The 110,582-nt window shown below is 42.5% G+C and overlaps 2 protein-coding genes and 1 long non-coding RNA gene across 11 annotated transcripts; 1 reads left to right on the top strand and 2 right to left on the bottom strand.

Moving 5' to 3' along the window:
• Positions 1-2,119: 2,119 nt before the first annotated feature.
• RNFT2 (ring finger protein, transmembrane 2) lies at positions 2,120-33,612 on the bottom strand. 9 transcript variants are annotated; one of them, XM_064466143.1, is made up of 12 exons: positions 33,139-33,612; positions 32,585-32,769; positions 30,045-30,342; positions 29,838-29,896; positions 26,599-27,077; positions 25,387-25,463; positions 23,709-23,809; positions 20,980-21,133; positions 10,246-10,395; positions 5,494-5,559; positions 4,356-4,457; positions 2,120-2,524 (listed from the first exon to the last, which is right to left on the bottom strand). In XM_064466143.1, the coding sequence occupies exons 4-12, from the start codon at positions 29,882-29,884 to the stop codon at positions 2,390-2,392; spliced, it is 1,311 nt and encodes a 436-aa protein (XP_064322213.1). In that variant the 5' UTR covers positions 29,885-29,896; positions 30,045-30,342; positions 32,585-32,769; positions 33,139-33,612; the 3' UTR covers positions 2,120-2,389. The 9 variants fall into 9 exon arrangements, with proteins under 9 accessions (XP_064322213.1, XP_064322215.1, XP_064322211.1 ...); XM_064466145.1 differs by having other exon boundaries at positions 30,118-30,342; XM_064466141.1 differs by having other exon boundaries at positions 29,838-30,190; positions 30,283-30,342.
• On the top strand, positions 33,488-40,027 carry SPRING1 (SREBF pathway regulator in golgi 1). Its single transcript, XM_064466146.1, has 5 exons — positions 33,488-33,747; positions 34,379-34,535; positions 35,826-35,977; positions 36,494-36,607; positions 37,659-40,027. The coding sequence occupies exons 1-5, from the start codon at positions 33,637-33,639 to the stop codon at positions 37,740-37,742; spliced, it is 618 nt and encodes a 205-aa protein (XP_064322216.1). The 5' UTR covers positions 33,488-33,636; the 3' UTR covers positions 37,743-40,027.
• A 1,024-nt stretch (positions 40,028-41,051) lies between these two features.
• LOC135315800 (uncharacterized) lies at positions 41,052-44,625 on the bottom strand. The gene is made up of 3 exons (XR_010375284.1): positions 44,545-44,625; positions 42,518-42,666; positions 41,052-41,580 (listed from the first exon to the last, which is right to left on the bottom strand). It is a non-coding gene; the product is annotated as an uncharacterized LOC135315800 (long non-coding RNA).
• Positions 44,626-110,582: the final 65,957 nt, after the last annotated feature.

The raw sequence follows: 110,582 nt of genomic DNA, 5'->3' as shown, positions 1-110,582 counted from the left end.
GTGCTGGTGCAGGGGTTCATACGTGGGCACCAAACCATCCGCGGCCTGTGGCAATTCTTGCACTGTGTGCTGGTTTGAAGTCCTACTCTGTGATCTTCAGTCCTTGGGCTGTAGCAAAGTGTTTCAAGTATATGATGATGATAGTCCCCTCTTTCTTACACTGACAACTGGGAAAGGTCATTCAATAATGAAAAAAGAAAGTAAAGTAAAGGACTATTAGAATGGCAGAAAACACTCCCCGTACTTTCCCTCTTCCTTTCTTATCACCAAAGGAAAAAATAGTCATTCCGAAGCAGTGTATCGGATGCTCCCTGTAGTGCTAGGCTCGTATTGCCCTTGCCATACACTTGTCCAAATACATTTTCCAGGAGCATTTAGAAAAAAAAATCAGAATTAGAAGTGGCTTTTCAAACATTTTGAAAGCAGATGCCACCAACCCTTTAATTAATTGGCATTGCACTGAAAACTGGCACCAAAGCCTTTCCTGAACTGCCTGCCCACAGAACCAGTAATGTTGCCTTTTCTGGGTCTTACCAGACTATTGAGCATAACGATGTTTTTATGCCTACTGAGAACCTTGCTTTCCTTCCTTCCCAGACTCTCTTCCCCCATCCCCAAAAGGCTATTCCCATTGGAGACAGCCACTGGATTCCGTGGCTTAGTTCTCTGATTTCATGGATCCATTTGACAAGAATCAAATCACTTTGTTTTGGAAAGTAAGGCTTTTCCTCCTCTACTTCCCTGTACCTCTCACGCCAGATTTGGACTGTCTTCCCTGCTCAGGCTCTGGCTCTCACCATTTCTCCTCTAGCCATACTGAACTATGTTGAGCTGTAATCCTGTTACCATTAGCTCCCGTTTGCTTTAATTCTTCTCCCTGTGGAGTTTCCCAGCAGGAGGAAGGCGCAGTCAGTACTACACCTAGGCTCATTTCCCCCAGGTACAGTTCTTCCTGATTACCCGCTCAAGTGGGATTGTAACCTTACGGCCATTTCCATAGCAATGAGCGAGGAAGATGCCACAGCTGCCTGATGAGGCACTTCCTCTGGGCATGCGGCAAAAAGCAGAGGTTGTTTAGTGGAAGAGAAAGCTCCAGTGAACAAACAGCAACTCCACTTGCGTGCAAGAGCCACCGCAGCGCCCGCAGCAGAGATGGAAATTGCAGCAATATGAAGTGTTTAATTCTCCCGTTAATGACACAAGGTATCTCCTCAAAGAGCTTTTCCTGGAGCGGAGGTGTTAAAATCAAGTCTCCACCATCACAGGTGGATTATCCAGCTTGTGTAAATCAGGCTGGCTCCTGAAGCCATGCAGCTGCTTCTGTTAATTCTGCCCTCCAGCTAGTGAGTCTCAGTAAATCCAGCCTCTCCAGGGGACCCTGTATCCTGATGCCCCAACACTTCTGGTATCAACAGCGTTGCATGAGCACGTTTTTTCTGGTTTTGGACCCAGGCAGGTTCTGGATGCTGAGCGGCGCTGGCTTTTAAAGCCAGTAAGCCTTGCCTCAGGTGGCTGCGCTGAGGAGCGTGTTGCAGAGATACGTTAATTTGTGAGATGCTCTTGGTTAGGATCTTAACTCTTCACGTAGACAAATCAAACCTGACTTTAATCTCTCTCCGCCTCCCACCGTTCTCTTCCCACCGTTCTCATTCCCACTGTATGCTAGGAAATCAGAAAGCCTGACTATGAAAATTAAAGAGAAAAAACATTCCCAAGAAAAGCAAGCGTCATTTCCAGCTTCACTAGGATGCTCTTTCCCAAGTTCCTTGACATTTCATTAAGACGGCTTCACGTGCAATTTGTGGAATTGATTGCAAAAACCAGCTGCTGGGAAATGACGTTTCTCCAACCCCAAATCAACTTTGCGCACGTGGTTCTGAAGCACTGTTTTGGAAGAGTTCTCAAAAGTACTATAACAGCAACAGTGTAATTCTATGAAGTTACAGGTTCAGGGAAGCCAGGGCCATTTACTGTGAAAAATCTCACCTGTGGTCTGAGCCAGAGGAGAACAGCTCTTTGCCAGTATACCGGGTTACACACATGCAAGTCACAGTACGTTTCCTTTATACACGCAATATTTATCTATACTAAAAGGACAGAAAAAAGGAAACATACCAGGTAGTTTATAACCATGTAATTTCAAGAAAAAAATCTTGCCTGTAGCTTAGCCATGGAGTTTGCCATAACATAAACCACATCTTTCTTGCCTTTCAGGATGAAGTTTCTGGCGAGTAACAATTGTAGTTCTGTTCGCTCCCGCAGAAACAGAGCTGGAAGAAAGACTAACACAACAAATCCACAGGAAACTAAGTTGGGGCTGGGATCTCCAGATTTTCCAGCCTTTTCTTCTCTCCACACTTGTTATTCCATGTGTCAGTATTTACTGGTTTTAATACACCTGGAAGTGAGCAGAGGTGGTGCCATCCTTCCAGCAACGCAGGGTTTCTACTGTGACAGAACGACAAAGAGGACAGGTCTTCTCCCTGTCAAACCAGAGGCAGAGGCATTCTTCACAGAACACGTGCTGTGGAGACAAAAGGGCATCATCTCAGTGAGGGCAGGAGGTGCAACCTTGTCACTAAGCGTGCAGGCTCAGTAGGACGGCCACGGGAGCGAGTCGCGGTTCGAGTTCAGGTGGACCCTGCAGCTGATCAGCAGTACTCACACGATATGAAAAATAAATCCCAGCATTACTAGTACGCCAGTCTGCCAAAGTTAATGATGTATTACACTGTTCCTTAATATAGCAATAGAAAGACACATTAAAAAGGCCTACGACATTGGGCTAACAACGTAGTTGAGAGGGTTTTCTCTACCATGATTCCATCCTCAATTCCCTGAGTTATTTTACAAATCTTTACGTAGCTCAGACTTCTTCTTTCCCCTACCCCTTGTTGCATTTCTTTTCTTCTGCTCGCACCACCCAGTTCTGGTCAGTAGCTTCGCAGTCCGTTTCCCTGTGGCGGTTTAGCCGGCAACTCAGCCCCACACAGCCGCTAGCCCACGTGGCAGAGCACGGGAAGCTGGAAAGGTCCCTGACTACTACAGGCACTACCGTGAAGAGAATTAACTCTGGCCCAGCCAAAACCAGCACATTCCCCTTCTCTATAAATGTCAGTTTTCACCCTTTGTGTTCTCTCATTCCTACACTGAGCCACAACAGGATTCTCCCTCCAGCCTGCCTTGGGTACAAAGAGGGATCAGGAGGGATGGCTGTCCAGCACACACCACCATCTAGCCCCAGACTGGAAGAGCAGGAATAGGGCAAGAATGGAGTTTTAGGAGCTGTAAGAAGCTGAGGCCTCCTCAACACATGTGGAGTCAGCAGAAGTGTTGCTCTTCAAAGTCTCAACTCTGATAAGCACATACAAAGATAGCTTCTCTGGGGCTTTCAGCTTGATAACCTCTGCACAGATGTTGATGGGAATAGTAGGAAGCACTTCTGATGCACAGGTGAGTGAGCTACTTGCTTTCATTTGATAACCCTGTTACAAAGCTCTGCAGCAAAAGGCTGTTGAACTTCACTTGGATATCACAAGAGAGCATACATCCCACCAACTCCATCCCCAGAAATGGCTGAATCATTCTGCCTACGGTTTTCCTCCATGCACCCACGCATCAGCCAGAGACAGCCTCCAGGATGCCGATTTTCAACCCCAACAGACAAAGCTTGATTGAGTCACAAGCAACTGAAGAGAAAATCCTGGGGAAGCATCAGCAGTCTTGCCACAGCTGGCCTCTGATACGTTAACAGAGCCCGTGGCAGTGTGGTGTGTTCAAAGGGTTAGGACTACTGCATTACTCAGAGCGTGCCACTCGTAAGCTCTAGGTTTTGCCAGTGTTTACCAAACGAGAAACAGGACAATTCCCACATACCGGCAGCAGTGCCCAACTTCTATAGGCAGAACTGCTTTTATTCCTGGCCAGGTGTTCAGGGGCCAGACCACGATTACATGGTGCTGCACCAGTCTTCATGCACCCTATCAGGCTCTTTCTGGATCTATGCCTCTCTCATAGCACTTGCTTGTCATTTGGTTGGCCTGTTGACTAGCCAGTCCCCCCAAGGGTCAGATAAAAACGTCTTGCATTCCAGCTCCAAGGTGTGGACTGCCAACTGGCAGTCCCAGACTACAAGGCTGGTCTTTTCCATCTCAATAGCGATGATCAGCCCCCAATGAGTGGCTCAGCTATCACAAATCACTGACTATCTGGAAGAGGGCAAGAAGTATCCACTAGGACCTAGATCAAGACCTAGCAAATGATTTTAGAAGGCTAGCTGTGCCTCTCCCCAGCTGCAGAACTTAACCAAATGAATGTAAACAGGGGAGCCTGACATGGGAAGCTTGGAGGCTTACCTGGCACATAAGGATCAAAGGTTCCCTGAATTCTGCTTGGCAAATGGCACAGATGTCACCTGCCTCACTGCACTGCTGGCTGGTAGCACGAACTCCATAGGTCTGTTAGGGAGAGGTGGAAAAAAATCCCAGTGTCAAAGGGTTTGAAGACAATCTGGTTTGTGGCTATAAGCATATATATAGACACTGTTTCTCACGTCCAGATTCCCTGCGTGACCTGGGAAGGACACCGGAGTTACGTCGCCGTGTATGGGGAAGGGAGATTTGGGCACCAGCACACACAACACAGGGAGGCTGGAGCTCTGTGTTGTTTTCCCCTCGAGCTGACTCCACCTTTTAGTGCCTCCACTTGTGGAGAATGATAATGAAATTTAATGAGCTCAACAGGGAACTGAAGGGATTAATTCAGCATCATTTGCAGAGGTGCTTAGATAGTGGGAGGTATTATTATTAGCAAGTCAGACAATAGAAGAAAGAATAACAGCAGCAGTACCCACTGGCTTCCCACTTTTCTTTTTAAACATGTGGAAGGTAAATGTTGCTTCTCCTATTGTAACAGTAATAGGTGAAATGGAAACATGCTGAGGAAAAATGACCAGCCCAAGCCCACAGAATAAGCAGGGTGAGCTCTAACAAACTTCTGTGACGTTACGTTCCTTTTCCCCACAGCCTTTGATTTCACCATTTTAAAATATAAGCCACAATATTTCACTGCAACAGATCTAAATATCAGTAGTGTATAACGCTATGCCTGGGATGACTCCTGTGTACTGTAGGATCTCTTTTAATGCCACTGCACAGCACTACCTACCCCTGTCTAAAGCCTTTCTCACACTCTCCACTACAACCTTTTGTCAGCTTCTTGCAGTTTTGGCCTCAGTGGATTAATCCATATTAGACAGTGCTTCCAATCAGGCAAAACAGGCCAGACCAGCAACAATCTCTTACCATAGCTGGGACAGGGCAGATGTGAGAAAAGGTTCTTAACTTCTCTGACAACAGAGACCAGCTTATCCAGCCATGAGACAACAATTCATTTTACTCTATGATCCTGATACACTGAGCAATTTTCAGCTCCATCATTCAACAGTAACAAGGTTCCACCTATGAAACTGGTCTAATACATAAGACTACTTACCTGTGGGGTGCAAAGGACCTTCAGTGCCTTCCGGACACTTCCCACACGACCACAGATGTCAAAAGACTGCAATGAAGACATTCCATTTTAGATACTTTTCACAAAATATGTGTGTATGTGTGTGCACACGCGCACACGTGTACGTACAGTCCACAAACACAGGAAACGTAGCACAGTTTCTTCAAATGAATACTTGGAGGGAACAAAAATCCAAGTAACAATGGTGCCAAAAAAGGTTTCATAGTGATCATGAAATAGATAATAAATGTGAATTGGCAGTGCAGGAGGATAGCCAAAAAAGCTCTGGTAACAATGGACTGCAAATCAGGGACTTTACAAGGCAGAAAGAGGAAGAGACACCAGGCAGTTGTGGTAGGGTAAACTGCCCAGCCCCACTAAGTAGGAAAGGGCTAAAACGAACCCATTCCCACACTGAGAATTGAGTACCTGAGAAACCCAGAAGTGAGGTTCGAAAGCACCGTGGCTAGCTTGAGAGAGAGGGAAGGAAGGGCAGCCTGTTCACACAGAAGAGGCAGTAAACTGCTTTCCTCAGCCTCTGGGGAGAAGGGGGATTTCCAGGGTTGTGTGGCTCTGCCACACATCTTGACACTTCAAGGCCCAGATGATGTTATGAAAGAAGGAGTGGGAATTGCCTGTCCTGCTGCAGAGAGTGATTTAGTGGTGTGCAGTGATTAAATGCTACCAAGAGAAGAATGGCCTGAGGAATGAGAAGCAGGACTGAGGCTGAGTTGCTCCCATCCACCTAAAGAGCAAGAAACTTCAAATGCCAGGAAGGGAGTGAGTTTCCAGCACCTTGGTACTTTGCAGAGGCCCAGAGGTGACCAACAGCAGGGGCAACACCAGGTCCTTTTCTTCCCCCCTCCCTCCATTGCCCAGCAAACATGATGTAACTGCATCTGGAGAGCAGCGCTCATTCTGGGCTCCTCATTAAAGACTAAAAGCAGTTCAGAGAAGGGCAGAAAATGAGCCTGCAGAAAATGATTTCTGAAAAGAGACTAAAAGACATAAATATTTACAGCTTGACTGAGCAGTACAAAGGTGGGGGGAAAGATGATAAACTGCCTACAGATATCAAGGGGCTGAGCAAGGGAGGAGACACTCAGCATTCTTAAAGCAAGACACGGTACTACTAATAAAAGGGAAAACAGCTTGAAAACCTAATCCGGTATGCCAGGTTCATCTTCCCTATCTGGTGGCAGAACACAGAAAAGACACTATGAACTAGACCATATATAAATAAATGATTGTGTAAAGACCAGCCCTACATTAGTTGGGAGAAGGGCCAGATGACATAACAGGACCTTTCCATTTCTAACCTGTCTGAGTGAGGAGTGCCTAGGAGGGCAGGGGAAGATGGGGTGCAGAATACGCAGAGCTGTAGTGGACCAGCAATGCAAAGGCACCAGAGTGCCTGGAGTTGGCTTTTTATGCTTTTTTTTTTTTGGTTAGCATGATTAAGTGGGCTCACTGCAGGGAATGCCAATGAGATCATCATGCAATAGATGTGGAATCAAATGAAGGCACCAATAATGCTTCCAGTCAGCACGTAAAAAGGCTCCCAGGGTCCTTCCAGTAATGCTTCCAGTCAGCAGCTAGCACTTGGGGCTGCCGACTACTACAGACTTTGTATCTTCTAACAAGGATAGGGATCAGCTCTTCCCCACAGCCCAGTTCACAGCTTTTTCTGGTTGTCTTGCTTATAGTGTGACTTCTACTGTCTTTGCTCTGGCTCTGATGTCTCCTTCTCTGCCAGTCCATTTCCCCCTTTCCATTTTTTTCCCTCCGGAGTTTCCTGTACCCCCAAAAGATGCATGTTTCAGTGTTCTCTTTAACATCCATTTATCATCCCGTGCTCTGAAGTCTATGTTGCATCAGTCATCTTTCTAGCAATAGGACTGCAACAACTGGGTTCACAGATGGCGAGAGCTTCAATTCAGGAGAGGGAAAAAATAAGACCTGGGTGCTCTTACTGATGAACATCTGGGATTTCTTCACCGAAATCAGAGGTTCATGTTTACACAGTCCAGACAGTCACCAAGACAGCTCCCATCAGCTGCACTATATACAACCTTCTGCAAATCGAGCCTGCTCTTTGTGTAGGGAAAGGGGATGCAGCCCTAGCTGAATCCTGGATTTTTGCCAGGAGCACAGAAGGTCTGAGTGCCAAATTGGCTTCTGTGGTTTTTCTAATGTGGTTTGTGGCTTTGCTAATGTGGACTCCTTTGGGTATATTTTCAGTGTCTCAGGCAAGGAATTAGACCTGCAACTCTCGTGATTGTAAATGGGATATATGCACCTAGTATTTAATGATCTGCATTGGTAGAGTGTGCTCCCACTTTTCTCTCACTTCCAAGCAAAGTCTCTAACATGCAGAGGCCTAGGCCTAACCTGGACACATCTGTGGTAATAACTAGCTGTCACACGATGACCTAGGACACATTCCTGGACCTATCACCCTTCAACTGGCCTATCCACCCATGTACACCTCTGACAAACTAGATGAATTAAAGAAAGAAACATTAATGTTAAAGGCGTAGGCTGCAGCCAACACACGTTCACACAAGTGTGCCCCACAGTCCTGGTTCTAAGTTGTACTCAAGGCCAGTAGATAACTGTCCCTCTCTCCTTGTGGAGCTTCTAAATAACAGATCAACAGGACTTTTCAAAGTGAGGTTGCTTTTTCAATCTAGATTATCACAGCACTACCTATAATGGCTTCATAGTAGAGAAACATCAAGCTAGCCCATAAAGAACTGCTTGCACCTGTGTGTCAGGGCCCTAAGTGCATTAATAGGCCTTCATGTCCCTACTGAGCCTGGCCTGGGGTCTCCACCACAATCCCTGCCCAGGGGCCCTATTTACACTCAGCCCTGAAGGCCTCAGGTTATGCCTGAGCTGCACTGTGCACGTGCTAGTTTCCAGCTCAGCCATAGCCATGCCTGTGCTACACGTCCCACTGATCTGGAGACCCCATCACACGGGGTGTCTTCTCACCTTGAGCCTGCCTCGTTGCTATAACTAAGCCCTGCAATTGCTGGTCTGTGTCTTGACACTGCCTGTCTCCACCAGACCTGATCCCGACCTGTAGCCTGATGTTCTGGCTTTACCTTGGACCTGCCTCACCACCTGAGGATCTTGACTTTGAACCTGGCTATCACCTCCAGGCCTGCCCTGCTTGCCTTGATTGGGTGCTGTGGGGCTGGGCCCTGTCTGGTGAGGCCCTTGTCCTGCCAGCTGGGCTATTGTGCTTGGTTCCTCTTCCTCCAAGGAGCAGAAAGCCCTCATTGCTTCTTCACACTATGATGACTTCTCCAGATGTAGGCAATGGCACGAGGAGCTGCAGGTAAGCAGCCCTTCTCCAGGTGCTGAGTAACTTGCAAGAAGGGACACCAGAAAGATCACTTGAAACCTGTCCTTGTAATTGTGATCTGTTTGCCTGACCTCACAAGCCAGAAGGGCGTGGAAAGGTTGGTTGCTGTTGTGTAGAGGGGATCCAGACAATGACATCTCTGAGAGACAACAATCCTCTCCCACAGCACAGAGTAAAGAGCAGGAAACATACAGCTGAGAGAAGGGATGGGTGTGCAGGGAACTACACTGGTCTCATGTATCTTCTTGCCTGGCATGTTTGATCACAGACCTGCTGTGATCAAGTCACTTCACTGCCCATGACCTTTGCTATCTTGCCTACAAAAAACTACAAACTGCTTGACAGCAGGGGTTGTGTTGCCCCATTCCTGTACAACATATAGCTGCAACTGCAGCCACATCTCACGTAAGAGTTATAGCAATCCATTAGCCCCTTCGAGCTATTATCAGCTCAGATATATTCTCTCTTCTCTGTTCTTCAGTCTGCTTCTGCAAAACCATAGCCCCTTTCTCCTAGGCAGAGACAAACATCAGTGCTGCAGCAAACTTGACCCTTGGCCTTTCTCAGAGGAATAGATAACACAGGTATGTCACAGTTTGCTTCAGCTCCTGCTCTGCCCTTAGGCAGGGTTCAATATGCCCAATTAGAGATGCATCTATTTCTAGACCTCAGGCTTGGGACTCTTCTAAATAAGTCACAGCTATTAATTTACAATTGTACAGGCAGGCTTTGTGCTCTTAACATTCGTTCTTGTCTTTGAAGAAACATTGCTCTTCTCCATCACTGAGATTCTGGACTTGTATTGGCCAGACTAGGACTTGGAATGGGGCCAGAACTACCTGTTTTATCTAGGCAGGACTTGGATGATCCCTTTTTTCCCTGCTGCATTCAGTACTGTGAGTGACAGAGTACCTACCCTGCCTTGAAAGACGGAGGATGGCTTAGAGAGAAACATTTAACTTACTTTCAGTGTTAAAGAGTTAAACCTAAGGTTAAACTTAAACCTTCCTTTCAGTGTTGCATCTAGAAGTCCGGAGACAGCTAACCTCTCTTCCAGTCCTGGTTCCCCAAGACTCCACTCCCATTCTCCTCTAGCCTTGCAGAAAGGTATTAGAAAGCAGCAATGACTTCATCAGCCTGATGCAACACTACAATGAGCAGTCGCAGATCTTCCTCTAGCTCACCACTGCCTACATACTGGTGAAGCAAAATGCTTTTGGCAACTAAAGCACATGCTGTCCCCAGCTGCTGCAGCTTCCCTTCCTGGCTAGTGATAGCAACAATCAGAAGGTATATTTGTTTCCCTCAGCTGTGCTTCCTGCTACAGCTCCCATAGAGTTTATTAATGAGGTGGTACTTGCCTTGCAGAGGCTATACAGGATGATCAGGATCCCACCTAGGAAGTAGCTGCTGGATGGATCGTCTCCCATGATGTATTTATACCATAGCTGGATGGGAACAAGGGAGCGGAACAGCTGGCTCAGCTCCTCAATAACCAGATAAAACTTTCCCTGTAAAACAAACAGTGATACGTGATTCCTCTCAGAAAGTCAAAAGAAGAGCACTTAACAGGTGCAGGGCTTGAAGGTTATAGCACTTCTGTTCACTGTCCACCTACACACTGTTAAATGGTGCAAAGACTGGTATTCCTGAGACGCAGCTTTCTCTGCTGCCATTTAACTCTGTGCCTAGAGAGAATAACCATCACTTTGTTGTTTCTTAATGTTCCTTTTGCTCTGTCACTTATCCAGCTGTTGTACACTTCTGAATCTTAAAATTTTAGAGCATGTTATGGATATACACCTTACTGCATATCTATACAGTGCCACAGAATGCCAGCAGCAGAGGTTAAGACTTAGAGGGGTGAATACGATGTAAATGGTAGATGCTATTAATAATGGGAAAATGAATACAAGGTAATTCTCTTTGATCCTATACCCCCTTCTGAAGGTACAGAGATTTAAATGTAAGATGACATTGGTCTTCCTGACAACTTTCTAGATCATCCCAAATAATCAAATTAATTACCTATTTTGCTAGCATCCTTCCCCTTCCACTCAGGTGTGTGTTGGATCTTGTACAGTACACAGATATAAAGACTGGCTCTGAAGAAAAACCCCCAAGGTATTTTAAACTCAGAGATACCAAATCTTCCGGAGGACCTTAAGGAAGAAAAGGGGGGAGCAGGGAATCATGCTGGTTGAAACACTTCTCTCTCAAAACAGCCTTAAAGGATGGGCAACATCCTTGGTAAACCTTCACCAAAGCTGCCCTTGCCATTCTGGTGTTTATTCCAGTTAGGAAGCTCTCCTTCCTTGAAGGACACCTGCAAGATAACATAAACTCCCTCCTGGCTTACTACAACCATGAGGTGCAACAACTGAAATGTTTGGGGTTTTTTTCTTACCACATAATTTTTATTTTAAAGCAGTTAAGACTAGGGCTAAGAAGCTGGCTAAATAAGGCTATCTAATTTAGGGCCCCCCAGTCTTAATGAGGACCTGTTTATGTCCTGTCCACACTGTTTGAAAGGGAGAGCTGGTGACAGGGGACTAGGTCAGGGCAAGCTGTGAGCCCAGAACGATGCTTGATCTGCAATGGCATTATCTGGACTGAGGTTTGGGGTTTTTTTAACGTCAAGATTCTTTTATTTGATAAGATCATGGAGAAGGGGAAAATCCCCTGGAACTTTGCTGTGTTGTCCCAGTTAGCTTTGTCATCAGTGATGTCATCGCGGGTCAATCGTTAATTGGTGAGATTTGGAGTGGGGATTAAGTCCGCCACAGTCCACGAGGCTAGCAGCAGCTAGTGCCCTTCCCTAGGGTCTCGGAGATGAGATCACTCGGCAGGCCATCCTGCTGTACCGAACAAATCGAATCCTTCAGAGAGCTCTGGCATTCTATGATCTCATATGCCCCCTGGGACAAGGAGTGAGGTCACACCAGCGGTTGCTAACGGACCTGAGCTGCTTTCTTCCTCTCCCCCCATACCCTCCTCCTTGTTAATCCCAGGTGGCATCACATAGCAAAAATGTAACAGCAACAATCTGGGGTCCTAAATGCAAGCAATTTATTAAATTAGCACAGAGGTCTCTATCCAGCCTCATGCTTCAATACAATCATCGTTTATTTCGTGAGCCCCTGTGACAGAGGGTCGCAGTCTGCTAATGACTCCACTGTCGCTTCCTTCCCTTCACACAGGCAGTTCTCCGCCTCCCCCTCCTCAGCCAGCTCTGATGAAAGCTACCAGCAAGCTAAAGGCAGCAAACTGCTTTCTCTGACTTGTTCCTCCCACCAGGCTCACACTCATCTTCTTTTATTTAGCCCTGTTTCCCTAGCATGCTGGGCTGGGAGAGGTCACTGCTTACTTTCTCATTGCATCAGACAGAACTTCTGGATTCAGCACTTGGGGCATCACAGCTGAAATTCTTCTACAACAGAAGCTTCTGAGGCACTAAAAACACTAGAGCCCACAGCAAGACACAAGGAAAGATAGGTCATAGGCAGCCCTAGAGAGCCCGACAGGCTGCGGAATTGGAAGCGGCAGAGCGTGGCTCTAAAATGAACATGCAGCACATGAAATATTCCTATTTTCTAACCACAAAATCTGCACCCGTTACAAAGCTTTCATAATTCCTTTATCTAATGCAGCTCTTCAGGTTTCAATGGTAACTGCAGGGTATCTTAGCAGCTAGATACTTGTTAACACCCTCACAAGAGTGCAGTTAAGTTTTAAATGAATGCATCCCTCCATCCAGCCCATGAACACCACCCACTTGACCATTTGAGAGGCTTGTTGATAAGCTTAAAGTGATTACAGCTAGGAGGAGGGAGGCAATACGAGGCAGCTGGGCATCATTTAGAAGAGTACTAGTGCTACAGTAAACGCTTACAGAAATATGTCTTGTCAGGCACCTCAGTGCAACACACCAGCCCTTTTTTAAACCAGGAAAAGCACCTAGGCAATCAGAAGTCATTCTACAATGGGCTGCAGCAGAAGCGGAGTCTTCCTTCTGAACCAGAAGCTTAGAAAACAAGGGTCATTCCCTCTAATTTCAGCAGCAAAAATTAGCCTTCCGATAGCAGTAACTTACTGCAGGCAGCACCCATCACTTGTAAGCACGCTCAGTATACCTTTCTGTCTTCTGCTTTTCAGCTTTGTTATATCTTGGCTATCTCGGCTGAAGTTTTCAAAGCCAAATCTTTGTCTCAAGCTGGATTTTTTTCTGAAAACGTCAGCTAAAGCATTCCAGCTATTTCTTATCAAGATTAGGAAGAACTGTGTATTATATTAAGCACAAATACACTTATTTCTGCTGTGCATCTGACTTGGAACAACAACCTGAAATAAGGCAAGGCCTGCTTCTGTTAGGTGACTTTTCCCATTTCATGAAAATCCATGTTAAATTTGGGAATATTCTCCTGAACACACTCTATAGAGACTGAACAGCTCTATGAGCTTAATTAGTAATTTTTGGTGAGCCCGTGAGCCAGCCCCAATGCGTGACCGGACTGTGCAGATGCCAGCCCTCCGGAGCATGTGTATCGCCTTGCTGGGCTGCAGAGATTAGACAGGATATTACCTGGAATCACAGCTCCTGGTTAGGGAAGAGTCAGATACCTGAAAAGAGTCTCTGCTTTCATGAAGCCCTTGCAACAAGTTGGAGTTAAGCCTGACTAAAATGTCAGTACAGTGCTTACCCTGCTTCCTCCACAGGGTCACTTACTGTAAAAGCTGCTACTGTTATCAAACACTTCATTAGCACAAGTGGCAGAGGACTGTGCTGTGGATCTAATTACAGCAACTCTGCTGATGAGCCTTGTGATACCATGTGGTGCAATTTTGTTTTCTTTTTCCCCAGATGCTTTGTTAAAAACTAAGTCAATGACTCCACTACAACCCTCCATTTTCCTCTACCTCCTTCACCACACAGAAAGACCATTTTTGTACTGTAAACCAAGCACTTATTTTGGAAGAGCAGAATTCAGGATTTTCACTCAATTGCAATTTTCCTTCTGCACATGCAATATTACACAGTGTGTAATGATGTGAACACATGCTATTTTTTCACAGAGGGTGAGTGGTACTTATCAAGCATGTGACTTTTAGTATTTTGTTCTACCCTCATTACTTGATGGCAGATCTGCATCCTGACACCACGTGCTATTCGAGTTCTGCTCAGAGTAGAAAATTACTAAAACTTCTGCAGTCTTTCTATGACATCACCACTATAGTAAAAGATTTTAAAAAACCCCAAACAACTTTATTTTCACATTGCTGGCTGATGTAAGGGACAGCTACTCTCTGCATTTTCTAAATGAAAATTTGAGACACGGAAAGACTTGAGGTTAAGGTAAGGTTGTCTTGGGGTCCAAGCTGAGATGTCTGGGATTAGACTTTTTATAAAGCACTTAATTTTCCAGATCACATTATCATTAAAAGCTACACCACTGACTTCAGTTTGCAACTGTACACAGCCCTTCTGGAGTCACATAGGAATTATTTGGGAAATAAAAGGATGGAATTTAATTCTCCAGGGTAGCATTCAACTTCAACGTGTAGAACATTCTTCTTCCAATGGTGTCTCTGTTCGCTATTCACTTTCCAGTTTCTATAACAGCTTCTTTCAGTACCTCACCTTGCTTCATCTGTGGGGAACAGTATATACTGGCGATGGATGGAAGAAGTCTTACAGAAAAATAACACAGAATTACCTAATTAAAAATGTAATCATAATATATACTCACCAAAAGGGGCAAATTACAGCTGCAGAAGCAATGCTAGTACTCATACCTAACCCAGCATTGGCTTTGCAGTCTCTTTTGACAGAAGGCTTTGCATAAGCGTGCATGTGTTTCTCCACAGAAGGAAACAGAAAGGCACACTAAGATTTTACACAGTGGAATTAAAATGGGATGTAAGAGAAGTGAGAGAAGTTGCAATGAGGCAACTGTAAGTTGTGATTAGCACTCAAGGGAAGTTCCAAGTCTCACTTGTTCTGTTGCCAGCAGCATTAAGACATGTTCTGAAACAGGAAGATGCTAGAAAAAACTTTTGAGACCTGCTGGCAATTTGGATCAGAGGAGAGCAGGCTCTGCTGAGATTTCAGGTCACGTTGCCAATATAACAAAGTGTTGGGTAGGAGCAGTAAACAGGATTATGGCACAGAGGATGCTGGTGAAAATCCATGCAAGACTAATGAGGAGTAATTCCAAGGTGGGACTAGAGGGGAAAATGAGATCTTTGGTTAGTGCACAGCACTTCTGAAAGTCACATCTTGGGTATCTTAACCTGGAAAGTTAAACTTGGACGGCAGCTAAGAGCAACAATGCCTTTAAAAAGTTTAGAAGCGGTGACTTTCAAAGTGTGTTAAGGAGAGGGACAGAAGAGAGTCCCAGTTCGTCAGTACCTAGTCTTATGCTTTAGTGAGTCTCCTTCTTTCATAAGTAATAAATCCCACACTTCTGGCTCTGCGAGACTACATCTGTCCCAGGCTGCAATAGGGAAAAGTCTTTGTAGAACCATCATGTAGCTCCTGTGGCTCCAGGGGATCAAAGCTCAGATTGTTGTACAAGAAGAGTGAATCTATTTCTGAGTGGGTTCCCCTGAACAGCATCCAAGATCATCAAGGAGAAGGTAAAAGATAGGCTGTCACCTATCTGGAAACACAACTTTCGCCACACAATTATAGAAGACTAGGATTAACTTGCATATTGCACAGTACAAGAGAGCACAGACAAGGAACAGGAAGATCTTTACCTGGATATTTTTTGTACATGCCTGCTCCCAGTGCTTGTTTTAATGCTTCTGTATTCTTTTGATCAGCATCTAGAAGACTCAAATGCTCCAAGAGACCCTGTTTTTCTCAGGATGAAAAAAGTGTACACAAACTTCATGTATATGATTGAGAAATATCTGGTTCTGTGACGGAAGAGAGGCTGCAGGGACATTAGAAGGCCTGCTGCCATCACCATCACAACACAATTTCCCTCTGGCACTTTCTCTCCTAATGGGAGCCGTCTGGAAGAGGCTGTGGCCTAGAGAAAGTGCTTTAGCAGCAGCAAAGTGCTCCAGCTTGCCACCTTTCCCCTGATGCAGAAGGATGGACTTTGTTCTATGCCATGGGCTGTTCTACATGAACGCGTAGTGCAAGGAGAGCTTGTTGCTCAAGGAGCACAAAACTTTTGTACAGCAAGTCATCTGTGCAACTAGTCAGGTCATGGTGGAAGGGTCAGCCTGCCCAGTCAGAAAGGCTGGGCACCAGGGTTTTGGACCATGGTATCCCACGGAGCGGAGCTCTGATACAAGCTGGAGGCAGGTTGCAGAACAATTCTAATCCTTGTAAGGTAAGTGCTCCTTTTCCTTATAACAACTGTTTAATTATACATGGCTGTGCACAGAGACAGAACCAGGTGGTGACATGATAACCAAGGCAACAGTGCACATGCTTGTGCTTCATTAGAACATGGAAGAGAACTGGGGCTGCTCAAAATCAAGACTTAATAGCTTCAGACTCACAGAATACAGAGTTATCACAGATCACCTGACACTGTAATACATTGCCTTAAGATAGTTTGCTTCAGCTGAATGATCCAAATCATACTACTTCATGCAAAAGACATTCTGATATATCTTTCATGTCCAAGGTGCAGCTAGAGAAGGCATATGGAATGCTTAATGTGCCAGTTCACATGGCGGAGCTGTAACCATCTATGCTAGGAAACATGGTATGCACCTGAAAAAGGTATCTGGTCCAAAGTCCAAGTGCAAAACTGTGTAAATGGCTGCCACGTACAGGCCCAGTTTCCTCTACCCAGACTGGATGAGATGGTACTTTTAAGGAAAAAAAAAAAAAAAAGCACCAACAAACCCAACCAACCAACAAAAGAGCCCAGGCAAGTATTTCCAAAGATGCAGTGAGGAGTCCGCAGTGCTAGTGTGGACTAGTATTTGTACACTCGCCCCTGACACCATTTGAACAGCATGAAGAAAAAACTTCACGAGTAACGCCAGTCTTGCCACAGAAAAATTCATTTGCAATGCCTGGATCCAGCTTTCAAACAAAATTGACAAGTATTTATTCAATAGTAACTTCAATCTATGTTTTCAGTAGAGAAATGTTAGTGTTTTCCTTTCAAATTTTCAATCTTCTGGAAATGCTGCCCCTTGTAACTTGGCTGCACATCTGTATTGAGCATGCAAAGAAAATTCTTACTTAGGGCGTTTCTTATATACCAGCCATTAAGACCATTGGAAAAAAGTCTGTCCTTGGTATCTTTCTCCCCTATAGAGATAGTGGGATATATATATATAGAGAGAGATATATATGAAATAAGCTGGGATCCCAGTGTCTTACAGTTCTTTTGGTTTGCTTTTCTTTCTCCCCTCTCCCCCCACATGCTTCACTGTTCTCCAGGTTATCAGCTTAGATTGCTGACAACAGCATGAGGAGGGGATGGGAGACTTGCAGGCACCTGGGATTTCCTAAACGAAATCTTTGGCAACTGTGTCTTTTTATTATTTATTTCCTTATTTTTAATTCCACCCCCCTCAAGCTGTCATTCCTTAGCAGTGAAAATGAAAAGCTGCCATTTATGTGTGTACAACAATGGAGGCCTCTGCAGGCCACATGGCTCCTGCAGTTTAATTTAGTTTAATTCATTTTATATTGAACCAAATGATCTTATTTGCCTTTTTTAATGGAGAGCCTTCAGCACGCAGGGTGGGAGCCAAGCCCCCCTTCCAAAGAAATTACCAGCTCAGCTGCTATTAAAACTTGTGCTCAGCTTGATGTGCCCACCACAGCTCATGGGGGAGGAAGAGACATCTTTAGCCACAGGTATGCACCTTCTCCCACAAACTCCCACTGACGCAGAGGTGTAAGACTGGAGTCTCATGTCCGGGTTATCTTCCATTTTCTGCTTTCCCTCCCTATTTGCAAGCTCTTCTTTCCCTGCCTTCCAGCCTGACTGTAGTCTCACAGTCTCTCTTGGCACCTCTGTTTTCCAGGTTGGTTTGGAACCTGGGAAAGCCTGAGATTATTTTGTCAGATTTTCAATCTTCCCTCATTCTTTGTAGGGGTTGCTTGAAGAGATATTCCAGTCCTGAGGTATTCAAGCTTGGAGAACTCTGGCTAGTTGTATCCCTATAATAAAGCAGTTTTCATGCTTCACACTTCAAGCACTCGTCCTGTTTACTGTTCTCTATATTCAGATTGCAAAGACAAACCTCTTTTTCTGCCTTTCAATTTCATGGCCTTTCCTCAGTTACTAAAGCATGAACTGATTCTATAGATCCAAAATGGTTCTTGATGTCATCTTAAGCCAAATGCTGCCCTTCCTGTGATGGGGACATACTAGGAATACGTGACCCAGGTACCTTAGACTGAGAGAACTGAGTGCTCTAGCCCAAGTTTTTCATGTGTTCGCCGTCAAAATGAAAAGATGCATCTGAGGAAAGCAGAGTTTAGTTCCAATCTCTATTTTAGTCAGTGATCTTGATGGAACAAAGTAGGCTTATCAAAGGTGCAGCTGATGCTAAACTGGCAAAGGCTGTAAACGCCCTGGAAAGGAGGATTATAATCCAAACTCACCTTGACAGGCTGCAGAAATGGTCTGCAAAGCAAGAGGGACTGAAAACAGCCCAGACGAGAATAAGAACATCTGGAATGAATGATCTCTAAGAAAAGACTCAAAAAATTGGTGTTGTTCAGTCCACAGAGAAGATTGAGGGGAGATATGAAGACTGATGTGTAAAGGAAAAAGAAAAGCATCTGATCTTGCTCCGATCACAATGGATATGGAGACATAAGAGACTTAAAAGGATATTCAGAGGAGATGCCTCGTACTAGAAAGGTTATGCAAGCATCAGTGAAAGGACACCACACAGTATTCCGAGAAGACTAGAATCTCAAGGAGCAGCATGAAAACCCAGACTAGCTTTGGAAGTGCCTTTGAACTACCAAAATGAGGAATATCTGAATGGCCTGCTCAGAGGTTGAGTGCAGAATGATTAAAGTCCTTGATATGCCATCAATGGGCAAGATTTATCATCTATTACCGACTGCCAGCAAGAAGGTACTACAAGGAAGCTCAAGATTAAATACTTCTTATCCCATTCACAGCTGTGCAGAACTCTATCCCTGACAGTGCAGCAGTCTCCACTTCAGGCCCTGTATTATGGGGAGCTAGAGGCTGCTCTTCTGACTTGTTGCCTCAGCAGAAAAAATCTCAGTATATATATATCTTGAAAAAATGTTCTAGCTCTACTCTGTGAATTCAATTTCTGTTTCTCCAGAAGCTTGCTTGCTGCTACCATTAAGTTACCGCCATCCAGAAGCTCATAAACTACAAGCTAGTCTTCAAACAAGAACAATACTACAAGCATATGGGGAGAAAGAGAATAACTCTGTTTCTGTCAAGAATTAAGATAGCAAATAACTTGTTAAGAATTGGGTCAAAGTTGATGTCCCTGAAGCGCAATAGAACTGTTCTAACTCAGAAAAAGCTTACATTTAAAAAACTTCATCTGAAAAATAAGATGTGTAGCAGTGATCTGGCCTGTAGAAGTAGGCTGGGTCACAAGGCTCAGGGAAAGAGCTCAGCTATGTGGTTACCAATTACAATTTCTGTGGCATCCTGGGGTTCTCTTGGAGCTCTCCCATACCAGTTTGATCTTGCTTAATTTGTTACACCAAATCTCATCCCTGGTTGGCTTAATGGATGCAGTGTAGAGAGGGGGATAAAAATAAATCCAGATCCATAGTGGTAGGTAACAGCAATCTCAGATGTCAAGGGACAGTAAGACCATCAACAACATCCTAAGACAAAAAGGGACTTAAAAAAAGTGAGAAATATTGCTATCCAGAAAAAGGTATTAAAAATGAAGCATCTGTGCTCTGAGTCATTATAGGCCCTTGACAGATGTGATCTTACCAGCCTCCCACTGTAGCTGCAAATAAAGACCCCTTCTCTTTCTTCTCTCGCGACAAGGATTAATGAGTACTTGGGATAGCTCTCAGACAAGCAAGCAAAGGCTGTGAACCTTTTCCAACACTGCAATTTATCTTGGGAAGACTATTCACATCGCTTTTCCCTCCCTCCCCAGGCTGGATTATGCTCTGACCTAGCACATTAATCTCCCAAAATAAAATAATAATAATAGAAGAAGAAGGGAAAAAAAAAGAGCTGGACAATTGCCAGAAATAAATTAATAACCATCTCGAATAGCCCTGCTGTGCAGGAACAAACTGCTCAACTCCCCTGCCACCCATGTCATTTGTAAGCAAACTATTCCCAGTTTAGATATCCTCTTAAGTGCCCTGCCCAAGACTTCCAGCGATTAATGATAATATCTTGCATCTATCTAGTGCCTTTCATCCCAACAGCTGTCAGAAAGTTTCTTTAGCAAATGCAAATAATACACATAGCTACATTTGCCACTGAAATCCAGACACTGCTAAGTGGAGGAAGGGGCAGTGTGACAGATATGTAAGAGTGAAAAAAAGCATGAAAAGCTATCTCAAGAGAGAGAATGCAGTGAGGAAGTTTCAAAAGTTAGGGCTAGTCTACATATGATTTTATAAACATTTAAGTATGTTAACCATTTAGTGAAAATATTTCTTCACCCATAGTTAGAACTGGCATTGTCTTTTGTGGCATCAGTACCTTCATTTTAATACTGTCACTTTGACCCAAGTGGAAAGCCAAAGAGACAAGTACGTGCAATTTCTTTCCATTAAGTGAAGAGATTTGTGCTTCAGAAATATCCACCTGCAGAGATTACTCAGAAAACAAGACTCAGAACAGAGTCAACCAGAAAAGCAGTCATCTCACTGCTAGGACTTATTCCTCTCAAGCAACGCTTAGCTCTATCTCTCTGTGGTCTTTAATTACTTGCTGGCATTACTAAACCCTTCCTTGCGCCTGCAATGGCTCAAACCCAAAAACTCACTATCCAGGTGACTTTCTGCTAAAGTTTTATTAGAGATTTTATTATTTTTGTTATTCAACCCATATTTCATGCTGCAAACGTTGCAAAGCTATCAGATAATCAAAGACAAACATCTGCATATCAAGAAGAAAAGAGACTCTTACCTTGGACTTGACAGCTAGGACGATCTTAGGCAGGGCAACAATTAGGCATTTCAACGCGATGGTGAGGTACTTCAGTACAAAGTCTGCGATCCCCACAATCCACATCAGGTCAAAGAAGTCCAGCCTCTCAAGGTTGGGTTTCAGAAATATGAGGCTAAAAGGCATGACAAGAAGGCTCAAATACCAATGAGGAGAACCTCGCTTAAGCTTCTTGATACCAGCTGTATCCACTGAATTTCAGTGAAGTTCTCAAGGGCAACAGGAATAAGACATGCAAATCAGTCCCGTGGTTCCTCTGGGCCTCTTGACTTTGGCTTTTCTTGCCCATTTCTACTGAGGTCAGCAGGTTTGCCCACTATCAGAAAACAGGACCCAAACATGTAAAATCTGTTTTGGAAGACTGCAATCCCCATAACCCACAATCCCCACTGTGAAAGAGCCTTTGGTCTAATGGCAGTGCCTTTAGTCCACTGGCTTGTTCATTCAGATCTGATTGTAAAAGCTTATCCTTTGAAATCCAAGTCATCAGTAGTTATGATTCCTTGGGGAAGTCATGGCCAAGTCAAGACCACCATGCCTTGCTCCTCTGAGGCTGGCTTGCCACAGGCAGAACTACTGCAGAGGCAGCAGGCTCTAAAGCTACTCTCTAAACACACTAGTGACAAAGGAAGCACTGTGTTAGATGAGGCAGAAAGGTCAGAACTTCAGGTGTGTCATGCTCTGAGAGTGGCTTGCCACTGTCTGAAGCAGCCCAAGAGCTGGGCTGTGTTAATGAGCAACTCTTACCTGAACCAAAGATCCAAAAAGGTAGTGCCCCTTAGGTAATGCTATTGAGTGGGCTGAACATTTGTTCTTTAAAGAAGGGGAGTCCAGGACAGCAGAACTTCATGTAGCAATGGGCAGGGGCTACTGACCTGAGCAGCAATGAGGACTGGACCCTACTCACACTGAAAAAAACAGGTTTCCTCTTCAGGACATTTCCCTACTAAAGTCTCACAGTAGAAAGCCAAAACTTAGAACCAAAAAAAAAAAAAAAAAGGCAAAAGTAAAATAACCAACCCAGAATGAAAAGCCTGAACATGAATTTAAAATACTCACAACACTGGCACAGCACAACACGTAAAATTACACCCTAAAAACAGAAACAGAATCAGAGACTTTACTACTATTCATGCACTAGAAACAAGCAAAAAGTAAATAAATCAGGAAATGAAAAATAAGCTAGAAAGAAAGAAAACCAAAGCAGCTATTTCTAATTTCACAGGCCTGTCTCATGAATAGTCACAGGTCCCCAGACAGCAAGCAATAGGTACACTAGCCCAAGCACGACACAGCGGGCACCGCTGCAACACTCGCAGGAATAGAGCTTTTCAGTGAAGCCATTGCCCAGTCTGTTTGCTCTAAATAAACCATGCCCTGCACGGTGCATAGGATGTCCCAAATCTGCTGAAACCCTTTTATTTTAGATGGTCTATACTTTATTTTAAACTAGCCCCATTCATGTTTTTAACTTTAACCTGTTTCTCTTTGGTACAAACAAATTTCTTCTTAATGCTTTCACACCCTTCTACCACACCTGTTTCGCCTCTTCCATTCCCTCCCACAAGCCCTATACAGAGCACCCCATGGCTTACCGTCTCTCATTTGGACCCACTCACACAAGCTCTCTCTTCCCCCTTTCTAGAAGGATTTAAATACCCAGTTTTCCACCAAATACACTAGGGGGAATTCCAAAGGATAGAGGGTTGTGGGCAGACCTTGAGTCTTCCACTGCATAGACAGTATTGGTGGGGAGAAGCACGGAAGCAATGAAATAAATGACAGAAAAAACACACCCAAGAGCCATCTAGCCATAACCCAACTGATGCATGTTACACACATTGTATTTTCAGTATGAAGTTCTAAGTCCCCTTCAGTGGGACAAATAAAACTTTCATTGGGAAGATAATTCAGATGGTTTTAGCTACTAATATCAAAACTGCTGTCTCAAGTAACTAGGTCTGGTATTGCTCTGTTTCTTCCGATTAACTCTGCTAACATCCCCTCGCTTAAGACCCAAGTCTGCTTCCTAGCTGTCACTTAATCCCTGCTTTATAACAAGCAGGGACAGTACAGAACCAAATCCATGGGTACTAACTTTTCTGTATTTGAGAACCGCTTTATTCAGAATTTGAAAGTGGAGGCTATCTTAATTACCCCAGATCCAAATGCCTCCAAGCCCTGAAGGACACTGAAGTAAAATACTACTATTTCATCTCCAGTTTATCTCCTGTAACAGACTCAAAGCTTGATAGACTGAAGAGAAAAGAAAACATTACAGGAAGAGGAAAATCAGGGGTCAGTTTCTTATCTGCTTCCAACACCTGCTTCAGTCACAGGGGTCAAAGTGGAAATCCAGAAGTCCCACCATAAAAAAAGAACCACCCTGCTTCATTCCGTAAGGAAATTCCAAGTGTACACGTTTCAAGCAGCAACACTGTAGTATATCATCACACCTTCGTCCATTTAGACCCTGGTTATGTCGCTTATTGATCGGAGCACAGTCCATTGGTAGAAGCAACGCACACATTCTTTTCCTCCATTGAAAGGTATTACAAAGAGGTAAAGAAGAGAGCAGATACCTTAAGTATGCACACTTCCTCCCAAAGTGTGGGGAAAGTGGGCTTTCCTCTTTTCCTCCCTGGCAATTATCACCTGCTTCCATCATGTACAATGTAAATTTTGCCCACCTGTTGTACAGCTGCTGAGAGCTGAATGTGTAAAGCAAGTACAAGGTGTTTCCAGTGAGAAAGGCCAGGATCCAGAAGACAATCAACACTGATCTCTTCTCCTGAGCAAGGAAAAGAAGCAGACAAGATAAATTCAAAGTCTCAAGGGTTGTGCCGAGCCTTTGGCTGCTGAAAAATGCAAGACTAACCCAGGGGACACAAATATGCAACTAAGTAATTAATTTATTTACATAGGAGTAAGAGTCAGAAATAGGCTGCTAGGTAAAGACATATATAAACACAAGCAGAACTGGCTCTCATTCATCTAACCTTTTCAAATAAAGCAACTTCAGAGAAATTAATGGAAATATACTGGAGAAAATTACATTCTTACTTGCAAAAAAACAATTTTCAAAGTTGGGATCTTTCTTGGGACATCTAAATTCTCCTGATATTTAAAACGCAGTTTGACAAACATGTTAAAAAACAGTGAGTTCCATATTTGGTACTATAATTCTGAGCTGCTACCTGTCTGGAATTGCATCTCATGAAAGGGTTGTTTTACAAATAGATCCAAAGTCACTTACAAGAAGGCTTAGCTAAATCAAATATAACATAACCCATCACTACATGCAGCAGATATCAATGTTATCTGAATGCACTGAGGTTCTAGAACATGCATTTTTGACTGAAGAAATAATTAAAGGTCAAAAGAAGTACAAATTTTGCATGTCAAAAGAAGTAGCAATTTTGCATTTCAAAAGACAAGGAACATTACAGACAGAAGCTGGATAGCAGAAGACCTTGTCCTAGGTCTTGGCCCAATGTGATTTTGGTGAGTAAATTTTACTCCTGGGAGAAAAAAAAAACCAGCATTTTTCTTGTGAGCTGATTTATTAAGGAAATAGCTCTCTGCGGCTATTCAACAGCCAGGGATGTTAGGTTGAGATTTAAAGCAGGTGGATTAATGGGCACACTGCTGGAAAGACAGAGGTACAAAGTACAAGGCAACAGCAATCTATTACATGATTGTGCAATTCTTCTGTTCATTCAGCATCATATCACATTTATTCCACTGCTGCTGGTAGGTATAAGTATACACTTGTGCCACCCATTTCATTTTTACAAGATGGCAATTCTAGTCTTGTGCTTTTAGTGCTGTTGAAGTATTCTGCTGACACTGGAGATCATAAGACCTGAAAGATCTGCTGGTTTCTTTATATTCCAAGCATATTCTCAACAGAGCATTATAAAGATACTAACAAGTAATACATCTACAAAGTCCTTCAGCTGAAGATCTCAAAACATTATCTAAATGCTAATAAAATTAAATTCATCATTAAATAGTGAAATAGGTTTCAGCACCCCTGCTTTACATGATGGGGAAAGCTGTGGAGAAGTGCTTGAAGATGCACTGGCAGTCAATGGCAGAACCAGAAGCAGATTACAATATCCCTGACTTTTCCTCTCTTCGTATTACTATGCCAAAGTTTCAGAAAAGAGCAGGAGGGAAACTGGGAGAATATCAATGGGGAGAAATACGAAGTGAGGATTACAGCACGGTGCTCTTATTCCACCAGATCTGTATCCATATAATGGCATTCATCCCTACGTTGCAAAAGAAGGTTCAACATAGACATTGCTTTGTATACAAAGAACAACGTTGCTTGGGAGCGTAAGAGTAAGATGCTGCACTCACCTTCAGAGCAACCTGTTCTCGGAGTGTGGAGTTGGCATATGCGAATGTGCTGGCCATACCAATGCACACAGCAATCCCTGCAGGGAAACACACGGACAAAGTATATAAGGCTGGGCGGGAGGATCTTCAGTCCTAAGCCATTTGATACCAGCATCTCAAGCTTAGAAAATAATTTGCTGGGTGATATTCTGGATGCATTGGGATTTAAAATATATAGGTGACTAAAATGGGGCAGCCTGGACTCACATAAAGTTTAAATTCAAGCTAAATGAAAATAAAGCCACCGCAGTGAGCACTTGCCACCTGGCCCAGTACAAACACTCTGTCCTAATGTCAGGTTCTGTGCTGAAGGAGAAGTGCTGCAAGTTGTGGCTACATTGTGCCAACAGAACTCAGCTAGATGGTGTTACCCCAGCAGTTCAGCAGCTCATGGAGGACAGGGCATGCTCTCAGAACCGTACAGGGTACCAGGTCCAAGGAGCAAGATGAATCAATACCTGGTTTGGAGAATACTGGCAGAGCTGTAAGTGGACTAAACTCAAGCATTACTGGCTTCCCTGGGATAATAATCCCAGCACACTACCCCCAGTATGAGTAAGGGTCCTCAGACATGTCACACACAGAATTTTGTAGTAAGAGGAGGATTCGAAAAGTAATTTTGCATGACCACTGCGGGGCTGAAAAAACTCACATACCATTAAAGAAACCTGGATAGACATATTTTTTAGGGAACTCTGAAGATCAGGACTGCAATGTGTAACTGCTGATGCTGTCTGGCTTGATTTCACAACTACCGTCCTTCCAGCTATACCAGCGTCTCATCCCTCTGAGCCCTTCTGTGCTCCACAGAGGCCTTTGCTAATCACTAATGTAAGCTCTCCCCACGTCTCCTAGAGAGAGGTCTGAGGGAGAAGCCTTGGTAACATCCTCACCCCCCACAGGAATGTGAAGGAGAGATTAGGAAAAGGTACAGAACTGATCTCCCACAGGTCAGGACAGGAAACAGATGGGACTGATACAGATGAGAACAGCTTGGACTGAAAGTAGGATGAATTTATCAAATGCGTTATCCCATGCATATGAATATGTCCCCTTCATGCTAGACTACCTCTAGACACTGTCATGTGGATAAATGTATCAGTCGCCACAACACGACAAAGCTTCCTAACCACCCTCTAACATGCTTACAATCTGAAAAGGATAGATGCTTACCAAGCTTATGCTGGAAACAAACTTTAGCCAGGAGGATCAGGATGAAGGGAAGTCCCTTCTGTAGCCATCCAATCACAGCTTTTAACTCTGAAAGAGCTGGGGCTGGAGTTCCAGCTTGCTCATCACTGCCCTCCTCAGCATGCCCATGGCGGTCCCCTCCTGCCATGTGCAGTAGAGATGAACCCCGGTGATGGCCATGGTGGAAATGGTGGGACGACTGCCGGTGGTGAAATGGGGCTCCTTCTGTACGACTGGTCCCTTCCTCCCTTGGGGCTGGCATCTGAATGAATACTTCCCCACCTCCTGCGGAAGAGCCCAGAACCAAACCTGACTGGAATGGCGTGGCTGTGATGGTGCCTGATGGGATGCCTGCCAGGCCTGAGAACAGCTGCTGTGGTGAGGAAGCTTCAGCCTTCAGACTTTCAAAAACTCCGCTTTCATCTACGCTGGTTTCAGAACTGACTGTTTGGCTCCGGTTTCTGCAATGGAAGGAGAGCGGAGAAAAGTGATTAAACAAAAATGAGTGCTACAGGACTTCTCAGTCCTTTAGCCCACTCCTGACTGAAGTTGTTTAAGATTTCCCCACACACTATCAGAATATGTGGGTCTCCAGATGATACGTTTTTTACTCTATTTGCTGTTGGAAAGTCACAGTTGCAGAACTAGAGGCCAGTAATCAGACTCCTAAGATAAGATCAGAGTAATTCTCAAGAACTGATCAAAATGGACCAGTTCCTTCATCTAAGGAACAGAGTTCCCAAGCACCCCCTTTACTTTTGTAGAAGCTAAAGAAATAACTATCTGGTACCAAATTCAACATCTTCTCTAATGAATTTAATATTTAAAGAAAAACATACAAAAACCCACGTTAACTTTACACAGTGCAACCAAGACAGGTCACATTATATACAACCAAATTAATCAACCTAACTCAAAGAAATGACCTATCCCCAAAGCCTTCCATCTTTATTTAGGGATGATCGCTACTTGCCTACTGATGAATAACACACTCAAGAGACAGAGTCAGCTGGTGAAGAGAAGCCTTGAGAGCTGCTTGTATGTGCTCGACCCAACAAATATTGTAAGTGAAGGATGTGCTCATGGGTCAAAAGAAATTGTTTTATTTTTATATTCTTGGCAAACTGGACATGGATGTACCCAAATTGCTGGGCACTGGACAGAATTAGATCTGGCACCGATTCTTTCCTGAGCTTGTTGGATTATAGCCAGATTCCAAAAAGAAAGTCTTACATATCTTCATCCTAATACCAAAAGAAAATATGCTTTCTTTACCTGAACGCACTACTGTGGTACTGAAATGAATACGTGTAAAGTTTAGATGACAGGGAACAATACAGGTAACAAGTAGAACAATCATTAGCAGTAAATGCTTGGCAGACAGCAAATACCTCTCTAACTTTCAAAAGGAGAGTGAAGAAAGAATAAAGCTCAGCCAGAGGCAAAGCCCACAAATAAGGCATGTTGCAGAGCTTCAGCCTCTCTTAATTTTAATCCTTGGAGATCTCCAACTTTAGAAATAGAGGTCACAAGATGAGACAGCACATGCAGGCACATACAGGGCCCTTAACCCTCTCTCCCCCATGGGTTCTAAAGCCTCCCCAGGTGTCTAAATGGCACAGAGCACTGCCTTTCACCTCACTCTGGAGATAGCTTCAAACCTCTCAGGGCATACCTTCCCACTAAGTAAACTCCTAATAAGGCTTTTTATAGCTACACCCCATTCCCAATGTCTCTCCACAGGCCCCAGCAGGGAATCAAGTCAACAGGATACTGCACACCTCTTCTTGGTTCAAAATACTCATCAACCAGGTCTCGGATTTTACACCTAACATTAAAATTCAGGGATGTATACACAAGACAGGGACATAATGTGACAGAACATATGTCTGGGAACATAACAAATTGGGAGGACCCCGGTGTTACCGATAATGTACTGTTTGGAACAATACTACCAAGATACACGACTATGCTTTCAGCAGGAGGGCGTTAATCATGGACGTATTGAAAAACAATGAACAAGGATGGAATTGTGAGTCTGCTGAAGTTAACAGAAGTGAAGAGCACTGGCAACAGCATTTCAGCCTACAGTTAGAAAACCTTCAGCCTGTTACTGGCAACATGTATTTACCCTATCAAGAAACAGAAGCATTTGTAAAAACTGTTTGACATTACTTGGCTTATCTTTTGCACTCAATAATAGACACCTATCCTGAATATATTTTAACCACTCAAACCAATCCCAAAGTGCCTTACAAGTCAGTACAGACTCAGAGAACTCTACACTGCACTACCCATACAACACCTTATGTGCCTCTCAAGCCCCAGGCTTGCCTGCTGATAAAAAACCCACAGACCGCCCTGAGGCTTGTGCAGCATCATGCAGGAAAAAGCTGAAGATGGCTTTCTTTGCCCCTGAAACTAAGAATAGTACCATGCTAGAAGTAGTCATGACATCAAGCTTCATCTCTATCTGCAAAACCACTACGAAAGACTTAGTGACTGCTTGTGATTACGATCTTTCACTTACAATCTCAGCTCAGCCAAAGCAATGAGAATCGTTAGCTCCATCTTTGTCTTAGAGTAATTAGATTAGTTTCTTCTTTAGAAAAAAAGAGTCAAGCTCTAACCCTGGGAAAGCACAAGGGAATATTTTGTACCAGAACAACAACAGTGGCAAGCCTCCCTTGCTGATGTTATAATTACAGAAGTGAATTATAGGTATTCTAAATATTCACATACATGAAGCTAGATACAGATGTAAAGGATCACCCAAAACCTTTATAAAGCACTAAGCCATAGAAGTTGGGAGCTTCAGACCAGCAGACTTTTAAAACATTTTAATAACAGAAGGACAAATAACCTCTGTTCATACAGATTGATCCTTTCAGATTGATAGCACTCAGGATCCCCACAGGACTGTGCCATGAATCGCTCTTCTGGAGCTCCAAACCATCCTGCCTCTGCTAAGCCAACTGTCATATGTGCCATACGAGATCAGGAAATGTGAACCACTGTAGCTGGTAGCTGTCAATAACTGACAGGAAGGAGAAAAGTAAGCCTGACTCTAAACTCTCTAAACTCAAGCAGAAAGCCTGGCCACACTACATGCATGCCTTTCTCACTTTTGAGCTTTCATCTTCTAAAACACGCCATACACTTAAATCAGAACATTCCCCTCTGGAGAGGAAAATGGAGGAAAAAAAAGGAAAAAGATCTACCTTTCAGGAGGAACGCTGTCAGTGTTGCTGCTATGCCGTCTCTGCATTTTCCTCAAAACCTTAAAACACAACACGCTCAACATTAACGTTGTAGGTCAACAATTCCCAGTGTGACTACTAACAAAGGCGCACAGAGTCAGAGGGTCGTGAAACCCATTCAGCTAGCAACATGGCTGGCATAAATCATTTGCTTCTCTGAAAGAGCACCTCGAGCTTGCCTTTGTTTCTTCGTACACTTGAGAAAAAACAACTTCCAACTGGCAAATGGAAGCACACGTACGCAGGTCTCCAAGCAGGGCAGGAACTAGTCAGATCCCCTCTTCCAGTATGTGGCAGTCACAAGGAGCGTCCAGCTGTGTGATGTATAAAGAACATATATGTTCTCACAAAGAACTTGAGGACAACTAACAGAGTAGTTCTCGATGTGACACGTGAATCAACATACGCTCTCTGGAAACGAAATCTCTTCTTCCCCTTCTGAAGAAACTCACTTTGTAAAGCAAAACTGAGAGGGAGGAAAAAAAGAAAATGTATAAACATTTTTTATGAAAAAATACAATCAAGACATGACAACATTCTTTTAAAGAAGCAACCCATTTCTTTTAAACCACAAAAAATGCCATTAGCAAATTCTGCACAATGGTCATAAAGAATATGCACATATGCAAAAGGTGACATGTTCCTGCTCCACCCATTCTGGAATTGTCCGCACAAATAAAGTAAGGTCTGGAGTGGGAAATGAAAAGGCATTGAAATTGTATTAACTTCTGAAACTTTTTCTAGAACAAGGAGAGTAGTTCTTTGTTTAGTTATTTAAATCTCTGCTTTCAAGGGTCTAATTTTAAGGAACAACCTCAGACACATTACAACTTCTAAAAATAAAGTTAATTAAAAAAGGAAAGAACACAGCAGCAGCAGCAAGGCACAGCAGAGTACCTGGCAAATAGTCCTACACTGCTTAATATTATATTAGTTATATAAAAGCTGAGGAACGGGCTATTTTTCCAAGTGATTTGTCCAGGTTCCCACAGGCATTTCATAGAAGATTTAGAAAGACATCCTTTAAATACTGAAGTCTGATCCTACTCAGCCCTGGGCTACAATAGCTACTGAATAAAATGTAAAAGGCTCTAAACACATTTGAATACCAAAAGTTATAACATTATTTATAACATTTCATACTGCATGAATATATGTAAATGAATGTGCAGCCCTATATCTGCAGTCTGGAAAGGCACAATGGCTCCAAGAACATCTCCTAGCTGTCTGTAAGGAGAAATATGGAAGCTGAGAAGTAGAAAATATGGAATGTTTTTTTTTTCCCCTACATTTTCACCTTTTAATTCATATTCTTTACTTTCAGTGATCCACTAGCCCATGCAAAATTGCATTAAATACAAATTTTATCCCTTAATAAAGCCCGTATCATGCAGTTCACAGTGCATGAACAGTTGTGTTTATCACATACACCTGCAGTGAAAATACATGTAGTTTGCCCAGCCCTGAAGATAAGTTACCAAACAGTGAAAGAAGAAAGGGCGTTTCAGTTAAATCACAGAGGTAACCGTATGGAATTTGTAACAAGACCAGGAAAAAAAAGTCAGTCTTTACAAAAAAGATGAAGACTTTTGGTTTGTAACACCCAGTCTTGAAGAACCCCATCACGTGGGCTGAGACGACACTGGATTTGAGTCATCATTGACAGCGAACATGGAGGTTTTAATCTGAGATGCCAACTTTGGACATCCCCTTGACAGTTAATAGAAATACTCACCTATCTATGGAAATAAAATTTAGCATAACCATATATGGCAGGAAAACATAGCTTTTAACCGTTTTATTGAGAATATGCAGGAAGCCATAATGAGTACCAGAAATCTAATTCTAACCAAAGTTTTCTGATACCCTAAGTTACCAACACTCTTAACTACAAGTTTTGATCTTGTAACTGTCAGTGGTTTTTTAATCTCTAGCTATACATTTTAATTTGTGTTGCGTTTTCAGGGCCAAAATTTGTTTTATACGGATCTGTAAGTTTTTTACAGTAAAAAAAAAATATTAAATTTTTTTTAGATTTTTTAAAGCTGCATTTGTAGTAACAACACTTAGTACTCCTTTAGTACAGAAATCTTAGTACTTCCTTAGTACAGGAATTTTTTATGCTTTCCCTGCAGTAAATGTTATTTAATCCTAACCTGACAGTATCTCTGTCGACTTAATATATGATTTCATCCTCTTTTTAACCAAAACAGTAATTAAGATATGATGAAAAGGCCAAGACAGGCTGACCCATGCAGGCAGAGCTGTCCTACCTGTGAACAGCTTTGGGCCCACTGCTTAAAAAGAAACCTGTCCATCCTCCCAGGGTACAAGCTGAAAGCTAGAGTCAGTGTGGAGACCACTCTGAAACTTGGAAAATCCTTCATTCTCTTCTAGACCATTAGAAGTCTAATGGATTCTAACGTGGGGTGAAATCACAATCCAAAATGACATGCAGCTCTATGGGGAATCCGTTTTTCTTTTGGCGTCAGCCACAAAGGGGACAGTGGCATGAATGGTAAGTACTGAAGGTGCAGGACTTTGTGAGATGTAATCATCTATTCCGCCCAGAGTCCTACGGATTTAAGATCAGACAGATTTTAAATGGACTTTGTTCCAAAAGGCACTCAGCTTCACTACTGATTGACCCTGCCTTTTCCGGATTAGGGGTTTTCATCTTGCAACACTTGGACATTTTTTAACAGTACCTGAAGAACAGGTTTAACCAGAGGTGCAAGGTGCCACGGTGGGAGAGAGGGAAGCTCGAGAGGGTGCAGACATGTCATACGTGGAGCCCTTCAGATAATCCAAGATGATCCAAATTTCACATTCTCACAGGTCCTTCAAGCTGGTGCATTGTAAGGCACCTGGATCACGGTGCTCAAACAGGCATCTGTAAGAAGTACATACACAGAGTCATTTCCACCACAGCACCGCGAGTTTCCCCTCTCCATCTCCTTGAGAAAGAGAGCGAGGAGCGGGAAGCCTCGCTGCTCGAAGCCTCGCTGCTCGAAGCCTCGCTGCTCGAAGCCTCGCTGCTCGAAGCCTCGCTGCTCGAAGCCCCGCACGCGTGCAGACCCAGCGCGGCCGCTCGCCCCTGGCCGCGGCACCTGCAGCCCTGCTCAGCCGAGAGGCGCCCCCGGGCGCCCGCTGAGCTGCACGCCGCCGCACGCCCGTGCAGGCGAGATACACGCAGAGATGTGCTTGTATCGACACGCAGATAGGCACAGACACGCACCTACAAGCACCGTTACGTACGCACACGCACTTATCTGCACCCACGCAGAGAGACCGAGGCCAGGCCTTTTTCCTCCAGCCGGTCGGGGGCGGGGATTCCCGGCGCAGCCGGCGGCTGGATGCCCCAGCGGGGCGGGGGTGGGGGGCGGGCCGGCGCTGGGGAGCTGCGAGCCCGGCCGGGCCGGACCCGCCGGCGGCGGCCCCCCCGTACCTCGCGGCGCGGCGGCGGGCAGCGCCCGGGCCCGGCGCGGCCGCACCCCCTGCGCGCGCGCACGCACATCCGCGCCGCCCGCCGCCTCCGCCCCGCGCCGGCGGAAGCGCTTGGGCCGCGCTCCCCGGGAGGGCGGCCGGGCCCGGTGGCAGCGCCGGGGCTCTCCGCCGGGCGCGGCCCTCCCTCCCTCCGCCGGCGATGCCGGTCCCGCACCAGCGCGGCCTCCGCCGTTCCTCTCCCTCCGCGCGGCGGGCGAGCGCGGCGGCGGCGGGGGGCTGAGGGCCCAGCCCGCCGCCCCGGGGCCGGGCCGCCATGGTGCCCTGGGGAGCCGTGCTGTGGCGGCGGCTGCTGAGGAAGCGCTGGGTCCTCGGCGTCGTCTTCGGGGTCTCCCTCGTCTACTTCCTCACCAGCACCTTCAAGCAGGTCAGTGCCCGCCCCGCAGCCCCCGTCCCGCCGCGGGACCTGCCGTCCCGCTGCCGGCGCGCAGCGGGGCGGGTTAAAGAGGTCCCTCGTCCCGGGGTCGCTCTTGCTCTTCAAGTGCTGCCCCTGAACTCCTGGGGTATGTTGCCGTAAGAATTACGTAATAATTATTAAATAAAGAAAAGAGTTCAGTAAAGTCATGCCTGCTGCTGTGTTTGGCAGCACTGGTGTTTTGGACCAAAACTAGGGGGGAAAAAAAAAATCTCGAAGGGACTTGATTATTCTATTGTAGTATCTCTTGTGAACTCTAAGTCCACTAGCAAAGAACTTACAGAGGAGAAATTTGCGCGCCTGTGGTTATTTAATACAATACATGCTACTTTCTGTGGTTGTAGTCGCCGAGTTCAGCTGTGCTAGCCGATCCTGTGGTGAACTTGCGCACCCCCGTTTTACTGGGTTATGTCGCTTCCATGCTGTGTACAGCAAGAAGTAAGCTACTGCAAGTAATGTGTTGCTTACTCCACCAACACTTGAATTTACAACTACTAGGTGTTTTTAATTGTGGGACAGACAAGTGGATTGGGGTGGCAGAAGGAACTTGTATGCTTGGTTGCATCGCTGTCTTTCCTTGCAGGAAGAAAGGATGGTGAGAGATCGGACTCTCCTCCAGGTGCAAGAGCATGAGCAGCCGATCATGTGGAAGGTGAAGTTCAGTTCGGGGAACAGCAGTCAGCTGAGTAACCAGTGCAGGAATTCTGTGCAGGGGAAGCTCCTCATTACAGATGAACTGGGTATACCTTGATACTAAGAATTTATTCTGCCTTTTGCAGTCTAGAACACTGCTTTGCCTGTCTGGTTGTTGATGGTGCTTCCAAGTAACAGCTGCTCTTTAGTGAGGCATTCTTACCGCAGAACCTGAGCTGTTGGCCTTTCATCCTCAGACTGGATTAATTTTGCTGCAGCTGCAGACACTGCTGATGTGGCTCTGTGCGCAACAGGCTTGTGTCCCGCTTGGCTCCGCTCAGGCACGGTACCTCACGAGTGCAGCTGTACTGTTTCCAAGACCACCTTATATTCAAAGAACTCCAGTCACCTTTGCACAGAACTCAGACGTTGAGTCCCGCTCAATTTAGCGTGGTTGCTTGCAGAGCTATCTGTCTCTCCCTGCAGTGTATTCCTACTGCCAGGTATGTTAGGGAAAGGAATGGGGGAAAACTGGCCTTGTATGGAGGCAGCTCAGGACTGGTATAATTAGTGCTCAGTCACAGTTAACGAGCTCACCTGACCCCTGTAAACCCAAGGATGTCACTTGCAGGTTCTCAGATTAACCACTTGGTTTGAGTGTATGGAGCCTTTCCTACCATGCGCACATGCTTCCCCAATGTGGTTGTTGCTCGGGTGCCGGACCTTTCTTGACCAGAAATCAAGGCTGTAGAATAACTGTCACATCTTCTGTGATTTGCGTCGACACCAAATGTAGCCCTGCCTGAATTATGCTTACTGCTGATTCGCCCAGGTCTCTAAAATGACTGATATCTTTCATAGTCTAGCACTGTGATAGCACAGTTTCCATAGGGACACGCACTGTGGTTCTATACTATTAGGGATTCCTCTCAATGAATATTACAACTATCCTGCATGGATAAATCTAAGCCTCCTCATATTGAATTGAAAAGAGAGCTATCCAGATGTAGACTGGTCAAAAGAACGTATGTCAGGGTTTTCTCCAGTACCATCGTTGCCAGTTATCTTTTCCCTTCCAATCACAACAATGAATTATGCCAAAAAGAGATCAGAACTTGAATATCCTGCATTTAATGACTCATACTGTATATACAGCATATTAGATTAGGTATACAATAGTTGTACTACAACACCAGATTGTAGTAAAACTCAGCTTTATGTCCAAGCATTATTTCAAAGAATTGCTAATTAGGACTTCAGCCACCTTGAGGGGGATCATAATCTACTAAATGATAAATAAACCTGTTCTTAAGTGATGTGATTCTTACTATAGCATTTCTATAGACCGTACAAAAGAGTTTGTCTCGCCAGTTATTACTACTGTTTTTGTGTTTCAGGCCACATCTGTGAGAGGAAGGACCTACTGGTAAATGGCTGCTGTAATGTCAACGTGCCCAGTACGAAGCTGTACAGTTGCGACAGCTGCCTTCCCAACGGCTGCTGCAGCGTGTACGAGTACTGTGTTTCCTGTTGCCTGCAGCCCAACAAGGTGCGTGGTCTTTCTTCTGCTTTTCAGGTGTTCTCAGGTTCCTCTGTGGCTTAAAGTGGGTGTTTGTGAGGAGCTTTTCCCTTAGAGGGCACAGTTCCTTTTCTTGGCAGGATGAGGAAAGCCTGCGAGAACCATATGGCAGGCTATAAATAAACCCTGAAACAAATCTATCCTTCCCACCTTTGAGAGGAAATACTGGGAGTCTAGCAAGGTGTTTCAACTTCAGGGGAATTGCATTTGCTGAAGGGAAATGATTGCAGAAAAGCTATTCCAGCCAGTATCAGTTTTGCAATTGGCACTTTGCTGCATTCCATTAGCTTCTCTAGAGTCTCTTCCTGCTGCCGGGGTTCCGTGATGTGTTAACCTTTCTGTGCTTGCTAGAAATTTGTAATGGAGTTGCTTACTATTCCTCTAATACTTGAGCCGTGTAGGTTAAGGTGGACTTTGATTACTCGTTGTTGACCTACAGTGTTTGTGGGTTTTCTGTTTTGTCGTCTTTTTTGCTAACCACTTCAGCAACATCTTCTGGAACGTTTCTTGAACCGGGCAGCCATTGCTTTCCAAAACCTCTTCATGGCAGTGGAAGATCGCTTTGAGTTGTGTCTGGCGAAATGTAGGACTTCATCACAGGTAAAACACAAGTACATGTCCAGGGCTCAAAAATGGAAGCAATACCCAAAAAGTGCCCTTGGAAAATGGGGCTTGGTCCTATGAATGGCTGGTCTGTTGTGCTTGCATGCACATGGGCATTTTCATAAATGCTGAGAGCAAATGTGGAGACAGTCCTCTGATTTGTAAGGTGAAATAGTAACATCAGCAGTAAATGAAGGGCAAAGTGCACATTTAGAGCAGGATAAGTTGTAGGCTCTCTTTAGAAAAGAGGTACTTAACTAAAAAGAGACTAGCTGAGGTCAGTGACTGGTGAGGATCTCGGGTAAGTTCTGGGGAAGATCTCTTAAGGATGAGAACAGTGAGAGTTGTTCCCAGTAGCTTCAGAATGCTATTTACGGTACATTTTTAGACTTATATGCTGACAATCATCTGCATAGGAGCTCAAAAAGTATGTTGAGTTTTTTTGCTTTTTAAGAACAGAGGTAAACTTCTGTTACCCATGTGATTTTATTAGAAGTTTTTGTCTAAGCAAGCATCAGGCCTCTTAGAAAGTGCTGTCAGAGATGTCATGCAGCTTGAGTATTAAATATAGCAGTAGGGATGGACTGCCAACAAAGGATGTAGTTCCAAATGTCTCCAAAGTTGTGGGTTTCTTACCCATGGTACCTGAGCTCTAGCTTTATCAAGAAACCTGCATGCATCTCAAGTAGCAACTTTATTGTGCCTTGCTTGATGTTTTGACATTTGATGTTTAGGACATCTGACAATACTGCCAAAGCGCATATAACACTTTTTTTTTTTTTTGAACACTGAATCTATTCCCACCTACTTGGGTAGTCTCCTGAAAAGTAGGTTCTGGGTATGGCTCAACGTTAAAGTGGTATAATATAGCGACTGTCTTCTGTATGTTGGGAGTGCAGTGTTGATTGACACTGGATGATATTCTAATGAGTCGAAGAATTTGGAAAACTTTTTGCATACGTGTAAATGCTCTGGGTTTTGGCCCTCAGTGAAGAGATGTGTTTTTTCAATACGTGTGTATCATTAAAGCTTCTCCTTTTCCTGACAGAGCGTGCAGCATGAAAATACCTATAGAGACCCAATTGCAAAATACTGCTATGGTGAATATCCCCCAGAGCTTCTGCCTGTTTGAAAGCTGTGTGACCTAAGCAACAGAGGGACGGAACTGGAGACTGGAATCCAAAAGAGCAAGACGTCAGCTGCTGCTTTACAGGAGCCTCAGTGTAAATGGCTTACGTTGTTTCTGGGGACAAGGCCCAAGGTGTACAGTGTAAGCGAGAGACTTAAGTTCTCCGGGACTGAATCTTGCTGTCTTCAGTTATGCACCTGCTTTAGAGTACTAGTACATTCTTTGAATATTCCTCTAAATTATAGGATGCACAGAGTCAATCTAGGCTATAAAACATCATAGGAAAATGACTAATGTAGCTTTGCAGCTGTACATGGAGGTTCAGTTGTGTCTCTGCACTTCAGAGACTTTCCAGAGTGACAGCAATAATTTGAGAACTTTTGCTTTAAGAGGGTAAAGCATGCCTGTTGTGCTTCTCTCTCTGGAGCACTTCTTGACATACATGGTGTATACTACATATGTAATTATGAATTATTTATTCATTTTATATGGATTACTACCTGAAAGTACAGATGCTTTCACAGGTAGTTGTTGATATCTTTCAGTCCCTGTTTTGTTATGTGAGGTAGAAAGGATATTTTAGATCCTGACTAAAATTGGATGGTGATTTTCCTCCTTAGTCTAAAGGAATTGTGCTGGGATTCGTCACTATAGTGCTTATGTTCCTCTTAGTTAATTTAAAGCATTCAGAACTCCAATGGAGTTGTTAGGCTGTCGAAGTCCCATAGCATGAGAGAAGAGCAGGGAGCTGCCTAGGGTGGGATGTTTGTTGCCTGTAAACACTTTCCTTGTTACTCTGCAACGGTTTCCTCAAAGAGGAGTCTTAGTCTTGTAAAGAGCGCTCTGCTAGTCCGCTTTGTGGCAGGGAGTACTGCAGATTCGCTCGCTTGAACTTGTTCAGGCTTTGGTAATTCAAATGTACTTCACTCCTGGTTGTGTAGGAGGCCAAAGGGTGGAGTTGTTCTAGGATTTCAGTTTAATGATGGTCTTGAGCATGCAGTAATTAGAATGTCAGGACGTGGCACTAGCCCTCCACTGAGGACAACTGTGGTGCATGAGTTCAGCTAAACAGTCATGATGGTTTTGATTTGCTGTTTGACATACTTGCTACTCTGGAATGCCAGTCTGATCAGAATGGCGCTAGAACAGGGTTGGTTCTCCCACAAATTTTCCCAGCTTTCTTAAGTTGCAATTTAAACTGTCTCCCTCTTAAGGCCACTCAACACAGAAAAGATGGATAGAGAACCTGTAAAATGCTGACTCAATTTGTGCTCCCCTTCTGCAAGTCACTGGGCAAAGTCCAAGCGCTAGGCAAAATTGGGCTGTTCTTTTCTGCATGCAAAGCCTCATTTCTCTTGTTTTTACCCCATCCATCTCCTCTGTGATTTTGACTTTGTGTATGCTTATTTAAACTGATAATTCCTATTCCTTGACTGAAATAAAACAATCTACAGAGGCTTTAACAAAAACAAAGCAAAAAATCCCCCAAAAGCCAGCCAAGCAGAGTGGCAGAGTATCCTGGTGCAAAAAGCCTGTAGAATGCTATTGCAATTACATACGATATAAACATTCTAGAAGTAGTGTTACCAGCCATCTGATAAAATCCACTTGCATTGTTTTCATTGTTCTTTCCCAGAAGTCATCAAGTGAGATAATGGTTCTGTCAGCAGATTCTCTTGAAAATCTTGTTTCTCCCAAAGCTTAAAAGCTTTAGTGTTAGCAGTTTATCCAGCTGAAAAATCTGTTTCCCCTTTGCTGCCATCCTATGGCAACTTGCTGCAGCAGACATGATAGCGTGAAGATGCAGTGTGAAATGCTGTCTTCAGAGGGTAGCAGAGGTTACTTCTCTTTTCAGTGTTAAACAGATTCTTCACCCCTGTTCCAGCACTTTGTAACTGTTTTCTTCAGGGAAGGCCATCAGGTTGGACCATCATATCATTCCCACTGAGATGTGTTCCAGCACTTCATGATTTGCACCACGACTGCTGAGATCAAGATACTGATGGCTTTCTTTTTCAACTTGGTATTAATTCTTTAGCAGGTGATACCGCTGCTTGAAGCAGAAATTGTAAGAAATCCTAAGAACCAACCTAATTTAGACAATATTAGTGGGAATCCCTGGCCCCTTCTCTCCTAGAAAAACAGGATGTGATCAGAAGTGCATTGTGACCATTGTCCATTCAATGGGACAGATATGGCATCCTCCCTCCCTCCCTTGTGGTTGAGCTGTTCAACTAGTGTCTATACTATATGTGAAATCATTAAAAATTTATCTGTGTTCTAAAATACTGCCTGTTCTCATGTCTTTCATTGAACTCTAAGGCAACACTACCAAAATGTAAGTTTGAAGAATGCAGTGGAGGAGAGAGGGACAGTAACTTGAATATAAGAAAAGAGCAAGCTTCTCTCAATGGTGCGCAGAAAGATCTGTCTGTTTTCTAAAGCGGATTGAGCAGGGAAAGGTATGCAAATGATTGCTTCACGTTGTGAAGATACAGCGAGATGTCAAATGTGCTTCCTGGTAATACTTCTGTGTGATTTAAGTGATGTCCATCCCTCTTGCAAAAAAGCTTGGTGACTCTGGTTGTCACTGGCCGTCTGACATCTCCTTTCTATTTGTCAGCTAAGAGGCTCAGGTTGTTGACTTGTATTTGGCAGCAGATCTAATGAGAGCATTTGATGGAGTGACTGGCTCTGCTTATCTGCACTGAGGTCAATGCTGGGGATAATTGAATGGGTTGTATACTCCTTGATTTCTGTAGTTTACAAGAATATTAATGCTAGTGAAAAATGGTAGCAGCTGACATGTAATGAGGAACAGGTATAGTATTTCGCTGTACCAATTTGGAAAGAGTAATCTATGGCAGAAGGGCAAAGCAGTAACTGCCATCCTAGCTGAATTTAAACTTGAGCCATTAGCCTTGAAAGAACCTGCTGTACTGCTCCATTGGGATGGTGCAGGGAGAGCCGGTTAAAAATTCTTATTGTGATGTGCTGGAGTTCTGAAAAGGCAAAAGCCAACTCTTGGTTTGAGGCCAACACTAAATGGTTGATGAACTGGGAACATGGTTTCTGCATCTCAGAATCTCACTCACTGCAGTGGCAATTCTTTGTCTTCTGAAAGTGTTCAGGTTTAATCACTTGGAGAACTTTCTAACGAACTATGTTAGTCAGTTTCAGAATATAAAGCACTAAGCACAGCAAATCCTAAACCTGAGTCTTTGTTCTGATGTGCTTTTAAAAAGCAAAACTTTTTTTGACCTCCCTTGTCATTTAGCTGCACAGGCTTGAACTTTAGGATTTGTTCTGTCTTGCGCTAGTCACTTAAACTGCAAACACACTAGTTCCTTTAACCTAGCACCATAATGTGATATTTGTTCTTCAGTTATTCTAGTCAAGGAGAGGTGGGGGAGGAGGTGAAAAGGAATTCTCCTACTCAGCAAGTTCCACAGAAGACGGAGTTCAGCAAATTATTGGTGCTTTAATACGAGTCCTCTGTATTTCTTTACAACCCAAGGCAAACAACTAAATATATGCAGAGGGGGAAAAATGCCAACTTCAAAACCTGCAGGGAATGATGGGAAAGTACTTAGTTCTTCATTTTTGATCCACGTCCAATTAAACAGGCATTTATATCTAAAATTTTTGGTCAAATAAGGTCTGACTTGTAGTAACATGCATACTGTCTACGTGATGTTTTCCATTTTTGAGGCAGTCATATGGCCACAGATTTTTCTTAGAAATCATTGTTCTTAGTAGATTAGAAGTGTAGGTCTTAAGCAAGAATTCTCAGGGTGATTTCAGATTGAAGCGTGCTTGTTGCTGTGGTCTGCTGTTTTGCCTATGGTGAAATAACACAAAGTTGCAGAGTAGAGAAAATTAAGAAATTAATTCTGGCTGAAAATCTTGCCTTGTAGAAGCTTTTCTAGTGTGTATTTAAATTAAGGGGATAGAAGACCACAAGCTATAGTTGCAAATGGAACGGGAGGCAGATGTTAGTTCACCTGTGAGATTACAATTAATCTGTTTCTGCTATTAATGGTTGAAATGACGATCAGCACCTGATTTCTTGCTAGTGTAATGGAAGCTTCCAATAAAATCCAGTATGTTTTCTGTCTCTCTGCATACACCTCCAGAGTAAGGCACACTAGTAGGACTCAAGGTGGCTGGGAATCATATGTCAATTCTCTACATTCTGTTCCTGTCCTGCAAAAAATTTGTTTAGATTTTAAACTCCTCAGAGCAAGATGACAACTCTACATTTATGGTTCCTAGGACTTCTGACCATGGCATCACCTCCAGCTTTTAATGTACCTATTCGTATGAATAATACCTATCTAACTCAGTGAATGTTTTCTTGTATGTGTATGTGTTTGAAGAAGTTGGTTGAATGTAAGTCACAGGTGCCCAGCCACTCCAGTATCCTATACTACTGACGTTGTCATATGCATAGAAATGCATCTATCGGCTATGTAAGGTAACACGGGGTAGTCTGTCTCCACGTCTTCAAACTGAAAAATGTAGATTATTTGCAAATTACAGTTAGAGCTGCTTAGTAATAAAACTTGTGCTATCTGAGGAAGTAAATATGTTTATACAGGGATGAACAGGGTCCTGATTTATCTAAATTGCTGATGCCTTAAAAATACACATTAAATTAAAAAATCCCAATGCTCTATAATAGCAAATGCATATAAAAGTGTGAGTAAACAAATGTAATATACCCCTTCTGATATCTTTTTGTCTGCTCAGCTTCTTGTGTCAGCCTACAAACTTACTTCTAGTAGTGTATCTCAACTGGTGTAACAGCGAGGATCAGCCACCAGAGGTTACCACAGCATTTGGATAAAAGCTGTCTCTTCCTGGTGGAGCCAGGCTGGCAGATGGCCCTTAGAGCTGGATTTCAGTGGGCAAAAGGCAGGCGAACCTACAAGTACAGAACACAAGTCATTACGTTGCTCCAGGAAAATGTGTGGAGCGTCTGTATGTATATTCCTGCATCTTTGGCCTGGCTATGCACACCTACAATATAAATTTACCTGTAAGGGATTCCTGGGTTTTCAACTTTTTGGGCAGTCATGGGTACTAATGTGGGGAAATAGCCACAGTACTGGGGCAACCTGATTGACAACTGTTGTACTAAAATAATAATAATAACCCCCCCGACCCTCATGGTAGGGGGAGAAACTGGAGAGATTTGCCCAACTGCTACTGTGTGTTGCTCTGTCATGGCAGCTCTCTGGGGAATGAGAGGCTGGGGAGCAGCTCCCTGGAGAGGGACCTGGGGGTTCTGGTCGATGGCAAGTTGAACACGAGCCACCAGCATGCCCTGGCAGCCAAGGGGGCCAGCCGTGCCCTGGGGGGCACCGAGCCCTGCATCGCAGCCGGGCGAGGGGTGGGATTGTCCCGCTCTGCTCCGCGCAAGGGCGGCCTCACCTCCAGTCCTGGGTGCAGTGTTGGGCGCCGCAGGACATTAAAGATATAAAGCTACTGGAGAGGGTCCCGAAGAGGCCACGAAGTTGGTGAAAGATTTAGAGGGGAAACCATATGAGGAGCAGCTAAAGTCACTTGGTTTGTTCAGCTGGAGCAGAGGAGGCCGAGGGCAGCCTCATGGTGCTCTGCAGCTCCCTCCCAAGGGGAGGAGGAGGGGCAGGGCTGGTCTCTGCTCTCTGGTGACCAATGCCAGGACCCGAGGGAGCGGCCTGGGGATGTGCCTGGGGAGAGTTAGGCTGGGTTTTAGGGAAAGGTCCTTCCCCCAGAGGGTGGTGGAGCCCTGGCACAGGCTCCCCAGGGAGGCATCACGGCACCAGCCTGGCGATATTCAAGCAGCACTTGGACAAGGCCCTCAGAGACACGGTGTGAATTTGGGGCTGTCCTGTGCAGGGGCAGGAGCTGGGCTCGATGGTCCTTGTGGGTCCCTCCCAGCTCAGGGCATTCTGTGATTCTCTCCTCACGCCTCAGAGGCGCTGCGCTCTGACAACGCAGTGAGAGAGGCCCCTCCCTGCGAGCCAGGCCCCGGAGGTGTGAAGGGAGGGCTCTGCGGTCGAGGCCCGGGCTCCTGCGGGGCTGAGGCTCGCTGAGGGCTGGCGGCAGGGCGCAGGGTGAGCTCCCGCTGCCGCCTCCCCGTTCGGCCACGTTTCCCACCTTTTTCTCCTCACGCTGTGTCCGTGTGCCGTTCCCCCCCCCCCCCCCCCGCCCCCCCATTAGCTGCCCGGCCCGGGGCGAGGGGAACCCTGAGCTGGGGCGGCCGCTGCGGTAACGAACCGGGCCCCGGGACGAGGCTCGCACCGGGCTCCCGCCTTTCCCGGAGCGCCCCAGCCGTGCCCGGACCGCGGCCCCCGGCGGGAGCGCCCTCTCCCGCGCTGCGCGGCGCTGCGGCCCGCTGCCTCCCCGGTGGTGGCTCTGACAGGGCAAACCGAGGTAAGGCCGCGCCGCGGCGGTCGAGGTCTCGGGGCGAGAAGGGTCGGCGCTGCTCTAACGCCTGTCGGCGCCGAGGTGCTGCTTTGTTTCAGCAGTAGTTTTGTTTACACTCGCTTACAAGCTTCTCCTGACAGGCTACAGCTGAACGAGCCTGCTGAGGGTTTTTTTGGTGGTGGTAGTGGTGGTTTTGGTTAAAACACGCGTAAGGCTGTGTTTTAACTCGCAATTAAGCCTTGACCTCACCGCTGCCCTGCCGTGCCGCCGGTGCTCGGCGGCGGCGGCCGCCCGCTGCGTGGGGCGGGGGTCACGGCCGCCCCCGCGGGGCAGCGGAGCGGCTCGGCCCCTCGGAGCCCGCTTCTCCTCCCCCCTCTTCCCAGCCTCTCACCACCGCGCCTTGCGGCTCTGCTTCGTAACCTGCCGCCGCCCCTGAACCTGCTTCCATGTTTCTTCTCTCAGCTCACTGGCTGCTCCGGTTTCTCTCCCCACCCTTTCCTTTCCACAGGCCCCCGTATCTTTTCTCCCTTCCCCTGCTTTGCCTTGGATCTGTCTCAGCTTTAGTAACTGAAGGTTGAAATGGGGTAGCAGTAATTCTCCCTCCTAAAGGAAATGTTGCTTTTTTCGAAGTAGGGAGAGGTAGTGTAGCACTCCCCTTGCCTTTGAGATGAGAGGGCTTCTCTCTTTTCTATCTTAATTTCTTTAATCCAGTGCTAGCTGTAGCTTGCCAGTGTCTGCGTCCACCTTTGCTTTGCGTATTTAGGCAAAATTTCATACTATCATGGTTGCGGTATGTGTTAAAAGGCATACCCATCCAAAGTTTCTGGAGAGAAAAGTAGTGTTTCTTGGCACCTGTGCTGTCCGCTGGGCGAGGAAGCAGAGTGTGAATTTTCCCATTTATGTTGCATTTGTCCCTAAGAACTTGGATCTTGAACCTGGATCCCATTAGGCAAATGCACCTCAAATATGTGGGTTTTGCTTTGATAAGCATACATTTACTTTTTCAGCAACAAGAGTTCTAAATCTATTTGAAAATTATTGAAAACCTCTAGGTTGCTGAAGAAAGTATTTGTCCTTATTACGATATCCTAGCTTGCTGCCGACAGAGATGAGGCTTGCTTGCAGGAGAAATATGACTTAGGAAAAGAAAAAGGTGTGCATGCCATCTGATCTCAGTCTTCCATTGTGAAAAGTTTATATTTAGAATTTGTTATAATGCCAAAATAGCACCAGCATCAGTTAAACTTTTTTTTTTTTTGAGTAGTTACATGAAACTATGTTATTGTCTCAAAATGAGCCCAGATGAGTTGTGCTCATGAACCTTTATCTCACTGCATGGAAGCCCAGCTCTATGCTGAAAAGTAATTCTGGAAAAAAAACCAATAAAGAATAATCTCCTCCTTTGCTTAGTGACACCTGGGAAGGCTTGTTCTCAGTGTTCAGCATGCTTTTTTCCTGTCCTGCTAGTTTGTAAATTCAAGCTGGGTTCTATCTGTATCATGCACATACCTATTTATAAAAGCTTTGCAGTTGGAAGTGAGATGATATACTGGTGACACATGAACCCAAATGGTGTTGAATGCTGGGAGTTCTGACTCTAAGTGTTTAGCAATCACAAGCCAGGTCCACTCCTAACACTACAATAAATTTAAAAATAAGTGAGAACGGTGTCATCTGAAGATGGACTAATGAAGTTTCAAAGCTCTGAGTTCCTCTCTACAACTTTAGACGTTTCATTTTTCTTTCTTGTGTAAAAACTGAGGTTTCTATGTAGCCACCTTAATCCAGCAGCTGCAACTGGAAAAAAAGCAACAAATATTATGAAACCCATGAAAACATTGTGGGAGCTGGTGACTGACAGCCCTGTTATTTCTGCAGACAAGTGAAATAAAAATCAAACTTCACCCTATAAGGACTTAGTTGCTTCTGTATATAAAATGGAAATTCGTTCAGGGTTTTTTTTCTGGTACACAAGCAGTACTCAGCTATAGAAGATCTGTTAAGGAGCTGTAATTTTTATAACAGTGATTTTTCTGACCTGGAGTCCTACGACAACAACAACAAAAAAGTGGTGGGGGTGGAATTCCTTTGGAATTTATTAAGTGCTGTGAGTTGGGTAAAGACTAAGAGCTTTGGACCTCATCAGGATTCTTCCTGGCTTCCTGCCAGCTGGCTTTCAGGTAGGTTCTCTATGAAGAGCTGATGTATTCTGTCCTCAACACCAGAGTTTGCAGTGGAAAAGCTGCAAGGGACCAGGCTATTAAAACTAATTAAGCTATCTATTTGTGAGCGTCAGTGAAACTTTTTGTGATGTTACACTATATGCACTTGTCACAGTCCTGCCACATCAAGGTTAGAGTGAGAAGGTGACTAGCTGGCAGTCACTTAATCAAAGGGAGATGTTGATTTCTCAGGTAACCCAGGCAGGGTGAGGCTTGCATGCTCCGTTGCTTTTAACAGCCAGATAATGAATATGCTTTCCAGAATCTGTGTTTCTCATAGTGGAAGCAGCAGCTGCATGTGATCTGTGTCGCTGTCAGAGGAAAGTGAGATGTAGTTAATTCAGGTCTACACAACAAAGACATATTGATCAGGGCTTTTCTTGCTATGGTTGGATATCTGCAATAACAATGACTAGGACAATGCAGTGAGCCAGGATGGCAAAACCAAATATGCTTTGTCTTCATGCAAAAAGTGAGAGGGCTTACCACGTAGCTTCACTGCTGAGCATCAGCAATTTCAGAGCAATTCTGCTCCAGTCTTCAAAGGGTCAGTAAGATACTGAAATAAATGAAAAGGGCACATCTTGTTCATGTCATTATAAATACACTTCATTTGTAGCTATAAGGTTAAAATCATGGCTTCAGTACAAACCGCTTGCAATGCATCAGTTCCACATGATTCTAAAAAAACCCCTATGTTTATGGGATCTGGATAAAGTTATACTGAGCTGCTTACGCAGGTACTGAATGTTGAAAGAATTATATGGAGTGGATGTATACATATGTTCTTTCTCTACTAGTAGTAGTACTTGCATGTAGATTATTATGTGCTATATATTTAGTAGAGTATTGCGGTGTATTTTTTTTTTAGTGCAAAGCTAAAATTCCTCATATACTGGTTTTATAACAAAAAATATAATTTTAATTTTTATTTCTGCAGAAGTACCCAACTCGTCGTCTGTCATCCCACTTTTCCTTCCTGTCGGTTTCCCTTAATAGCTGTGTCTGCATTTCTTTTGTTCATGTGTTGTGCAGAAGAAAAATGGGCACTAACAGATTTGCTAATTACTCTAAAATTCTTCCCAGCCTTGTTCTGTTCAGATCATTCTATTAGCTAAAGTAATGGAGTGCAATGGCATGAGGGCGCTCACACTTTTCATTATATAAGGCCTTTCTGGTGCAATATATTACTGGGATTGTCTTCTGGGGCTGTCACCAATAGCCTTTGATTTTCTACACCTGCTGTTTTCTTTTATCTCAACATTCCTTTTTTGCTACTACATTGATCCTCCTTATCTTTCCTAAATGACTGTTAAGGGCACAGGACTGGTAGCCCCTGCTTCCTCGGTTTTTGCTAGGAACTAGCCGAGCTGGCTCCTGGCATGCTCAGAATCGTGCCAGACAGTCCTCTGACCAGTGTCAGGACATTCACATCAGTGCCACAGTTCCTGTCAATTTTAAGTTTTACTACTATACCTAAAGGCAAGGTCTTGACCCTCACTGCATCATTTTGCTGCTGACACCTATTTTTCCTTACCTATCAGTATTGTCAATGTCATCTTCTTCAGCAGTATTTACAGCAGCAGACTTCTGTCTCATCACTCTGATTATATTAGCTCCAGTGATTGTACTTTCACCTCATTACCGAAATAAAGTTAACATTAATGAGAGTCATGCAGCTAAACCTCTGCTCACCTCTCTGGAAATTTATTCTAATGATGAAAAGGAGATGCATGTGGCTCTATTTAAAAGCAAGCTAGTTTTTTCCCCGACCCCCACCTAGTTACCTACCAAATTCAGTGTTAAATTAAGTCTCTTTTTATTAAGAGCTGATGATGCAAAAGAATCCAAATACGTTGTACAACATGAACAAGGACAAATGATACTGGTTAAATACTGATGTATGTACTGGTCTGCTACAGAGTTCCGTTACAACCCAAATTTCCATGTTGCTGCTGCTTTTGTAAAGGGTTTCTCCTATCTGACTCTCACAATAAATTAGCCATAAAGCACTTGGAGGTCCTAGGGAGTATGCTAGGAAAGTTCAAGATATTATCAAGTGTAACAGTAATCACACCTATAAATAAGTTGAAGCATTGAGAGTGAGGTGGGAACTGTTTATAGAAGACACGGCAAAGCTTTGAGCTGAAAGAAGAAATATAATTTAGATAAGCCAAATTAGTGAGATAAATGTACATGATGCACGTGCCAAGCAAAGAAGCTCACGAGATCTTTCACTGATTGGAATTTGGATTTAAAATAAGAGCAGTCATTTTGCTGCTGGTCACTGCTGGGGAAGCCGTATCAGTAGAGGTGGTTTGTTCATGGGGCTTTTTAGGTTTGCTTGTTAGTGAAAGGTTAGAGAATTAAAAAATCTCTTTTTACTAAATCTTTACACAAGCAGCTGCCATGACATGGCCTCAGTCCTGTCTGAGGCCACTGTCTGCTGTAGCAACACAGGTTACCTAGAAAGATAGTGCTATTGACTAAAAGAAATACCTCCTCTGAACCAACCCTTTTTTTTTTATGGTTTCCTTAAATGTTACCTCTTCATGTATGAAACTAGACTGAGCATGGTGTAGTTTAAGGGGTCTGAAATGCTTCTTGCTAAAAATTTGCATATATTTTACAGAGCTTTTCTTAAAAAATATATAAAAATAAAAAAATGTTCACCCCACACAATGCTGTGAGCAAAAAAACCTCCTTTGTCTTCAAAAATATAAAGGTATGGCGTATTAAAAAATACCACTGGCCTGTACAGTAAGTGGAATGTTTTAGACCCTAAGTGTTCTAAAATGCTTGCTTTAGGCTTTAAAAGAAAAAAGTAATCCATGAATTACCAAAGCATGGTTGACTCAGAAGAAGGCGTGAAATATTACTGTAATGATGATCATGCTTTGGCCTGTTTCAGATTCCAGGGTGTAGAAGTATTTTCTCCCTTGTGCAGGTTTGTGATTTTGACCGCAGAGTTCACAAGGAAGAATAGGTAGACTTGTCACCGAAAGAGAAGCTTTCTAATAGGGAGACTGTTTTAAGTTAGCCTTTTCAAATGTCAGAATCCGAGACAAAATAGCGAAAGTTGGATAAAGGTAACCCTTTACAAAGGTTGGTGAAATAACATTATCGCCCTTTGGCAGAGGGAGAAACTGAAACACGGCGTTTAGGAGACATCGGTCTTGTCAGATGATGCAGCAGGAGCGGGCTGGGGCATAGCATCTAAAACTGGCCCCTGGATCGCTGTCCTGCTCTGCCATCTGGAGATTTCGACCTTCTCTTTCCGAGGTTGCTGCTGTTGTGCCTGAAGGTAGCACTGACTCATGTCTCTAGTCACAAACTGAGCGTGTCAGGTTGAAATGTGCCTTATGAAATAATTCATGTTATGTTTAATTTGGGAGATTTTTACAAGACTCTATCCTAAAGCACCTTTTCTTATAGATGCAGGCAAATGAAATATTCTCTGTATGAGTATTGTGAATGAAATAATTTTCAGCTCATCTTTCATGGTCATTCCTACCGCTCCTGCAAGCGGTTTCAAAAACAGTCTCTATCAGCTGCAGGTATTTACTTCACAGTTTGTTCTTTTTCCTTTATATGCACATCCCCCTCTTCCCCCACCTGCTTCCCAGCTTGGCTTTTCCTCATCTTGGTGCCCAGGAAATGCCAGTGTCTAGTTGAATGAGCTCTGCTATAAATCAAAGTGTCATCACTTAGCTGGTAGAAGTGATTTAATTAATGCGCTGTGCCATCCCCAGAGCCTCTCCCCACCTGACTGCTAATCAACCTTCATCAGCAGGAGGAAAACATAGCTCTTCTTAGAACTGTGCAGGAGAGACTGAAGGAAAGACAGTTAATTGCAGCTGCAGAGATCAGCCTTGTCACTTGTCTCTAATATGTTGTCTGCTTCTTGAAATACTGCTGTCCTGGTCTCTTACAAGCCATGCTTAACTCTGTTCGTACAGAAATTATCTAGTATCATATCAGCAATCACTTTCTGTCAGAAAATATGTTTGGCAGGTGACACGTTTAAAAGCACCCTATTGTGCATAGGAGTATTGTGGCAACTTTTACAGCCTGCGTACTGCTTTAGCTGGAATGAGAGGTTTATACGTAAACATTTTCGTGCACTGTTGGTGCACTTCATAGGTGGTGCTGTGCAGTTAATGCTGCAGATCACTGAGCCAAAAATGGTCGTGCTAGTATGGAATTACAGGGCAGATGATGTTAGCAAGTGGTATCCTTTGTCAGCTGCTGAATAAATAGTTGATGACTTTTATCTCAGGTATATGTGTGTCAGAGTGCTATTCTCTGTGCAAGCCAGAGCACTATGTCTGTTTCAGTTCAGTGGCTTCCACTGCTTAGGCAGGATCTGTGGTAGCGGGAGTCTCAGCCTCCATCTATTGGATAACACGAGCATAAGAAGAATTTAGGGAGTGTTATGTTTGCGACTGGTTGTAGTTATATAGGCAAATAAGATAAATATGGAAAATAGCACTTGTGGGAAGCAGTGTCTTTTCTGATAGCTAGAATTGAAAGCTGAGAGTCAGGATTCCAGCTTTCTAGGTTTGACTACCCCCAAGTTGCCAGATGACCTTGAGAAAGACAGTCATCTAGTTTTTATCTATGTTTGCCCCAACTGTAATGCTAGCTAGAGAAGGCCACACTGCTCTCTTCATATAACCAGTTCTGCAGCAGATGGGCCTGCACTGCCTTCCATGGAGATCAGTGAGACTCATGAGTAAGATGAACAGCAGTGCACCCAGAGTTGCTGTAAGGGCCGTAGGCCATTTGGATGACAGAACTGCATGCGATAATGATAACTTCAGTCTTAAAACTGCAGGTATTAGGGAGTACCTCTCTGCTTTTGGAGCCTAAGATGGTGTCTCAATATGGCTTTTGGGTGAGCTTCAGAGGGCCATGGGAGAAGAACTTGGCCCCCACTAACCCTCAGTGTGGGCTCAAAACTGCCACAAGCTGTAGGATGTGTGAGCTGGGCCACAATGGGTCACTTCTGATATCCCACGCCACCTTACAATGGTGCCACGCGGCCTCTCTCAAGCACACTCTTGGCCTTCAGTCCTTCCTGGGAGGGCCTGCCACACAGTCGGCGAAACACTTTGTCCCGTTCCTCAACCTGTCTTGTGACAAACAGTACAGATGAGTCAGCTACAAGCTCTGTGCAATGACACTAATTCAGTTCCATCTCTGTGTCATCACGTGTTGCACGAGCCGGGTGCCTGAGCCACAGCCTCAAGGTTGGGTGCTCTGCAATCTGACCAGGGTAATTACCATTACGGTTAAGCAGCTGTTTCCTTTGTAAGTCCATAATTTTGAAGGTTCATTACATGGACATAAAAGTCCTCTCCAGGCAGAGATTTGGCAGACAAAGCCCAGCCAGGGAGCTGTTTAATCATTTGTTAGTTTGTTTATTTTTGCATCTGTTGGGCAATTCTTTTGGTATTTTGTATACCAGGCAGCAAAAGATACAACTGCAGTCATTTTCAGTCGCTTACCGTTAAGGTCTTCATTGATCTTTATTTTGCTATTGGTCACATGATTTATTTGAACAAATGTATATTACTGTATTAAAAGTGTTTACTGCAGTATTGAATTAGCAGCTTTTTCTGACACTTCACTGATTTAGTTGTTTAATCCGTGTGCTTTGTTTTACTTAATTCCCACAAACTCTGCTCTGAGATTGCTTATTGCTGGTTCTGTTGTTTTGTACTAGGGTACTCAGTAGAGTAGTAGACAAAGACAGTGTTCACTGCATAGCTTTCCTGCTATTTTTATTCTTTCCCCAGCTTTTTTGACAGAACTGAAAATCTGGAACCAAGCTGCATAAACCTCCATCTTTTTGGTGATTTAAATTGAGAAGAACTTTTAAGGTAGTGGAATTACTGTAATTTTATCCCAATGCAACTAGTAACAGTTTGTGCCTATTGAGGAATTTTTTTTTTTTAGGTAATGTTGTTGAATATAATGTCTGTAAATTTGATCTCCAAAGGGAAACGTGTCCTCAGGCTTTCTAAAATTTCACAACATCCCTTATTTTTACTGTTTAAACCACACCCGAGCTAATTTAAAAGCACAATCCACTGATACCCATAGCAACCGATGCCAAATGAAGCCGTCTTCCTGTGTAGGATTTTGCTTAGGGCACAAGACTGAATAGCTGACCTTATTGTAAGGATTTTGCTGCAGGTGAGTGGATGGAGCCAGCCTTTAGCAGATAGTTGGATAGCAGTGAATCTTGGTACTGGGGAGATGCTGAGCTTGTAAGTGCTACACCTGGGGTTTTTTTCCTCCTAAGAAGCCTTGACAGCATCTGATGACTTAAATCTGAGTTGTCATCTGGCCATCTTTCATCTTGCATTGAAAAATATTTTAACGAGCTCCTTTGCAGAGGGGAAGGAAGCTGTGAGTATGTTTTTGTCTCACACTTCTAGTGCATTTTAGTGCTCTAACAGTCCTGTCTGCGCACTGAGCAGGTCACAGAATCAGCAGATATATACTGTGCCGCCCTCTAACTAGGAATGTCATCTTCTCTGTGCCTGGACGATGTCCTAAGGAACGTTTGTACTTTCTGTCCAAGTGCTAGGTGCTGAGAAGAGGAAAAGTTAGTAATTCTTGTACACCGTTACCCTCACTGCCTTTAGATGGGACGAATGTGACCAGACTTGTGTGACCAGGAGATAGTGCACGAAGGAGCGCAGAGCCGTGGGTGTGCGTCCCTCAGCCTTCTGCGTGCCGTCAGACCGCTTCAGCTGTGTCTGGTCCTCCTCTGCTAACACCTCGTGAAAATTGGCTGTTACATGGGAGAGCAAAGCTTGTGTTTTTAAAACAGACAGACCAAGATGCTGTTATTGCTGTCATGACAAATGCAGTGTTAACCAGGAAGTTCATAAGGACTTACTAATTCATTTTATGTAAAATACCTTATCAAAAGCTTTCTATCCTTTTTTTTTTTTCCAAAGAAAATTGCTTTCTGATGAAATGAAAATGCTAAAAGAAAAAGTCAACTTTAGTTTAAGAACATTAATTTCGGGGCAGGGGGGAAAAAATGTTAGCTAGACACTTCCATTTTGGTTTAATTACAAACCTAAACCTTTACAATATTTGGTATTTTTTTCTGAAAATTTTTGTGATATACTTTTTTTTAACTTACTCTGAATAAAAAACAAACATAAAAGAATAAGTACTTTTCAATGAAAAAATCCACATGACTCGACAATGTGCAGATGACAGAGGACTTGTTTGGGAACCTGGTGAGAAAGCTAACTTTTTTGTGGGGAATGGAGGAGAAAAGGGCTGTCATTTCTGAAGGTATCAGAAATGCAGGGTCTTTATTCTCTTCTGTGTTCTGCCTCTCATTCTCGTTTTTGTGTGTGTATTAAGTGGCTCTTGCTGAGCTCTGCATTGAGATGTGTCATTGTGATAAATCACTTTTACTGGAGATTATATTTTTCCTCCAAATGAAGCTGCCAGCAAGACAGGTTTTAACAGTTGCAAGTGACTGCAACATTTTCTGTCACCTTTTCTCTCTCTGTCTCTTCTCAAAATATTATTCAATAAATTCTGACTAAATTCTGTTGAGGACCATATTTTCTAATGGGAGGGGAAGAAAAACCAGAGGTGGCAATTAACAACTGTCAGCACTAGTCAAGGGTCTTTATACGTGTAAGTAAATCTGTGTTTCTCCCACCTTGCTTGTACCTGAGGAGCTCTAGCCTGCTCATAGTATTATCCAATGAAGCTCTTCAAGATCCTGGTGAAACGGGGCCATTCAAAAGTTAAGTGAGATGCCCAGGATCAAATATCAGACCCATGGCATGGCTGTGAAGAAGAATCATCAGGCATATGCTCTATCTATGGGAACCCACATCATTGAGTTCAGGCACTTGATGTCAAGGTCATACATTGCCTTCAGTAAATTTACTAACTTCTTTTAACAAACAGTTGTGCAATTTTGTCATCACTCCAGACTGGAAAGCTGTTAGAAAACCTCGTCTGTCTGATGGTTAGGGAACCTTTTCCTAACTTCTCTCTAAATCTGTTCCTGGCTGGTTTCTACTTATTTGTTGTTATGCTGATGCTGTCACTGTTCTTAACCCCTAAAAAAAGAATCAAAGTGAATATAGGAAATATATCATTTTTGTAGCAAGGAAGGAGTAAAATAACTTAAATACAATAAAAACCAATTCTAGATCTTTGTTATTTTTAAAGTGCTGGCAACCTGGAGACAGGATATGTGGAAAATGTTGACCATAATATTTTATTGAAAAGTCTTATTGGGGTCATCAAAAGCATTACTAAATTTGGTGGGTTTTGGCAATTTTTTTGGACATTTTTGCTAAAATAATGTTGATGAACTTCAGAGGTACCAATTTAAATGCAGTCTGAGTCACAAATCATAGGTTTTATACTCTGATAGCTTTTTGGTGTGCTTCCAGATGTAGCCGGTTACTCAAGTACAAGGTGAAGTCGCTCGGTTGGTGGAAGGAATGGTGTTACTGCTCAGGCTGCACAAGCAGTATGGGCAAATGGGACAAGTTTTCCAGTCTCCCCAGCTGGTTTCTCCCTCTCAGGACTTCTCTGCTTATTGACCTGCTTTTATTTCGTTGTTCTAAAATTTCTGAACTCACTCCCATTTTTGTTTTCTCTCCAATTTTTCCTTTCAGGTTAATTCCACATCGTTTTGCCCTTGAATTCCATTTATAGAAAGTGGTTGTGAGTGGAAAATCTGTAATGCGATGTATTCCTATGTGGAAGTCAAACAGTTTTGGAGTTTATTTAGCACTTTGTTCTATTCTCCCTTCTTTTTAAGCTTTACATTGCTGGTGAATACTCAGAAGCCATCTTGATTTATGATTTTCTATGGGTTTTTGTCCTTTTTCTTGAAAGAGACCTGAGAAAACACCACTATTTCAATAAGTCCCATAGAAACTTCTTTTCTGCATATGACCTGTACAGGCATGCCCTTCTATTTTTCTAGCTAAAGCTCTCACTTTTCAAAAATTCATTTATTTGGAAAAGGAGGTAGAAGTAGGCTGGATTTCTCAAAGCTAATTTCCAGATGCTAAATGCCAAATCGCAAATGCCAGACCCCTTATTTAGTCAACATCCTAGGAAAGTCAGTCATATCCTAGAAAAATACTGACTGTAAGCCAGTGTCCTGGAATAACTACTAAGACAACTGTAGCAAAGATAACAGATAGGTGTGTTATATAGTCCCACAATGATGAAGAGTGCAGCTTGGTCACGGAGGAGATCCCTGTTCCTCTGTGGTTACTTGATAAACACTTTTAATTATCAGCACTGTCATTTGCATAATGGAATTGTGCAGCTGGGCACATGCAGCGAGCGGAGTCGCCACATGCTCTGTCAGTACTTGTGCACAGGAAGGACTGGTGGGAGAATGCTAGCTCTGTGCAGGGGAAAGTAAATAACTGCACGTCACAGATGTAGGGTCTGCCTGCGTAGGCAGAAGGGGTTAACTGTGCTTGATTACAGGTCTCCTCAGCAGCTTGAGCAGAACTCAGAAAGGCAGCAGATTGCTGGCCTGTATCAAGAACCACCTTCTATTTGTTGTGGGAAGCTACATTAGGGTAAACTTTTTTTTTTTTTTTTTTTTTGTTGTCATGGTTCAAAGCTGTAAGACTAGGGAATGGCTTTTTGACAGAGATCCAAGCATGCTAATGTAATGGTCAGCTGCATTTTGATATCCTGTGGTTTTGGCTTTGGCTTCTGCTTGACTGTAGCATAGATGAGTAGACACTGCATTTCATATTCTCATGTACCAGCACACACTGAAATAAGAGCAGACTGTGAGAAAAGATGGATGAGCGCTTTACCTTGAAGGCTACAAACACAGCTGCGTAGATCAGCAGATGGCAGACTACTGCTAGCAATGGGCCACAAACAATATGAACTGTTCCTCTTCTCCTTACTGTTCCAGATGGGAGGCCTCTAAAGGGAAAATGGAATATGCTTGTTTTGCAGTGGTGTCTGCAATTCTGCCCTCGGTACGCTTGGTTTGTGCTTCCCTTCTGGGGGACGCTTTTTCCCCAGTGACGCATGATTTAAGATGAGCACAGCCTGCCTCGGTGATTGTGTATACTGTTTTATGACTCTCTTTGACCTTGTAACAGATATAACCCTACTCTTTAAGCTATCACCAATCTCAAATGTGGAATGAGATTTAATAAATACCATAATTTCTGCCACTTGATAGAGTTACAAGTGAAGCTTTTGGACCGCAGAGCCATGATCAGTGCATGACATTCAGAGAGGAGGAATGCATCAAAATTAATCTGCTCCATCTGGGGCCGTTGGAGCTTGGCTGCCAGTGCAGTAAGACCAAACAGGATTGCTTCTTTCAGGATGACGTGGTATTTGGTGTAAGCTTTAATTTTGTCCCGTTGCTGAGGTAGCTAACTCTGTCCATCAGGAAAAACTGTTCCTTAAAAGCTGCTTTTCTGTGTGAGTGGGCAGTTGTAGAGTACTTGTGCATGGGGCAGCATTGGCAACTGAGGATGATGGAGTATAAGAGAAATAAATTAATTTTCTAGTTATAAAAATTGACAGTTTACTTGTGTCTTTATGGCATCAGGTATCAAGAGTTTCCTGGTGGGAATCTCTTTCTTAGTGATGTGAAGAAAGAGAAATGGAGTATTGTCTGTCAGCATGTGCAAACCTCTGCCATCAACAGACCTAGAGTGCTCGGTGAAACACGTTGGTAATGTCATGTTAGTTGTGTGCTAGTAAAGTAATGAGTTGTCTGAATGCCTTCGGTATCTGACTGAGGGCTCACAGGTAGGAATCATGAACTCTGAGAGGATTTGGGAAGTCAGTCATCTCAGCAACAAATCCCTTTCCCAAAGAGCTGCTGTTATTTTCCAGATATAACATTTTTATAGGACTATCAGAGCATTCTACGAAAAAATTTTCCTCTCTTGCACATGAAATATTGGGAATTGGTTTTGGTTTACATTTTTTCTCTGCTTCCAAAGTGCTTAGTAAATGAAACAAGCAGCAGAGGATGAATATTCTCATCAATCATCTTCTGTTTGTATATGCTAGTCAAGACCTAAAAATCTTCTTGGAGGGAAAGGGAAAAAGCTCTGGAGGCTTTCCTTTGTGCTACTTCAAAAGTAAATTCTTCCAGTTAAAGCCCAAAGCCCCATGAAGTAACTTTGTCAACTGGCTGCATAGTGGCATAAAACCAAGAGAGACTGCCAGTCTGGAAGGTTGTCTCTTCCATGGCCAACTAGGTCCATAATTCTGCCTTCACAGCACGGGCTGACCCCAGCAGACATTCAGTTCAGGGCTACTTTACAAATTTCGGAGGGAATGCTGAGCAGCCACCGACAGTTGTTCAGAGTTTTCATGTCACATAAACAACTGCAAAGATGCTTTTCCTAACCGTAGCCAATGAAGGTGCTCTGATATAAGAATGCTACAGCACTCAGTATATTATTTTCCATAGAAAATTCCCTGCTAATCCTCCCTTGTTAGATAAGCCCTAGTATTTCAGGGTTTTCTTTTTCTTGAATGATTTCCAAGTTTAACCAACAGTGGGTTGGTTTTTTTTTTGTGAACACATCTTCAGATGACCCCTTGGAGCCAGAACCTCAACAAATACTGAGGAGGACTCTGTTACTTGAATTTACATGTTGTCTGCAATCTTCACTGTTTTGACACAAAGATAACACCTATATGATAACCCTTTGAACAGGAGGTTAAATATGTGGTTTCAACACAAAATGCAGTATTAAATAAAATAGTTGCTGGGAATGACTGCATCTTGCAGTGAAACAAAAATAATAATTGAGCATTCTAGGGTTTGCTGTTGAGATTATAATCTTAAATTTATTAATGACCTGGAAAAAAAGGACCATTATCTTTCAAAATTTGTGGATAAAAGCTATGGAGCTTGTAACGTCCATGCAAAGATAAGTAAATTATTGCGGCAATCATTATGGCGGTAGATGAAATTTCATTTGGCTACATGTCAAGTACTACATGCAGGCAAAAATAATCTAGGCATTTTCTACGTAGTGTGCTGAGGGACTTCAAGCTTCCCATATCCTCTAAGGACATAGTGAGCAGTGCATGTAAATATTTAATTAAAAAAAATATACCTACCCAGTGAGCAGATATTGTAGCAAAACAGTTAAGACACCTAGGAGCACTGAACATGGGGCAGGGTGAAAGAGGGCAGGTGGATACTGTATTGCCACACCAAGTGTTCATTTTCATCTTCCTGTGACCTATGGTTTCCCATAACTCTGGGATTTGTCTCTGTTGTTCTGCCTACTAGCTCATCTTCTACATTACCAGTGCTTTTGGCATCTGAGTAGCTATAAACGCTGCAAAAATGTAAGTTGCAAGTGAGCAAAAGGATGTATTATAACAAATGGAGGTTTGACACGTTTATTTGTGACCTTCAGTTCCTGCCTCATGTATCAAAAACCAACCATTTATCTACCGACACAGCATCTCACTGCCTTGCAGTGTTGGTTTCCCAGGTTCACCAGCAGAGCTCAAGGCCTCGTCCCCATCTTCAACATGGCTTCTGTTATGCCTTAGCCACTGGGCATCACCTTTATAGGATCACAGAATCTCCCTCTCCCAGTGGCATACAGCTGTTCTGGAGTTATGTAGGAAAAAAAAGCTTTTCCAGGAGGTGGAGAAAAACAGATTTGTCCTGGTGAGATGATGACTCTCAACTTTCAATTTTTTAAAACACAGTAAAAGAAATGGTTTACATTGCTCAATTTGTCATCAGTTGCTCATCCACACTGTCACATCCACACTTGCTTTCCTCTTGTTCCCCTTATACGCTGCTGGAACCTTGGCATTTTAGCCTTTCAGGGACATGAGAATTGCACAAGGTGCAACGCTAAATCAGTTAAAATTGCATTAAAGACAAGATTGCATCATACTAGATGTACCATGGACAGTTTGTATAAAACTTCTAGTGAGCACAGGAGTGTCCTTTCATTTATATAAAAAATTCCCTTTTGTGTGTATTGTTATTCCTACGTTACTCTGTCATGGATAATGAAATGTGTTTCAAAAAAATGGTTTTGTGTACCAATATCACAAACCACTAAGGCTTCATAACTAGTGATCTTGTGAATAAGTCTTTAGCAAAGCTCTCAAAACTGTAAAAGAGTTTGTGGCTTCCTCATTTCCATTAACTTGTGCCACTCTGGCTTAGAGCAGTCTGTCTTTTTTGGTAGTGTCTCAGATAAGCAGTGATAACACGAGCCCCAGGGTAAAAGGCACTGAGCTGTACTAATGTTGTAAGCATGGGAAGGGCTCAAATCACCAAACAGCTATGATCCATGCCATCCAGGGAAGCAAACTCTGTGAAGTATTTCCAGGCCTCTCTAGCATTTCTTAGTCTAATCAAAGCAGAGAAGAAATACAAGTTTTTCCTATGATCACTTTGAAAATGATCTGTAATGACTACCTTAAGTCACAAAAAGGAACCCATGAAAAGTGATTGGCATGTGCCTAAAGCCATTGCTATACCCATTGAGGAGTGGATGGTGGAAAGAACAGAAAGGATATGGATACACTTTAATATTGGCTCATCTTGCAAAGATAACATCAAATAAAGGTGTCATCAGAAGATCAGGAAGGAGCCTGAAACCGGAGCATGCATTCTTATTGTTAAACTCGCATTGCAATAAGCGTGGCAGTAGTAGTCCTAAAAATTCAGACTCACTCTTTGTTATAAACCCAGGCCTTAGCATGTACAAAGACAATTCTTCTAACAGTGAGATTCAGAAATACTTACAAAAGCCAGCATGCAAGACACTGGTAAAACCTGCCAGTGTTGCCCAAGCATGCTACTCAATATTCCTTCAAAGCACCGAGGTAGTTAATGATGGCTTAACACAGTGTATAACAGCAGGCGTGAGGCATTCCTAGGGCAAAGACTGCTTTAAAGGTATACAGATATTCATAACAAAAACTGAGCTTGCTTTGCAACGCCCACAGCTTGACCATTCATTTGCAGGACTTGGAAATATAATATAAAATAGGGTTAGTTTCAATTTCTGTAAACAAGCTAACTTTGGAAAGGTAATTGAGGGACTTGGCTTGTATTTTTTATAGCTGCTCTTCACCTAAAAGCAAATGATCTACTTACAGTCAGCCAGATCTGGTATAGGGATCTGGAGAAACCTATAGCTACAGGCTTACTGATTTTGGGGAAGACCCCAAATGAGTTCATAGCTGTAGGGGTTCCTACTCAGGCCGTGGCTGATGGCAGGGGATCACCCCAAAGTTTCCTACCAGCTGGCAGCCTGAAGCTGAAACATCTCTGTTGAGCAGCCAGCTGACTGCAGCCAGAAAGGAGAGCTCTCTTGCTAGCGTGAGAAGTAGCACATTGTGGAATGAGATCTGCTCTCATTATCAATTAGCACTTGGGATACTCAAACCATTAGCCCCTGCAAACAGCTGGAACTCCTCCTAGTTAAAAAGTCTTCCTCCAGAAATCCCTATTCAGCCACTGCAGAAGAATTGATATTGCTGTAAGTGTGTTTATTATGAACCTGAGGCTTAGCTTCCTAAGCAATCTCCCCCTCCCCTGTTCACCCAGCAGGCAAGCACATAATTTCCCCATATGGAATCTTACACCATTTAATCCAGTGTCCAGGGTTATTTTATGCTGCTTGACTTCAAGTGCTCTTAGCTTTACTTGAACATGTCTATACCGTTTTAAGTGTCTGCATAGTACGGAGGCTAAATTCCAAAAGCTGTTTTGCTGTGCCTGCTGCAAATGCTTGGATATGTTCCAAGTCCTAGTCTGGCATTTAAAAGGGATTTTCCAGGATGTTACAATTCACCCAGCACTATAACTGTGCCAATCCAGAAGCTTTGCTGCCATCAAAGATACACTACTGCATGTAGTAAAAGTATGTTCCAAGGCACACAAAGCATTAAAAAGACCAGCTCAACCAATGGCTTTATTGGCATAGACATTAAACATAGACATTAAACCAGAAATGCTTTCTCTAAGCCACTTTCGGGCTGTGTGTATAGAAGTTTATGTGATAAAGCATATTCTCGTGTCTGCTCTTGTATGCATGTGGCCTGCCTGGAGCTTTTCACACAAAGGAGGAATGTCCACTTCCTTTTTTTCCCCAGTAAGTCACAGCATCCAGGCTCAAACATACAAATCCTCCCTTCAATCTCCGCACTTCCATGGAAAAAAGGGGCACAGAGCATGTGGCCTTACAGGGACCAGCTCTTCGAGCCAAGGGTGGGTCTGTTTCTGATGAAAATGGAAAAGTGGTGTGTCCATTGTGACAGTGACACGACATTGTTAAAAACTGAATTACTAAATGTTTAGAAAAAGAAAATAAAAGGGTGGATGGGAGAAAACATATTTAGCAATTAGTAATTTAAGTAGTCCTGCCCTGGACTGAGTGCTTTACTGAGTCTAATTTAAACTGAACCATCCATAATGAGCAGATTGACCATATCTCTACCTATAGCACAAGACTGACAAAAGTGAAGTAAAATAGTAACTGTTGAAAAGCTTAAACAAACCAAACCAGAATAATTCTGCAAAATGGTGCATACATTTTTAACTGCATTGTTGCAGCCACTGCAAATTTAATGGTGTTCAGATGAAGCTGCCTTGTATCGATTCTCAAGGTCCCAAAGCTGGCACTTCGTTATGGATCTAAACTACAAGCCTTTATGGAAAGACGTGCTTTAGCCAAACAAAGGTTACTGGGATCAAATATATAAGGTAAGTGGCTGAAACTTAACTGTCTGATTTTCAAAAGGTCAGCTAAAGCTACTTAAAGGTATATACTGGCCTTAAACTACATGAATTTTGGTGAGATTGAATGGTTTCAACATGAGACGCTATGCATGTAAGTACCTGTGTGAATACAGTTTCCAGCTTGGCACTCGGGGGTGCGTTTGCCCGGCTAGCTGAATGGTTGCCTAAACCGAAGGTTCGGGTCCCAGCTGCTGCTGTTACTGGGTGACACTGAGGGTGGCTGCAGAGACCAAACCTCTCGCTCTGTTTAGATGACAGCCCTGGCTTACAGGAGGCTACAGTCCATCCCGAGCTGATCTGCTGTTGCGTTACTGGTTATACAATGTTAAGCTACAAGTGTTCCATGTCCTAATAAGAACAGCAGTGTGGAGAGCAGTAGTTTATCAGGACAGATGAGACAGTTCTCTAGGATATAATTAAGTGCTGACAAGCTCAGACATAAGACACATGTAATAAATTAGTTATAGTACCTTAGTAAGAAGGGTGAACTCTGCTGCAAAGGCAATTATGCAGAATCTCAGCCTTGGGACCGCTTCCACACATTCATGTGTGTTGAGAAATCATGTACAAATTTTATGTGTCTTTAGCAAAACTGAAAAATTATTAACATAATATTAATGTAAAGATACAGATTTTTAAGTCCAAGTGAAATCTAGGAAGATTGTTGCAATAGCACCTGTTTTTGACAGTGTTGTCAGTCTTCTGGCTTTAGAAGCAAAGCAGCAAGTATGGAAATGCTCTTAACCTGTTCCTATATAAAACAACTGGACTTTTAATTACTGGACTGATTCTGAACTCAGCGATCTGCTATTAAAACACTATCAGACCTGGGTTTCACAAGATTGCTTCTGCAGAGGTAATAAACATTCTGGCTGTATTCAAGTGGTTTTCAAGCCCTGCAATCACCATGGGAGCTATTTTAAATGTTATATTTGCTAGTTTCCCATTTTTCCATTTGCTTTTATTTTAATTCTTTCTTTGTTTTTCACCCTTCCTGGCCACATAAACTTGTATTTAGCATATCTGTGTGTTTATTTTGGAGGATAATTTTACTTATACAAGCAAGACAAATTATTGGATTTTTATATCTTTTGTTTTAAAACCCATTTCACTGAAGGTGGAGAGGGGTGGGAAGGGCCCTAAAAGAGCTGCTGACCCTTAAAGAAGAATTATCATTTCGCTAGCAATAACCTGCAACTTGTCTCCTGAAAAGAATTGCCTGCTATGCTTTAAATGATGAGGAGCATTGTTTTATTTGCCTTCACATAAGCTGCTGAACAGCTAAGACACCAAATAATTTATTTTTTTGTATTATACAAGGTCTGGAGCTGTTTTTCCTGTTGGCTTGCACTGTAGTTTATCTTGGGTCATTGGTGTTAAAGTAAGGAAGCCATGTAAATGGTAGAGAATCAAAAGACCTGAAAGAACAAGAATAGAAGATGTGTCAAGAATAACAGTATTTCATATTTGATGGTGTCACTGAAATGCACCAATGTCTAGGGGAAAGAAGGTGACAATGGAACTAGCATGCTGTGAATATTAACCACGGTCACAATCTTAACCAAGGTCCTGGGGCAAATGGCAATTCAAAATTAAATATACTGTTGGATCTTCAGTATCAGAGCAGCTGGGGCTTTAGCTTTTCAAATCTCAGCCAAATAATATATAAGCTAAGCAAAAGTGTAAGTGGCAGAGAAGAAGATTCAAGATGGAGAAAGACAAAGCACTTATTTGTAAACGTGCGTAGCACACATTTTGACTGAGAAAAACCAATGATGTAATCAAAATTAAATGGAGTCCAGGACATTATTAGAATTAACATCTCCATTGATTAAATGAGTTGCTGACACCAGCAGCAGTGTTGCTGGGCTATCAGTCTTGTACTCTTGTATGACATGTTAAAAGAAAATGATGAATGTCACCAAGTTTTTTGCCATTATTCGTATGATGTAAGAGAGTTAGCTTGATGGATTTCAGATCTCCTAGTTCAGTGAGATCCTGAGCACATCAAAATACTTAGTGCTGATCTTACTTGGAAGCAAGTTTAATTTGTTTCTTCTCCTGTGGTTCTAAAAGCAAGGGCTTGTCTACTTACACCGTGAACTAAATTAACAAAACTTTGTTTTGATTTATTCTGATAATTATTTCAATGCAAGTCTATGCGTACATATCTCCTTTGGCCATAGTATCTTAAAACTGACTTAATCCTAGTTAGTGTGTAGATGAGCTTTAACTGCCATCTTCCACAGTGCTTTTCTAATGGTACATGTTTTTCATGCATTTTGAAGGCAGTGCAGCTGGTCACTTGGCTATAGCTCGCCTTTCAGGAAGCGATCTTCTGTTTTGTGTCTGGCACAATGATGCTTCTTCTGGTGCCAAAGAGGAGGCAGCGGCTGCTCTTTGCTGCGTCCTGGCAGAGACGCAGGGCACAGATTGTTAGTGACCTCTTGTGGAATCGAATAATTGCGATGGAGCTGATCCAGTCATACAAGGGCACACTCCATCTCCCTTCGTCCTGGCACTTCTAAGCTGTTCTAAAACCTCTTGAAAAGAAAATATTGAGCTGAAAATGAAGATAGGTATATTACTTCTAATTTGGCCAGGTTTAGCATGCTTCCAGTATGGCAAACACCCTGTGGTCTGTAACAGTTAGAAGAAATTAGGATTTCCTGAAGTTGGTGCTGACAGCAACAGCTCAGCTTGGGAGTGCCTCAGTATCCCTAGGGCAGGCTGCTGAAGAATACCTGCTTAGCTGCTGGGAAATGGCAGCATCCTCACAGATGTCAGCATGCTGCAAAAGGTCTCTGGAGTATGCTTCATACTCACTTTCCATTATACATCAATGTCGCTTGCATTCTGTGCCTGCAGAATGATGAGAGGCTTGTCCTAATTGCTACTGCTTTTCCAAGCTCAGGTGGAGAGTCTGATTGTGGGGTTCATGAGAAGTAGGAAAAATGGGTTTCAACGTGAGCCAAGTCCTTAGACTGGCAGTTTTCAGTGCGTGGAAATATCATCTGTCTAATGGAAGTTAAAGGCATGATAAACAAATAGAAATTACAGCTGTGTGTACATATATTCCCCAAAGACCAAAGTCTGATTTGAAGTTAGAGCTTGTGCTCCACTGACCGCTCAAGCACTGGCTCACTGCTTCCTCTCTCTTGTGATATTGTCCACAGCCTTCGTACCTGCACCTAATTCTTCTGCTCTTACAGTCTTGCCCATTAGAGGCCCATCTTTAAAATCCACCTTCCCAGACAAGACTTTCTGCTAGAGACAGTCATTAACCAAAGGTTAAAGAGGACTCAGGCCACCCTTCCCGCAGTCTCCACTCTTCCTGCTGAGTAGCTGTCACAGAAATTTCCCTTCTGACGGAGGTGCTCTGTGTGAGGCTCCTTCTGCAGCCTGCCAACCCTGGTCCACACGCTCCGGTCAGGAAAGCAGGACTCACAACAGCCAAGTGACATGTGCACAGTGCCTCTTTGTGCCCAAGGCTGAGGATGTGGTGGTATTATCACTAATGCTTGTAACCGCTTTGCCTTGCTTAGGCCACAAGCTGCTGTTTTGTCCAGAGACCTCAAAAGCCACACGGGGAGCAGAAATATATTTCCAAAGATAGGGACACTGCATCACTAGAGGGCATCCCACACCTCATCGCGGCCACAGCCAGCAGCAAATCCCAGGGTGGCGGAGGGGCAGGCAAGCAGGGTCCCTCAGCTGCATTCTGCTCCCTGGGCTTTGTCTGCATGGAGGCCTTCTGTATGTAAAACTGAGTGAATAAGGGTGTGATTTTTCCTTATAAAATAGTAATACGGGTATCCAGTCTGTACTGTAAATGCTACTGTGTCAGTACTGAAGTAGTACAGATTGTTTCTGTTCAGGAACAGTTGTTAGTATAAATCTTTGTTATTATACCAATGGAAATAGATCTGTGTACATGTACAGATGCATAGGTGGGTAAGAATGTTACCATTTTAATTATACTAGAATAAATAAACTAATACAATATTTGGTATGTACAAAAGACTACACAAAATAAAAGCATCCAGATCAGCAGGGGTTTTCTCCCCTGCTTTTTTTTCAGTTTGCTAAGACTTAAAAGACTGGAATTTGTAAGTCAAGGAGAACCCCTTTCTGATTCCAGCTTTCTGTGAAAGGAGTCAGGTACATGCTGCCTGCATCCTGAGTGCAGAGGTCTCAAGTACTGTGGCAAAGAACACAGCGAAATGTTCTAAGTAGAACACTTAAAAAAAAAAAAAAAAAGGAGAAAAAAAACCCCAACCAAAAATAGATACCAGTAATGCAGCAAAAGGGAAGGGGGAGGGTGAAGACAGCTTCATTTTACAAATGTCTTTGTTGAGACAGTAACTGGATACAGAAATCCGAGTCACAGTGGGATTCCAAGAGTGCACATCTGCCTCCCAGCCCTTGTGTTTCCCAGAACAGTGGTGCTTAGCTGAGATCTTTAGAAGGTGGTTGTATGTGTCTGCCTCTGAAGACAGATTTTGAGGTCCACTTTTGGGTGCCCAGAGATAATGAATGTAATGTCTGTTTTCTGATATTGAGCAGACTATTCTCCAACGTGGACCTGTTTCCATATCTCCTTGTTCTCCTAGAAGAGAGATACTAAATTAACTTTTACCACATGATTTTACTAAGGGCTGCTCTACAAAGAAGCAGTGTACAGCTCTGGCTCCAGTGAGACAGCCAGGTGGGGCCCACTGGCCATGGCTACTCAGTGAAAGAATTGTAAGAACAGAGGATCTTCGGCAGAAATTCATGAAAGAAACACGCTTTACATGTCCCACTGAGGCTCAGGCAAAACTTATCCATGTGCTGGTTGTGGACTGGAATCTGTTAGTTGAGTAACCTGTCTGTGGGAAATCACTGATGCTGATATCCTGGGCTCTCCAGAATTTCTTTGCTGTAAACCCCTGCAAAGTCTTAATTCTTTTCTTTCCTACCATGTAACTCTATGTCATCATGCCAAGGCTTCTTTTAAGTAAAAGTTTCCTGTTAACAAAATTTAGCCAAACAGCAAGGCCATTTTCCAGTAGTCATATATGGATATCTATGTCACATCAAAGGTCTCCATTAGGGAGAAAAATGCAGCAGGCAAACATGTTTTCATGTGAGGCTTCCCACAGGTTTGGTTCTCACACGAAGCCTCACCACAAGCATATTTGCTTGCTTTCTTTTCTGTCTTTGCCGTCTCTACAGCAGGGTTAAAGGACTGTGCTGAAGGAATTTCGAGAACTTGTTGCTTTCCCATCCTGCTAATTGACTCCATATCCATTGTGTACCCTCTCTGTTCGTACTCTGTTCCTTGGGGCTTCTCCGCGGCATCTCCCAGTCACAAATGGGTGCCAGGTCCATCTTTGCATGGCTGAGCATCAAGGTTTTCCAGTCTTGGAACCTATTGCTTTTGCACCCTCTGGTACGCTGTTCTCCAGATCATATATAGGTCAACTCCATTTATTTCAGGACCCACAGCAAGTCTTAGCAAAGGCAAAGGCTGGAGCTCTGTGGCAGTTCTTGGCAGGAAGCTCTTTGCATAAAGCCTATTAGGGCAGTGACAGCTGAGCTTCCCCCTTAACAACTTGCAGAAGCAGATTGGAACAAATTGTTCTTGTGGTTTGGTTTTTTCCCTTTTTTTTTTTTAAATGTGTATTTTGAGAGTAAAGTTCAGTGCATGCACACACGTGGTCACTACTGAATTATTTTAAAATAGGAACAGAAAAAACAAGATGAAAATAGAGGTCAAAGAGGTGCTAAAGAAGGGACACACATCTTTCTGTTGTTTGATGGTTTTCAATGTGAGGAAGAGCAAGCAATGCCCAGATTCAGAAAAATCAGTGTCTTTTTCTAATCCAGTGTTAAAGGTCCAGGGTCCAAGGCTGATTCCGGGATCATTTAAACATGCAAAGGGGAGCCAAATGCTCATGGAGTCTTTTCAGCTGAGGAAGATTTGAGTTCTTGTGCCTCTGAAATTCTCCTTCTCCATGTTTGCAGCAAGCAATAAAATTCTAAGAAAAGCTTTGAGGACTCACAGGGATTATTAGACAAGAATGGCACTACATGAGGCATCCTGTCACGTGTCTGTGCCTATCCCCTGGTTAATAGAAATATATGTAAATCTGAATCCCAAGACGCAGGTATATCCTGCATTCATAGATATTTTCCCTTTAATTATACAATTTTTTTTTTTTTTACCTTTCTAAATACTTTCTTACTTTACAAATATGGAAACTGATAGGTAAAAAATAAGTGATTCCTGAAAAGATGTCTTGGATATAAAGGCAGATAAATCATTTGCACAGGTCAGAGCCCAGGCATGCTATATATATGCTGTCTGTCAGTGAAAGTGTTACATTTCATGGATTGCATGTGTCAGCGGTGAGATTTCTTGCTTCTCTAACAATTTAAAATTGTAGGTAAGTGTATTCCGGCTCTCTGGCTTTCCAGCAAGTTGCCTCCGTAGTCCTGTTCATGTGAATGGGGAGATCACCACAGTAAATGTGGAAGGCATCTGAAACAAAGGCCTTGTGTAAATGATTGTATAAGCCAGCATATCCCATTAGGGCCAAAAAGTCCGGAGTATGACATATTCTGATGTAGTGGCTAAGGGCTTTGGAGAAGGTAACTGCTTCCATGCTAGGATAGTGGAAGGCCATATCCAGTGAATACATTATAATTAACATTGCAACAAGCGGTATAAGATAATAAATACATTCTGCTGTCTGGACACTTTGCATACACAGTGCATCAAAAGGGTTAAACAGAGCTGTTCTCAACAGTGTTTGGCCTGGCTGAGGATTAGAGCTTATTTTAGCTGTTCTTCCTAAACATAGCAAAGGTCACGAGGGAACAGGCTTTGTTGCTGAGTCTTATTGGCCTTGTTCCTTGTAGGGGTTTTGCAGGAGGACAGGATTGTCTCACTTACAAGGATAATAGATGACAAGCCTGGTGCTGATTAACCTCATTTTAATTGATAATTAATTTTAAACCCTATTTACTTTCCCTGGAACAGCTGAGACTTCAAGGGAATCACACCAGAGGTGAACAAGAATTGAAATCTTCCCTAAGGAAATGATACAGGCAGGAAGGAGAAAAGGCGAAGATAGATGCATATTCAGATTGTCGGTTTGGATCTTCATTAGATTTATTGCTTCTGAAAATGGAGCCCTCTTACCTTTTGCTAGCTATTTGCTTCCTCTGCTAAGGTGTCCCAGTCTTGTTCTGAAAAGACCACTGTGCTCCAAATTCTGGGTCCTCCCTCAGCCCTGCTTGCCAGTCAGCCTTCTTTTTGCTTTGTTAGAACTCCTTTTGCCTCATTTTTGAGCCTGGCAAATTGGTGGAGTGGCCTGCTGGCCATCTGGGAGCATGAATACTCATTTATACTTGAAATAGATGTGATGCTCCATAGTTTTACAGTAGTAAAAGCTTGAGAATATGTGTAAAAGGTCATTGTTATTCACAGCCCAACTCTTTGCACATTCTGGACTTAGTGCTGCAAATCAGAGCCTTCCAGGATTAACAGCTGCATTAAGTTTCCTAGCAGTGCATTCCTGCAGGAGCTTTCCTTATCGTGGTTAAAATCTATTGAAAGCCATAATGACTGCAATAATAAGTCTGCCCTTCTACAGCACTGTCTAGAGAGGGTTCTCAAATAATTTTAGAAACATTAAGGAGTTAATTCTTTAAACACCTTTGAGATGCATGTCATCCTTATGGTAGAGGCTGATAAACTAGAAGTCTGAGTAATTTATTCAGGGTCACATAACATGTATGGCAGAGGCAGCAGCTCCTCCTGATGCTATGAACTGCTCTAAACTGATTTCCAGGACAAGGTGACAACATGAGCCACACTCTAAATTACCTTTTCTATCAAGATTGCAGTTCATCTCTCTGCAGTAGTTATGGCATTGCAGAATCTCTACTCAGTGGAATTGCTAACTCCATTTTACTTGGTTACATTTGCAGCCTGGTTATTCAGTACCTTCATCCTACATCGTAGGGCCTTTTAAAATAATGCCGATAATTTAGGCTGAATTTACATAATCTTGCTTGATCATTGGGTATAATCAAGGTCTATTCTCACAGTATCATTCCGAGATATTTGCACATGTTGAACACGAAATGCCACCGGAGACATCTCCCCGTGCCTTTACTGATCAGAGTACCTCTCGTTCAGGTAACAACAACAACAAAAAAGCTGTTCTGAGTCCTGACCTGAGTTCCCAGAGTGACTGAGGTCTTACACTGGGCAGTCCTAGAAGAAAGATTTCTTGGGGCAGCTTTGTACTGTATTGGCATTAGAGCAAGAAGGTTAGAAAACATAGCTCCTAACCAGGTAGAACTAGAAATGCTCTCCTGAAGGGCATCTGATGCTGCAGGCAATTTAACCCTTTTTAACTAATATCAGCTGATCCCACTTCTACCTTTCTTGTTTTAATGAATGATTGAACATTTGTCCAAATAGTCTTCTCTTTTGAAAATTAACAGTTTGCATTTCATTACCTATATCTTGATAGATAGATAGATAGCATTATAGATTACAGGTTTGTTTCAGTGACTGCAGATCATCTTCACTTCATTTACAGGATAAAAAAAATAATCCCTAGGTGCACTCCTGCAGATTCAAAATGGAATCTGAGGGTCAAGGTGGTTTTCCTCTGGCTGCTTCATCACTAGCAGCAAGAAACACTCTGCCAGTCATTCCTTCTGTTATAGAATATTTGTAGTCCCTTGCCAAATTAGGCATAGACCCATCTCTTTGGGCAGGTTTTTGAAGTTGCACAGGCTGGTTGCAGAACTGCCCATTGCCAACAGTGTTTCCGAACAGGTCCTACCAAGAGGAGAATTGTTTGAAAATGTGGCCACAGTTTCAAGAGTCATCTTGAAGTTCTTGCCTCCATAACTGCTTTGCTCCTTTTTGCCCGCTAACATGCTCAGACCGTGGGTCTTGGCAAAATACTGGCAGCTTATGGGAAGAACACAGTATGATGAAACATGAGCGAGCACTCTTGGTTATGTGTTCTAGCCCCAACATTGCGAGTCTCTTGCATATGTCACACCTTATAAAATGGGTTTATTTTTCTGCTGCCAGTTCTTAAGGTAAAGCTCAGTGTTAGTTTATAAGAGGACATTGGGATACATGCATAGAGGGAATGTGGAAATTCTATTAATGAAAGCAATTTAGTTTTAATAGCTGTTATGTGAGTGCTGGATCTGCTCAAGCAGAGACAAGTTATTAAATATGATAGTACAGTGATGATTAGAGCAAGCCCCTGGCTACAGTCTTTCCCACATATAAAGTCATTCCAAGCATCAGGATCCTACTGCTACAACTGGCAGCACAGGTGGCTTACCTACTTCCATACGCACATGTAGGATTTCCCCAAGCTAGATGTTCCGTGTGCTTTTTGATAATGCGTTCTTTCCTTCCTTTCCCCCCCGCCCCTTTGCACTGGAAAGAGGAAGATATTTCTCTTTTGCTTTTTTCCGAAAGGCTGCTATGTATTTTTAGCTGCTCAGGATGTCTCCAAATAACACACTGACTCTGAACTTGCATTGTCAGCCTTCCCTGTAAAGCCCCTCCTGGGAGGTTTATGGCTCACTCTCCACAGCTTTGCTGATACAGCGTGTAATGTTTATACCTGCAATCAAGCATTGGCTGAGCTGAAGCCCAGTGTTGGCAGCTTCTTTCTTTCTCCCTCTGCTCCCCCTTCCCTTGCAACTCTGTGCCGGTGATACAAGATTGATATAGTACATACAGTGGTGATTGCCTGTATAAAATAATAAAAAAAAATGGCATTACTCAATAGCCAGAGAAACTCGTATGTGCTCTGCCCAGCAAGAATGAGATGGGCTTAGGTCTATATTTCTTCTTTTGGATGATTTATAATGCCTTCCTTCCCTGCACTGCTCTTTTCTAAGCCTATTCATGGATTTTGAGATTTACCAGATAAGAGGTTCATCTACAGTTTATAAATGGTTTTTCTTTTAAACAGAACACAAGGGTTAGGGTTTTGGGGTGGTTTTTTTTTTTTTGGGTACTAAACAGATCTTTTCCCCAAAGCATCTATCTAGTGGCCTGCAGCTGTCTCAGAACTGCTCAACAGAATTTTTACCAACCCACAAAACTACCTTGCACTTGACAGGCAAAAAGAATGTCTTTGAAACAGGGGCCTCATCTAGATGGGAAAGTGAGGTTGATTTAATTGGAGCAGAACCTTAAATTAGCTTTACTTAAGCATTCACAATGCAGACAACTTTATTTCAATTTAAGAGGGTCTTACTCATGTTTAGCTTTGATTTACTGTGTATTCCCAGTCCATGTTAGCTAAACCAAAATAAACATATCTAGCAGACTTTTGCCAGCATTTGACTAAATGGATTTGAAGTCACTCTTTACTTAAATCAGTGCAGCTGTGGGTGAAAATAAGGCCAAATGCATCCAGTTATCTTGAAGACAGTGCCAAGAAAATGCATCAAGAAAGGCATCATGCACATTTTTCATTACTAAAGTATCTGCAAGTTCTCAGTTACTAGCACAGGGGTGCAAGTGAAGTTGAGTTTCGAATGCCATGGAATTAAGGATGTCATTGTTGTGTGCGTTTCTATTTATTTTAATAGTCTCCCTGAAGTTACATACCACGTTATATGGATGATGTTAGGTCATGGTTTGTCTCTGTTCAGTATAAACAGGAAGTTGTAGTTACCATGCAGCTGTACACTCCAATCTTTGGGAGTCTTCTCTCAGCTATACTAAAAGAAAATGTGCGCAACAGCGCATCTAAGAATTCAGGTTCTGCTAACAGGTGATTCTTGTGATGCTTTGAGTATGGATTTTGGCTCAAAGACATACTTCAGGTCTATGTAAATCTCTTGCCAGACCTCAGGAACCTCTTCTGACTAGTGCTGTGATCCCACCAAGAACCCTCTGCAAGTGTCTGATGGGGTATAAGGAGATTTCCCACCTACCCATGGAGTTCACTATGTAGTTAAAAAACTACTCCAGACTAAATTTGTTAATTTGTCCTTGAGGATTCTTGCTTAATTAAAATAGGCCTGAGGGAAGTACGACTATCTTAATTCTATCTTTTTCCAGAGAAAATGTTTGAAGGCCATGATTTTATGCAGATCTAGGAATTATTAACAGTAGATACTGTTGGTTACCTGTATCTTTTTAGGCTGCTAGCTGGGATTCTTTTGCCACTTCATTAAATGTACAAAGTAGCAGTAGAGGCATTGAATTCAATAGGCATCGCTGGTAACGCTGCAAAGGAGAGAAAAAACAGGTAAGTGTATCTTCATAATAGAGTTCAATCAGACCTCTGTTTTTAAGCTTCAAAGTCAATATACCTGCTATTTCTAGAGCTTAAATCAACATACAAAGGAGTTCTTTCACCCTTATCCACTCATAGAAGTTTCTGTCTTATCTCTGACTTGGGCTTCCACAGTACAGTCAGCTTCTTAAGTTCCCATTTATTATTTATTGCAATAAGTCAACTGAAATATGAATTTCCTCTGTGAATGCTTTAGTTTCTTGGATCTGAAGCCTGCTATTTAGTTGCTCCTAAATAGGATAGACTGTTAAATGGTTGCTACTTCATAAACACAGCAAAAAATTTCAGTACCTGCCTATTTTCTCTCTTTTATGTTTTATTCCCCTTGAAAGTAGACGTACCAACTTGGCCACCAAACCCCATCATCCACTTTGGACTTGAGCAGCGCTCAGAGTACATCTTCACACAGTAGAGAGAATACTGTTACGTGGTTTCTTAACTTATGATGTAGTATTGTGCTAAGTTTCCTAGTAGTACTCGAGCAATTGTTCTTGTCACTGAAGTTGCTTTGCAGTGTGGTGAGTGTAGTTTATCTGTTGCTCTATTTTAAATATGCAAAGGACAGACATATGGTTTTATTTCAGAAATACTTGTTAAAAAGCTTCCTTCTGATCTAAGGTTAAATAACAACAAAACTTCCAAGAGACAGTTCAGTGTATGTGTTCTTAGAACAGGCTCTTACCCCTGTGAAAATGAAATAGCTACTTCTCTAGCAGACTTTTGGAGCAAAATTAATGATCTAAAGCACATAAATAAGCTGGTACGTTGTTTTCTTACTTATCAACATCAGAATAATGAATTACTAGCTTATATTTATGTTTTTGAAAAGCAAGGCCTTGAAGAAGAAAGAACATTTCTTTCCCCAAAATGATACTTTCAGGTAAGAGAGCTGTCATAAAGCAACTTATCTTTCGTGCACATTTGCAAACAATTACTTTATTATTTTTGCATTTGTCCCTATTCCATCTCTCAGCAATATGGCCTATATATCTGGAAAGATATTTTAATTAGAGTAGGATTTGTGCCTAATGCTGCACGGCTTCCTCAGGGTTGACAAATTTGGAGAGAAACTTGTAGGTGAATAGTGGTCGCAGGTAGTCATTTTGAATTTGCCATTGGGGAACGACAGGTATGTGCTGTCTAGGTACAGGCTGTCTCAGATACTAAGTTGGTGCATCATGAAGTGATGAAAACCTTTCCAAACAGCAGCTGTACACAGCTAGTGATGTTTTGGTGTGAGTAGCAGAGAGGTATGGGCAAAATGTCAAAGGTGTGACTTGCTGTGCCTCCTTGCCTTCAAGCACTGAAGCTTCATTATGTGACTCACTAGTTACGTGTGTTACTGTTCACATCAAAACTGCTTACAAAAACCACACAGCACTGACTAAAACTCCCAGTTCCTGGCAAACTAACTGTCAGCTTGTGTATGAGACCTATTCTGAAGCGAACCTTTTTTTTAGTTAGGAAGTGCCATACAGGAATACAGAAATTTCAGTCTTTAACTTCAGCAAGAGGAGAAGGTGCTGCCAGAGAGGGACCCTTTCAAACACTTGGTTTGTAGGAGTGTCAGCTGTAGGAACATAAACCAAATTTAATCCCATCAATGTGTCAGAGTGGACAGACTTTGAGATGTTGTGTAGAAGAGTGTCCCTCCAGCAGCTCTATTCTTGCTTCCGTCAAACTTAAATCAGTTAAAACAGTAGAACTGTGGCTCTCAGAAAAATTTACAAACTTATCTTCTGTGTATGGTTGCAGAAAGAAAAACGTAGGCAAATAGCGAGATAAGTTGTTACCGTTCCCACACGTATTTTGAAACAATGTGGACACTCCGATTAGTGCCAAGACTCACTTCCTTCCTAGGATTTGGCTTTAACAAAACACGGAGTGAAAAAACAAACTCCTCTCGTAAGACATGCGCTGCTGGCACAATACCACGTGACAATGTGAAACGGGTTCCCTCCACGCAGACTGGCCACCTCTGCGTACTCGCTGCGTGGCTGGATTTCAAAAACTGCTCAGCAAACAGCACGCTGATGGGCTCTTATGTGCGAGGCAGTTTTTAAGTGGTGGCCATTTACACGCGGGAGCTGAGCTGCTTTGAAAATCTGTCCATAGCTGTCAGCGTTCAGACAGGCTGACAATTCCAGCCTCTTACTCACATCTACATTATCAATCTTTGCACAGATGATTGAATAAACTGGCTGAAGCCTGCAGACTCCCTTCAGGAAGAACTAGCTCACAGTATAATTGGGCCCATCACAAGACGGCTCAAATGCTTTTGTACCCAAAATGTTCATAGCTTTCTTCAAAAATAGAAAAGCTTCCCCCCCCCCCCCTTGAAATTAAGAAAGAAATTCTTCAACTGATGGCAATAATCACAAAGCTGATTGATCTGGCAAGCTGCAGCTTCGGCAGAGACTGTCCGCATCTCCAAAGATCTTCCACTTCTTTGATTTCTTCTTTAAAAAAAAAAAAAAACCACACTCAAAAGTGTGTGTCTTTGTGGAGGGTTATTCAGGAGAGTCAGGGAATGAAGTTAAATGATGTATTTAATTGTGTTTGCTTCTGTAGCTTTATGGCTGTTTATATGTGGGCTTGGCTAAGAGATGTGAGGCCAGATCATACACTCAAACTACTGTAAATTTAAAGCTTTCTGCTGAAAAACACGAGTGACTCCAGATTTGCATCACTGTAAGTTACACACAGTCCCACCTGCAGTGTTTTAAGAACTAACTAGGCTAAGACATTGTTCTGAACAAAACCTGAAATAACAAAATGCTTACCTCAAGTTTTAAATGTCAGACCCAGCCCTGACTCTATATACTCCAGGCAAGCCTGCATAGCCATATCACAGGTGCCACATTTGGATTTTGGTCCCCAAGATACTTCAACATAGTAAGGATAAAGCCCATTAATCCAAAGATAGCACAGTGTTAAAACAAAACAAAGCTGAGCTGTAATCCTGAATATTATAGTTTCAGGAGAATGATTTGATGTCATCTCAGGGTGGATGCTTGCTTTTTTTTTTTTTTTTTGGTTCTGTTTTGTTTTCAGGCAAACTTCAAAGTGCCTCATTAGGTGCCTTCAGAAGTCATGAAGATGAAATGAATATGAAGCGATTCAGGCAAATTATTGACTCTGGAGAAGGGTTTTAAAAAACAACAACACAAAAGCAAAACCCCTAGGGATAACTGTAATTGCATATCTGAAGAGTATTTCAGCGCTGGTCTGCCAGCCCCACTTAGCTGAGGCACCTTTTCTTCATCCTGAGAAGGACTGATCCTTTTTGTCCTGGCTTCTCAAACATCGGTCTAAATTTTCCTTGATTGTCTGAATTTCCCTTGACTGTCATAGTGATTGAGCCTCACAGACTTCCTGTGGGGAATGCTTTATGCTACAGAGTAAATTCGCCGAGGAGAGACGTGTTCAATGTCTGTTTTTTAATGTGTGTAGGAATCCAGACAATCTGATAGCTGCAGAGAAAAATGATTTTTTTTTTAAAGTTCTATTTGTTACTTTAAACAGTCCCAGGATAGGGTGAGAGAGAGAAAAGGAACAGAAAAGAAAGATTCTCTCTGATAGATGGTTTCCATATTGTCAGGAGTTAAATCCTTAGGTCATGCTAAACCATGAACACTGTCCTTTGGGAGCATGTGCTTTGCTGTCTCAGGTGTAGCTGAGCCGGGCCCTCCTTGGCACACCTATTCTTTTGTAAAACCACAGAAAGTCTCCGCTGTATGACCCTGTTGCTTGAAACAAGTGTGGACACATGCTTGCTGCGTCAGCAGGGAAGAGCTGTCTGCCCTGCTTGCTGCTGAATTAAGACTACTGAGGAAGGATGGGTTCCCAAGCCAGGCTTTCTGGGACGCGTTGCAATACTGGAGTGCTACTCCCGCTGTCCTGCAAACCTCTGGGTGATGCTGATCTCACCAGAGTGGGGGCATGGGCACCAAAGGCTGAGCAGGGCACTCCTCATGGCTCTTACCAGCGTTTCCTGACTTTGTGTCTCTCTGTCCCACAGGAGTGAGAAGGTATGTGGTGGAAATAAGAGGACAGGTGAGCCCCTCCTCCTTTTCTTGTTACGGTTGGACTGGCACCCAGCTGCATTTCTCCTTCCTGACCACCTTGGTTATGTGCTGAGAGCTCCCCCTTTTTCTTTTGCCTCTGCTGTCTCACCAGTGCCTTTCAGTCTTTGAAACATAATGAGCAGAGGAAAAGTAGGGAAGCTGGTAAGGTTTTTTCTTGGTGCAGACACCTTTGTCATATATACAAGGAGTACGTGAAATTTGACATTAGCTGAGGACGGTTCTGCGCGTCACACACCTGTGCACAAGCCTTTCTAAACTCCTTTTTTTTTGGTAGCAAAAGTAATTGTACTCCAGTTACAATAATTAACGGGAATAAAAAAAGTGTAGTAGGGAGAGGGTAATACCTTTTATTATGCTGATACAGTTATAAAAAACCAGACAGGCGTTCAGGCTCAGAGTCCCTTGTTAGGTTACTCGCTTCATCTTGTGTTTGTGGGAGTAGGCCAGAGGAGTGCCACTACCAGCGGCAGCCAGATGGTGCTGCTCTGGCCCTTGTGTTATAGGGGAAAGCGCAGGAGAGAAAACAGGGGAAAACAGGCACTAGGGAAAGAACGATTTGTTCCAAAACATTTGCTTTGTAACAGGGTCATCTATAAATTCTGGGATTTCCTGTTTGCTGAATGGCAGGCTTTCTCTTTTCAGGTTACAGACTGGAATAACTGTATTACAGCTCATTGTAAGCTTCTTTCCTTTCCAAGCCCAGATTTGCAGCCTTTGCACAGAAAATTCCCAGCTTTCTTGCGTTTTAAGTTGTTTCCTTCAGCGCTGTCCTCTTGAGCTGTGCTTTAATTTCCTTTGGGCTTTAGAAGTGGTGAGATCATGGTAGTTTTAGGGGGAAAGCATTAGATATATTAATGGGTTCTTTGCATGCTGATGTATGTTTGTTCTGGATACCAGGGAAGTCAAACTTAAATAAAGAAAACTGGAAAAATAGTAATTTTAACCACAAGGAGCCTGATCTTGCATCTTGTACACCTTGTGAATTCATTGACTTGACTAGGAGTTGTCACTGTTCAGGAAATACAGGTTTTAGGCTACAGATGGTCAGGATTTCTTTTTTAAAAAAATTTTTTAACAGTTTTGTTTCAGAAAGCACCCATTAATGTGTCATCTTTATTAAGAATGTGGTTGGGGAACACTGTCAGGGTAGTCGCTCAGGTTCAGACCCTTCTAGCTAAAGCAAGGGAGACCTGTCCCAGAATATTATCTCATGATGATAATAGCCTCGTGTTGGGAGAATTTACTTGCACTGTTAAAGATCTAGGTCAGGTCACAGGTCTGAGGCAGGCAGTGACAATTTTCCACATGAGTGCCTTGAGTACCTGGATATCCTAGTCTTTCTGTTTCATGGAAAGAGTGGGAAACAATAAAAAAATGCGTCCTTTGAGAGCTGATGATAAATGAAGGGAGGAAGAGAAAGGTAACTGCAAGTTTTGTGAGATAAGAAAACTGTTTTCTGCCTAGCTATAGCACGAGGTACACTCTGATCTGCCAGCGCTAGTGAGATGAGCCATCAAAGCGGTACTAACATCTCTGGCCAAAGCGGTGGTATATGACTATCATCACACTGCACAGGACTTCAAACAGCGAGAGATCTTCTCGTCTGGCCTGGGGAGCATTTACTGATTACATTTATAATGAGGGAAGATTAATTTTTTGTAACTGGGGAGCGAATCTTCCGTTAACTCAGCTTGAATTTTTATCAATGGTACAAGGTTTCAGAAGCTCTGAATGCATGATTTTAAAGATGCCTGTTGTTGAACATGCTGGGAGCATTTTGTCTTTATGCTGAGTTTAGCAAATTCTGGTCCTTGACTGACATTATTAGGCGCTATTCTAACAATAATGAAAAGATCATCATTAAAATCTGCCTGCTAGTGGCAGGGGATGATGTTACTATATAGCGATATAAATAAGATGACATTCTGAGCTTCTTGCATTCTCCACCGATGTGAGCACAGTACTTAAAATGTATCTCTCTGTTGTAAGGTAAAATGGAATTTTGAGAAGAGGTAAAGTGTGTAATTGCTGTTTTTATTTTAACTGATAAAATAGCTTAACTTCTTTTCACATGGAACTGATGCTTTCCATGGAAATTTTGTCTGTGTTAACTTTGGTGAAAGCTTCAGACTATTTTTGGCAGCAATTAAAAGCATTCAAGAGATGCCTGTCACTTCAGCTCACATATTTCCACCAGGTACTTTATTTGTGTTTTATGAAAGAAATGGAAAACACAGCAATATGGCTTCTGCTTAACTTTAACTATCTCGCATCTTGAGGCAGCAAGTGACAAGCAATTTTTCTTCATTGGAAGCTGTTCTTCTGGATATCACAGCATGGAGCTGCTGATAGGATTTTCACAAGAAAAATAATAATACCTAGCGTTCACTAGCACCTGCTGTCCAGCAATCATAAAGTGCTTTTGAGAAATATTCATTAGGATTCATGGCTATGAAATTGGAAAAATTTTATTGAACTGGGTTTACAAATTAGAAAGCTGGTCGTTGTGTCTCTAATACTCAAAAGTACCACTAATTCAAAATGCCAGCATTCTGGAAGGCTTAATTTGAGGGAACTGGGTCCTGATGTTCGGAGCATGTCAGTTGCCACTTTCCTCAGAAAGGGTTAATTGCTGAGAAATTGAAGAGTTGGGCCCACAGTTTTCCAAAATTAAGAATGAGCTGAGAAGATACTGCTGCAGAAAATTTATGTCTAGTAATTGCTCAAAGGGACAACAGGCTCGTATAGTAGTTAAGCTGAGAATAAAAGTAGGATCTATTTTATTTGCAGGATCCTCTTCTCATTCAAATATTTATAAAGCTTGTTGAATACATCTCTGTGTGGATTATGTGGGAGGAAGTATGAAATGTATGTGTGGTATCTCTAGGACAAAATTTAGCTTGCTGTGTGGGTATAATCTAAAAAAACATTAGATCAAGGGTACAACTATGTTGAGCTCATCTGGTGTGTGATATACCCAGCTTCTGAAAGTGGTTGTACTGCAACAGTCAATACTTAGAGCTTCCACCAAGATTCTTCCTACCTCTGCGTTCTGAATTTTAAAGTCTGTAATGTAGTTATATGACAACGCTCACTAGTTAATACGGTGTTGAGCCACCTGAAATCACAAGGCCAATGGTTCTTCTCCTGGCACACCCCTGAGCTACTTCTGAGCAGTCAGCGCTGACTGCATGCAGTGCCCCCATCACACTTGCGCGTGTAGAGACCGCACCTACTATTGCAATTCTTGCCTGCATTAAAAGTCATTAAATGTAATGCGTAGCTACATTTGCAACTAGGCACCTCTGTGTTGTTTCCTATCATGCACTAGTGAAAAAAGTAGGGGGAAGAAATACAGCGCAATTTTTAGGAACGCCTCACCAGCACAGTATTTCCGCATCAGTGTGTACAGCTGGTCAAAAGGGTGGGCAGCAAGGCTGCTGTTCAGGATGAGGGTGCAATTGTGTGAGCTATGGATAGTGACAGGGAGGTAGCTGAGTTTGAGAAGGGGAACTTGTGATACGAGTAGAGATGGGATATTGACGTAACAGCTTATTTCCTTACAGTTAGGGGCTTGTTTGGGACTATGCAACCTGGGAAGCTTATCTGGAAGTCAGTTAAGGCTGTGCTGTGGAGGAGAGAGTTGGATGCTGGGATTATATTTCTATCATCCTTAGAACAGTATATAATTAAAAATTCTTGCTTGTTACATTGCCAGGCTTTGTGTTACTACAGGACTTCCCAGTGTTCAGCTATAGAAGGGTGGTTTACTCCTGCAGATCGCTGCTGTTTATGATAGATGAGGTGTATTGCAGCGATGCTGAACTCCTATGCACAGACCCGACCTGGTTTCCCTAGATGCTGTACAAACGGGAAAAAAAACATCCCAAGGTAATTCCTATCTTCAGTTCTTTCTGCTTCTTTGGAATCACATTGCCACTAGTCCAGACTATGGGAAGGATAAAAATCCCAAGAAGAAACGGTTCATCTCTGAGCAGGGGAATTCTTTAAATACAATTACAACTGGATGCCAGGGTTTAGAATAAGATCCCCTGCATGGCAAGGCTATGTGCCAGTTTTTATAAAATATATGTGTAATTTATGCAGTATTTCTGTTAATCATGCTCTCTGCTTAAGATATCTATTAAAGCCCATCATATTAATTTAACTGAAAAATTCTGTGGGAATTGTATTAGATATTTTCCCCATTAAATTAATATTACAGCCTTTAAATAGAATTTCTGGGCACCCATTGTTGTCTGCAGAATTATTATGCAAATTGATATCTGCTATCTGCCTTTTTTGGATCTGACCACCATAACTTTTTTTCTCCTTTTGCCTCCTGTCTACTCCCTCCCCCCCAGCCTACGTTTAATTATCCTCTTCTTTTTGATTTCTGGGGTCATTAACGTGATGCTTTCTGGGGCTTGTCACAGGACATTCGTTGTTTTTCTGTCAGTTTGGGCCTCTCTGAATTAATCTGTTAATTAATTAAGGTATGGGGACTGTGAAGTGAAATTCCCCGGGTAGCAGCCTGGCCTTATGGTGAGGGAAAGGGCAGCTCACTTCCCGGCGGCTGGGGAAAGGTGAAATGAGATTAAGGTTGTTCAGGACTGACCTTTAATCGTCCAGTTTGGAGGCAAAGAGAGCACTGTGCCCTGGGCTCGAACGGTGTCTTTGCAGATCTATTACCTGGATACCAGGATGCTCAGTGGGTTTAGTGCCTCTACAGCATATGTCGCATAGAAGCCAAAGCATGGGCACTACCTGCTCTGGCTTTTAAAGAAAGACACGGTGAGCCATGGTCCTTCCCCCTCTTCACCCAGCCAACAGATGAGGGGGCTGTGCATTTCCATGTAAATTGGTACCCTTTGTGGAACTTAGGGAACCTTGATAGGTGCTGTCATGTAGTGGATGCCTCAATGCAGGTCAGATTCAAGATCAACAGACCCTTGCAGTTCTTTTGCAGTTTCCCTTTTTTCCTCGGGAGCTCTCAGCCTCCCCCATTTTCTGTTGCTGTGTTGTGCTTTTTCCCTTCTCCCAGAGTTCAGCTTTTGTTGGCGCTGTTTCTGTGCAGGGCGATACTGAGTTAACCAGCAGCAATGGAGCTGGAGCCCTTTAAGAAGTTGGGGCATTATCCAAGTAGCTGCTGAATCTGAGAGTCGTGACTCGTATGTGCTGGAGCGCCGAGGGAACAGCTTGTGCTCGCGTTCAGAGGAACAGGTGCCACTGCACAACTGGGGACGCCTGGACACAGGCGCAAGGAAACAGCAGCTTGTTCAGCAATGGTTTGATATTGTTCCATAACCTGATACAGGCAATAGGCTGCAATATGGGGTTGTGCTTATTAGCTGTCCACCTGCCTGACACCCTCCCCCGTGCTTTCCTAATTAAACAGTGAGCTCAGGTTTCCCAGTTTGGATCAACAAAATCAGGAGGGGTGACGGCTCCGGCTCCTGTCCTGTCCCAGACACAGCCTAAAAAGAGCAGGGCAGTACTCAGCACAGATCCTTGCCCAGAATAAGAGAAGTGCATATAAGCAAATAGCCTCAGGAGTCTGTTGTTGAGCTTGCGGGTCAATGTGTTTTTGTTTTCTCTAAAAAGTGCAAGTCCTTGCCTTCATGGTTATTTTTGCATAACAGCTGTGTTTCCGGTGAGCAGCTGGGGGAGCTGCCTGACTCAGCAAATCTCCTGCCTTAACAGTAAAAAACCGCACTCAAGCAAGACTAGGAATGCTGCGGGCAAAACAGCGGGTCCCCTCCACTACCTCCTGCAACGAGTGAAGAGAGAGATGCTCATTCGCATGGGTAGAGGTGCTTAGATTCAAGTGACGTGTATCATGTGCCCTGGGGAGTGTGCCCACAAAGAAGGAACAACTACATGGACTTTACTTCAGAAATATATTGCATGCCTAAGTTGTAAATGTCTGTAAAAGTACTCAATCATGTCGAAAGAACCTGATGCAAGGCTGGGGTGCTGTAGGGAACGAGAGACTCTTTCAGGAGGAGCGGAGAGCATTCAGTGCTTTCCAGATTAGCCTTATAGAACAAACCGAGCCATTTTTATACTTCAGTCCATGACAATACACAGTGTCTCTTAAGTATCTTGAGTCACTTTTTCCAGACAGGTTCATCGTATCCCTTGCATGGGGTGGCATTTGAACTCTCCACATGTGTTGCTGATTTGTAGGGTGTTTACACACTGCAGAGTTGGGGGGGTGGGTGGAGGGTGGATAAGAACTGGTGCGAGAGGAGGCTAGGAAGACGCTTTTGCCTAGTGGTTTGAGTAATGGAATAAGAATAGGAAGATTGTATTACAGCTCTGCTTTTGACCTTGGACAAGTAAACTCTCTCTGCCTCTCTCGGTTTTCTGCCCTTTGTCTGCATTGTCTGTTTTGACTATAATTCTTTGATATAAAGGTGGTCCCTCTTCATGTGATTGTATAGTCTCTAAGTCAAAAACTGAGCTGATGGAGTACTTTTCAGTACTACTAAGCTACAAGTAAGTAAGAAAAATAATGTAAAAATGAATCTGTTTTGTAAAACACAGTGGGACTTGCATGAAGAGCAACATACCAGTTAGAATGAGGAGGAATTAAATGTCTGGTGTAATCTGAGTCCAATATAATAAGCAAAATAAAATTCCAGTCACAGTGAAGTGGCTGGGGGCAGCAGGAAAGGAACTTACTTTGTAAGCATGAGAATTTGCATGTTTTACAGGGTGACAGTTTTATCATTTGCCTGTTTAGGAGGAGAAAGTTCTTTAACTGATTGGATTTTCTGGCAGCACCTCAGTTTGGAATTGAGTCTTGTGGCAGCTCCCAAGTTTGTAGTTGATGGAGAAGAGCGAGAAAACTCTTCTTCCCTGGGAAGATACAAGCCTTCCCTGACCTTTGTAGCTGTGCTTGTCTTTAGGCATTCTGCCTGTCGTAGAGTCAAGGTGTACTTCCCGTTCCAGGCAGAACAGACCGAATTATAAATCTGGCACAGAAGGACCATCGTGTGTCCTAATTGAAGCACTGAGGCTGGTGAGTGCCTTCCCTTGCTTGCCCCGGAACCAGGCACAGGAATCATCAGGGTTGGCTGCCTAATACAGCAGCCCAGTTTGAGAATCGCCTTGCTGTTGTTCAAGCCAGTCACTCTGCAGTTAGCACCGGCCTTGGGAGGCGCCTTATCCTCACTAGAAGAGTCCCAGAGCAAGCCTTGTTTTACAGGGTGCATCCTGAGATCTTACTTCATTGAACGCCTGAAGACAGCTCATGCTATTTTGATCCTCGCAGCCCTGCTATTATACAAAGACAGGTAGTGGTGATGATGCAGCACTCCCACGGAAAGTTTCAGCACAGCTTCATATCCCACATTTAATGCAACAGAGGTGGCCTTCCTTATCCCAGGCTATCTGTTTGACACAGTTAGGATTTCATAGCAATAAGAGCTAATATTTTTTTACTTCTTTTCCTAATTGTAACTAATGCATCTTTCTGAAGACAGGAGTAGGCAAGGAAAAAAAAAAAGGAAAGAGGTTGAGGGTTTAAAATGATTCACTTCAGCCAGCTTCAGAATAACATTTCCCTCTGTGGGTAGCAGTGACTCTTATACATTTGATTGCTCCATTTCCTTCCTACCCTCTCAGCAGACTTTTTTTAATGCCAACTCATACAGAACTCAGAGGAGCACAGGAAACCTTTTGCTATGTAAGACGGACTTGAGCCCTTTGGTGTGCTCTTGTATAATTTATGAAATTAGATGCACACATAGCCTCAGTACTAAGTGTGCTGATCCCCTGTTGAAAACCAGGTTATTTAAGAACAAAACCACCATAGTCAATCCATATGTGTGTATGTGCTTGTGTGTGTGCATGTATATATATACACACACATGCAGAGAGAGCGAGAGCGCGTTGTCATGATTTGGGTTGACTCAGCGGGAATTGCAACCAGTATTACTTCTCACAGTGCTGCTGAGACAGAAATTTTAACATCTGACTAAATAATCAACATGATCTGCTACTCACAGACGTGCTGAACCCTATCCCATGGATATACAAATGGTATCACTAAGAACAAAGGTTTCAGAGGGTTTCCCCAATTCATCTGCTCCGGTCCTCTGCTGTCACAGGCAACCACATCTCATACATCTGTTCACACAGGGAACATAGCTCTCATCTGAAAGCTAAATACTTTTTTTTTCCCCTTATTTTGTAAGGAAGAATAAAGGGCCTCTTCTCATGACCTCGTGTACACACAAAACTGAGAAAACACTGGTAGGTGGCTCGTAAGGTCTTAAAAAGTGTCACCAGTGTAACACCATTTCACTGCTTGCCCTCCACCTTGATAACTCTTCTGAACAACGGGCCATCCCTCTTTAAGGTTTGTCCTGTTTATTGAAGGAGTAGAAACCTGTTATTTAATCTAGGCTTTTAGTTTATATGTCATAAATACCATGGCTTTTCTGCAGATTATACTAATATTTTTGTGCTCACGGATCTTTAGATTAACCATTTAGATGTTGAATACTTAAAAATAATTTTAACTAAGTAATTAATTTGACAGGTTAACTACTATATTGAAAAAGTTCAACCACCTCCACAACTCAGACTGATATTTAGGAAATCGATGTAAGAAGTTTACTCTCCATCTTCCACCTGGGTCTTCCAGGAATGACTAGTTTGTGGGTGCTTTAGAGCACAGGCAATTTAGGTACAGATCCCAAACCAGTCTGTCTGGGTTGAGCAGAAAGAGGTGGAGGGAAGCAGCTGACTTGTGCGTGAGAGAACGGCAAGCCTAAATCAGCAAGATGATTTGATGGGACTGTTCCTGTGTTCTTCTCTCTAATTAACAGGAAGATGTTAGAAAATTGGCTCCTAGTCAGGAAAGGTATCTTCCTTTCCCTGCCTTTCTCCCCTGTTGAGGGAGAGGAAACTTCCTTTACATCTCATTTATGTTTGCATGTGTATGTGTCTCTGTGCATTGCTGGGCATGTTGTTGAAGCACCCCACATTCTAAAACCTGCCTTTACAGAAACCTGTGCATTCCTAAAACTGCTCATAGACACAGTTTACGTGTGAAATTTAAGTCCTCCCTCCTTTTCCTGAATTTCTGGTTACTTAAGATCAAATCCAGGATTTGATGTGAAGCCCAGGATGCGCTGCTCAGTCCATACTCTACATCCTCTTTTCTGTAGGATCCCCCACCTCCTTTCTCCCTAGACGGAAGAATGAACCCTACCACTCAATTAGTCAGTAAAATACAGTTAACCCTTTCCCATCAGGCTCAGCACCTACTTACTGCATAGCATTTTAGCTAAATGCTTAGAAGCCCTTTTTGCTTTTCCCCTCGTCTCATTTTTCTGCAACCCCTTGCTCCTTATTAAACCACTAACTGTCCTGGGATTATTTAACTGCATGAACAGTATTTCCCCTTGCCAGAGCCCTGCCTGTCAATGCAAGAGCTCACCAGCCCTTTAATACAAGGCAGTCATCCATAAAAGAAAAGAAGGTGGAGAGGGTACAAGGATTCACACCAGCGGAAACAAAGGCAGGTGATGGGTGCTGAAACTGTGCGCCTGCTGTGTGATCTACCTTGCCCGTCTGCCTTGAGCATAGTGGCTTTAGCAACATCTTTGTCTTCTGAAAGCCTTAGCCTGCATGACACAATAAATAATGCCTTGGAGCAATGTGACCTGTGGCAAGCAGTAAGCGATGACATTGTCAGACATACACAACTGTTGAAACAACCAGACTGTAATCATCATGCTGTACCCATGGAAAGACATTTGGCAAATGAGATTCCATTTTCACATTGGTCTGTGCCGAGCATGTAAATTTCCAGCAGGACAACCAGCATTAGGGATGTGTAATTGATTGTCTGAATTATAATAAACAAGCTCTGACAGGTGATCATCCATCATATTCCTGCTGCATGTTCCAGCACCACTGTGAGACAGAGAGAGAGAGAGCTGGAACATGAACGAGGAAAATGAAAAGTCAGATTCATACAGAAATAGAGGAGGTAATAGGAAAAAGGATCATGGTGGAAGTGAGAGGGGGCTGCAACCATGAGAAAAAAAATACAGATGGAAGGATTAATTAATTTCTGTGATTTGTTGGGAATTTTGTTGAATGAGAAAGTCCCTTCTACTGTTACTGCCATTGAGAACTGGAGGATTTGCTGCAGTGGCTGCTATTTGGAGCTAGACGTGCTAAGAAATAAATACAGAGAAGAGGAAACTGTAAAGGAGGAGCTGTGATTAGAGCAGACCCAATTACAAACAAATGCATGTGTGTGTTTATCGGTGAGAGAATGAGGATTCAACAGCTTTGCCTTGTTCAGGCTTAGACACTTCAGTCCACCACTGAATGGTCAGAACCAGTGTCAGGTTTTTATGATCATGCTAAGGAGAATGCTTTCCCTGATGCCTTAATATTGTAAAAGCCTGTGGTTTGCAGTGATGCTGTGTCAGAATCAGTGTGATCTGAGTGATGGTTCTCTCCTAAGGAAGGGGGGCGGGAGCGTAGAGCAGTTCAGCTCTTGCTTCTCAGACTGGCCTTTCCAGGGAGGAAATTGTTGGTCTTGGAGGGGAGTGTGAAAACATGTTGAAAGACAAATATGGGGAAATAGTGTCTCCAGATAGATTGGACAGTGGCATTTTCCTGAATGTTTACAAGCATACCTCATGCAATTTAGGGTGTGGGGCTTCCCCACCCCTTGTACTGAAGATGACTAGGCAATCATGGGAATAATTTGCCCCTTTAATATACCCGGTTTTCTTTATTTTACTGGTTGTCTATGCAGTGTGAATGATCAGACTTACTTTTTCCCCAAAATTTGTGACATTTTGGATCTCTCAGACTTGCTTATGCATAGTTTTGTGCCATTATTTGACAATATCACCCAAACTGTCATTGTCACGGTATTGTTTGTGTTCACTGTTTGATCAAACGCTTAGGTATTTCCCCTACTGGCTTTTGCCTATAAACATTTGAAATTCACTCTCTGCAAACATGATAGTCACCAGAATTTGTGGTATAAAAGCGTATGCAAAATGGATGTGAACACAACTGGTGCAGATCCACCCAGAGTGGCCAGAAGAATGAAGTAAGCATGGTGAAAATTCTTAAAATTATTGTGAATTTTTTGAGGAAATTTTATAAAAATCTTTAAAGTTGGAATAATTTTTGATTTGATCAATTAGCTATTGAAACAGGTTTCTTACTGTGGCTTAAGATTTAAGATTAAGCTTCTTCCAGAAGGTAAAAAGGTCTGACTTTGGTGACATATCTCTTACTGAGGCTTCTCTGCCCAGATGTCAAATTTCGGTCCTGTCTGACTGAAATCCTGAGATCAGTGAAGCAGTGGCCATTTGTTCCTTGAATTCTTTAGCAGGAATTTGATTTAGGCATCCAAGTTCTCTATGTGAACAGAAGTGGTGGAGGGGAAGGCACAATGTAAACCACTAGTTGCTGTAACTGGGAACAAATCCTTTCTTAAGAAGCAGAAATGAGGGTGGGAATGGAAAACCTTTGTAGTGAAGCAGGGTATGTTCTGGGCAGAGACTTTCTGGATCCAAGACAGAACATTTACCTTCTCACCATTTTCTTTTCTGATGGTTATTTTGTGACTCAAGGAAAACATGGGAAGGGGTGCAGTTGGAGACAAAGTGAGAAATCTCTAAGGAGGCTTTATCTATTAAGAGAAATAGGAGATGGCTCGGACTGGGAAGCTGCAGTGTGCTGTGTTGCCTGGTGTCTGACTGTAAGTAACTGCTGCTGGCACAGCGGGGTTTATTTTGGCCCAGACCTGCCCTGGGAACAGCAGAGAAGCTAACACTCTTGGAATTCTCTCCCTTTACGATTCACTCAGCAACTTGGCTTCAAAAGAGTATTTAAAAAAAAAAAAGCAGGAAATGTATCCAAATACTGAAGCCAAGGTTTGTATGTGAAACTGCGAGGAGGAGATTAAAGACCCAACAACCCTGATCTCCCTGACTGGAAAATTTAAAGAGGGCTGGAAGGAAGGGCTAGTGTACAGATGGAGCGAGATGCACATTTGGGGGCAGCGGCTTCTACTCGGAAGAGCTTGTTCAGCCCTGTGTGAAATATGCTTGTGATGTCTGGAAAGGGAGTAGCCTCCGTCCTCAGTGAACCCACAGAATTTGCAATATCTGTGTCAGGGAGAGGGAAGGACTGAGAGGCTGTAGGGAAGGAAGCAGCGAAAGCTTGTTATGTTTCTGTGTTTCTGATCATGCAGATTTTTGTTGTTTCCATTAGTGCTGCTGCTCTTCCCCCAGGGCTGCCCTCTTGCTTCCCTTTCCAGGGGCTGTGGTGTCCTTGGTCTTAATGTTCGTCTCACATGTAGGAGGTGAACCACAGTGTACTGAGACAGCAATGAATCTAGCAATGGCGTGAACAAAGCACACTGTAGGATGAAAGTCACCCGGTGCATAATGATTAAAACTGGTTCAGGGTAAAACATCAGATTCAGGGTTTTTTCCTTTTTTTTTTTTTTTTTTTTTTTTTTTAATAGCTGCAAAGCTTTTTAGTCAATTCACAGGGGACACAGTTTAGTCCATGTGAAAGGAATGTAAAATATAATTTTCAGTATGGGTATTATTTGTTTCATTATGTATTTTTAGCCTAGAGGATGAATTATAGATCTTAAATACCTGCTTCAGCACATAACCAACTAATTCACAAACCTGTGGCAAATGCTGGAACCTTCAGGTTATGTACAAACCAAACTGGATAGATTGTGTTACTGTTGTAATGGTTTGTGAAAGGGCAACGTAATAGCTTCCATCGAGGAACATTACTATACACAGTATTATTTGCAGTTCCAGGCTTTCTTACAAATATGATCTTTTTCTCTTTTTTTTTCCTTTGTCCCAAGCCAGGTCATCTGTTAAGCTGGACATGACAATATTTTTCTCATCTTTTTTTTTTTTTTTTAAATGTAAACAGATCTGAACACAGAGTAGAAATTCTCTGCAGCCTTAAGATATCCAATTTTTCACTTGACCTTTATAAAAAGTCAACTTGTGCTTTGTTTCTTTAACATGAAATCTAAAATGCCCTCCAGTCACTTCCTCACAGTATTCATTTTTGGCCATAAGCAAAGCAACTCTGGGTTTGCTCTTTTCAGGAACTACTAATGCTCAGGAGACAGGGGATTCATTTCTGCTTTTTGTTTATACTGGAGAGTTCAGGTTGCAAAGATCTGGTGTCACCACCATAATGTCATTCACTTTGCAGCTAACTGTGGATTGCAAAATGTCAGTGCAAGCTCAGTTTGAGAGAGGGAAGGGATAACTGTAGACTGAACAGGGACTGAACCCCCAGAGTTCTGATTCTGCATCTGTTGCTGACAAAAACAAGTTAGGCAAGCTACTTAGGCCAAAAGTGGCAGCTCAGTTGTGGTGACTCACACTTTGGAGATCCCCCACCAAGACACAGTGAGTCTGAATTTTTGCAACAGGAAAATACTGCGTTTCCAGATGGTGGGTCACAGGAGCTGCTGCAGGTCTGCAGAACTCCTTTGTTGTATGGGACAGGTTTAAGAGGAGTATGTATGGAGTGTCCTCTGAATTAATTTGCTTATGTTTCACCAAAAAATCAGAAGGGTTTTTTTTCATAGCATTTTACGTATTCTGGCTCTAGAGGTTCAGTGGGAGATTCATACCCAGCAAATTTTTGTGCCTTTAAAAACCTCTGTCTAAGTAAATCTCATTAACTTCTTTGGCAGTCCGTCAGTGACTTCTGAAGTCACGCGGCATGGAAAACACTTTTAAAAGAGTGCTACCCTGCTGGTTCTCACCGGGTAAGTACTCCTGCACCATGGGAGTATTTGCAGCTAGTACCTAGGCTTGAAGGCACATGTCCCTTGACCTTGTTCCTCGTACCGCACCCAGAGTGCATATTTTTGGACACAAGCATGCATGCCTTGTCATGCCAGCTGTTGCTTAAGTATTCACATGAAACTCAGTGTTTCCAAAGAAGATGCTGCACTCTATAAATGTTGGTGAAGAATCACAGATTCCTGTCAATATCAGGCACCCAGTTTTTTGCTGGGTTAAACTTAAATACAATTACATTAATAGCGTATGGCACTGGGTTGAAAACCCCATCATGGTGTGGTTGATCATACCACTGGCATTTCTTCTGTGGCTAAACCAATGTTTGTAATGTATATGTTTCTTGGATGCCTTAAAGGCTGAAAGGTTAGCAGAACTATTGCTTTGATATGAACTCATAAACATTATCTTATACAGACTTTTTTCACATAACCATGATTTAATCAAGGATGACATTTTTGGGAGTTCAAATACTGTGTAGTATCCCCTAACTGTCTAGTTTCTAAAAATAAAGTTAACACAAAAAATCATCCATACAGAATAAATTTAGTGTCTCCTCTTTTCAAACTTTCTAATCTGTGATAATAAAAATTCTGCTTGTAAGGTATTTTTTGTATTTTGTGACGGTATGAGGCATTTAAATTAGGACCTCAAAATACTGTATGAACACAGATTTGTTAAGTCTTCCAAGACTTAGTAGAAGGAAGTGAGTGGTATTGCACTGGAAGTCTGCAATATAGTTGGAAGCAGAAAAAAAATCTAGGCCTCTGGATTCTATGAATCCTTTACTTTAACCACAAGATCTTCCTTTCACATCTGTGACACAAAAAAAGAAGTGATTTTTCTTCATTGTAATGAGATGTAGTAATTAGAATATGGAAACAATCTGTGGCCTCTGAAACTGTACAGATGTCACTACTGCATTTTATAGTCACTTGGGGCTTTGTGGTTAACTGGAGATAGAATTCGAACTGTCCTGTTCCAAAAGCAAAGGCTCTTAACATTTAGGCTAAAAAAAGAATCTGCACTGGCTCTTTGCTATAAAGGGCTTATGATGTTCACATGTGATAGATATGATTCTGACCGCTTAAAACAATAGTATGTCATTTGTGTGTGTGTATGAAGGACACAGCAGTGAGAGTTCCTGGACAGTTTTTAGTAGCTCTTGATGTCCTATTTATTAATTAGTCAATTCATTTAATGCAGCTTTGTGTGCAGAGTGATATGGCTCTATGCTGTATAATTTATTTCCCTTGTACAAAAGACTCATTGTCCTGGTTTGCCAATGAGACCTTGTAAATATGTGTGTGTGTGTGTGCTCAAGCAACTTCTTTTTTTTATCTTTCTACTTTGGTTCCTGTTTTTAGCCATCTGCTTGACATTACTGTTTGCCTTTTGCGCCTACAGAACCTCCCAAGCCATTGCAAACTATGCTATCCGGCTCTTTTCTTCCGTCAACCTCTTCATTCCAGTGTCACCCACCCGTGGTGCCAGGGACTAATAATACACAGAGGTGTTAAAAAGTATCTTCATTTACATGCTTTCAAAAGTGCCTTTGTGTTTGATCATAAGGATGTTATCTAAAAATTCATCACACCTGGAAACCACTATCTTAGAGTTCATTAGAAATTGATTGACTCAGTGTTGGTGGTGGTCATGGGTGCAGACCAGGAGGACGTTAAGGTTTTTAAAAAGAAGTTAACACCGAAAGACTGCCTCTGCTATCAGATCTAGAGAGAAGAGTGAGTTACCTGTGTTTCTGTTAGGCTGGGTGATGGAGCCTGGCCTTGTCCACACAGAAACTTCCAGGGACCTACCCACCCACAGACATGCAATTCCAGTGCTCTAGCTATCCCAGCATATCTTACCATATGGATATGCTTATTCCAATGTAAAATGGTTCACCCAGGGAGTTATTATGGCAGTAAGTCTATTGTCGTACATATCCTTGAGGATTTAAGGTCTTTAAGTGTTGAAAGCCTTAAGAAAGGAACAGTGGTGGCCGGTGAAGGGAAATAAAGAAAAATTATATTACTCTAAGGAAAATTGGACTCCTGTATTCGACCTTGCCTAAGCTAAGGAGTAACTAGAGTGTTACCTTCCCACCTTAAGACAACCATATATGTGTGTCATCTTGGCTATGTCTCTTTTCTCCCTTCAAAAGTATATTATTTGGATGGTATCTGAGGATTTTATCCCTTTGTCTGGATTTCGAGCAGGCCAGCAGCCTGGTCAGAACAGTAGGTACTGCTGCAAGCAAGCTACAGAGAAGATCCTACACATCCCAGATATGTTAAGCTCACTATGCATGTGTTACAGAGCACACAGCATGTTATTTTTACTCAGGATTTCCCCAAAGTAAATACGGCTTCCTACCCTCTTTTGAACTCAGATGAACTTTGCTGATGCCCAGAGGCTGCAGCCACAGTTAAAACCAAATTTTGTTTTTCATAGGTGGAAAAAGCAGCAGCCCTGAGTTTCTCAATCATTATGTGAGCAGGAAGTTTTGTTTAGCTAGAATCAGTGGCTAAAAGGAACTCCTCTGTGATTGCTTTGTTTCTCATTTCTCAGGAATTATGCCTTTCCCTGGACTTGTCAGCAGTGGGCCAGCAGGTTTACAGCACCCATATCCAACCCTTGAGGATTAAAGCAATAGACCTTTAAACCTAATGTTAATGCAACAGTGGCGACTACCCATCTTGCACTTTGGACCTGTGTAACTAGAGGAAGAGAAAGGAAAGAAAAACACTGTTCTGGCAGGTTTTCCCATTCTTTGTTTTAAGTAGCAACTGTTTTTCAAACTGTTCCTAGAGTCTGGAATAGGATAAATCCCTGGAGAGGAGAATTAGTGTACAGAACACAGGTGAGGTGGCCAGGGTTGAGTATTTTATTATCTTGTTTTACAGTTTATCATGCTACCATTTTATATGCGTACTTTATAAAATACCATTATATTTATTGTTAGCTGTTGTGTATGTAAATGCTACTCATTTATATAGCTCAACAAAGGCCTGTGACAATTCTTAAAATAGCCAGACATATTCTTGCTCCAGAGAGTTCACTGTTTCTAACTACAAAATAAGTTTTAATTACTTCCTATATCTCTATTGTGGCTTCTTAGTCATTTTAGTCTGAGTCTGTTCCTTCTCTGTGGATAGGCTCCAGACAATAAAACCAGAGCAGCTCAGGAAAGGCCTGCTATCATTCCTGTGTAACAGCCTGAAATGTTTCTACTGCTGCCCTTATATGGGGGTGATTAAAAGGGAAACCCCTCCATGTAGAAACCTTCAGGTCAGAACTTATGCTTTTTTGAACATACTTTACATTGCCGAGGATATTACAAATAAATATACCCATCAGCAGATATATGTCAGCAAACCCACTTCCATCTGAGATCATCAGATGAAGCCCCTTGTTCCTCCAGCTTTAACAGGGAATCAACAGGAATTTTCCCAACAGAGCCTCTTTGGGGGGAGGAACATTCATGTCTGCACCAGTCCTCATTGTCTTTTGAAACAACCTCAGCATCACTTTACTAGAGTTCAAGTATTACTCAAACCGCCTGATTTCAAAGATAGTTCTGATATTGTAGAGTATTCTCCAAATCTGAAGTACCTTCTGTTTCCAATTGTTTGTAAAAGTGTACTGCCTTTTAATAGGAGTTTTCTTATCCACTTGTAGGAAAAAACAGGGATTGCTAACCAGCAAGGAGAAAGGAGTGGATCCTCTGTTCATGGAGGGTAGACAGTTTTGTTGTCTATTTTCAAAACTGTTTTTAACACCTATAATCACCACCTGGAAAAGATGTGAAGAAGAGAGGCACACTGCACCCTCTTGAAGCTATTTCTTTTATTTTCCAAGGACTCATAGGAAACTGAGATTATTTGTGTTCCGGAAGAAAAATATTTCTCTTTTGCCCCCTTTTTTTTTTCCTAATACAAGACATGAACCCATCACATTGCACTATATCAGTAACAACAGTGAGGTTCCATAACCTTCATAAAATATCCCAAGTTTCTTAGCTAAAGATTAGGACATAGCTATAAAGCTTCATTATAATCTGGGAGACTTTTCATTAAGAGGTTATTGGATATTAATTGCCTATTGATACTGACAAATATTTTATAAGTAAGTTTCTTTTCTGTCTGAGGTTAAATCATTGGTGCATTTGAGATCACTATTAGAGCTAATGTGGCCAGTATTACAGAGAATATTCTGGGTTTGTGTTACAGTAGAAAGACACAATTCGAGGGCATTTATGTACAAGAATTGTCATTTTTGATCAGGCAAGGCAAAGATGGACAACACAGTGGCAGGTTGCAAAGCACCAAGGTGGTGACGGTGAGCTGGAGACTCTGTCTCAGTACAAAGTGGGAGGACCAGTCCAAGTAGCATGGGCTGGCAACACGTCAGGCAATTGCAGATTGATTTGGCTCTGAATCTGGGAGAGCCCTTAGAGGGAAAGTAGTTTCATTTAAAGAAAGCTGTTGGTAATAAGCAGAATTTGGTTTTAATGGGGTTCATACAGATAGAACAGAAATCAAATCTGAGTCTAATTGGCATACACAAGATGGAAAGAGAAGCGGAAAGCACAGAGCAGCAGTGGCTGTCTTGAGCTGAGGGGCTCAGCAAGCAGTGCTTAGGCAGCCAGTCTCCATTAAGATCCTATCCATAATGCATGAGGTTTGGAAACCCAGGGGACTGTCCAACAAAAAGGGAAGAATCCTCCAAACTACCCTTTGGAAAGTGATGGGTACGCTGTCCCAGAAGGGGCCCATCTAGAGAGCACTTTTAGTAAGTAATGGTTCACTTTGGCAGTAGAGGTGATAGAGCACTAATGCACTACGAGCCAAGTGCTGGCTTCCCTTCCGTTGCACTCAGATGCTCTGCTGTTCAAGGATCACTGCGGAGAAACAAGGCTTTTTTATTTCATCAAGATTACTGATATTTTTATTTTATTTTGAGCAGATTGCAGGACGTAATCCCTGCCTTAAATTTTCTCTCAGGTTGGGAATACCAATGTCCTCTTGGTTACTTAGTTAAACCCCTAAACCTTTAAATGTTAACCCTTTATTGCTCTGGTGTGGGTCTAAAAAAATTAGGTGTCTATTTCAATAATTCTGATGTTTAGAAGAATTCACATTGAGTTTTGATTCAAACCTTTAAAGTACTAGAACAGAGTGGCTAGCCTGAAAATGTGGATTTGGACTTCTCTTGAGATGCTGTGATTTGATCCTCACAAATTTGCATGTCTTTTCAGCTGATGTTGTGGGCCAGACCTGCTGTTGATCGCTGTGGTCCTGTTTCTCATTCCTGATTTGTGGGGCCTACAGTATTACTGAGTGTTCCAGTTGTTTTGTACCTATATCAGAAAAATCCTTACACTGAGCATTTCTAACTTCTGTTCAGCACAAAGGCAGCGTTGAAAAAGCAGAATTATGAACTGAAATCTTTTCCTCATTAGAGTTAGTTCTGCTAGAATGAAACTGCAACATGCAGGGGTTGGAACGACTGAATAAATGGAGGTTGGAACTGAGAAGGTGTTTCTCAGCTGTCCACATTTTATCTTCTCTGTGCACTTTACACTATACAGTAACATAGACCTGAGACTGGCCTCCTGGGTCTTCTCAAGGACTGTGGTGTATGACCTTTTCCACTGAAGAGAAGAGGGAGGATCTGTCAGTTCATACATGTCCAATTTATTTGCAGCAAACTATAGAGTTCTGGAGAATATAAAGCCTATGTCCCGGATACCACAAAGTTTCTAACTACCTTACTCTTTGGCAGGCAACTGAGGGAACAGCTGAAACTGTAGGGATCAAAATTGCAGTACCATAAACAACTTTGCTCCACTGAAATCAACTCAGCAAAGTATAACGGTGAGTTCCCTTCTCAGGCCTGAGGTGTGTCAATTCCCTCCTCTTTCCCAGCCAGGCCTCCTGCATCCTGCATGGGATTCAATTTGACAAGTAAGATTTGTAGAGATCTTCATGGTCTTGAACTGATGGAGTGTGCTCCAGGGTGAGACAAAGAGAAGATACCTGAATGCTCAGATTACTGATGCTGAATTATAGCTCAGTTACGTGAGGAAGACTCTGCAAATAACGTTGGTCCGTTTTCTGAAGCAAAAGCAGAAATATAATTCTTTATCCAACTATCAAAGGGACCTGATATTAGTCTTTGAGTACATAAAAGGCTGATGTAAAGAGGGAGGGGATCCATTTTTCTTCAATTTATGGTGGATAGAACAAAAAAAAAGTCTACAGTTGGGCAAGGAAGCCTCAGGCAAGATTTAAGGAAACCTTTTCTATTGATAATGGTAGTAAAGCACTGAAATAGGTTTCTTAGGGAAGTTGAAGGATTTCAGAAGAATTTATGTAAGCACAAGTTGATCTTGCTGCAGAGCAGAGAGGTGGTCTACATTACAAGGCACTTCTAGGCTATGATTCCATGATTTTAGACTAGGTTAGGTTATACCTTTGGGCAAAGTCCTGGGCTTGTGGTGCATAGTTTGTTCTGCCCCATTTCTACCCATCTACCACAGAGTGGGAGAACAGCAGGAAAGTGCATTTTTGTGCATCTTTCTTTCTTATTCTTGTGCATCTGTCCGTTTAGAGACAAACAGAGAGTTCTCGCTCCAACCTGGGATCCAAAGCACGACTCAATGAGATTAAGATGACTGAAATTGAGAAAGGGCTGTTTCTAAACTACTCAGATTACACATTTGGCCTGTTCCCATATTGGCAAATGCTTCTGTATGGATCCTATGAAGCCAAGGTAAACGCTGAGCAGGTCTTTCTCAACCTTTAGGCCAATACATGGGAGTCTGGCAGTAGTCTTCAGTGAAGTACCATTCATTCAAATGAATGATTGCCAGGGAGTCCAAGTTGCACCCTACAGAGCACTTCTCGAGTGAAGTTAATACATAAAATAATGGTGGACTTAACTGTACTTCCTTTTAGGTACATTTTATTTCTTAATGCATATTGTCAGTGTCATAGACCCTAGGGTCTGAAGAATATATGACCTATGGGTTTATGTTTGGCCCATTAAATGATAGACTCTTTCTACCTATTTACATACCTGTAGAGTCCCATGTGACATTCAGTTCATCTGGGAAGTTGTTTAATATTTCTTTGCTTCAAGGGGACTTCACTTAATATATCAAAGGAAAAGCTCCTCAGTTTCTGGTAGTTGCAGTTCTGTCTCTCTAATGACTTTCTCAGCTGTGCTGTGCACTTTTGCAGAGATCGTGTTACTTCCACTTCACAAGAGCAGAAGGTCACCTTGTAGGAGCAGCCACTGCAGTCAGTGGGCACCGACCTGCCAGGTGACTTTAACATTAGGGAAGTTAGTAACATTCCTAAACCATACTCTTACTGCATCCGTGTCTCCTATAAAGCCGCTCAGACCAGGGGTCAACAATACGGGCCGTTTTCAGAACATTCCCAGATATATGTAGAAGTTCACTGAAAGTGGATGTCTTTCAGACTATCATTGAGAGACTTGTGGTCAGTCAAATTATGTTTGTTTTCTTCAAATCCAAAATATTTTCTAGACTTTCCCAGAAAAGCATCAGAAATCCTGAGGAAAGCTGCTTTCTGATGGTGTCAGTTAAAGAGCTGCCCCCCCCTGCCCCCCCCCCCCCCCCCCAATTTTAATTTCAAAAGACTCATGAAATAATTTCTTTTTCATTTTGTATGTCTCTGCAATCTTTCAGTAATGCTTCATGCCATCCTTAAAAATGTGTATGTGTCAGGCCTGGATTTTGCTTTGCTCTGAACAGAATGCATTAGGTCTATTTGTCAGGATCGTAACCTTTGTCTCTAGACATCTCTTCATGGCACTCAGGTTTTGTAGCTACTGGAAGCTTTTCTGTTGTTATTGATTGCTGTAGCTGGCAGTGACCGCTCTTTCAATGTGACATAACAATTTTTACTTTTACCATTTCTGCATACTGCCATTTGGAAACAGACCACCGAGGAGGAACAGATGTGAGTTTTAAGTGATGAGAAGGTGTTAATTGATTCTTTTTGAGCTTTCTCTTCTCTCTTTTATCCACCGGCTTGTCTGCACATTTTGCCATAGATACTGAGAGAACATTGTAACAGGTTTGCGTTCAGCTCTCTTGATCCAAAGTCTTTTATTTTGGAGTTGCTGATACTGACCTGACAAACTCGGAGGAGGGCTGTCAGTCTCTTCACAGTGTTAGGAAGGTTTCAATAGAAGGTGACCTACTGTGAGATGGAAGGTCAGCTTCTTGCATAGTCATGTCAGCAGATTCCCAGACTCCTGTGCAGGCAGCCCTGGCTGAATTGGTCTCGCTGTTGGAGATGGCAGTTCTATGGAGGATCACACAGAATAGCAGAAATAAATCCAGACCCTTGTAAAACAGATTCAGGGTGAGCACAGGATCCTTTGATCACTCCAGACATGATTTTGCAGAAAACCCAGTGTTCGGCTTGTTTTGAAAGCACAGAGATACTTGTCAGCAATTATTGCTGAGCTAGGGAGAGTACAGTTAAGATAGATAAACTTGTCAGCTGTGTCAACTGTGATGATGGAAGAGCAGAAGGGCCAGCTGTAAGGTTGAAAAAGACCTTTGTATTTTAGATGCAGATAGTGAGGTGGTTCTTGCACAACGCTGCAAAATGGTTGAGAGTGTCCTTTTTTTTATATGCACTAATTCCACAATTACTACAGAAAAAAAGAGCCATGAATGATGGGCTAAGAGGGTTTTATTACCACCAGGATTCATGTTTGCTGTTGGCAACATTTTTGTAGGCCTGCGTGTCTGAGTCTTTCAGTTTGAGCTCCCCTTGCTATTCAGGGCATTAATCGGTCTCCTCCTCCTACACACTATTGGTTTGCTCATCATCCATCTTTCATACTTCTCTCTTTAAAATTGTGATTCTTGCTGATTTCCTCCAAAGGATCTTCATCATCTTCAGGGCTGATAGCTATGTCAAATGTACTCTTTTTCTTGTAAAAGTCTGATGGGGTAAGATTCTCACTATGCCATCAAATTTGAGACTGGCAATGACTACATTGGCATGTGGACTTTGTTGGGCTGCTAGACTTTGGCTCTCTTCATGGCTGGTTAGAACCCCTGAAGGGTGACTTAGAAGGCCCAAGGAGAAGAAAACATTCAAACTTGCAAAATGCATGAACACAGTGTATCCAGAACTGTTCCAATGTGTCAGGAATTTCCTTTAAACGCTACCATTATTTTAATATAGAAGTAATAGTAAACACATTTCGTTTTTGTGGGACCTAAACAAAATAGTATCTTCTGCTCTGATGCCTGAGAGCCAGCAGAGGGAGTGAAAGTTAACTACTAAACCACCTTGGGCAATGCTGAACTGAGAGACTGAGGAAAAACCTTGTGCACAGAAAGAATTGCACATCATATTGCTTTCAAGTCCCATTAGAAATGAAGACTAAATAATCAGTCTGCCAAACAGAAAAATATGATAGTAGTAACAAAAACATTTTAATTCCATGCTTCTAAGTGGATATTAGCAACAATAACATTAAACAAAATTAAACCATAAAAAAGTACTCAAGAGTATCATATTCATAGTCAGCATTATAGAACCTGATGAGAGTTCTGATATGTTCTCTCCATTACAGATGCTGGCATGAAGGAAGTGAAAAATCTGTGTATTGCCGTTGGCTTGTTCAGGCTGTTGTTGTGTTTATTTCTACAATATTACTCCCACTCCCCCCCCCCCCCCCCCAACTTATGGGTTTCAAACCCTGTTTTGCTCAGTCACAGTGAAAGATGTTTAATGACTCTTCATTAATATACATGAAATGCTGTTACTGTTTTCTGCTGAGGAGGTGACTGTGGCTTTTCCATCTCAGGTCTCGGCTGTGTGTGTGAGAGTGAGAGAGACAGAGAGAAAGGGGAAGGGGAAGTGGAACAGAGAGTTGTTTTGTCTACAGATATAGGTAGCTTGAAAAAAAACCACCCACAATCTTTTTTATTCTTGTAGAATAGATATTATGTATCCAGAAGACACTCAAAGCAAAGACTCATGTCAAGCAGGGTGAGAGCGGGAGCTTTTTCAAATTTTTAAGTTTTAAGGCCTATTAGCTAGGTCTTAATCAATGTGGTGTACGCCGTGTTGGAGTGTGTGTCATGATCGCACTAGTATAGAAACCAGAGGTGAGGTTCCATTCCAGTATATCCGTAACGATAATAAAGGAGTAGCAAAAATAGTAGCACATGCACAGGTATTAGTAATCAATCATGAAAGTAATTACAGTTCATCAACTGCTTGGCCTTGTCTCGACCATTTCTTATATTAATAAATGGACAGATTTTTGCTGTCAAAATAAATCCTAGTATTTTCACTTCTCAAAACAGGAAGATGAGTACACCAGCAGGTTCACTCTGAAATTATAGCTATGTGGTAAGGAAAAACTATCTACTGAAAATAAAGCATCTTTTTCAGTGGTACAGAGTCAGGAACATTGACTTCTTCTGGAAAAGATTGTTTTCTTTTTCATTTGCTCCAGTCAGATCCCATCCAGTGATTTCCTCCCTGAAATGTATGCACTGTAGTCTCTGTACAAGTTCTAGTATAAGAAAGCTTTTTACAAAGTAGGGGAAATTCATGTCAGCATCAACTCAAAGGATGAAATATCTGGAGGTTTGATTCATGAAGGCAAATCAAAAGAGTTTTTTATGTACAGCTTGGAAGAGAAATGTAAGACAGAAATAGTCTGATAATCTAAAATGTTTCAGAAAGTCACAAATGCTGTGAGGTTGCAAAATAAAACCCAGAACATGCAGCATAAAACCCTAAGGAAAAACTCCGTGGAGAAACCATTAAAGATGATACAAAGGAGTGTAATTTCTCGAGGTAAAATGAGATGATGAAATTTGTTCTTGACTATGAGTCAGCGTACAGAGGAGCACATTTCTAAGAAATATGATAGAAGTACAGTCACTGACTAAGGCTGAATAACATTCTTAGAATACATTAATTGCTGCACTGATCAGGATTAGGGACTAGATAGTCTCTTCATTCTCTAATTTTTGTAGTTGTATGGATTTGTCACTCTTTCAGTACGCGGCAGATAATAATATTTCATATTCTTGCAGCGCTTTTCAGCAAATGATTTTAAATAGCTTTAATCAATACTTAAAATTCCCCTTGTGATCAACAAGTGCTCTGTTTCTTACACACAAACTGATACAGTGAGATGAGTATGAAGCGCACCTCGATGTAGATGGGCCTTTGCAAGATCTGTGCATCACTTAGAGTCACTGCTGCCAGAAGAGAAATGTAAAGACACCTGATCTGTATAACTAAGTAGCTCAGCCTGAATTGTATGTATGAACTGTCCACCAAGACCTGCCAGCAGATCAGGAACTATCCAGTGAATAAGTTTGCAAATTATTCTGATAAAAATATGTTCAAGAATTTGACATGTAATATGTGCAGAAAGTGAAATTAATTGGAAACTTCTGCTGAGCTGTAGTAGACATTTGTTCAGCTGTAGTTGACAGGGAAGGCTTTTTACCAGATGACACCTCATAAGCATTACTTGGTCCTCATTTTATACACTCCAGGTAAAATCCAGAGTACTGCAGTGAAGAATGCTATGATTTGGTACAGAAGTAGAGAATATCAGAGACTGAATCAATGTTTGAAAAGAATCAAAGGCTCTTTTGTCTACTTTGACACCTGATACTCTGCAGCAAAGATTTCCACTTCCAATGAATAAAACTGCCGTAGGCCTTGTTTCCTACTCCAAATATCCAGGGAGTAAATCTCCCCAATTGTTCCAGACTGCATCAATATATAATATCAGGAGGAATGTGCAGCAGAATGGATATAATGTGAAAAATCTACAAGGCTGAAAATAAAAACTAAACAACCCTCTGATCTGCACGCATAATCCCATGGTGCAGCTGACCCAGAATTGTAATGCAAATATTGTAGTTCAATCAGGCTATTTTAAGACAGGATAGGAATGAGCCTTCTACTTTCCCCAGAAGGAATGTACATCATTGCCTCTTCTTTAATTTCCTTTTGATTAAAAAAATATTAGACTGTCTGAAGAGTATATGCTATCTTTTCTGTGTGTAGAGAGAAAGAGGAAAATCAAAAGGAATGAGAAATACAGGTGAACTTGTCAATTCAGGTTCACTGGCAGAAGCTTAGAACTTTTTGTTAGATGCTTTTTATATGATTTAGTTTGGCTGATTAGGAAATTCGATTTCTTTCCTTCTTTCTTTTCAAAATTCTGATATCTACCGCTGAGATTCTAGATAAGGAGAGGACAAGGGGACATGAGTTAAGTTCCTGTGCAACTCTTCCCTCACCAGTTCTTCAAGGTTTATATATATAGCCGTTAGTTCAATGGTTAGTGAGATGCGAGGTTTTGATACCTGAAGTACGCTGAAGCCGAGCTTTGGTGTTGCCCTATTTATTGCAGCCAACCAAAATAACTGGTGGCAAAACCTTTATTTTTGAACTTCGATTGTTTTTTGAGGTTTGCAAAATATTTGCAAAATGAAAGAAGGTCTTTGAAAATTTCCAAATGGTTTGCTACGTTTTTATTATTTAACCGATTGTGATGGCAATTTTCCATGTATTCTTTGTCTGCTTTTGAGCCAAATGGGTTAGTTTGTTGTGGTCGACATGTGACTTTTGACCAGCTGCCAGAGCCTTTGAATGGCTAATGGCTAAACTGATCCAGTCCCGAGGGATTTAGCAGAAACCATTTTTACTGCTTTTGACATTCTCTAAAAAGTGTTTGGGAAATGCCAGTTGCAGAAACCATCCTTTAAATGACTGTACAGTATATGATGGGGAGAGTGGCGTTTCCTGACAGCATCACGGAGACACCAGAGAACAGAATAATACTTCGACCAAAAAAACCTAGATGACAGCTTTCCTATTAAGAAGACAATATCAGAGAAGGTTGAGGAAAGAGAACTGCTGACACAGAGAGCGCGCTATAGGCTTTATCAGGAATATCCTTAAGCAACGAAATGTTTCATTAGTTAAAGCTCTTGAATTTCTGTTTCTCTATCTAGTTTTACTGTCCCACAGCTAGTTTGCATTGTGTAGCCATGGAATGGCAATGGGAGTGAATATGGTGCTGATGGAATAATTTTACATGACGATTTGCATGTGGTAGACAGTGGAGAATCAGACTCTGCGCTCTATGAATATGCATATGTACACAGGTAAAGTGATGCATAAAACTTTTTTAATCCCTGAGTTTAGAGCGCCTTATGTTCTGTTGAGGTTTCTTCTCTTTAGCATGTAATATTATGTAACAGTTTCTATTACTTTGTGTGTTGATCTGTCACTCCCACACTTCTCTGCTGAAGCCAAAGATGGTTGCTTTGCACATGAAACTTGAAAATGTGAAATTTTAAACTCTTCACGGATTTTAGAAACTGATCTCCCCTCCCAAAGATGATAATTCTACTTGACGCAAACTATAGAAATTTCCATAGATTTTAAAGCTTAGCTTAATTGGAAGATGGAGGAAATTCTTCATGCATTTCTGCACGTTGATGAAGGGAATAAAATCTTGGTTTCGTGAAGTCTAGGTATGCCAAGCTACTGCAGTGCCAGGTGCCACAGAACTCTTTAGCTAAACAGTTTACATGAATTTAAGTGACAATATCCCGAGTGAGATGGTGCTGGCCATTCCAAACAAGTAGCCGTAGGACTGTGCCTGCATTCTTCACATTGTGTTTTTTGGTTTTGTAAAGACACTTCCTTCCTTTGGTCTTTATAATTTTTTAAGGTTTTTTTTTTAGCTTCTTTTTAGCTTCTTCCTCTCTTTTGCAATGCATTAGTTACTATAGTAACTATGCTGTGAATGGTATAGAACAAGGCTAGTGCACCCTAGCAGTGAAGTATAAAGCTACTTTATATAATAGTTTGAAATTTATATCATGGTTTTGAAAATACAGCAATTTTTGTGGTGGTTTCCATGGCCACGTATGTGGTATAAGTATATATAGCACTCTTAGGTCATCACTGGTAATTACCCTCTTCTGCCAACATCCAAAGGATGGTAACAGCCCTGCCTGAAACCCTACTCCGCAGACAAAGCATTCTGAAATACACATCCAAGCACTTCACCACCATCCGTTTTCACCTTCTGAATACGTTTAGTTGTTATGGAAAAGTAATCCGTACCTGTAGGCATAATGCTGTATTACAGTTAAATTAACTTCCACTTACTAAACAGATGGTTGGTGAGGGGTTGTGTCTGGACTAGCCACTGTTTGCAGTTGTTTGAAATACTTTGCGTTACTATATTACATCCCACTAGTATAAAAGCCCTAGTGTTTGTGCTGCGATCCTGTTATCTCCTAATCCATCCTGCTCTGAGTCAGTATTTTCACAGATGAATGCCAAACATTGCAGAAAGCAAAGGTAGAGTAGAAAGTATTCCTGAAGCCGGTTCTGACCTGTAGCTTCAGCATAGCTTCAGGAGACACTGAAGTACAGGGTATTCATTGATAATGATGTATTACACACCTGGTAACTTTTGCCTCTTCTAGTCATGAGACACACTTTTTTTTTCCCTTCAGAGAGCATATTTAAACACAGCCTGGTGTAAATTCATACTTTAGTAATTGTGTTCTACCTATCCCTGGAGTTTTGAGTGAAAGCATTACCATTCATTACTTCCTGTCCTAAACATAGCGCTGCCAGCTCTCATGATTTTATTGAGTCTCAGGATAGTTGTTGAATTTTCAAAAAGTTCCAGCTCCTGAAGTAATCCAAATATGTGAAATCTATTTCATTACATAAAGGGCACACTTCTGGTTTTCTCAGCTTGGGGAAAAGCTTGAACTAGCAACCCAGTGCATTGTTAAGGCTGGGAAAAGAAAAGTAATTTGAAAACATGTTCTTTTTAATATAGTCTCTAATTTAAGCACGTATCTTTTCAAGTTCCTGACTCCTAAATTTTGGATGTTTGGAGTTGACAATAAGGTATTGTTTGTTTGTATTTGCTGCCGTGCTCTACTTGAGGGCTTGAATGTATCTCTCACTGGTAGGATGTCCTTTGCATTGCCTCACAGAAGAGTGAAGTCTAAACTAGAAACCCATTTAAAAATATTTCAGGTGCACGGACAGAATCTGTGAAAAACACATCTGTACTCTTAAATATGCATTAACATATAAAGCGTATTAAAGGTTCTGTTCTTAAAATGTTATTCACATGACCTGAAACTCTGCTGATGTCTCTCTCTGACTAGTATGGCAGATTCTCGATAAGCTGGCTAATTCTTTATTTAAACTCTACAAACCACTTGACAGATGCCTGATTCTTAGGGCACAGTGACTAAAAGACAACAGCTAAAAGAGGAAAATGGCTAGGTTCTGCCAAGGGGCAGGAAAGGAAAAAAACAGTATGTGCATGCAATGCGTGCATGCATGTGTCTACATACGGTTGCTAGCGTACTGCTTGTGAAAGGCGTGTTGACCGCTGGTCAGGAAAAAAACAGTAAGCAGGTTATTTCACAACTACCTGCTTTCTGCAGGTTTTCTTGGCTCTTCCCCTTGCAATGCCTGGAACTGACCGCTGACATAATATTTGGCTGACAATCTCATCTCGTCTACATTGACGATGTCCTGCATTTCATCATATAGCAGTTGCAAGCTTGTATTTTTAACTTGCAAAGCAAGTTGTTTAAAATGTTCTTCGCTGTGCGGTAGTAGGATGTTTATTTCAATAACATGAACTGTTGGATTCCTGTAACTTGGAGCCTAGAGAAGGGGAAAGAGCAGGAGAGAAACTGAAATGTTTCTGTACAAACCTCTGGCTACGGAGCCCAGTAACCTCTCCAAAGCACTGTCATATTTCAGCCAAGTTATAGGACTTGGAAGCTTGCTCGGAGCAGGCCTAGGGGGAACTTGCATTGTTCACATTATTGCTGGTGTTCTCTGTTTTCTGGACAACCGCCAACAGGAAATTCCTGGGACAAATCTTGCCACTTTTTTTTCTAATAAAATATTTAGGGGGAAAAAAGGGAAAGAGAGTGAAATTAAGTCTTACAGAACAAAGAAGCTGATATTAACCTCAAATCATAGATATGTAAAGTTTTGGGCCTCCTTTGTTATGTTATTTTTCCCTCTGAAGGATTTATGACCTCACACGCCTTGTTTCTGTGACATCAGATGGTGTTGCCATGGGAACCATTTTATTGTCAAAAACAAAAGAATTTTGAAGAGTTCCTTAGCAGCACAGGACTCAGAGTGCAGAGTATAAAGAAACTATTTTTACCTAGATGATAAATCTGTTTTATTAGGCCGGTGATGTTTCAGCTCTGTCCTGCTAGAAGCAAGAATAAATCTGGCAAAAACAACAACGGTTGCACCTGTTAATCAGGGTCTGAATTCGTCCCTACGTGCAAAATCTTGGGATTCTTCTTTCTGGTCTCCTCCCCCTCCAAATGACTGATAGTTTCCAAATGCTTTAACATATGAGAAAAAACAACAATCTGCTCATACGAGCTTTACAGGAGCAAAAGCTTGATAAGTAACAGGAAGTTTTGGTTATTTTCAATTGACAATGTACAATACTGAATGCAATTTATGCGGAAGGAAGTATTGAGGATTCATATTTTGCTTCCATAATACCTCCAAAATCAAAGGACATGAGAGATTTGGTATTTTATGTTACTGAATACAGAGCGCTCTAGTTTGTACTGAGATACGAGGGTGAGACCCGCTGTCCTCAGCTGGAATGATGGATGCCCACCAATGGACCCATAGGTACAAAAAGAACAAAATGTTGTAATTGAGCATAGTTAAAATGTAGAAGGCACTTGAGACCCCAGCTGAAAACAACACAGGATAAACCCGCAAATGTAGCAAATCCAGGAGTTTTATGTCCGTAAAACTAGCAAGTGTGTATGACGTGTATGTGTGCGTACTGATAACGTGTACTGATAAGTCTTATGATCAAATCTGCATGCGTATCTACTACACACAGGGTTTATCGTACAGTAACAGGGGAACAACCTAGTTTGCCTTAAGAAAAATACCAACACGGGTTCCTGAAGAAAGCTGTTAGAGGAAATTTTAAAAATTCCTTTCACATATGTATCCTGCTCTAGTTAAGATTCTGCAGCTGCTGAATTTAGTGCCCCAGAACTGTTGCTGTATTCCAAAAGACAAGTGATCTCATTGCCATATATTTGCTAGAGTAAAAGTAATATACACAAGGGGATAGGCAGGTTAAACGCCATATGGTTAACCCCAGCATTTCTGTTTTAAATGATTCCCTGCGTTGGGGTGTATATCAGCATTTTGCAATGTTTTGCTGATCTTTTCTTTTGTAACAAGGTAACCTGGGGAGGGAGGGAATGATTGTAACTGTAATTGCTATCGATTTATATCTGTTCTCTGTTCAATCCACCTCTACAAATGTATTCCTGTAGACCTAAGCAGCTTAGAAGTGGATCTGAGGGAATATCAAGGATACAGAATCCCAACATGGGAAGGAGAAGGGAAGTGCTGCTTAAACATTGACACATTGCCAGATGTAGTGCTTTTTAACATTGGTGTGGGCTTGTTCACACTTGTCAAATCATACTGTGCTTGCTAATGTTGCATTTTCATCAAATATATTAGCTCACCCTCTATTCCCACTCTTCAGCCATCCTTTTCATTTCTCCTTTTTTCCCTTCCTTCCACTGTTCTTTGTTTTCCCTTTTCCCCCTTATCTTATGGTTATTTTCTTTCTTTCTTTCTGCCTGGCTCCCCCTCAGCTCAAAAAAATCAGTCTGATCCAATCTGCATTTTTTTTAGAACACGTAGGTTAAGCAGATGCCTGCCTGGAGGAATTTACAGTCTCATCCTGATGTACAACATGCAGGGCATATATAGGCTGATGTATGAGTGGGAGTAGTTAGTTGTTAATCAGCAATTGAAGGATACATGAAAGAAACATATCTGGGATTTTCTTAGGGAAAAAAGGTATAGCAGTGGATGTCTGCCCTGAAGAAAAGGGATGCTTTTTTTGGTGTACCAGTGGGTAGTGTCAATGAAGAAGTGTAGTTCAGACCTGGGGAGCATTTTGTGCGGCACACTAGGATGCACCAGAAATAACAGATTACAGGAGGTGGGAGTTTCTTAGGTGAAAAGGAGGCTCTTAAATTAGTTGTGGAAAATAGCTGAGGTTTCTGAAGGGATTTAAAAAAAATTACATAGAGTAGCAGAACATCCTCTCTTCCCTCTTGTTTTAAATGTATACAACAGAAGAAAGCATTGTCATTCCTTTGCCCCCTCAGCGTTTCCCCATTTCCCTGTGTGATGTGGAAGGATAAAAAGGTAGAGCATTGAACGCGGAGTGCCTGATTTGGTTGGACAGGAGAAATACTGAAAAGATCTTTGCTGAGGGCAGATCTGGAGGCAGCTAACAAGGGTGAGTGGAAAGCAGTTGTCCTGAAAGGCTCTTATCTAGGATCTCATCTCATTTCATTTGAGTGGGGGATGTCTGACAAGTACAGACAGTTAAGCAAGGCCAGTGTTAAAGCAGACCGTTGCCCTTCAGTGGTTTGAGAGCTGCTGCTGGAGGGAGAATGTTAAGCAGTACGAAATCCTGAAGGATCACTAAGATAGCATGAACTATGTAGGTTATGCAGTCTAGCTGGTAGTGGATGCATTTTTAGGGGTAGGTATCAGATTATAATCTTCTTTCTTTTTTTACTCTAGGTTGTAAGTCTTTGTATTCTTATGATTAAAAATGCAGACGGGTCTAAGACTTCTCCTCACATAGACAACCTTTTACAAACATCAGAAGGAGATTTTGCCAAGGAAGGATTTCAGCTTGTGGTCCCCCAGTAATGTCTCGTGCAATACAAATACACACACTTTGTCCAAAAAACAGCAAATGAGTTGCTGAGGAAGCAAAGCCAGTGAAAAGTCAGTCCAAGTTGTACCAGCTTTGTCATGGACCTGGCACCTTTGCTGAGTGGGTCACAAAATGGGCTTTGGTCTTTGCTACCTTTCTCAAAGTCCGTATAGGTCAGCTCTTCCTATTGCCATGGGGCCGTCATTCATCATATTCAGGGACTAAAGGTACCGACTTTGGTAGGATTCACATGGGCACTGCTGC

Source organism: Phalacrocorax carbo, chromosome 15, assembly GCF_963921805.1.
Source record: "Phalacrocorax carbo chromosome 15, bPhaCar2.1, whole genome shotgun sequence".
Lineage (NCBI taxonomy): Eukaryota > Metazoa > Chordata > Aves > Suliformes > Phalacrocoracidae > Phalacrocorax > Phalacrocorax carbo.
Note: the sequence above shows the minus strand (reverse complement) of the source record. Positions and strands in the feature narration are given on the sequence as shown.

Coding starts and splice junctions, on each gene's coding strand:
- RNFT2 (XM_064466137.1), bottom strand. CDS start 29,920: ATGTTGAGCGTGTTGTGTTTTAAGGTTTTGAGGAAAATGCAGAGACGG. Junction 23,810..25,386: donor GAGAACAGGTTGCTCTGAAG/GTGAGTGCAGCA, acceptor TTCCTTGCTCAG/GAGAAGAGATCAGTGTTGAT. Junction 5,560..10,245: donor TCCTGTATAGCCTCTGCAAG/GCAAGTACCACC, acceptor TCTTCATTGCAG/TCTTTTGACATCTGTGGTCG.
- SPRING1 (XM_064466146.1), top strand. CDS start 33,637: ATGGTGCCCTGGGGAGCCGTGCTGTGGCGGCGGCTGCTGAGGAAGCGC. Junction 35,978..36,493: donor GTTGCCTGCAGCCCAACAAG/GTGCGTGGTCTT, acceptor TAACCACTTCAG/CAACATCTTCTGGAACGTTT. Junction 36,608..37,658: donor AATGTAGGACTTCATCACAG/GTAAAACACAAG, acceptor TTTTCCTGACAG/AGCGTGCAGCATGAAAATAC.